This window comes from Bos mutus, chromosome 19 (assembly GCF_027580195.1).
Source record: "Bos mutus isolate GX-2022 chromosome 19, NWIPB_WYAK_1.1, whole genome shotgun sequence".
Lineage (NCBI taxonomy): Eukaryota > Metazoa > Chordata > Mammalia > Artiodactyla > Bovidae > Bos > Bos mutus.
Genome location: NC_091635.1, coordinates 12,147,085 through 12,270,136, shown reverse-complemented (window position 1 = coordinate 12,270,136; position 123,052 = coordinate 12,147,085). Strand labels below are relative to the sequence as shown.

Sequence of the window (123,052 nt, the reverse complement as noted above, 5' to 3'; positions counted from 1 at the left end):
GTTCCAAACATGCCTGGGATTTCTTTTTGACACAAAAGTAAATGTTGGCTGGAGAGCCACCTCCGTGCCTGACGAGGCTGCCGGCTTCTCATTGGAGGGCCTAGAGGAGACTCTGCAGGTCTTGGGATTGCCAAGACGCCTCCGTCACACTGAGCAGATATAAAATCCATTACCAGGAGCTAATAAGGGCGAGGAGGCCAGGCGGAGGACGTGCTGAGGGCACAGCAGGGGCCCTGGGCGGGTGGGGCTCCCTGGGGCTCCTTGGGCCACTGCTTAGGCTTCAGGATCTGCCCCTCTTGCAGCACGTCCAACGGATCCCCATTGTTCTCATTTCAATAGTTTGGGCAACTATTCTGTTTCTCATTCACTATAGAAGCCCGTCCCTGCAGACCTCTCGGCACATTTATTGCAAGGCTGGAATTTATGACGGATTGGATTTCAGAGGAGGGATTGATTAAATACAGATGGAGTGCTTGGCAGGGGCCTGGGGCTCCCAGTAGACTCCCCCATTTAGAAACAGAGTACAGATTTAGGCGGCTTGAGCAGGGGCAATCTGGGGCAAACGCTGCTTTCAAGGGAAGGGAAGGGAAGGGAAACTGCTTGTTTCAGTTCAAGGCATCTTCTCGAAGCCGGACAAAAATTCCTTGTTGAGAGGAGTCATGAGCTGCCGAGGTCACTCCCTACTGCCTCACATGCACTCAGTCTCGGGTCACACAGGCTCCCGGTGCAGGCATCTCAGCTCTGGCTAAACCCCTCTAGCACCTTACCCTAATCGCATTATATTCACCCATGCCCTCCCCCTTTGAGAGTTCAGTCCTTGCCCTGCTGTTCCCTCTGCCTGGAGGATCCTTCCCTCACTTCTATAATTACTAGAGTTTCAGTTATCTTTCAAGGGCGAATGCAAATACCACCTCCTCCATGAAGACAGCCAGGATCGCAACTGTCAATTAGTAAAAATGAATCCCTCCTTTCAGCACATACTCTGTTACTTTTCTGTTTCACCTTGGTTTTCATTCTGCCTTAGGAGGCTCTGTGCCTTAACTATCTGAATTTCTGTACATGTAGTGAACTTTGAATGAATATTAGTGCAAACAAAAATGAATTTTGTGATCTAGTCTTAAGAAGACATATTACATTGTTTTTTTTTTTTTCTTTTTTGCCACACCATTTAGCTTGTGGGATCTTTGTTCCCTGACCAGCATTTGAACCAAGGTCCTTGGCAGTGAGAGTGTGGATGCCAGGGCCCAGGGAGAGCCATTGCGGTATGGGGAACAGCCCAAATTTGTCATCAGACCTGGAACCACTTTCTAGCTGGGCATATCTCCATCTCACTTGGCTTCAGTTTCCTCTGTAAAAGGGGTTAATAATCTCTATTTCAGTTTAGTGTCAGTCGCTCAGTCCTATCCGACTCTTTGTGACCCCTGACTCCTGTAGCTACTTTTTGTAGCCTGCCTGACTCCTCTGTCCATGGAATTCTCCAGGCAAGAATAATGGAGTAGATTGCCATTCCCTTCTCCAGGGGATCTTCCTGACCCAGGGATCAAACCCGGGTCTCTTGCAGTGTGGGCAGATGCTTGACCACCTGAGCCATCAGGGAAGCCATGAGAATCAAACGAGATCGTGTAAATAAAGCCCCTAGTACCTGGTCAGCACTCAGTGGATTATCATCGAGGCTCTGTGGGTGGGGTTCTGGGCGGGTGGTTCAGGGCCCAGCAGGAGGGCAGGGAATGGAGACACAGAGACAAAAACTGAGGCAACAGCTCGACTCTGAGCAGTGGTGCTGCTGTGCTGGGCTGTGTCAGGAGGGTGGGAAATACATCTTAATCATCTTTGTACGCCCAGAGCAAACCGAGTGCCTGGCAGAGAGCAGGACCGTAACAAGTGTTTTTAAATGGAGATTTCACTTAAAATTATATCTACCAAGATTTTCTAGACTGTCTGAGAAACATCTGCTGGAGAGAAAGACCAAATGGTGTCACAGGATGGAAAGGTTACTAGATTTGAAGTTGAAGGAGGCAGATTGAGTTCTGGTCCATCACTGTGTGCCCGGAAGACATCTTCATTTCTGTAGACCTCAGTTTTTTCATCTGTAAAACAAGGCTGTTGAGACTTCCCTGGCAGTCCAGTGGTTAAGATTCCACGCTCCCAGTGCAGGCGGTTGTGAGTTCAATCCCTGGTCGGGGAATAAAGATCCTGCACGCTGCCTGGTGCAGCCAAAAAAAAAGAAAAAAGAGGATAAAACAAGGCTATTCATACTTTATCCGTCTGCTCCATAAGGGTGTGGTCTCTTTCAGAAGGTTTTGGGATCCCTAGAGCAAGCGTACAGGATCACTGTCCACGGTAATACAGTTAGTCCCATGGCCAAAGGGGACAGCTCTCTGAGGGGACCAGGGGACCAGCTGGAGAGGAAACCAGATGTGGTTCAGGGCAGCCATAGGTATGGCGAAGTGTCGCCGAGTGTTCAGCTTCAAGGCAAGAAGAGACACAGGGCTGTGAGTAGGAAGAACAACAGGAGCAAGGAGGCAAAGAAAGTACTTCAGAAAAAAGGCTATGAGAACAGCCAAAAGTTCCCCCTTTGTGATAAACCTAGCATTTACTATCTTCCGGGTGCTCTTTTCGATAGTCTACATGGATTATTTCCCTTAACATGAGTAGTATCCCTGGGTGGGGGCTACTGTTAGCCCCATTTTGCAGATTAGGAAACTAAGGGGCATGGGGGTCCTGGGAGATTTTAACTCACGGCTCACACTCTTCAGTAGTCTGTTACACAAAGCGGGATGGCTGCAGTGACTGAAAGAGAGAACGGATGTACCAAAAGGCATTTTGTGACTTGCAAAGTGCTGAGGAGATGTGGGATGGGGTCAAACCCCAGGTATTCACTTGACCTCCCGGCTGTGTTGGACAATCGTGGTTAAGGAGAATCACCGTTTCCTCCTGATCCTGGCCCTGGAGATTGGTCTTTAGGGGCCGTAAAGGCACGGGATCCGGTGGCCAGCCTCATCTCCCCAGCTCTCTGGGCTCCCAGCTTCCCATGCCATCTTGAGGAATCGTCTGCTGGGGGCCTCTAGAACCCAGCCCAGACTCAGGGAACCCTGGGGACCGCAGGATAGATGGCAGAGCCCAGGTGTCCAGGATCTGGTCACAGTGTGTTACAGAAGGGCACTGCTGCAATTCTCCTGTTCCCAAACAGGTTGCCAGGCGGGGACAGAGACAGAGTCGAGGTCTTCAGGGCCCCACCCAATGAGTGGCAGAAGTGTAGAACGGGTTTCTCGGCACAGGCACATGACTAGTGGGAGGCCTTGGGCTGACCTCACCCACACCCAAGCGAAGACAGAGGAATGGTGTGTAGGTGGAAGATTCCAGGGAGCCAAGCAGAGCAGAAGGGTGAGGTCCTAGGAGGGGGCAGTGAGGAAGGCTGGGAATAGGGGAGAGCAGGGAATGAGCAAGGTGAGAAGACACCCCCAGAGCAGGCATGGAAGGGCCTGGGGGAGGGTTGCAATGGAAGCAAAAGTGCCTGGGGAGGCAAAGGCTGTGACAGAAGGGGCTCTGGGGGAGGGTGACTTCTGGATCCAGAGTGGAATGAGAGGGCAGCAGCCCCTCCGGCAGCTCCCGGGAGAACCAGGGCTCAGGGAAGGGTAGCGGGTGCAGGTGTGGGACACATTTCATGGCAGTGGGACGTGGAGGGGCCTGACCTCTGGCCACACCCACTAGGGCATTGGTGGTGGGGGTGCCAGCAGGTTCGTGGCAGGAATGCATGGACTCAGCCACAGGAAAAAGTTCAGTTGGGTAGATGGTAAGTCAGTCAGAAAAGTTGGTGAGAAGCAGCAGATTTGGTTCAAGAATAATCGATCAGGGTTACTAAGCAGATGGGCCCAGAAACAGCTAAAGAGGACCCCAGGAAGAGCAGCAGATATAGGGGGTTTATCAGAGAAGGTGGGGGCAATTTGGGGGCTCCCTGCTCCAGGCTGAGGGTCTGAGGCCACACTTGAGGTCCTAGGAAGACCGGCGAGGCCAGAGCAGGCCCAGTGTTACAGAACAGGGCCCCCGGCAGGCTGGCGAGAGGGACTGAGAGCTGGAGCCACAGCGCAAGGTGGGGCCTGGCCACAGAGCCAGCCAGCCTAGGGCCATTAGCAGAGCTACGCACCGGGTCGGGGTGAGACCTGCCCTGATGGACCAGTTGATAGAGATCGCTTGGGGTCAGGCTGCAGCCCAAACTGGGATTTCCTGGGAAGATTATAGGAAACTCTCGAAATGCCTCAGACTCAGGATCTACAGTTCCTCACAGGCAGCATCCTACAGCAGGTCACCAAGAGTTAACAAAGATTTTCCTGGACACAGCAGAGATATGTGATAGAGCCCCCATCCCAAACCAAAACCTGAGGAAAAAGCATGCCTTCCTTAACTCAAAACAATTTACAGAGCACTACCTACCTGCTCCCAGGCTTCCCTGGAGGTTCTGAGGTAAAGAATCCACCTGCCAATGCAGCTGATGTGGGTTTGATCCCTGGGTTGAGAAGATCTCCTGGAGAAGGAAATGGCAACCCACTCCAGCCTTCTTGCCTGGGAAATTCAGAGGAAATGGACAGAGGAGCCTGGCAAGAGTCAGACACAACTTGGTGACAACTACATGGCTAGGCAGAGGCCTTGCCCTCAAGGAGCTGAACAGACAACAGGCAAACACGTTAACAGGTGAGACCCCCAGTGGCCAGGGCTGTGAAGCTGGACAGATCAGGGTGAGGAACACAGGAATTTCAGCATGTCTGTCCATTGGGACAGCCTATGTAACCCAGGAATACTACACTCATGCACTTCTCTGTTTCTGAAAAGAACACCTGGACAGGTCAGGAGAAAATTGGAGGGGACTAGAGAATGACCTAGACAGGACCAGCCTTTGCTCATGAACAAATGCTAGAGGTCTGGGATAATTGCAAGGCTGTACACAGGAAAATTTATATTTGAAGGATTCAACTTCCATTTTCAGATGAAAGTTTTAATTTCTTGTGGTTATTTTTGCATCTTCAAAGAATAAGCTTTGGCTCAGGAGGTTCGCTGTGGGCCAGGGTGGTGGAGTAGTGAGCAGACCCAGAAGCAGGTGTAAGCCTCACCCCCAGGCAGCAGAGACAGGGAGTAGGAGAGATGCTGGAAAGATCTGCAAACAAAGCAAAGGAGTCTGGACTCAACCCTATAGCAGACAGGACTTAGCAAAGGACTGCTCCAGACCACAGCGTCTGGAGGGGTGGCGTCACACGCTGAGCGCAGACAGGGAGATGTAGGAGGATGCATTCAAGTGAACTCTCAAAACTTCAACAACTATCTTTACAAGAGTAAGTAAACGAACCCATGCCCATGGCGTTGCTGAACATAGCTTGTTTGATCAGATTATCTCCCCATCCTGGGCCTCATTTGATTCATCTAAAAATGGGAATAATAATGGTATCCACCTCACAAGGATATGAGGATTAAATATATTAATACAGGGAAAGCATTTAGACTTATGGCTGGTACATAGTATGTGCTCAATAAATGTTAGCTTTCGTTATCATGTATTTCTTTCTGGGGGTGAATGAGAGGTGGCAAATAATCCACTATACTCATATTAAATATAAAAGTATTCTCAGTGGTTCCCGTAAATCCCACTTCACTTTGCCTGAGGGGGAAAAAGGATATGTAAATTATTTTAAACCAACATGTAGCTACTTTAAAATATCAACTTTATTTAAAAATCAACAAAAAAACTGCCACACAAATTATCAGTAACAGACACTTCTATCAATTCAAGTGTACATTATGTAATTCCTCAAATTAAAGACCTATAATTTCCCTTGAGGCCTTTTAAATTCTGAGGTTATATAAAATTAAGCAGGAAAACATTAACATTAAACGAAAATCAATTTTGCACAAGTACGTGTGATCAAGCAGCTTAAATTACCACCTGAAATACTTGTACTTCAGAGGCAAACCCCAGATGACAACACTGCATGCGCTATAAAAAGATTCACATTATCCCGTGGGGTGTGTCTCACGTCACTCGCTCTCTACATTTCTTTCACCAAGGCCTCAGGCAAAAAAAGTGAGGGGAACTTTTTCCAGGCAGTGGCCTTATTTTAGACACGTTCCTTTTCTTTTTCTGAACTCAGTTTCTGAAAGCACAAGAGGCTCTCCTCCTGAAAAAACAGGACTCATAAGATGCTCGAGGACTAAGCTGTCATGGTTCCTAAGTTTCTTCCTGTCTTGGGGGAGACCCTGTCGTCTTCACGCCATCCGGATCTACTCTGTCCTCCCACTCAGGCTCCCTTCCAGTGAGGAGACACGAGACACTCGTGACCTCAGCAGAGAGGAGAGTGAGCTCGTACCTCCGCCCAAACCCCAGAGAAGGCCAGCCTCTCCTGAGGTCCATAAACTTCCTCTGAATTCAGAGTTTTGTGTATCAGAATACGTCAACTCACAGCAACAGAAGACTTGAGGAACTAAAAATGTGAGGAAGCACCTAGCAACTGAGAATGAGAGGAGCATGTGTTTACTGTTACACGCGGTAACTGCTGGGTTCCTGTTTTAATAACAGAGCAGGGCTGGGCAGCATAACCAAGTCCTGTGCTCGACAAAAGTCTGTAACCCAGCAGGACAGGTGTCCTGGTAGGAACTGTCAGAGCAGGGAACATGAGCCAGGTGATGGGACCAGAAAAAGTAACTGCTCTTGTGCTGGCATCAGGGCAGGTCAGCAGCAACTTGAATCCCTGTGTGAAGCAGACTTAATCTATTACCTTTCAGAACCTGCTCATCATCAAACTGAGCCAGTAGAATGACCATGGTATTTCAATGGGAAAACTACACATTCAGGAAATATTATACTGTCGTTGATTCATGTTTCCTGGGCACTCATAAACAGGACACATCCCGTCATAAGCTACCAGAACCATTCGCTCTGACAATGAGGATCAGAGTGAGGCACGTCCTTCCTCCCGGTGGGCAGCTCTTCTGGTCCTGGAGGGACAGCTGAGGACAAAGCCTTCCTGTGGCTAAAACCAAGCAGGGGTGCCGCCCCTTGGTCAGTGTGACATGAGGGGCCCCGCCTTGGAGAGCCATCACGTAGCAGGTTCCAAGAATTCTGAGGTGAACACGGCTTCTGCGTAATCTTCACACATGTCCTGCAGTTCAGCGGCCACAGCCCCCAGGGCTTCGTCGACCAGCTCTTCTGAAAAGCTGGAAGACAAACAACACAGCTAAAGGTACATACAGCCAAGTATGGGAGCATTGTCACTCAGCTGAGGGACTTACCAAGCCACTTCTAAGATTTAAATGGAAATTCAAAAGGCCAAGAAGAGCTAAAGTATTTTGGAAGAAGAAAAACAAGGTGAGAGCCCTTGCTTCCTTAGACAGTAAGAAGGTGGTGCTTAGACTCCAAAGTCAGGCTTGAGGTAGGGGCCTGTAACACCTACTGGATGGACCTCACCCTCGAGACAGCTGAAGCCAGAGACGGCCGGACACTAACTAACTGGCCCAGCCCACTTCCCACGGCTTACCAACTGCCTGACAGAAGAAAGGATGGGGGCCTTCTCTATGGGACAGGGGCCAGGAAATTGCAAGTTTCTCTACACACACACACACACACACACACACACACACGTGCATGGTACTTCTGGATACATTTTCGGAAAACATTCTCTTAAATAAGCCTGAAACAATTATAAAAATCTTAACATTAACACTCACATAATACTATTATCTTGGAGAAGGAAATGGCAACCCACTCCAGTATTCCTGCCTGGAGAATCCCACAGACAGAAGAGCCTGGTGGGCTACTGCTGATGGGGTCATAGAGTTGGACACGACTGAGTGACTAAGCACAAGCACAATGCTATTATCCGATCTCACCTACAGACCTTCTCAATGTTTTGCCAACTGTCCAAAAGATGTCCTTTGAAAGAAAAGATTCTGTAGATTGTCCAGAATTCAATGGAGGATCGCGAGTTGTAGTCGATGGTCAGTCACACGTCTTTAGTTTCATCTAGAATTGTTCTTCAGCCTTTGTCTTTTATGATCTTAATATTTTTTGAAGAGTAGAAGCTTTGTTTTTAAGAATGTCTCAGTGCGGATTTGTCTGACGCTTCCTCATGGTCAGGTTCAGGTTCTATGTTTCTGGAACAAATGCCCAGAAGGGATGTTGTGTCCCTTCGTGCATTATCTGTCTTGTTACAATGAGGTTAATTTTTGTCACTTGGTCATGCTGATGTCTGCCAAGTTTCTACCCTGCAGTTACTACCTCCCCTTTGTAATTAATACATACGTTGCAGGGAGATACTTTGAGACTATGTAAATATTCTGCTTCTCATCAAACTTGCTGATTCAATTATTACAAGGTTGCCAACACTGATTTTCTAATTTTATCATTCCTTCTCTGTTCAATAGTTGGCATGCTACTATATGCAAGAGCCTTCCCTTCTCTATTACTTATTTATGAATTTATGTATCCATTCATTCATTCGTATCAGCTTGATCTTATGGATTCTTATTTTATTCAACAGTTTGTAATCTGTTTCTTTATTACTTATTATGATATTTAGTGTCCCCCAAATGGTCGGCAGGAGCCCCTTCAAGTCAGCTCCCACGTCCTCTTGAGATGCCCCCATCATTCTTTGAACACTTCAGTTCCGGCACAAAATGAAGTTTCAGGTTCTTACATTTTCCCAGCCCCGTTCTTGGAACTGGCCAATTCTCCACGGAGCCCTGGTGCCTTGTCATGGAGAAGCGTATTTCAGAAACCACAGTCTGGGTACCAAGTGTGCCAGTTGCTAAGTGTGTCACGGCTTCCAGGTCCTCTCAGCAGACAGGCTCAGACAGACAGGTGCACAGATGCACCACCCGTGTCTCTCTCTGTATCTATCAAAAACCGTAAGTCGTAATACCTCCAATCTCACTTCAAAACAGAGGATTCATTCTAGCCTTTCCCCTGAAACCTGACTCTCATTATTCACAATATACTTATTCAATCAGTACTAAAATACAGAGAAAGTAATTTTAGAATTGTTAACCCATGCTGCTGGGTAAAAGAAACTTACTTATTAGAATCTAACATGTGTTTACAGTCTTTGTCTTTAGCCAGAGGGTACAGAGTCAAAATACTACATTCAAAAGTGACTTAGACAAGTTCTTATCTGTATGTATCCCTTTAGTGTGGCTACTTCTTGGATATACAGTCAGTTTCTTCCTGTATTCCAATTTAGGGTCGCTCAACATCCTCCAAACCTTGTTGAATTTGGAGGGTTGTATAGGAAACATTAACAGTTCCGAAGTATACAAAAGAGGAAATGAAGCTAAGTGTCCCTCCCCTTTTCCTCTCCCTTCTACCCCATTCCTGTCCCAGCTGTTTTCTGGTTTTGTTTTTTTTGAGGGGGGACAGCTAATCTGACCATCTTTAGTCTTTTAATGGGTGTGTAAAGTGCTCTTTGATTAACCTAATTCTGATACAGCCGAATTTCTACTACTAAAATACTAAGTATTTTCTTTATGTCTATTTGTTCTCTCTTAACTTTTTTAGGATTCTGTGATTGTTTAAATTACTTTTTCACTTTTAATTTGGGTATTATACACTATTTTACTGTTCTTTTAGTGGCCACTCTAGATTACAATAAGCATCCTTGACTTAAAGTCTAACATTAATTGATATTCTTACCAGTTTCCCAGATAATAAGAACCTTAGGACACTAAGCGTATTTATCCTCTTCCCAATTTCTATGCTACTGTTATCATGTACTTCAGTATATATTCATACACCCCCATAAGACATCAGTTTATTGTTTTATACAGTCAATATTCACTTGCCTACATATTGACTTTTTCTTAATTCATGCTTCTTGTATTTCTGACTTTTCATCTGTGACTGTTTTTGCTCTGCCTGAAAAATACCCTTTCGCTATTTCCTATAGTGACGGTCTACTGGTAATAAATTTTTGCGGCTTTGTTTAGAACCTTTCCTGCCTTCCTTCTTGAGGTACATTTCACTGGGCTTACATCCAGACTGGCAGCTTTCTCTTTTGGAACTTTACACCAGGGCATCCAGCCTCCACTGTTTGTCCTTCTTCTGGCTGATTTTTAAGATTTTTTTTCTCTTGGTCTTTCATTTTCCAACAATACTGTGATATATGCTACATACGGATTTCTTTTGTTTTTCTTGCTTGGGACTTTGAGAGTTTCTTGAATCTGTGGCTTGACGTCTAGTGTTACTTTGGGGAAGTTATCGGCCATGATCTCTCTGGATGTCATTCTGACCCATTCCCTCTCCTTCCTCTCCTGTGACCCCAGCCACATGTGTATTAGACCTTGACCTTTATCCTCCATGCCGATCATCCTCTCTCTTCATTTTCACCTTTTTGTGTGTCTCCATGCATCACTCATGGCTTCCCAGGTGGCACTAGTGGTAAAGAACCCACCTGCAAATGCAGGAGGCATAAGAGTACCAGGTTGGATCCCTCGGTAGGGAAGATGCCCTGGAGAAGGAGATGGCACCCACTCGTTTTCTTGCCTGGAGAATCCCATGGACAGAGGAGCCTGGCGGGCTACAGTCCATAGGGTTGCAAAGAGTCGGACACAACTGAGGCGACTGAGCACAGCACGTGCTTCACTCCAGATATTTTCTTCTATTCTATGTCCAAGTCTCTAACTTTTTTCTCCCCCCACCCCCAAACAAGATACTTTATTTGTCACCATTAAAGTCTGAATTTTAAGCAGATTCATGGACTGGTGGCTCGTATCCATCAGTTCATCCAACTTTAGCACCTGTCTCTAGCTTTTGCAGAATGACTACCTTCACATGCAGCTCCATGAGTTTTCCCCACTCAAACTTAGGCTTCTTCAAGCATTTTTACTTTTCTAACAATAATGTCATGGAGCAGATAAATAGATTGGCAAGCTTTTCTACCTTTTCCCATGCTGTCTGGAATCAACTTACTGACTGCCTCTTTCATGTAGCCTGTCTGCAGCTCTTGGGTCATGGTTTCTACCATCTTGTGGATTTGGTGAACCTGATGGTGCTGGGCATAAGAGGTCTTCCAAATCTCTTTGTTGCCTTTTTTCAGTAAAACCCACACAGAACAGATGAAGCACATAACTGTTGGTAGTCTTGACATCAACGCGAGCTTCAATCACCGTCTGCCATTTTTTGGCCACGGAGCACCTTTTGTCAGATCATATCATGGAAATTAATCAGGCAGCTTTTGCCCTGAGCATCCACAGTAATTAGCTTGAATTTTCTAAATGCAACTGCACCAGTCACAGATCAGCAAGGCTCACTTCAAAAACACGACCCTTGAGGCCACCATATGTGATTTGGGTTGAGTTCTCGTGACTAGTATTTTCCCAATATTTCTTATACTGAACATAGTTGGTCCTTTCACATTATACCAATGTTTCTTAGAAAATAGGTCAACCACTTTCTTCTTGGCTCCCTTTTCACCTCCTTTCGTAAGATGCTTACTCATGCTAACCACCATAGGTGCTACTCAGAGAGCCAAAAGGCTCTAAATTTTTCTTTTGATGTGTCTAATTTGTTCTTAAGCCCATTTGATGGGTCGCTTATCCCATGGACGGAGCAGCATGGTAGGCTACAGTCCACGGGGTCGGTCAGACACGACTGAGCCACTTCACTTTCACTTTTCACTTTCATTTCAGAAACTGTACTTTTCAGTTCTTGAATGTCCACATGGATTTAGTTTTACTCCCAGTTCTCTGCCAAAATTCTACCTCTATGTACACAGTATGCACAGGTATTTTAATATCTGAGTCTGATGGCTCTAATGTGTGGAGCTGCCGTGGGTCTGTTCTTGTTATTGTCATGTCTCTCCACGGCCAGGCTTTTTTTACCATTTACCAGATACTAAGTTTGAAAACTGCAGGAATAATTTAAATCCTAAGATGGTGTTATAAATCTTCCGAGAAAAGTTACGTTTGCTTCTGCTCAGTGGCTGTGAGGCAACAATCTAGAATGACTTCAGCTCAGTCTCAGAAGTGAGACGAAGTGGAGCCAAGTGGAGTCCTGGGAGGGCCTGCCGGCATCCAGGTCACCCTTATTCCAGAGTGCCACCCTGCAGGGTCCCCATGAGAAGTGAGCAAAGTGCGTCAGGTCAGCCCTCGGCAAGCCCTTAATTCCCACCGCTATCCTTTGATCTGAAAAGACCACTGGAAGTGCCATTCACCTTCCCCCAGAACCGACAATCCAGGGTCAGACGAGGGCTAACTTCCTTGGGTCTCTGTCTTCTCCAGGATCCTGGCCCAGTTATTCCTTATTACCTAGTTAACTTCCTGGTGCCTTCAAGCATGTATGTTTTATTTTGGATCTAGCTTTTCTATTAACAGTGATCCTCAGTGGGAGAGGCGGTCCAAATTACCAAGTACATCTTTACTAGAAGCAGAAGTGATTATTTGTGCTTTTTTTTGTTTTGTTTTTATGCTTGCCTTGCTTTGCTTTCTATATTCCTATCACTAATTCATGCCCAAACTATGAGAGAAACACAAATACATTCAATGTGTGCTCCCAATACAAGCTCCAAAGCACATTAGGTCATGTATCTGTTTTCTTCTTTTTTAACCTTTCTTACCCTGCCTTCCCTGTCTGGAAATTATTCCTCCTAGAGCCCTCTGTCCTCCTATTCTAGACTAGTTTTCTATGCTCACCGAAAAATTCTCTTGGAGGGACTTCCTTGATGGTCTTGGTTAAGACTCTGCACCTCCTCTGTAGGGGGCTCAGGTTTGATCCTTGCGTGGGGAACTAAAGATCCCACATGCTGCGTGGTACAGCCAAAATTTAAATTAAAAAAAAAAAAAAAAATTCTCTTGAAAATAGCTTTTGCTGTTTTCCTGGAAGTTCCATGTTAGAGTTCCCAATTTCCCAAATCCTCTTTCTTCATGCCTTCCTCTTCCTCTTTCTCATGCTGATGGTGAACACCCTCTAGAAGCTTACTGAGAAACTGCATTTTTCGACACTTTGCATACCTTAAACTGCCTTTATTCTACCCTTTTATTTGATAAGTTAGCTGGGCACAGAATTCCAGGGTAAACTTTGGAAGCATGCTCTTATATCCTGTAGCAGGGCTGCTACTGACAACACACCCTTCTCAGTTCTGATTATTTGAGCGTGCCCAGTTCTAACTCTGGAGCCGTGCGTCACCTTCTCCTTACACGAGGATGCTCGCATTTCCTGTGCACAACAACATGTCATGAGGTGTTCAGTTTCATTTATTCATGCATTTATTCACCCACACACTCGCAGTGAACAACTAGTGAATCCTTTCAATCTAGAGACTAATGACCTTCTGGAGATTCTTACAGTATTTCCTTGTTCGTTTTCCATTCCTCCTTTTCCCCTCTTCTCACATTCTGTAAATCCTGATATTCCAATGTTTTCTGTTACTCTAGCCTCCGTAGCTTTCATGGTTTTCAGCAAATGTTGGGATCTTTTAGTGATCTGCTCTATTCAAGAATGAGAATCAGTTAAGCCTCCTATGCTCTGACTCCCTTGCACGCATGCATCCCCAGTGCTTCTCCTTCCTGAGTCTTACCAAGATTCTTCTGCACAAATTAGCTTGATTCCTGGCTCTACCCTCATCGGTTCTTGGCTCTCTCTGGTCTGGTAAGTCACTGCCCATTTGTCTAACTGCTTCATGGCTTCCAAAATTTTCCTGCTGGTTCTTACCTGCTGTCATTTCTGGTTTCATGCCTTTTATTCAGTTTTTCAGTGACATACAGTGGGACAGGGCTACAAGGAGTAGAGATAAATCATATGTGCAGTCTGTTGTTTTCAACCAGAAGTCTCCTGATTTGTTTTTCCAACCAGGAATCCTTAAGAGTTTGCTTTCATTAAAAGCATCATCACCTTAAACCTTTCCTTTCAGAATCATGCTTTTATTTACATCCAGTTTATATTATCTGCCCCTTCTGATCACTGGAATAGTCCTTTTCTCCAGGTGAAGGGAGGAATGGAGACAATAAAATAAAGAGGAAAAACTCAGCTGATTTCTCCCTCACCCAAGAGGCATCAGATGAAGCCAACTGTCCTTGGATATTTCTTCCAGATTAGATCAATACACTTCTCATTTTTGGAACACCCAAACAAGAAACAAGAGAGATCAAAAGCAGAGCTAGAATATTTAGATGTGCCGTCACTTGAGGGTCAGGGACAAGAGAGGAGAACATCTGTGAAATTCAGGCATATTTTAACAGCTCTAACTTCTACGTCTTAGGGTATTTGTCCTCACAGGGGGAGAGAGCTTCCTCCTACATCTACAAAACAACTGTAACAGAATGTATCACTAATCAAGTGGTAAGAATGTCATACAGGGAACAGTCTATCTTCTTTAACTTATTTTAAATTCCCCAAGATGCCAGTTAGCCTAATCAATCCAGACAGGCTCTGTGCAAACCAGTGGGCATGCTACAGGGCTGCAGGTTAATGCACGGAAGCAAGTCAAGTTCACTGTACTCTCCTCCCCAGGAAATACACGTGGCATCTCAACCAGAACAAAGGGTCTTCATATGCTTCAAAGGGTACGTACATTATGAGAAGTCTTAGGACTTCAGGTTTGACTTAAGGGAGTGGACATGTGATTATCTCTGATCCCACCCAAATCTCAGGAGATAAATGAACACATGAAACTACATGAAGAAAAAGACAAAAGTAGATGAGACAGGTAATCAAAACGACTCAGCAGTTCAGAGGAAATGCAGAGGAAGCAGAAACCTTAGGGTGCATAGAGAAAGACAACAAGGAAAAGCAAGCTGATCTGTCTCACGGAACATTACAAAGTCTCTGGAAGTAAGAGAACCAGGAACCATGAAAGTGGAAAGAAGTATTATTGGGTAGGGGATGAGAATGCAGATTGAGACTGCAGGATGAGCTGGTAGATTGATGGGTCTCCACCCCTGCTTGTGGCAGCTACGTGACAATCCCTCCTTCACCCCCACAAAGGAAGGGAGGCATATTCTTTGGGAAAAATTAATCAGGAATTTAAAACTCAACCAAATCATCAGTCAAGTATGAAGATAAGACACTTTCAAACATATAAATCTCAGGAACTGTCCTGTGATACACAAAGCAGGATAGGCTCCATCAAAGTAAGGGAGTAAACCAGGAAGGAGGAAGACACGTGGGAAGAGAACACAAAGACCCTAACACGGGAGGGAGAACCTCATGCCAGGGTGGTGATGAAGACACGTGGCAGGACAAGAGCCACACCGCAGATCTAGAGAGTGCTTGGGCCAGGCTGGGGCAGAAGGAAAGAGAGTCTCAGGAGAAAGAGTGGGGGTAGAGGTGAGATTAACCAACACATCGAATCATGAGGAAAATTATGTTGAGAGGTGTTGGCTAGAGTGTGAAGAACTTGAATAATATATTAAAAAAAATAAGCAACTTAAAAAGAGGCAATTATTAACTCCTGGAACATGCGTGAAACCTGTTCAAGAAAGATGTCATAACAGTATACTCTAGGTTCAGTGATGAAAATTATCTGCTCGTATAATAATAAAATGATACTCGTAAGGACTTTAAATTTGAGCACTATTTCTAAAGAATGAATCTGCACACATCTCTCAATTGAATATTTACATGAAAGAAGGCTGCCCATTCTTCAAATGCCTAGCAGCAGTGGGACTGGTTTCTGGTTGAGTCCCACAGAACTCCCCTTTCTCAGGGGAGGCGACAGCCAAAAGAAGGTCAAGTGTAGTGAAGTCTATAGACCTGCTGTCCTGGTGCAAGTCTGACCTGACCATGAAGATTTCAAGATCGTAACTGCTTCCTGCCCAGTCATAATTCACGTTCTCTGATGACGCTGACCTCACTAACACCAACAGGAAGCCTGCCCTGAACGAAGTTTCTACTTCTGGCAGAAGGCTGCGGCATGCTCCTTGGGATGGCATCAGCCATGCTGTTTTCCCATCTCCTCTCCCTGAAGAAAGGCACTTGGCAGAGAAAGCTTGTTCCTCAGCCCCGGAGCAGCCACTGGAACTCCAGGGCCCAAAAGCTCGGCCTGAGACCTTGGCCAGGCCTTTCTGCAGTCAAGTTAACACATGGCAGCCTGTTCCCTAACAGAGCGCACGCCCTCCTACTGACCTTTCAGCTATGAGCCACGGGTTGAAGGAGCCCACGGCCTCGTGTGCAATCACCCGCAAGTAGTGCTCGAAACGGCGGCAGTAGTCACCGATGCTACGACGCATGGCCGGCGGGACGAAGAGGGCAGCTCGGCCTTCGGTCTGTTGAGCATCTTCTAAAAGGGAGGGAAGGGGAGCTTCTCTTTTCTCCGATCTCTCCTCTGTAGCCACACTTTCATCCAGGGAACTGAGAGCAAATAAAAATGATGAGAGCATTCAAAATCATCTGCAAGTGAAAGTAAACTGTTAATGCATCCTGATGGTTAGACAACCAAAGGCTGACCTTCATTTCCCTTCCTCACGCTGCACCAAACCCAACATCACCACTCACTGTTTCTCCTTTACATGAACCAACCATCCTCATGGGAGCAACATCTGGACAAAAGAATTCTTAAAGCAAATCTTGCCGTAATGACCTGCAAAAGTCACCTGTGCCACTGTGATGCTTTCAATCGTAAAATTCAGCTGTTACGAAAGGCTCCTTAAGATGCAACACACTCAATGCCCATCTTATAAACACACTGCTTTGCTGGGCCATCTTGGAGTTTGGCAAGATCTTGGTCAAGAGAAGAATCTCTCTCTGTCTTGTGGTTATCAAAGGAAAGCAAAATCTAACAAGGTCAAAGGTAACCAACTACAAATGAAATCAGACAGGCTCGTGACCACTTACGCGCCATTGCAGGGCCCTTCTAACACGATGTTCACATCTGGGTCTTTTCGAGCTGCTGTCTTTGTGATCCTGATTGGATGAGGAGAAAGAGGCCTTTCACTCACCGCTGGAAATTTGTGGTCTAGAAAAGGAGAGGTATAAAATGACTATATGTAAAGAAATGCTGGAGTAGACATCAGAGCTGTCCTACTGGCCAGTAACCTGTGAGGAAATGCACAGGCATGTCTCTTAAGCGGAAGGGTTGAGCTGGCAGTGCAAAAGGCACACAATGCCTTTGTTCTACCTGAAAAGGTGAATTCAAAAGTCAGCAAGAAACAAACCAATGAGAAGTTAGTTTTAAAAAATAAGGAACTTGTTTCAAAGCTTCTGTCAGCTCTGAGGTAGACTCCTTGAAGAGGCCTGTGCAAAGCCAGGTTCCATTAGGATCCACTCCCCATTCAAGGAGTCTTGAGCAGTTGGGTTTGTTTTTAACCTTTAAATTATCTGATTACTGGAGAAGGGGAAAAAAAAATACTCACACCTGAACACTTGATTAGCTGACAATTTGTCTCAGCTTCGCTGGGAAAATCTGCATGATGACAGTCAAAACATTAACTTATTAACTATACATTGGGGCAGGCTTGACAGCTCTTTGGAGTTTCGGATTATTTATATTTTTAAACACATTTCAGATGTAAAAAGAAAATTGCCCTTCTCTTAGGTAAAGAGCATGTATAAGTCAAACACCTTTCTCTGACTCATGTATTTCTTTGTTTATGATTTTTAACACACAGGAATACAGTATAGGTCTTTCCCTGGTGATCTAGAGGTTAAGAATCCAGAGGTTAAGACTCCACACTTCCAATGCAGGGGGTGTGGGTTCGATCCCTGGGATGAAGGGAAACCAAGATCTCACATGCCATGCAATAGGGGCCAAATTTTTTTAATTTTTTTAAATTTTTATTTTATTTTTATTTTAATTTTTTTAATTTTCAAAAAATTTTTAAAAATATTAATAAAAGAAATACTGCATAAGTCAGTTTTTATAAAAATATTACTGAAAGTACAATCGATTTTTAATTGACTTCAGAAGAGACAGAATAAGAGATACAGATTCGACACTGCACAATTCACAAATCACTTTAAATCTGGTTTTTGTGATGCAATTAAACATACAATCAGAATAATTAAAGACAGAGGGTTCTTATGAGGATTTCATGATTCTGGATTTAAAGTATCCACAAATTTGTTTCAGTTCTTGGTGTTCTACAAAGCTCCTTTGAAATGCATACCTAGACTCCAGCAGAGTCAGAGATAGTGACTAATAATTTAAATTGTCCTTGAAAAAGAGAACACTGAGTCCTTGGTAAGGCTATCTTCTGCACGATGCAACCTGACTGTGGCCAATGGCCAAACCAACAGTGAAACAGTTGCCCTTCAGCACTCCCCTTTCCTCTGCTTCCAAACCGAAAGATGCCCACTAATTCACCAGGCAATGATGAGAAGGCTCCTCCCTGGGTCATGCCCCTGCTAGGTGCAGCTGGGATACTACTTAATAGGATAAACCTCTCTGGCTTATTTGGGAGACATAAAGACCCTCCCGGAGAAGGCAAGAGCAACCCACTCCAGTACTCTTGCCTGGGAAATCTCATGGAGGGAGGAGCCCGGTGGGCTGCAGTCCATGGGTTGCGAAGAGTCAGACACGACTGAGCGACTTCACTTTCACTTTTCACTTTTGTGCACTGGAGAAGGAAATGGCAACCCACTCCAGTGTTCTTGCCTGGAGGGTCCCAGGGACGGGGGAGCCTGGTGGGCTGCCGTCTATGGGGTCGCACAATGTCAGACACGACTGATGCGACTTAGCAGCAGCAGCAGCAAAGACCCTCCACAAACATCTCTAACAGGGTAGGACACAGCAGAAGTCTATGGGAGTTCACAGGAAGAAGCGAACATAAAGCGGGCCTGGAAGAATGGTTCACCTGTCATGTGAGGACAAACACAGAAGCTAGAGTAGGGCTAGGGGAGAGAGAGAGAGAATGAGACGAACAAAGAATGGAGCTTGAAAAATTACCAGCACTGGGACTTCCCTGGTGGCTCAGTGGTAAAGAATACACCTGCCAGCGTAGGAGACACAGGTTTGATCCCTGATCCGGGAAGATTCCACATGCCGTGGAGCAACTAAGCCGGTACGCCACAACTACTGGGCCTGCGCTCTAGAGTCTGAGAACCTCAACCACTGAGTCCACACGCTGCAACTACCAAAGCCGGCATGCCTGAGGGCCCCGTGCTTCGCGTCTAGAGAAGTCACCACATGAGAGAAGTTTGCCCACAACCAGAGAGTGGCCCCTGCTTGCCACCCACGCAGCACCGAAGAGCCAGCACAGCCATAAATAAATAAAACTATAAAGTGGTACACTTTAAAAACAATTACCCAAACTGAAAGGAATGAATCTCTATTGTGTTTACATGGCTCATTTTTCAGTCAAAATGTGACACAGAGAACATTTTACCTAAGACAATACCCAAAACTCATACTCTTTTAAAGAAGTGTATGTACATATGCTGCTATTATGAATCTTCTATACCCACAACTTCCTTTCCTTCTCTTAATACTCACAGTACCAAAAATCCTTTAGAGGTAATGTTTAACCACATTTTATTTTCCTTCTTTCGTTGAGTAAAGTACTAACTGATAAGCATGAGCCACAAAGAGAACTTGAGCAACACACCCCAGCCCAAATTGCGACACTGGCCTAGCAACTGCAGCCAAAAGGCATATGTATGAATTTTTAAAAGTGGAAGAGAAAACTGAAAGTCTTTTCAACAAATAGTGTAAGAACAAATGAATATCCATTAGCAGAAGGAAAAATGAACCTCAACCTCTACCTCAAACCAGAGGCAAGTTTTATTCAAGATGGATCACAGGCCTATACATACAAGCCAAAACCATAAAGCTTCTAGAAGAAAACAAGAGCTTCTCTTCTCAACTTGGGAATAGGCAAAGGTTTATGAGATCAAAGAAAGAAAAATCTATACAAGAAACATTGGATAGCTTAGACTTTATCAAAATTTAAAATGTTTCCTCGTAACAAAACACATTTTAGAAAATACATACGTGAGCTACAGATGGGGAAAACATTTGCAAACATTCACCCGAGTAGATCAGTGGCTGCTGGGAAGAGATGGGGGAGAATGAGAAGTGATTGCTAATGGTAGCTGGGATTCTTGTCAGGGTGATGAAAATGTTCTGGAATTAGACAGCAATGACATTTGCAACATTCTGTAAATATACTAAAAACGACTCGACTTTAAAAGGATGAATTTTATGGTATGTGAATTATATCTCAATAGAGCTGTTTTGAAAATAGTATATATATGGCAAAGAATTCACACCCAAATGCATGAAGAATTCCTATAACTCAAACATAAAAAGTCAATCCAATTTTTTTTAATGTAAAAAAAAGACTTGGACACTTCATAAAGAAAGATATGCAAATGACTAATAATTACCTGAAAATGTTCTAAACTTCATTATTTACCAAAGAAATGAAATTAAAGCCACAAAGACATATTGCTACAGGTCCACCAGAATGGTTATAATGAAAAAGACTTTGACAATTCAAATGTTGGCAAGGATCTCTAGCAATAGGAACTCAATGCAGGGAGTGTAAAATGGTACAGTCACTTTGGGGAAATGTTTGACAGTTTTTTATAAAGTTAGACATGTGCCTAGCCCATAATCTGGCAAATCTACTCAGGTTTTTATCCAAGAGAAATGAAAACCTATGTCCATAAAAAGATTACACATGAATACACTCAGCAGATTTCTAATAGACCCAAATTAGAAACAATCAAATGCAGATCTCCAGGCAAATGGCTAAACTAGATGTGGTCCCTGTGCACAAAGGAATACCGCTCAGCAATAAAAAGGAACGGACGCTGACACAAAGTGGGCAGGCTGAACAGTGGCTCCCCAGGATGTCCAGATTCTGACGCCGGAAACCTGGGAATGTCTCTAACATAGCAGGAGAGACTTTAAGGATCCTGAGATGGGGAAAGTAACCTGGATCACTGGGATGGGCCCTAAAGGTAACCAACAAGTCACCGTAAGAGGCAAGCAGAGAAAGATGTGACTCGGGAGGAGAAGGCAATGTGAAGGCAGAAGCAGTCTGGAGCAGTACAGCCACAAGCCAGGAACGCAGGCAGCCTCAGAGGCTGGAAGAAGGCACCAGCCCTGCCAATCCTGCTTTTAGCCCTTTGAGACATTCAGACTTCAGACCTCCAGGAATTCGTTTGAGAATAAATTTATTTTAAAACCACTACATTTGTGCTATAACTTGTTACTAACTTAAGCTTGTTACCCTAGCAACAGGAAATGAGCAATAGATAAATTATAAGACATCATGCTAAATCAAAGACAAAAGGTTAAATATGTGTATGATTCCACTTATATGAAATTCCAGAATAGGCAAAATTAATCTAAAGTTAAAAAGCACAGTGGTTGGCTGGGTAGGGGGACACTGACTGGGAAGGAGCACAGGGCGATGGAAGGAGTACGGGTAACAAAGATGCACCCATTTGTCAAAGCTCATCAAATAACACAGTTAAGATCTGCATATTTCATTAGATGTAAATTTTATCTCAAAAGGAAAAAGAACCCTAAGTAAATATGAAGCTCCAGTTGCTGATACACAGGTTGAAATGTTTCGGGTAAGATATACTGATATCTGCAACTTACTCTAAAATGCACCCAAAAATAACACGAATTGATGGGTGCTCATGTGTGCTCAGCCATCTCCGACTCTTTGCAACCCCATGGACTGTAGCCCACCTGGCTCCTCTGTCCATGGGATTTCCCAGGGAAGAATACTGAATGGGTTCCATGCCCTCCTCCAGGGGATCTTCCCAACCCAGGGTTCAAACCTGCGTCTCTTGTGTCTCCTGCATTGGCACGTGGATTCTTTACCACTGAGCCACCTGGGAAGCCTGAGAGGCTAAGGAGATATATGATAAAGCAAATGTAGCAAGATTTTAATTGTAGAATCTAGAAGATGTACATATGAGTATCCACTGTACAATTTTTTTCAACTTTTCTGTATGTGTGAAATTTTTCACAGTACAATGTAGAGGGAAAAGTGGGGGAACACTCACCGTTTTTTTCTTCCTGCATCCAAAAATGAGGATCGGTATATACAATTTTATTATATCTTTGGCGAACTGTCTCCTGGTATTTCTTTAAAAAAAAAAAAAAGATTAATTTATGCGGAAAAAAATTAGTTCGTTACAAACCAGAGACTAGGAAGGTTGTAACAGTCCAGCAGACATTTGATACAGACACTTCGCCAGCAAACAGGCACCTCCCAGGCCAGGAAGTGGTTAGCTCATGAGGGGAAGTGTAAAATAAAATGAGGCAATTAATCTATACTAATTAATCTAATCTGGACCAGAACTGCCCACTAGAATCTGAATTGATGATGGAAATGTTCTATTTTTGCCCTGTCCAATGTACTAGCCACTAACTATTGACCACTGGTAATGTAGTGATGTATTTAATTTTAACTGGTTTACATTAAATGGCCATGTGTGTAAATAGCCGTGTATGTAAACAGCCATGTGTGTGGCTACAGACTACCATTTGGGATACTTCAGGTCTAGACAGTTACCCCCAAGAAGGGGAAATCAGTTACAAGACTAGGATAAACTACACATTTTTAAATTGTCAAAAACCAACTAAATGTTGTCTTGCCTATGTTTTTGGTTTAGCAGCAAAGCCAAAATGAGATTTCATCCAGGTGGAGTTAAAATGAAAATTCTGAGCTAGGAGTCAGGGACCCGGATTCTCAGCTCCGCTCTGGTGGAAATTTTTGGGTAGCCTTGGCCACGTCACTCACTCCCTTACTGTATCTAAATTTCCTCCTCAGAACCATGCAGGGCTTGGTTTGCATAATGTCTGAGGCCTAGAATTCTCCACGAGCATTCTAAAGCAGTGTCACAGGAATTAAGAAGGGTAAAGCTATCTGTGGTTTGCCAGGATCCAATGGGAGGAGAGCAGAAGCGGCAACTGGGCAGCGTTTGTGCTGAGGGACGAAGACGTTGCTGGTTCCATTTGTAGGACTGGGCCCCGGTCCAGCGTTTTTGGTATCACATATCAATGATGAGTTATGTGTCAGGTAGTATACAGACACCTCATACCTCATTTTGTCCTTAAAAACACCCTCACTTAATTAAAAAAGACACATGTACTCCAGTGTTCATTGCAGCACTATGTGCAATAGCCAGGACATGGAAGCAACCTAGATGTCCATCAACAGATGAATGGATAAAGAAATTGTGGTGTTTATATATATACATATACACACACACAATGGAATATCACTCAGCCATAAAAAGGAATGCATTTAAGTCAGTTCTAGTGACGGGGATGAACCTAAAGCCTGTTATACAGAGTGAAGTAAGTCAGAAAGAGAAAAACAAATATCATATATTAACACACATTTATATATTTATAGGGAATCTAGAAAAATGGTGCTGACAGGAATGGACACAGCGGGGGAAGGAGAGGGTGGGACAACTTGAGAGCAGTACTAACATATATACGCTACCAAGTATAAAACAGACAGCCAGTGGGAAGCTGCTACACAACACAGGGAGCTCAACCCAGTGCTCCGTGATGATGAGAGGGGCGGGGTGGGGTGGGGGTGGCAGGGAGGTTCAGGAGGGAGAGGACATATGTATACTTATGATTCACGTTGCTGTATGGCAGAAACCAACACAACACTGTAAACCAATTATCCTCCAATTAAAAAATAAATTAAAAAAAGCAAAACCACCCCACTTATCAGAAAGGGTAAGTGACTTTATGAAGGCTGCACACTTGGCTGACAGTCGAGCTGGGATTTAAACTGAGGACCAGGTAACTCTGATGTTTTAAGCTACAAAACCATGAGGAGGAGCTGTGCTCAACAGAAGCCAGCCACCAGCAGCCAACTGGAGCTGCCACCTGCAACCTACTTCCATTTCCTCCATTCGGAGCATCATCGTCTCCAGGTACGGGCTGTCCTTGCCGTCCCCTAAGGTGGCTAAGGCATCAGACTCCCAGATCTTAGAGTGAGTCATGGGCCAGTGCTCATGAGTGGTATTTTCCAAAAAACCATCCAGCTGATGAATGTTACTGGATTCGCCATCAACAGCTGTAGCCTGCGAAACAAGCAAAGGGGGTGGAAAGGCAATATGAAGACAGCATGAGACTCATACACACCAACTGTGCGATGATACAACAGGCATTTCTACACTAAACCTAGCCTCTTCTAAGTCAGTAAACATTGATAGCAAGACATCAGGACAGTCAGGACAGTTTCTACCACAGTCATTTCAGTAGTTGCATCAACTGAGTAACACCATTAATCTCCATGAAAATTATTGTTACTACCTGTTTTGCCAGCTGGTAAAGCAAGTATCTGCCTTGTGCTAGACTCAGAAGAATGTCCAACTCTGCACATGTCATGGGGCTTCCCTGGTAGCTCGGTTGGTAAAGAATCCACCTGCAATGCAGGAGACCCCGGTTCAATTCCTGGGTTGGGAAGATCTCCTAGAGGGCATAGCAACCCACTACAGTATTTTTGCCTGGAGAATCCCCATGGACACAGGAGCCTGGCGAGCTATAGTCCATGGGGTGGCAAAGAGTTGGACATAACTGAGCAACTAAGCGTACAGCACATGTCATATTCTCCAGAGGACACACCTACACTATTCTTTTTCAGTTCAGTGCTTTGTAAAAACGTCTGTTCACAACATCACAGTTGATGGTTCTTGTCTGTTTGAGACTTTCTACCACTAACCTGGGGGCTTCCCTGGTTGCTCAGACAGTAAAGAATCCGCCTGTAATGCGGGAGGCCTGGGTTCAATCTCTGGGTTGGGAAGATCCCCTGGAGGAAGGCCTGGCAACCCACTCCAGTATTCTTGCCTGGAGAATCCCCATGGACAGAGAAGCCTGGTGGACTACAGCCCATGGGGTTGCAAAGAGTCAAACATGACTGAGCGACTAAGCACAGCACAGCACCCCTAACCTGGAAGAGTTTCACCAGCCTTTCTTGACTTTGTATCCTTTACATTGAAAAAGCACTTTACGGCTTGCAAAACATTTTTATATGTGTTGTATTTCTGTTGATTCTAATATGTGTCTATAATCTGCTCTGAAAGAAGCTTTTTAACAAAGAACGTCTGCTGGGGAAATGATCGTATCAGGCTCTGGAAGGAGACATTTCTGGGACCCAATCCTGGTTCTGCCACTGATAGGCCTCAAAGTGGGGGCGAGTATACTTAACCTCTCTGGGCCTCAATCCTCTGGTTTGTAATATAGAAACAATAACCCTACATTTCAGAGTTATAAGGATTATATGCGCACTTGTACACTGGAACACTTAAAAAACAGTGATTGGCACGAAGAACGGTTACCGCCATAGTAATTTTTAAAACCTTTTAACGGTTTACAGAAGAAAATACATTAATGACCAACAAAGAAATGTTCAACCCTGACCAAAGTTAAAGAAATAAAAATCAGCTGAATAGCCAGTACAATAAAATTACCAAGAAATCTAGAGTTAACTAAACCAATAATGCAGGTCTAGTTAATTAAGATGTATGTATCTGTTATTTTCATTCTTAAGAATCAAATATCAAGAATCCTGTGAGATAAGGAAGGACCCAATGAGCTGATATGAAAAAGATCACCAAAATATAAAGAAGCTGGATACAGATGAGCATACGGTACCCACTGGTGGGGAGATTTTACATGATACTTTTCCTGAATTGTTTGCCTTTTTAGCCAGGTACAGCTTTTAATTAAGAGAAAACCTTACACACTTCGGAAAAATGTATTTCATGCGCAAGTTCAGTTAATGACAATAGTAGCAGCAGGAGACAAATATGCCATGATGGCACCCTCCCAAAATCTATTTCCTGACACCAGGGATCATCCTGTCTGCAAGCAAATCTACTGAGAGCTAGAGCTGATTTGCAAAGTGCAGCAAACGTCTCCTCCCTTTGAGAGATGAGAATTCTGGGTATCTGGGATCAAGGTCCCACAGCTCTTTTATAAGTTAACACAGCAAAATATCTCTTTTTTAACTTCATCATGCCAACTTCAACAAGTTTGCTTCTATTCAGTTATTTATAAACACTGACCCTCAATGGTGCTGCCAGGGAAACTCTTGTATGGTGATGCTAAAGTTTAACAGCAGCTGAGAATGGTAAATACTGGACAGAGTTACTTTTCCTTTTTAAGAAATTGTATTAAGGCCCATTTAATGCCTATATCATGCATGGTTCTCATGTACAAAGCTGATCATTTCTAGTAATACTCAAACATGCCTACTTCACTGACAGCATTTATGACCACTTCATTTCTCTTTCCTATGAAAATACCACATGAGTTGCCTCCCTAGATGAGAGGTGAGTCTCATTACTTTTCTAGGGAAAAAGGCATCACTGGTGGCTCTGCAGTACAAAAGACACAGCCATCACGCACTTTGTCTACAGAGCCATATGCAGGGTTTCAGCTTCCAGTCTCAGATGCCTTACCTCCCATGAGATTCTGTCCTAAAATACTGGTACAATAAAATTACAACTGCAAAAATTACAGAAATATGCCAAAGCTGAACTATTGCTTAATAATTAGAACTGGGATATATCCTTGGGACCGACCATCTTCCTGTTGCTCAGGTCGTTGGGCTGCTGGAGCTGCATCCAATTTCCTTCTCACTCTGAGCTCGGCCCTTGCTCGGCCCTTCACTTGCTCTGAACACAGAAAGCAGTAACTTCTCTCCGCCCTCCACGAACAGCCGCCCGAGGCAGCCTGCACCTTCCTGTCCCTACGCCGAGGTGGAAGGGCAGGGAGGACAACATTCCCACAAATGGGGAACACACGTCCAGAGGAAGAGCACAGGGGCGGACAACCACACGCCATGCTTTCATTTCTCTCAAATGCTGTCATTTGTTCCTGGGCCACCTTTGGTCTCTGCCAGGCCAGATACTGGTCATTACTAGGCACTCAAAACATGCTTGCCTAACAATACACGTTAGGCCCTCAGTACAAAGGAAATTAGGCCAGTAATGAGCAAAAGTAGGCTGAACGAGAGGAAATGAGGGCAGTCATTGTTCTGCCGAGGGCCATCAACATTCAGGCTCATGCAGTCTACCCACGCTCTGTCATTGGAAGGAAAGCAAAGAGCCGCTGACAAAAACCTGTGGCTCAAGAGCTTTCTGTGAGCTGTTCACAAGGCTCATGGAAGTCATAATGCTAAAGATACACTGTAGCATTAACATGCCAGATGTGAAAAACCTCCACCCTCGGGAGTGGGGCAGTCTAGTGTCTGTAGGGTCATCTATGTGTCATTTTTCCTTATACCCGAGGATATCATCATGTAATAATCCCAGTGTCAGTCCAGAATGCCAGCCCCACCACACGCACCTCCTCTGCAGGCTGGGCTGTTGTTGCAATTTCTGATGGCTGATCCTTCAAATGAGTATCTACTTCCAGAGAAGAATTGACTCTCTATTAAAACAGACAAGCACACTCATGAATTATGAAAATTTACAACCCATATTAGTACAAATGAATTCTGCTCCCAGAATAACTTCTGTGTGGAACTGTTCATCAGTTTTAGCTATATTAGGCTTTCTGTGGAAATTTAAGCACTCTGTCTTCATGAAAATAAATGCCATGTGCTGGTCTTGGCTTTCTGCCCCTTTTCTTCCCTCAATTTTGAAACTGTTATCAGAGTAGCTGTGTGTTTTTGTGCAAATTACTCAACTTCTCTGTTCCAGTTTCCTCATTGACAAAATAAGGAGGTTGAATGGTTTGGCCTCTATGAACCCTCCCAGTTCTATACTTCTGAGATTTTCATTGACTCTAAAAATGATTTAACATGTCTCAGACCAAGAGATAGAGAAGTTCAGTGCCCTACTCAGAGACCCAGAATGTTGTTCACTCCATTTAAGATTCTAGTGCTCTTCCATGGCTTCATCTAATCACACGAACAAGAGCATTCCTATTTACAGGATGGATTTACAGGGTCTGGCCATAGCATTCAGCTCACTACTCAGAGGAAGATGGCAAAACCTACTGGTGATGCTCTATACAATTTCATCTCGAAAAAAGCACTAATTTGTGCACAGAAGCTGTCCTCACATTTCTCTCCTCTGGAAAAAATACAGCAAATCATTCCAGATCACTGAGGTGAAAAAGCACAAAATTAAGAGTGGAAGCAGTGAACTGAACACTAATGCCAACAATAGCTTTATTTGATTAGGAACATAAATTGCAATCGAAACTCATTCCCTAAATGAAAATCTCACCTTTCGCAAAAGTGGTACTTTCTCTCTCCTCCCCATCTTGAACCCTCATCCACAAAGGAAGACACATCAGTAGTGTGGGTGCCCGAAAGGGGCCCTGGCAGCACTGTGCCCACACCACGACACACAAGCAGCAGTGCAGCTGCTGACTGCCGGACAGACACACAGCCCCGCAAAGGGTCAGTGTGACCTCTGGGGCAACACTTTTTATTTGAGAGCTTCCAAAAGGCAAGCATATGGGACGAACTAGATTACCTGGGCCTTGGCCAGGAGAGGCTTCAAACGCTCCAGAACTGCCTTCTCTACCTTGTCTGCTAACTGGGTGGTAGAAACACTATTTAGAAATAAAATTGAAAATTAAAATCAAAAGCAAGAAAATATCCTATTGTGCATATTTATTTACCACCCCAGGCGAAGGGAAATTGAATGACTATAAAACCACAGTGCCGTTCTAATTTTCATACAAGATCCCAGGGGATCTTGTTAAACGTAGACTCTGATGCGGCTGGCCTGAGGGAGGCCTGAGAGTCTGTGTTTCCAACAGGCTCTCAGGTGATGTGATACTGCTGGTCCTGACCCCAACTTTGAGGACAAAGGCTGAGATAACATCTGAAGAAGTATATTAGGCTCTGAGTCCATTTTGAAAGAATAATGGCTGCCTCGAAACAACTATAGAGGGCACAAGACTCAACAAATGAAACTAATTTTGTTCCCTCCCAAACCCCACAATAACAGAATCAGACATAAACTCACAATGACAAGGCACGGGAAATGGTGCTAGTAACTCAAGGACAAAAGTGGTAAGTAACTTCCAACCTGAGAAGGCTGAATTCTAGGGTTGTAATGGGGAAAGCTGAGGACTCACACAATTTGCACTGCTGACTTAAGAGGCTCAAGACTGGGAGCACCAGGTACCTCGAGGCCTAGGGGTAACCTGGGAGGAGGTGGCTTAACTATAAAAGACAAGAGTCAGATGATGTTTGAGAAGTTAGGGTCCTAGGTCCCTTCCCTCCTTCACGCACTGGACCATGGCCTCTCCGCAACTCTGAGGGAAGATGGGTTGGTTGCTCATTCTCGGGAGGGGCCTCCTGAGATGCAACTGCATTGAGACTGTAGGTGCCCTACTAAAAAGAGGGATGCATGGATGCAAGCTGAATGCCTAGGGGTAAGACTCACAGCGTCCTGACCATCTCAGCTCCAAGGACACACAGGTCCTCACTCTCTAGGCAGCAGATCAAAAGACTCATCTCTGGAGAACGTGGTGTACCCCAAAGGAAAGACCTAAACACCTGCATGACGGTCCTTAACCAACAGTTCACCCAGATGACCCTAGTGTAGAGCTCAAGGTAAATAATCCTTTCATTGGATGGTGCTTAGACTAGTCAGATATCCACAAGGAAAACAATCAACCCTGATAAGCATTTCATCTCACACACAGAAATTAATCAAAAATGGGATCACAGATATAAAAAATAAAACTGAAACTAAAAGCATTTTAGAAGAAAATATAGAATATCCTTGAAACTTCAGCACTGGTCATGATTACTTAGTTCATAAAAAAGATTTAACTGTAAAATGAAAAAACTGCTAAGCTGATCTTAATCAAAATTTGAAACTTCTCATATTCAAAAGATCCCATTAAGAAAATACATAGGCAAGCCACAGGACTGGGAGAAAATATTTGCTGCACATATTCTGAAAGAGGCCTCAAATCCAGACCATATTTTTTGAAACTCTTAAAAATCAGTAATTATAAAAACAATAAAAAATGGATACAAAACTTGAATAAACACATCACAGTAAGCACTACCAAGTGTTCATCATCATTAGACTTCAAGGAAATGCAAAGTAAAATCCCAGCGAGATACCACCACGCTCTCACCAAAATAACTGAAATTTTAAAAATCGGACATTACCACATGTCAGCTGGGATGCAGAAAAACTAGAAGGGAACTCCTATACTAACTAACAATGGAAAACAACCCAGAGGTTAATTCACAAGAGGATGTATAAACAGACTGTGGAGGTGTGTGTGTGAACAGTCACACGATGGAATACTACTTGGTAGCAAAATGGAAGACCACACCGGGCAGCCTGCTGTCCCCTGCCCAGGCCTCTTCCGGAGGTCCACTGCACCTGCTGCACCTCCGGAGGCCCCAGACGTGGTAAGCCCTACATCTGCCAGGACTCATTCATGATCTATAAGCTTTCCGGATGGGCACCTAAAAACTCCCAGAAGTTTAGGAAGGACCCTGCACAGCCTGCTTTCCCCGGGAGTCCTCATCTAATCCCAGCAGCACACTGCCTTTCCAGGTTTGGGCCTGCTTCTCAGCTGTCCAGATGAAACAGTATGCCATTAGGGACACACACAAGGGTAACAGATTTATGAATACAAGAAATGAAAAGATGAAGACAGGAATCAGGACAGTGGTGAGCTCTGGGGAGAAAGAAGGAGATGCAACTGAGGAGGGACCCACAGCGGGGAGTTTGAGAGTAGGGGTGCTGACCTATCTCTTGGTTTGGGGGTGGTGGTAGTTCACAACACTCACCCTCTAACGAAAGGGCCACAGCCCTTCTAACCTGGGAGTGGACGCTCTCTCATGACTGGTGATAGAATGCACAGCTGTATCAATGAGGATTCTGTTCACGTGACTTCAGGGTGACTCTATGAGAGCGAGACAGATGAGCCAACTGCAGCGGTAACAACTAAGCCTGCTCATGAACTTCTTCGTGCCTGGATTTAGGTGGTGACACTCTTGGGGGCAAATGGGAAAAGCAACCTCACTCGAAAACCTTAGGCTGTACTCAAGCTAACATGTGAAGCAGAAGTATCCTAGCAGACTGCATATATATGCCCCACCTGGCCAAGAGACAAGCATCTCCAACAGAAACACAAACAGACATAACACTGGTCTTTCAGATAAAACTCCCCCTAAACTGTAGATATCATTCAAACTGCACACAAAAGAAATACTTTCTAGAAAAAATACTGTGCAAATACACGCAGGCATGCAGACATTCATTCATTCATTCATTTGGTGAGGTCAGGCCCACACAGTCCAGGATGGTGGTGAAACTGTCTGGACCAATTTAAGAATAGGCAAGCACGCACCATCCTTCAGAAGCAAACACATATCTCAGTTTCTGACAACTATCCCTTTCTTCCATTTTCAGCTCATTCAGTTCCTTTGTTCTTCTGGAAGTTTCAGCATCAAGCCAATGGAGCCTAAAGGATACTATCACAGAGACATCCCAACTCTCCTCAAACTAGCCAGGACTCCCAGGGGCTCCCGTCTGAGCTCCGCTGTTGGCTTCTCAGGTGACTTCAAAGAACTTTAAGCAGTCTGACAGACAATAGACATGAAAAGTGTGACAACACCAAAAAACAATCCCAACAAGTTGTAAAAATAGCTAGATGATATAAAATAGGCCTGCTGTGTTTTTCTCTACCTCAGAAAACAGACAATTACCTCTGTTTTTGCATTTTGTCCATTTGTTCGGCTTTTAATTCTTCTAATTCCTTCAATCTTTTGGAAGTTTCAGCATCTAGCCAAGCGAGTCTAGCAGAGAATACAAAAGTCAGGCCAATTCTGCCTCAACCTGCAGGTGTCATTACCGCATAAACAGACCAGGAGTCAGGACCCCGCAGAGCACCCATCTCGGCTCCATCAAAGACTCAGGAGGTAACTCAGTCTCTGGGCCAGTGAAGCTCTCGGTGTAATGTTCCATGTAAAAAGACATTTACCCACAAGAGCATTCCTGGTTAGCATGCAGTGCCACAAAAACCTGGCCACAAATATTCTCGAGAAAACTAGCCTTCGCTGCAATTAGAACTTCTTGCTCAGCTGTAAAACAATGCTGCTGCTCTATCTTCCAGCTCAGACAAAGAAATGGGCTCCCAGGAGAGCCCTCAAGGCAGAGTGAAGTCAAATAAACACAGTAAGGAAAAGCGAGCTCCTAACAACCTTATTGTATGTGTTAGGGCTTGATGCTTTCAGCCCAGGACAGTGAACAGTATCAAATTATCTAATGGTCCACTTTCACCCTGGCTTCCCCATAATTGCAAGAACAATTCCAGCCAAATGAATGCAGGCAACCTGTTTTCACTGTTCTCCTGTCATGGAATGGCCTCACCTCATCACCCCCTATTTAAAGCCTATTCTTCAAGTCCTAATTGCTTTTCCATCTCCCTCCAGGAAGCCCAGATCTCTGCAGAGGTGTCCTGTCCGCCTTCTGAACTCTCTCAGCATTTAACACTTCAGGTTTCAGGGGACATACACCTTTCTGTCTTACAGTCAGTAACATGTCCTCCTGTTGACTATAAATAAGCAGGGGCTGCGAGTCTGTCCTTTTTGCCCACCCCCTTGACCCCTGCAAAGGTCTCCAAAGAGCTCACAACTGTACCAAAACAAGCAATTGGTAGACAACTGAAACGCACATAATTTTTGAATGAATTAGGCAAGGAATAAAAGAGGGGCTCACTGTCTAAGCTGTATAATTTGACAGGAAAGTTTAGTAATTTCCATTTTAAACAGCCAACATTATACATGGGCAAGAGGAGAGCTCACTTCAGAATTCCATTTGAAAGGGGGCCCATTTCAAAGATCTGACAAACGCCAGCACAAACCTCACTGCTTCGTGTTCAACAGCACCTCTCAACCGACTGTCCTCTTGCGTATCTTCCTGCTGGAGAGACTGTTCTTTGGTGGTATCTTTGGGGCTAGATTTCGCCTTGAGCCAGGCGGCACTGCAAAACAAGGAAAACTTACACCTTTGTAACCATTCCCTCCACACCTGATCACTCATAAAAGGTGCCAGCTGAGAAAAGACAAGAGTGTCACAGTACTGGTGATCTACGGGGGGGCTCTACATTGGAAGCTGAATGTGAAGCAGAGTGACAGCATCCAGGATTCAGGTTCAGTGTCAAAGAGAAGGTCCTTTTTGCTTCACAGAAGCAATCACTATTTTAAATGAAAAAACAATTGTCAATTACAGAATAATGGGTGAAATTCAACAAAACCCTGTTCTAATATACAGATTTGGGTCACAAATTATATTTCACATTACACAGAAACTCTGTACCTTTTATCAGGTCTAATACAGCACTTTGAACCCCAAAGCCTTCCCCCTTACCTCCCCTATCTACCACATGTACACTCTAGAAGACAGTGCATTGTATATTTGGTTTGCAATATAAACTCCAACCAACTTCTGTTTTCATGAGCTTACCAACTGAATTTACATCTCTACACTAGTACATACATAAAAACAGAGAATTAAGAGCACAGAAATAAAGCAAAGCAGCACATGTATTATGAAATCAGAAGACCTGATTTTAGTCCTGCTACATAAGCAAGGCATTAGATTCTCTGGACAGTTTCTTCACCTTTAAAGTGAAAGCTGATGAATAAGCATAACCGTCCACTGAGAATCACTCAGCCCTCAGGGGACCCCATCCCACCAAGCTTCTCACCACATCTCCTGCGGGCCTCTTAGAAGTGGGACCCTTCATGTCACCTACCTTCTCGCTCGCTCTCCTCCTCATGTGACTGCTTCTGCCTGCCTTCCTGTGACTGTCCTAGCTCCAGGTCCTTTCCACTGTGCTTCTGAGAACCACTGTCCATGGTACACGAGCTCCCATTTTTAACCACTTCCCTGAAGACTGTAATTTCTGCCTCACTGGACTCTGTGCCCCAGAAGGACAATGCCTTCTTCCCAGCTCTGCAGAAGATTGGGCCCTCATTCTCTATGTGCTGTGAGTAAGTGCTGCTGCTGCTGCTAAGTAGCTTCATGGCCCCATGGACTGCAGCCTACCAGGCTCCTCTGTCCATGGGATTTTTCAGACGAGAGTACTAGAGTGGGTTGCCACTGCCTTCTCCTGAGTAAGGGTGACAAGGCAGTAATGTCAGCTCTATCCTAACTGTCCTCTGCGTCAGGACAGCATCTATGAGGTTTGTACGGTTTTTTAATTCATGTTGTCTTGACTTGGACTAGGAATTATTTTTAAGCATTCATTCAGCAAAGATTTACTAAATGCCTACTAAGATTGACTACATCAGGCACTGTACATTCAGATATAAGGCACAGTTCCCAGCCTCAAGTAACCAGGATCCACTGGGTGTAGAGGCAAGTGAAGAGCAGCCCTCGAAGTCCACAGGGTACTGGAGTAACCTGTGGGAGTTACTCTACCCACAGTCAGGTAGGAAAAAGGACCCAATGGGCTTCCAGTCAAAAACATTTCATGTATTATCCATCCAAATAAGCTTTTTTCCGTAAAGGGGACTAAGGCCACTGCTTCACTTGCTCTAAGCAATAGGTCACCTTTGATCTGTGGAGGAAAAGTAAGATCACATACCTGAATGCTTGAATTTTTACATACCATTTAGGAGATGCTGGTGGGGATGTGGGGTTTGGAGGTATCCAAGGAGCCCTACTGTCTTTCACAGGCTGTTGGTTCATTTTTAATCTGGAGGAGACTGTTGTCCTTTGCAACCTGCTTTTGCTGTAAGAGGGGATTAGTCTACTTTTTTCAGCTTTGTGGAGTCCCTGCAAGAGATAAATATGAATTATAAAGCCAAATGGATAGCAAAGAAACTGGTTTTAACCTCAGGCTTACTGAAGGTTCAAATGTCCCTATGCTGTTCATGCATTCATTCAGCAAAAACTTAAGTGGAAAGCACTGTTGTAGAAATTTGGGGACAGCACAGATTACACTAAAACAACCCTGGTTGTGGGGAGAGGGGCACACGTGTAAAACTGAATCCCTGGCTTGGCCATCTTTATATATATACATATAAAGAAATATATATTTATATATTTAATATAATTAAATATAAATATAATATATATTTAAATATAAATTAAATATTTATATTTTAATATATATAAAGAAACATATTTTATATTTTTTTATATTTTTATATTTATAAATATATAAAATATATAAAAAATATAATATATACTATATAAAATATATATAAATTTATAATATATTGTAATATATAATATATAAATATATAATATATTTATAAATATATAAAATATATATAACGTCTTATATATTTACAATATAATATATAAATATATGAATTTTATATAAATATATAATATATAAAATATGTAAATATACATAATATATAAATATAAATATATTTATAATATATAAATATATTTGTATATTTAATATAAATATATTAAATATAAATTAAATATTTATATTTAATATATAAAGACATATATTTTATAAATATATATTTTATATATTTATATATTTATAAATGTAAATATATAAAATTTATAAATATAAATATAAAATATATAAAATATATAATATATAAATATATATTATATATATAAATATACAATATAAACAATATATTTATAAATATATAAAAATATATATAATATATATATGTATAATATATATTATATATTATAAATATATAAATATATGAATTTTATATAAATATACATATACATACTATATATAAATATATATTTGTATATTTAATATAAATATATTAATGTTAAATATATTTAAATATAAATATATTAAATATAAATTAAATATTTATATATTTAATAAATGCATATATATAAAGAAATATATATATATAAAGAAATATATATTTCTTCCTAACTAAGCAAAAGAGATAAATTGTAAAACATTCTTGGATAAAACACATCTCTCAGTCTTGAGGTTTCCTATCTGTAAAATGGGAGATAATGTCTTCCCAAATTTCTAGAAGATTAAAAGAGCTAATAGAGAAGGAGTATGATGAAGTCAGGAGAAGGCAATGGCACCCCACTCCAGTACTCTTGCCTGGAAAATCCCATGGACGGAGGAGCCTGGCAGGCTGCAGTCCATGAGGTCGCTAAGAGTTGGACATGACTGAGCGACTTCACTTTGACTTTTCACTTTCATGCACTGGAGAAGGAAATGGCAACCCACTCCAGTATTCTTGCCTGGAGAATCCCAGGGATGTGGGAGCCTGGTGGGCTTCCGTCTATGGGGTCGCACAGAGTCGGACACGACTGAAGCGACTTAGCAGCAGCAGCATGATGAAGGCAGGAAGGTATATGCCACCTAAACAGAACAACTACCATAAAATGCTATAGAGAACAAGGCTGTTTCGGAGAAATATTCCAGGCTGAATTTGTATAAGCTCAACCCTGACTGCCCAATGATCTCCCTTGAGAGTCTGTTTGAAAAGCAATAAAGACTTGATCTTAATCCATAATTTATGAGTAACAGGTGATTATGTTACAGAAGCCTATGGAGAAGCCATCAAATTGGAGTAACCACGTTAAGCATATTCAGACTAGGAGGTGGTCTTCTAGCCAGTTCTCCACTGGTAGGGCCTAAAGTTAAATTTTAGATAGGCGCTTAAGAATATAATGTACTTTGAAGCCAGCTGACTCCCAAAGCCATGTTAGAAAGTACTCACCCTAAGATGCCTTTCAATATCAAGTGATATATTATGTATCAATATTTAGCAGAAAATCTTCATCTTAAACCTTCAAATTTCATACTTCCAAATCAGAAGCAGAAAAAAATTGTATTTTAAAATAGCCTGCCCAATGAAGACCATGGTATCAAATCAGAAAGGCTCTTACTAAACCTGGACAAGAAAGAATGCCCTGTCCTTAGTAACAATACTAAAACTTGTTTTTTGTTTATAAGCTATGTCAGCTTAGACAGCTGGGCTTAAGGGCTCTGGCATTCAAATGCCCAAGAACTCAAATCCTGACTCCACCACTTACCAGCCGGTGTGACCTTGGACAATGTCAGATTAATACAAATGGGCCAAAAGAGAGGAGTGATTTCATACTTGCTGTGGTCTTGCTGGTGCCAGAGTATCTTTCTTCCTAGACGGTGGCACGTTCTCAGTCACAAGCTTCTTTCTCCCTGCTTTTATTTTTGCCAGGGCTAATGCCTCTTCTTTGAAGCCTGCATTTTGGTCGAGGATAGATGGAGCGTTTTCCTGAAGGATATCCGCCTCTAATCCATCAAGCTCATTTTCCAGCCTCTGGGTCACTGGAAGCTCTGTATCGGGTTGATACTTATCTACATGGAGATTTCAGAAGGACAAGCGGAAGGAAATGCTATTCAAATCAAGTAAGAATGATTATCCAGAGGCAGATAAGCTCACAACACCCTGTTAAAAGCTGAAGTGTCTTGCTGCCAAGAGTTGCTTCTGATCCTATGACTCCTACTGCAGTTCTATGGCAGAAACCTAAGTATCATGGGTGACTCCTAAATCTCACCTCCCACATTTACTTACTCACCTGGTCCCTCAAATCCTAATTCTATCAGTAAAATACCTCTTGCCCTTTTCTTCCCTCCTGCCACTCCCTAAGGTCAGGCTTGCAATAAATATCTTGTGACTGCAACAGCAACATCTTCTAACAGACCCCTTCTTTCTCTTCAATCACACCTTCTCCTGACTACCATAATTATGTTTTTAATGTAAATATTTAAGTATCACTTCTCAAAACCTTCGATGACTCCAAATTTGATACAGAATAAAGTCTGAAATCCATACATGACATATAAGCTGCAATGGGAAAGAAAGTAAAACTGTATTTGAAGATGAGATATTTTGTATATAGAAACAATCCAAAGAGAATCTACAGATAGGCAATTACAACTAAGAATAGAGTTCAGCAATGTTTCTGGATAGAAGAAGAAAAATAAACAAAATTCAGTATCATTTGCAGATACCAAAATAACTAATTAGAGAAAATATAAGAGAAAAAGTACCCCATTAACAATAGCAACTAAACTATAAGGCACTAAGGAAGAAATCTTAGGAAAGATGTATAAGACTTTTTACCAAACAAAAAAGTTCAAAGGTATTTTTGAAGGACAAGAAAGAAAGTCTGGATCAATTCTTTTCATGAATGAAAAAAATACTGTAAAGCGTCAATTCTCCCCATAGTGATCCTCAATTTCAAATGCAAGTTCAATTAAAATCTCAACAGATTTCTTTTTTGTGGATGTAAAATTTTAATGCTAAAATTCTTATAAAGTGTAAAATCCCAAGACAGCCCAACTAATTCTGAAGAACAACAAAGTGAGGAGTAGGGCAGGGGTGGGAGTCTTATTTTCCCAGAGACAGTGTTCGTGATAAAGCTGTAATAATTAAGGCAGTGTGGGAGTGATGCAAGAACAGGCAGAAACCAACGAAGCGGGACGGGTGTGACAAAGGCAGTATGACAGATCAATGAGTGTGAGCTGCAGCGCTCAATAAATGATACTGAGATTACTAGTACCCATAGGTAACTAAGGAAAGATCTAAGTGTTCCGTGTGAGAATCCTCACCCTCACACGGAACGCTTACATTCTAAATGTAAAGAAGACCTAAATGCGAAAGCAAAACTTTTAAAGCTTTTACAAGAAAATATAAGAATATGAGTATGACATCAGGGCAGAAAATGCTTTCTTAAAGCCAAATATAATGTTAACATATGTAAACTTAATTACACTAAACTGCACCTTGCTTTTGACAAAGACACCAAAAAAGTCACAGAGAAGCCAGAGTCTGAAAGTAGATTTCTGTAAGGTATATAATTAATATAGGCTTAATATCCAGAATAGATAAAGAACAACTGTGAATCTATAAGAAAACAAACAATGCAATAGGGAAACAGGCAAAGGACAGAAAATGGCAGAGAGAAAATCTAAACTGTCAATAAAAACATGAAAAGATGAGCACCAGCAATCAGAAAAATCAAATTAAAGCAATGAGGTACCATTTCAAATTCATCAGATTGGGAGGAAAATTTTTAATGTGACAATACCAAGTATAAACAAAGATGCAGAAAAACAAGTACTCTCATAGCTATTAGTGCAGGAGTGAACTGGCGCAGCTACCAGAAGATTCGCCCACACTGTCGCCCAGAAGCTTCACTCCTAGGAACACCCTCAGCCTTGAGGGAGCCTCATGCGTACACAGGAAGACATGAGATAGACAATCACTTCAAAGCGTTTATAATAGCAAAAATCAGACACACCCCAAAGGTCCATCAGTTTTACTACATTTAGACTGCTTTTAACAGCAGTAGGTAAAGGCCAGGTTCCTCTTGCATCACTTTTTTAATCTGGTACTTTTCAAGGCCATGGAGGTTACACAGTAAGGATACATAAACTGAAAGGAAAGAATGCTTAGAACAAATCCTAGTCTAAAATTTAATTATTAACCCTCAGGTTTACATATACCAAGGTGACTCTGACCTCTAGGTCCCGATGCCTTTCCAGTAATGATCTGTATAAACCAACTGCAAATGTAGTACAAGCTCCAGGGGCAGCTGAGTTTGAGGACATTGCTGGTGGTGGGGAGGGACTGTCCTTACGTCTGACGAGTTGTGCTAATGCAATCCACCACTTCAAGAACATTCCAGCAGCTGCTAAAGAAATGCATCAGTTACAGAAATCACAAGACCAAATCAGGCTCACACATTTAATTCAAATGAAAATGGCAAAGACGTGATTTCCCACCTAACTGGCTCCCTGTGACTTTTAGGGGCGGGAGGTCAGAATGGAGGAATTAGGTAGAGCGACATCTAAAACAGAAAAGACACCACAACCTTCTGAAATCCGGTTCATAAAGAAAAAAAATAATACTACACATAAATAAAAATAAGAGGACCACAACCTTCGCCATAAGCAACTGTACCAAATTTGCCAAGTGGCTAAGCATAATCACACCTCAATTTGTAATGATGATAACAACAATGATTTTATCATCATCTCTTACATCTGTACATCTCTTCAGTTTCTAACATCCTTCACATTCACATTTGAGGCTCACCGTGACACAGAGCAGGCGGGGCAATGATTAACTTTTCAGATGAGGAAATGACAGTCAAGTGTTTTACTCAAGGTCAAGGACAGCAAGCAACAGCGTCACATCTTCTGACCCCCAGTCCAGGGTGAGGCCCATTCATCCTGCCGTCAGAAACTGCAGCGCTGTTCCAGACAACTGAAGCTTACGTACTTCTGGATGAAATACCTAATTTGCTACTTTAAACAGCTCAGTCAGTCACACAGGATAAGGACCACCAGCATACCTGAGAGAGGTTGCAGGTTCGATTCCAGACCACCACAATAAAGCAATATCATGATAAAGTGAGTCACTCAAGTGTTTTGGTTTCCCAGTGCATACAAATGTATGCTTATATAATATGTAGTCTAGTACGTGTGCAATAGTGCTGTGTCTTGAAAAAATGTACACACCTTAATTAAAAAATACTTTATCACTCAAAAATGCTAACCATCACCTGACAACACAGGGTTGCCGCAAACCTTCAACTTGTAAAAACCACGGTATCTGCAAAGCGCAATAAAGTGCAGCACAATAATGTGAAGTATGCCTGTATGCGGGGAGCGAGCTCCGCCTCTGGCAAAGGTCATGAGGAAGGAGGCTTGGCATACGCAAAGGCGGGATCAAGCCTCAGGAGTCTCCCTGGAAATTCTCGAGCAATCTACCCCCAAAACCAGAGTCTGCCTACTTTCTGCTTTGTGCTTTCACCTACACTTCTGACTTTACGGGGGGCTGTCCCCCACTACCTCTCTGAAAAAAGAATTAGCTTATAGCTCCAGTTAATAATTCCTGGGTGTGACAGTGTTTCAACCTACAAACTCCCTTGGAAGTCCTCTAGCCTGCCTGAATAGGTTTTTCCGGCCACATGTGATTGCTCAGAGCCTCCAAACTGTGAGAGGCATGAGATGTTCTAAACTGTCTAAATACAGATTCCTTTGAGCAGTCAAAAGATTGATTAGAAATTGTATTGGTGAAGGGATTTTCACTTGTTGGGCCAATGTTTGCTGCTAAGTCTCCATATCCCTTACCTGCTGTGTCCCTGGCAGTGTATTGATTAATATAATTGGTGTAAATAGTAGCTTTAATGTTTGTAACCTGGGACCCTTGAGTTAATTCTTTTTCTTGTTATAGCCCACCACACCTTTGCTCTGTAGGAATGCAACTTTATCTAATGCTTTTTGGAGGCTGGCGCCTGACTTGAGAATAATCACCTTTAGAGAAAAAGGCCTCCAGGCCAGAAGATGATGCAAATCACCTAAACTTTTGCATATGATAAGTTTGCAGGAAGAAAGCCTGGCTTACTGCATGACTCTGCCCCTTCCCCCATTATCCTCTATGCATAACTTAAGGTATAAAAACTACTTTGGAAAATAAAGTGCGGGCCTTGTTCACCGAAACTTGGTCTCACCATGTCGTTCTTTCTCCTACCTTCTGGCTGAATTATTCAGCCTCTTTTCTACACTGAATTTCCTCACTGAGCTATCCTCATTCTATTACTCTTTATATCCTTAATTAACGTTTAATTAAGCAATTGTTTCCTGATCCTCGCCGACGCCGTCCCCGCTTCGAATTCCCTGGATCCACCAGGGCTGGACCCCGGCACCTGTATTATCCGCATTCACAGATACAAAAATGAAGGTTCAGAGAGACGAAATTACCCACCCAGGATCACAAACGGGCCGAGCTGGGACCAGAGGGAGGGCTTTTTGGTCCCCGTCTTCCCCACAGTGGTCTGTCTTCCTGCTTTCCCTCACTGGTACCTGTGGTGAGTTTTAAATGAACAGGTTTCCCAACTTTTCTCTCTGAAGCTGGTCCCCGCCTGTTGGTGCACTCACAGTTACGGGTCCCTCTCATCTTTCAACTCATTTGGGAAACACGTCTCTGTGGGCAGGCCTGGAAAGTTCTCTACATTTCCTCCAGAGCGTCGTAAACGAGCCCCTAATACCCAGAACTGAAGTTACCATGATCTGTTGCTCAAAGGCCTTTTCTTGTTCTACCACACCCTCTTCAGAGCTGGTTGTTTAAGCGCCTAATTACTGCCGGGCCCTGGGCTCCCACAGAGGATACAGAATCCAATAAGCATCACACCCACACTGAGTGGAAGGCGGCCCCTGGGTAGAAGGAAGGTGGCAGCATTGGTTCTACCCGCCTACCAATGAAGGGAACAGAATGCCCCGTTACAGCAAGTGAATATCTAACAGCGACTGAGGAGGTTAGGTTTTGTTACATTCACGATACAGGCAGGACATTATACTATGCAGGTGCCACAGAATTAGTGACAAATTGAGAAAGTGAACTGATTTATAACTTCAGATCAGTAGAGGAAACAAAATGAAACAAGAACTCGATTAACATAGTAAATTACAACAAAGAAAAAGAAGTGGCAGATCAAAATAAAAAGGGAGAAAGAAGTCCAAATGTGCCATTAATCTCAGTAAATGTCAGTAGGTTAAATATAGAACTCTACAACAGGGTGAAAAACACTGACAATGAAGAATTTACAACAAACATTCTTAAAAGAGCAAAGACGGACTGTACATAAAGGGATGTGAAATGTTATTCTAGGTAAATGCCAAATAAGTTGGGTAGATGAAACAATATTTGTATCAAACAAAACAGAACCCAAAGTGAATGACATTAGCAAGACAAATATTTAATAATAATATATAAAATCCACCAAAAAAGATTTATCAGTAAGGAATGCTTATGCATCTAATAGCACGACTTCAAAATGTACTAAACAAAAATGAATACAAATACAATGAGAAATTTTAAAAGTCTTCAAAGACTTTAACATACCTTTATATCAGTCGTCTAAATCAAGTTAATAGAACCAGAAAACCATAGAAAAAAAATAATAAAAGAAATAAAGATTGGAAAGGAGGACATAAACCAATGGTTATATTTATAGATGACATGACTATATACATTGCAAAACACAAATAATATGCAGATAAATTACAGAAATAAATTAGCAAGGTTGCTAGATACAAGATCAACACACAAAATCAACTATGTGTATACCCATAATATATGCTAGAAATTAAATTTTTAAAAAGACATCCTTTACTAGAGTGCTGGAAATAGCAATAATTCTAACTAAAGATGAACACACACACACACATTGTAAGTTACTAAGAGTATTTAAAAACAACTTAAATGAATAGAGGGACATATACCCTGCCTGTGGATTGGGAAATGTAATTTTGTAAAGATATCAATTCCCCATCAAAATTTCAATAGGTTGTTTGTTTGGGAGTGTTGAGAGAGAGAGGGCAGGGAAGCAACAAATTCTGATCCTAAGATTTCTATGGAAATACTGAGGGTCACTGGTGACAAAAGCTGCCTTAGAATAATTAAGATAGTATACACTAGCCTAAGAACCTACTGACTTAGAATAATTAAGATAGTATACACTAGCCTAAGAACCTACTGACTTAGAATAATTAAGATAGTATACACTAGCCTAAGAACCTACTGACTTAGAATAATTAAGATAGTATACACTAGCCTAAGAACCTACTGCCTTAGAATAATTAAGATAGTATACACTAGCCTAAGAACCTACTGACTTAGAATAATTAAGATAGTATACACTAGCCTAAGAACCTACTGACTTAGAATAATTAAGATAGTATACACTAGCCTAAGAACCTACTGACTTAGAATAATTAAGATAGTATACACTAGCCTAAGAACCCACAATTAGATCAGTGGAAGAGAAGAGAGGACCCAGGAAGTGACCCTACACATGTGGACACTTCACTTATGACAAAAGTCACATCGCCACTGCGGGAAAAAGGATAATGTTTTCAACGAAGAGTGCTACCTCAAGTAGATATCCACCCGGAAGAAAATGAACCTTTTCTAGAAAATAATATAGGAAAATGTTTCCTTAACTATAGCAAAGGGAAAAGCTTTTTTTTTCCCTAGTAAGTAATTCTTTATTTTTTCCCCCAACCAGGGCATTATTGTTGTTTCCTCGCTAAATCATGTCTGACTCTTTGTGACCCCATGGACTGTAGCCTGCCAGGCTCCTCTGTCCATGGGATTTCCTAGGCAAGAATACTGGAGTGCGCTGCTATTTCCTTTTCCAGGAAAAGCCTCTTAAACAAGATCCAAAAACAATCTTAAAAAACAAAAACCCTATATAGGAAAAGATTGCCACGTTGGAATTAAGTGAAATTAAGAATTCTGTCCATCAAAAGACACTACAGCAACATTTAAAAGCAAGCCACATCTTATTTCTAAGAGAATATCTATAACACAGGTAATTGGGAAAGGGCCCATATGCAGCATACTCCTACAAAGAACTCGACAAATCAATTGAGAAAAGTGAAAGGAAAAAAGGAACAGAAAATAAGAAAGAGAGGGAGGCAGAGGGAGGACTGGGAAAGAGACTTGAACTGGCACTTCACAAAAGACATGTAAATGGCCAATAAATATACGAAAAAGTACTCACCATAAATCATCCAGAAAATATAAACTAAAACCACAATGACAGCCTTACACACCAAGCAGGTGGCTAAAAATTTTAAAACTAATAACAAGTGCTGACAAGGATGTATAGCAACTATTCTCATAGGCGACTGGTTGGAATATAAAAGATAAAACTACTTTGAAAAAAATCCTTATTACAGTTGAACAAATACATACCCTGATGACCTAACAATAATACTCCTGGGAATAAACCCATAAGAAATACATACACACATGTACCAAGAGACGTATATAAAAACAATCACAGTAGTTCTCCTTATAACCACTCCAAACTGGACAAAATCCAATGACTGTACATTCCACTTCAACTTATAAAAGGAAAACTGTTGTTGCTTAGTTGCTCTGCTGTGTCTGACTCTTGGCAAACCTTTGGGATTTTTCAGGCAAGAATACTGGGGTGGGTTGCCATTTCCTCCTCTAGGGGATCTTCCCAAACCAAAGATCAAACCCACATCTCCTGTGTCTCCTGCACTGCAGGCAGGCTCTTTACCCGATGAGCCATCATATATTCTACTTCAACTAAAATAAGGGAAACCAGCTTATTGGATTTGTCCATACACTGATATAATGGCACATTAAAAATTTCAATATTAAAATTTTAAAACTACTTTAAAGTACTATCAGTATGAAGTTTAACTATGAAGAAAAAAAAAGAGGACAAGAAAATCTCTCAGCAAAACAGGAACAGAAGAAAATTTCCTTAACTTCATATGCACATTTGCCAAAACTCAAGAGTCAGCATCATGTGTCAAAATGCATTCCCTTTATACTGGGAAAGGGGGACCCTGCAAAAGTCAAGCATCTTAAGAGAAAATATTTATGATATATGTAAACCAGAAAAGGATGAAGATCCAAAATACATAAAGAACTTCTGAAGCAAAGACAGGACCTAGCAGGGAGATGGCAAAGGATATGAACAGACAAATCACAGAAGAGGAAGAAATAAACAAGGCCAAGGAACATGTGAAAGAAAAATCTTCCTCACCAGGAACCAGGGAATATAATATAAAACAATAAGATATTCAGTAACATTTTCCACCAAGAGACTGGAAATTTTTTATATTTCATTGTATAAAGTACTTGGTAAGGATATGGGGAAATATATACTGATGGTCAGTGCTAGTTGAAAACATAACTGTACACCCATTTTCAAGGGCAAGTTGGCAGTGTCTGTTTTAAATGGGCAAACCACATAAGCTTGTAATTCTACTTACTGGAATAACAAGAATTTATTTATTACCTATGTTAAAAAAAAAAAATCCATTCATATCAACCAAGTATGTGTTTGTGTGTATATGTATACACAGCTATCATTAAAATGTAAATAAACAAACTTAGAAGAGAAAGTAGGGTTCTAACTGCCAGCTCTGTAGGAATTTACTTTGGTTAGCCCAAATGCAGGAAAAGGAAATTTTACTTTCTTCACTCTCCCTCCTCTATGGAAATACTCCAGCCTCCAGCCTAAAGTAGCATCTTGGCTGCTGTTCACTTATCCTAGTTCAAGTGCACTTATTGTTGACCAGACATAAATCCTGTGGCATAAATCAATGTGGCAACTGTTAAAGCCCAGACAATGTCAAGGAATAAAGTATCTTGCAGTAAACACTTTAGGACACATACCAGCAAGGAGCTTCTTTGCCACTGAAGGTTGTCTTGTTTCCTGTGGAAATATCTCCTTTGCTACAAAGGGCTTCCTCTCACTCTTTGGGGATGTGTTTCGCCATCTCTCTAAAGCCCTTTGGCTACCAATGGGAAATCTGCTCCGAATTTCACCGAAACATTTCTTTGCTTTTTTTGGAGACAGTTTCTTTTCCAGGAGAGATTCCAAAGCCTGCCATGAAACAGTCAATCATTCTCTTAGTTTGTCTCACAAAAGTCTGACTGTTGATCACAAAATGGAAAATGGGGACCCTGGAAAAATATGTTATTAAATGGCCATCTCCAATTGTTAGTGAACCATCACTTACTTTTAAAACTTGGTTATATAGGACATCCAGTTAATAAAAGGAATTCTGCATGTTCTTTTACATGTTTAGCTCATGAAAACCAATGATCAACAAGTAAAGAATATCATTACTATTAAAGGTATCCAAATTCTAAAACTAAGGATCCCCGTTTAAAAACTAACCACAGTCTTCAGAATATAATCCAATATAATTTATTTCATTAGTTTCCAATGAAAACCTCATAAACTTAAATAATCTTTTAAGTGGGCACACAAACTATAACGCACATTTTCATAAACTAAAGGAAACTTAGCATGTTAATGGCTCTGATCACTCATCCACCACAATGGGGGAGATCTGTCCCTGCCAGCCCCCTTTCCTGAGAGAGGCATGTGCTCTAACAAGCACCCACTCACTCATCACCAGGCAGCAAGGGCCCAGTCTCCCATGGTCAGTACATGTTAACGAAAACTGAACACAGTCAGGGACATTTAGTTCAGATGACAGTAAGGATAAGAACATAAACTGTGGGATAGTGTAGTACACATCAACAAGAATAAATTTCTTGTGCTACTGAATATTTTCAAATGTAGGGGAGATAAAGGGTATGTTTAAGAAACATTATGTTAAGGTACTCTTGCCCAAACTTTGGGATAGAAAGTTTCTATCTCTTGAGATCCTTTCTAGAATGATCAAGCTATGTTCTTCAAATAAAATTGCATTCCTGATAGTGATTCCATATACATAAATGTAAGCAACATAAATCACAAATATATTTGCTGGATAAAGGTAGAAAGGGTCTTAAGGATCACCAAGGGCTAGCTAATGGTAGAAATGGTCTGTCACTTGCTCTAGAATTCTTCCCACTACAGCGTGCTTCCCTATAGCTAACAGTTTACTATTATATATCTCACACCAACATAAAGGCTTTTTTTTTTTAATCTGTGGATGAAAACGTGTGTTACAGTGGAAATAACAATGGTACGGGAGTTCGAAGACAGGTGTTTGATTCCCAGCCTTCAAGAGAAGTGTCTGTGTCATGTCTCTGAGCTTTGCTTTTTTTAATATGTAAAATAGTAATAAAACCAACTGCAAATCACACCAATATAGTAAGGATGAATGGCAGCATTCTCTAAACTTCAGAGAACTATCAAGATTTAAGGACAGACTGTTTTTGTCGTCTTCATCACCAAAAACTAAGAACATCACCAATAAAAACAACTTAGTACACACCAGTTGGGATCTCCAGAAGTCTCTAGCCGTAGTACAAGACTTTAGGCTTGCTTCCATACATTTTTGTGCTTCTTTTCAAAAATCTATCTAGATTGTACACTGATATGCTAACCTAACTACTAAACAGTGTTTTACTGTTTTCCTTTCATATGCTAATACATTCTTTATTAAATGGCATGGTCATGGAATGGAATATTCTGCTTAATTAATGGCCTGGTTATGAGTTGTTTTATGTCCTAGACTTAAGACACCATTTCTCAAAGAAGACACAATATTGACTAGACTATAAAAACAATGAAAATGAAGTGCTCCTTCTGCTCTCTGCAAAGTTTGAATTTACTAGGTATCAGACGAGTCTTGTGTTCTCTGTGAACCTCAATGAAATCGGGCAGTGGTGAACACAACCTCCCCGCTTAGAAATAATACACTTTAAATACAAATCATGGTCAATTTCATACCTCGATCTGTTGCAGGATATCTATCACCACATCAGGGACAGAAGACTCAGCCTCCAGCTTGGCAGAACAGAGAGAGAGCTGGCGGATAAGACTGCCCAGCTCCTTGCACCAAGTAGGAACAGGGTACTCCCCTCCGGCAGTGAACTGAGTGACAAACGTCTGTAAGGCCCGAATTGCTCCTCGATGGGCAGCAGCCAGCCTGGACACTGCCCATGACTGGCAGTAAACGAGATGCAAGAGTTACTTCAATACTCAGAACATCTAAATGTTCACCCAACCCTTAACAAACATTTACAGTCAATCTTCTGTGTAAGAACGACTTCCATTGTGAAAACGTTTTCATAGTAAAGGGAACTGTAAAGTTTAAAGTTTTCCTAATGACAAAGTGTTTTCCCTCTCATGCTCAATTTCTTATACCAGCTGCAGCAACAATCTATTTTCAGAACCTGTTTCTTGGAAGGTGATCCTCGAAGTCAGGATATTTAAGACGCTCACTCCCTAACAAGTTTCTACAAGTGTTGATGATAAATATCAGTGCAGAGAACCCACATGTAATACCATCAAAGCACTGGAAATGTAGTTTATAAATAATAAGAATTAAGCATAATTAAATTGCATCATACCTTCTTAGTGTGTTTAATCTTATGTGGACTCAATTTATCCAATTCTTCCTGGATTTCTTTAACCTGGTTCATAAAGGGGGGGAAAAATGAAAATCTTTGTACCTTTCCACTGATCTTTTTTGTAGAAAAGGATGCATCTTATCTTGTCCAAATATAACCATTACTGATTCAAGTCACTTGAAAATGAGAACAGACTCCTCATTCAAGCACTCCCACAACAGCTACTGGTTTCCAGTTTGAGATGGTGACTACAGCACAGGTCTCCCTTCCATCCCTTGATTCCCACTGAAAGAGGAATTTAACATAAAGGAGGTGACTCGGGAAAGGCAGGAGGCACATCAGGAAGTTTGCAGTGCCGTGCTGCCAAAGAATTCAGCTTTTGGACTTTCCTGATGGTCCAGAGGTTAAGAATCCACCTGCTGATGCAGGGTTCAGTCCCTGGTCCTGGAAGATCCCACATGCTGTGGGGCAACAAAGCCCATGCACCGCAACTACTGAACCTGTGCTCCGAGAGTCCAGGCGCTGCATGCGACTACTGAAGCCCACGCGCCCCAGAGCCCGTGCTCTGCAGCATGAGAAGCCACGGCACGAAGAAGCCTGTGCGCTGCGACTAGAGAGTAGGCCCCGCTCACCAAATACAGAAGCCTGTGTGCAGCAACAAAGATCCAGCACAACCAAAAAGAAAATAGTTAATCAATGATAAAGAAAGAAGTCAGCTTTCACCCTCTTAGATACAGACAGCCAATCACACATTTCAAGCAGAGCTCTGACAGGCTAAGATTCGTGTTTCAGAACAATCCCTGTGACAGCAGTGTAGAGTAAGGACCAAAATAGAAGCCAACAAGAATAAGAACAAAATCTCACTCAGGCATTATCTTTCAATCAAAGAGCCCAGTTCGGGGTTCAAGCAAGAAAGCTAACATGTGACCTAAGCGACCAGAAATAAGTTCAATGCTTACTAACAAGTAAGACATTAAAATTGAAAAAGTGAAGTCGCGCAGTCAAGTCCGACTCTGCAACCCCATGGGCAGCTCCTCTGTCCACAGGATTTTCCAGGCAAGGATACTGGAATGGGTTGCCATTTCCTTCTCCAATTAAAGTTGAAACAAACATTTTTAAAAATCTACCCATAATGTAAATAATATAAATGCCTATTCATGAGCCACTACATGTATCCTGGACAGAGAAGACTGGCATGCTGCAGTCCACGGGGTCGCAAAGAGTTGGACACGACTGAGCAACTGAACAATGACAAAACTTATCCTGAGTGACATTTAACATAGTCTTCATTCTTTACTATTTAGTAAAGACAACCAAACTATCTACTACGTGGTGGTAGTGGTTTAGTCGCTAAGTCATGTCTGACTCTTGCAACCCCATGGACTGTAGCCTGCCAGGCTCCTCTGTCCATGGGATTTTCCAGGCAAGAATACTGGACTGGATTGCCATTTCCTTCTCCAGGGGATCTTCCCAACCCAGGAATAGAACCCAGATCTCCTGCATTGCAGGCAGATTCTATACTGACTAAGCTATGAGGGAAGCCCTTCTCCAGGGGATCTTCCCAACCCAGGGATCGAACCCAGGTCTCCCACACTGCAAGTAGATTCTTAACCAGCTGAGCCACCAGGGAAGCCCATCTACTGTGTACTAAGCTTCTAATATACAATAAACATGCAATGGATGGGAAACTAACAAAGTCCCTTTCCTCTAAGACTACAAGGTGCGTTACTGGGGACCAAGGATTTCAGGGTAACCGATACACTTAAACTTGTCTACAAAAATATGTGCTGTATAAGCATTTCTTCCTGGGGAAAGGACACACAGCTTTCAGTAGATCCTCAAGCATCTGTGACCCCCCAAAAGCAGGAAAAAATGAACAAAACAGTATTTAAAGAGTTTGGCTGTATACACACAGACACATAAAGACGGAGGGCAGAAAGAGGAAGAATTGCTTGTCCACACATTCAGGAAACTTAGACGCACAAACATATCAGAATCCATGTAGGATACGCTGATGCTGATACTTCTGGCACGAAAGGAAAGCACGATTCCCTGGGAAGCCCACCCCACCCTCGTCCCTGCGCCTCTGCACCTGTTGCTGGAGGACATAGAGCGTGCGGGCAGAGCGGACTGCCTGCTCCTGTCTCCTGACCCGGATCCTCCGCTCCTCATCAGGATCCAAAGCTTCTTCCACGCGATCTGAAAATATTTTCCCCCCGAATATATAAAAGCTGATTAAAAACTTCAATGGCTCAAAGAAATGATGAGGTTAAAGATCTTTAGTTTTACTAAGAAAAAAAAATGAGGCTTGTCATAACAAAAAATTTGTTTTCATCAGCCAAGAAACTAGCAACGGGCAAGGGGGCCTGTGTACTTGACTCCGAGATGGAAGAGACAGGAAGGTGTTAATCAAATCCAAATGCCCCGGACAGCCTAGCCCACTGTTGTGCAGTTATTATTTTTAAGCTATTTATACTGAACCCAAATCTATGCTTTCCATTTAAAAAAAAATAGTTTATTGACCTATTTTTATATATAGCAAAATTTCTTTTATACTTTCTGATCCTGAACCCAGAAGAGGAAACCTTTCTCTAACATATTAAGATAGCAAGGGCTAAAATTATTTGCCAAAGCCTTTGTCTATTTCTCAGAAAGCAGACCCTTGTACACAATGCTGCTCCGTATTTTCAAATGATTAGTTCAAAGAAATTATTTCTGGAAGACTACCTGAGCAGCTGTGCTCTAAGGCCCCCTATACAAGCCCCCCTCAGTAGGGTGGCATGCCTCGTGGCTTTGCTTCCCCCACCTCACCCCAGGAGCATGGTTTCTACCACACTGTTCCATGGGGTCATGCTACAGACCACCACTGAGCAAAGCTAGGAGAAATAAGCCAAAACATTTCTGTTACTGTGATGTAGGAATGTTTTTGGCTTGTTTATATTACACAACATATTCTTTATGAAGACCCACCAGAGAAATCTTCCAACCTCTATACCTGGCATAATTTTCTCCTTGTGCAATTTTTTTTTCTTTCTCTAATTGATCACATTTTCTTCTTTAGCAGACTCTGTGGAAGCTTAGAAACAAATCTTTTGCCCATTCCTAATAAGTCTTATTTTGTACTTTGCTTGTTTTTTTCCCATGCCAAAATACCCTCATTTACATATTTTTGTTCTATTCTGTTCAATCTGTTTCTGTACCGTACCTTAAATTCATTATGTAACGTGCATATGCATACATTACTTGACTTTAAAATGCAAAAGATCATCATAGACTCTACTATCCTGGCACAGTAGCTCCTTTTGATGCCAACTCCCTGTGCCTTGCAGTCTGAAAGCCAGGCTTGACTCCCCTACTTCTCAGCTATGGCAACCCCAAATTTTCCATGTGCAACCAATCCTCTACTCTCCAGGAAAATGCAACAGTGTAGAGAAAGCTGAAAGATTGTAGAAAACAGTATGAGAGGGTTATATACCTTCCTTTCTACTCTGCGGTCAGATATCTCATACATACTCTGTAGCTCCCTATCACTACGGCATACTCATCTAAACATTGCCCAACTTAGAACTGTTTTTATCTAGAATATACATGTTTATATAATGTTCTTTTCTGAACAAATTAAAAATAACTTTTCCAGAAGGACTTCTGGATACAGAAGCAAAACATTATAGGATGATTTGCACTCAGGCGCCAGAAGACAGCAGGTACTGTGATTACTAGGTGGGACCCTCAGTCACTCAACTCACCTAGCACAGCCTAAGGAAAAGCGGCTGTTCCAGGTGCCTCTGCTGGAGAGATGCTAGGGCAAACTCTTCAGAAAAAAAGACACTGGTCAAACTCAAAATTCACCTGTCTTGCCATGAATGCTCATTCTAGTGACAGATGGACAGAAAGGGAACTGATGAGGGGCAGGGGTCCTGAAGAACGTATTTGGCCTCTACCCTCTTGGAGCGTTTTTTTCAAAGTCAAGAGTCCAATTTGTCTCACCTCTTTTAGCTACTTCTTCAATTTTACGGATACAACTGCTCAATTCTTTCTGGAGTCGCTGAACTTCCAGCAGGCATTTGTGTTCACATAGGCTTTTGTGGTCATCTATCCTGGAATGTGGCTGAAGGCCTGGATCACGTGTGGGTGGAGAATTTGGCACAGGAAGACCCGACTGTCCTGGATGAGATGTGTACAGGTATACCTTGGCGCCTGAGCTGGAAATCTCTACTTTGGACGGCTGGTGGCTGCCATGACAGGCTTCCCGACGCCTTGATTCTTCTCTTTCCACCCCAAGGTCAGACGTTTTATGCTGAGAGTGTCCACAGTTCCGAAAGACGTGGGGTGGACTTCTGAGGTGATGCTCTTTTCTATGTTCTTCTAACTGTCTTCGTTTTACATCTCTTTTGGCCAGATGAACCGCATAGCTAAGTCTCTCTTCTGATACAACAGAAAATGAAACGGAGCTGCCCAGGCCGGGACCATCTCTGAAATCCAAATCTCTACAGTGGTAAGACTCATTGTATGAGTGCTTCAGTTTCTCGATTTTAATTCCATGTGGGCAAGAGTATTGGGTTGCCAAGTTGCTTGAATGTGTAGGAACATTCCTATTAAACTGCAGCTGGTTCTTTAAAAAAATAAATAAAAGCAAGCACATGTTAGAAAAATACCATATTGCATAGCTGACATATGTCTACAATCAAGTTTCTAACATTTCACCCACACTATTATTAGTGCTTATGGGGTATTTATTTTCCTGTTGCAAAGAATTGGCCACTCTCACACCCTTGAATTGATCACATACCCCTGGTTTTATCCTACAGTCATCTGCTGCTGCTGCTGCTGCTAAGTCGCTTCAGTCGTGTCCAACTCTGTGCAACCCCATGGACTATAGCCCACCAGGCTCCTCTGTCCACAGGATTCTCCAGGCAAGAATACCAGAATAGGTTGCCATTTCCTACTCCAGCACATCTTCCCTACCCAGGGATCAAACCTGTACTTCCTGCACCTACACCACCCTTCAAAAGAGGACAAAGTTCATGAGAAAGTACAAATGCACCTGATCATCTGTGCAAAAAGAAACACAGGGAAGAAAAATCAAAGATCCCAACGCCAGGGATCGAACCCGTATCTCTTCTGTCTCCTGCATTGGCAGGCGGGTTCTTTACCACTGGTGCCACCTGGGAAGCTCTTAGAAATCACTGAGTCCCCTGTATTATCCTTCTGGTTACTAGCAGCATACTATGACCCTCCCCACAAAGTCAACCCAGAAAGCGTCAAGCAAAACCAGTAAGTTCTTCAACTGCCCAGTGGTGGACTTCTGCCCTGTGTCAAAATGTCAGGTTCCAGTAAGTGACCAACACAGTTCATCACAAGTGTTCCTGAAAACTGTTCCACAGACGTACCACCCAGAATCTAAGCCAGTGACAATACTTCTTCAGGTTTTCCTGAGACTTTTTATCTGGTGGTTAGACCACATCTTTTATCCTGCGCCTAAATGCATCTTGCTCTAAATAGTCCACTTACACCTTTCCATGCAGGTTTAAGTTTTTGTAGGTTATTATCATGATAGATGGGGCTTCCCTGGAGGCTCAGAGGTAAAGAATCCACCTGCCACTGCAGGAGATGCAGGTTCAGTCCTTGGGTCAGGAAGATCCCCTGGAGAAGGAAAAGGCAACCTACTCCACTATTCTTGCCTGGGAAATCCATGCAGAGGAGCTTGGCAGGCTATAGTCCATGCGGTTGCAAAAGAGTCAGACACAGCTTAGCAACTGAACATCATCCTCATCATAGACACAGGTTTTGTTTTTCACTTAATAAACATAGGCGTGCTTCCATCTTCCCACAAATTTTATTATTTTTCATAGTTGCATTTTCCAAAATCCAATGAATGGCCTTTTCATGCTTATCCTAACTATAATCTTATTATTAAAGACTGAGATTATTCCAGGTTTTCCAATAATAGAAATATTAGTTCAATTAATATTCCCATGCATTTAGTTTTTTTCTCTTTGCAAATTATTTCCTGAGGATAAATTATCTGTTCTGGGATTACTATGTCAAAGGGAGCAAATTGTTCTGTGGCTTTGGACGTGTCCATGTCTGTGGCAGGTCATCAGCCTTGGAAGATTCTGCCAGCAAGCTTGGCAAGGCCTGTACGAAGATGTCTTGTTCGTGGAGACAGCCTCCCCAACTCTCACAGTGCACATAATAATGTGTGTTTATATAATCATGTACATGAAGAGTCAGTTTAAAATAAACCCAGTGCGAGAAAACTGAAGGAAAGAATTTTAGGGAAAAGAAGTAGAGATTCTGAGAGAGAAAAAAAAAAGTTACCATCTGGAAAGTGCAAAGAATGAGGAACAGTACTTGGAACTTGTGGCCTTATTAGAGAAATCCTTCCCCCCAGAGTAAAAAATGACCTAAAATACCTAGGAGATTTGATATACGTACTAAAGTAAATAAACAAAGAGTGAATTCCTATTTAACCTGGGTGTAGAGAAAGGCTTTCCAACTATAACTCAAAATCCACATGCAATAAGAGTGATAAATTTTATTACTTCAAGTAAAAATTTTAAAAACAACTTGTTTTTTATGGTTAAAAAAGAACACCATCTGGAAAGAACTGGAAAAATATCTGCAAATACAAAGGGCTCCCATATATAAAGAAATCTTAAAAACTGAGGTGAAAAAAAGATCAAAACTCAGTAGAAAATGGTAAAAACACATGAACAATTAATAACAACAAAAATAGAAATATGACCCTTAAATGCATGAAATGTTGGTCAGGCTCATAAAAATACTAAGTGAAAATACACTGAGACAGAACAGAGCACCAAACTCAAGAGACACAACACCACAAGAGCTGGCAGGGCTGTGGGAAGACAGGCCTGCTCAGGGGGTCCTGGTGGGAGCACAGGTCCCGGGGACAGGGCTCTGGCAACAATGAACAAAACCATATATGCATTTGCCTTCTGACCTAGCAGTCTCACTTTCAGAAATATATTCTGAAGATATACCCACAACAATACATGCGCACAGGGTATACATGTGTTGTTTGCAACTGCAAAGCACTGAAGTTGATCTAAATGCCCATGTAAAAGCATGTCTCAGTCTATGGTACACCCACGCAGAGAAGTACCATGAAGATGTAAAGAAGAATGAGAAAGATGTACAAGAACCCATGTGTAGGGATTTCTCAGGTATGCTGCTGCTGCTGCTGCTGCTAAGTCGCTTCAGTCATGTCCGACTCTGTGCGACCCCATAGAGGCAGCCCACCAGGCTCCCCCATCCCTGGGATTCTCCAGGCAAGAACACTGGAGTGGGTTGCCATTTCCTCAGGTATGCTGGTCAGTGCAAAAAAGAGTATCTGTAATATGTGCGTGCATGCATGCTCAGTCGTGTCCAACTGTTTGCAAAGCCAGCGCACCAGGCTCCTCTGTCCATGGGATTCTCCAGGTAAGAACACTGGAGTGGGTTGCAGTTTCCTTCTCCAGGGGATCTTCCTGACCCAGGGATTGAACTCACGCCTCCTGTGCCTCTTGCATTGGCAGGCTATTCCACCCTTCAAAAGAGGGGAGAGATAGTTCATGAGAAAGTACACATGCAGCTGATCATTTGTGCAAAAACAAACACAGGGAAGAAAAATCAAATAAGATAAAGTATCTACAGGGTATGGGGAGGAATCGGGTGGAAAGGACAGAGGGAATGGTTGGGGGTGGGGGTGGTAATATTTCACTATTCTTTTTTGCATAGATCTGTTTGGAATCACGTTAATGTTTCACATACACTGGAGAGAAAGGAAGGAAGAGAGAGGGGAGAAAGGGAAAGAGATAATAAACAAAATTCAGAAGGATGAAGGAAAACACTACAAATTAATACTAACAGAAACCAATGAAGCAAATTGAAGTTCAAAAGACTAACACAACCAGACTAAAAAGTGAGGGCTAAAAAAAAAAAAATCAACCCAATCAACTTCTGAACATAACATGTGGACTATCTGCCCTCAGGCTAAAGACAAGTCCTCTGAACAAACACTGAGCTCTAACCTATAGTGTTCTTTTTCTTTGCAGAGGCGTGGGTCGCATTTTCAAACAGTTTTGTACATTCTAGGATTAAGCAAATGAGTACACACACTGTGGGTAACTGGAAACTGGTTTTACTTGAATATGGGAGTTACAGATGTGAAGTGTTGGACTGGATTGGAGACACCTATGTGCATTCAGAGGGTTTTAATATAGACGATAGGCAGGCAGACAGGCAGACAGACACAGAGAAAGGAGGGAAAGAAGGGAATAAGAGAGAGGAGAGGAGAAGGAAGGAGGAGGGATGCAGATGTAAGTGCAGAGCTGCATATGAATTGTGTTCAGGCACACGAGTGTACATAGCTATTCCCCATCTCAGTCCTAGGGGACAGCATAGGACAAAACACTGACATCCAAGAACTAACAAGCATATCCAGTACCTAGACACTGACTTCTAAAATCCATTCACCACCAAAGGGATGAAGGCTCCTTTCAAGAATGGCTGGGAAGGGGCAAAATACTCTGAGCATGGCATATCTTTTTATACCAAAAAGTGGTCAAAGATTGATGGCAACGTGAAAAGGACACTGGAATCAACTTGAAGTGACTCTCATTTCACTGACCAAATAAGAGACCGTTTGAATATCATATTTAATTAAGTAAAATGCTAAAAGTATCCTCTGATATAAGTAAATCACCACTTGTCAACTGTCATAATAAAAACCTGGTTCAGGCCAAAGTCATCAATGAGTGCTAAAAGCAAATGAAGTCTCGGAAGTAAAAGGATATTAACATGGTCTCAAAGACAGAAACTTCCAATTACAAAAGGTAAGAGAATAACTTTACAATGGAAAACTTGGCAGACACCACCTTAATTAAACAATAAAAGTGAACATGGTCAGTAACGGGAATGAATCGACCTATGTACCTCCTGAGGTGATGCACTGAGAAGAACTCAGCATCACTTCAGAGGTCTTCCCACCGCGGGGGCACAACCTGAATGTAACTGTGAGAAAATTTCAGACAAACCCCAATTGAGGGGAAATCCTCAAGTAACAGGTCTGCACTTTTCAAAAATGTCAATGTCATGAAATACAGACTCAGAAATCATTCAGATTAAAGGAAACTAAAGAAACGTAACAAAAGTCATGATTTTGGATTTTCTTTCACCATTAAGGACATTATTGAAACAACTAAAAAAATCTCACTGAGGTCTGTAGACGACACGATAGCATCATTTTAATGCTAACTTCCTGATTTTGGTCACTATACCATGATTATACAAGCACAAGTACTTAGAGGCAAAAGGGTATCATGTCCTTAACTTAATCAGTTTAGAAAACAATTCCATGTGTGTGTGTGTGTGTGTGTGTGTGTGTGTGTGAAGCGAGACAGAAAGAAAAGAAAAAGGAAGAAGAGAGGGAGCAAGGGAGAGCGGACATGTAATAAAAAGTTAACATCTGGGAAATCCGGGAGAAGAGTATCCAGGAACACTGTGTGCCATTCTTCCAACTTTTCTGTCAGTCTGAAATTAAGTCAAAATTTTATCTGACATATTACTACACACCCACCAAAACAGTTACCATTAAAAAACACCACCAAATGCTGGCCAAGATGTGGAACAGCTGGAGCTCTCATTCATTACTGGTAGGAACATAAAATGATACAGACTGCTTTGGGAAAGTCTGTTGGTTTGTTAAAAAACTAAATATACACCTACTCCATGAGCCAGTAATTTTACTCCCAGGTATTTACCCAAGAGAAATGAAAACATGTTTGCAAAAAGATTTGTTTAAGAATGTAGCAGCTTCACTCACAATGGCTTAAACTACAAATAGCCCAGGTGTCCATCAATTAGGGAATGAATAAACAGTGGTATGGAACAGGACTCAGTATTAAAAAAGTAACTACTGATACACCTAACAAGGTGGATCAATCTCAGAAACATTATACCCAGTGAAAGAAGCCTCACACCAAAGAGTACGTAGTATATGATTCTGTGTACATGAAGTTCTAGAACACAGAAACTAATCCCGGTGAAAAAAAATCAGAATAGCGGTTGCCTGTTAAGGATGGGCAGCACGACTGACTAGGAAGGGGCACAAGAGAACATTCTGGGGTAATGGAAATGATCAGTATCTGAGATATGACTTAAACATGTGTGTACACACTGATCAAAACTTAGCAAATATGACAAAATGTATACATTTCAATGTAGTTGCTTAAGATGTAAAATATACATCAAAATAAAAGAAAACAGTATACAAAGAAAGAATTCTAGTGTATGATATGCATGTACAAGTACTTAGGGTACTCACATCTGCAATTTACTTTGATATGCATCCTAAAGTAAGATGGACTGATGAACGGATTCTAGAGGCATGGACTGAAGGACAGATATATTCACTGTAAAATGCAGCTTGCTGTATGTGTGAGGATTTTCATTAATACAAAAAGACATTTAGAGGACAAGTGGGTGAGGCTGAAAGAAGACATTATTAGAGAATATGAGGGAGTTACTTTTTTCCATTTTCTTAGGTGTGATAATGCTTAAATCTAAACGGTGATTTAAAACGTGTTCACTGTCCTTTTCTCTTTGTCTGAAAAGCTTCGTAACAAAAATCGGAAGAGAAAAACAAAACAAAACTACCTGGGTGTGAAGTTTCCTGGGGTCACTCCTCCCATCGAGTTGGACACCAGATGCTAGATGAATGCAGGTTGAGGCTGGTCGGCCTGGTCCCATGGTGTCAGACAGTGTAGACGGATAGTGAAAGCTCAGTCATTGGCCAACAGTTTTCTCCTAAAATCACTGCCTGACATAAAAGAAAGCACTTTTAGACCAATCTTTTCCAACAAAGTGAGAGAATAAGTAAAACATAATGCTCTGCTCGTGTACGAGTCTTCTAGTAGTCCATAGCAACCTCACTCTAGAGCGAATGCTTCTGCTGACGGTTTCTTTCATATACTAAAGCAACTACACTGTTCAAAGTCTACCTTCCATGAGAATAGGGGAGACACTAGCCTAATGACATGGGCTTTCCTCGTGGCTCAGTGGTAAAGCATCTGCCTGCCAATGCAGAAGACGCAGGAATTGTATTTCAATTCCTGAGTCAAGAAGATCCGATGGAGAAGGAAATGGCAACCTACTCTGGTATTCTTGCCTGGGAAATCCCACGAACAGAGGGACCTGGCAGGCTACAATCCATACGGTCACAAAGAGTCCCAGACATGACTGAGCAACTAAACAACTAGCCTGATGACTACTTCTTGAGTCCTCTTCATTCCAAAGTTCACAGCTCAAGGGTCGCCAATAAGATGTTATTCCAAAAACAGCTCTTCTACGGTAAACATGCACTTTCCAGCAGGAGTTTTATGGATATACAGCCTATGTTAATAAATTCTAATTACCAATCAAAAGGCAGTACACTTCACTCTTCTAGGTAGCTCAAAAGGATCTAACTCTGAATGACTCTAAATAAACCAGTGGCATAAGAATACCTAGACGGATGCCAGAAATGGCCAGGAACTAGCGGAAAGACCTCTGTACCTCTTCAAGTTCACCCTAACTCTCCCCCACCCTACAGCTGTCCAAAGATAGGAAAGTGTTTTGTAAACCACACAGGAGGGCCTCTCCCTGTTCTGAATGCCTCCTTATAGACACCACGCCCCCTGTACTCACCCACTTGCTTGCGTTGTTATTTACCTATTTCACAGGTATCTGTCTCAGCTTCCCAGCTAGACAAGGTTCCTTGAGGGGAAGGACCTTGTCGTGTGCTTCTCTGAGATTTCCCCCAACACAGTGTTTTGAGCATGGTAGACAATTCAACTCAACATTTGTCGAATTAAGCAGATTTTCCATAAGTTGACCGGCATTAAAGGTATGAGGAGAGCTTGTCCTCTTAAAGAATTCAATAGGAACTCAACTGGAAAACTCAGGATTTCCCAAACTTTTGAATAAAGCCAAGGATTGTAGACTGGATTTGCTTAAAGACTGATACACGGGTAGGAATATAAAGATTCCTTGTTTCTAAGGCTGTAGAGATACAATCAAAAGCGAAGACGGGAAGAGGAACGCGAGTGAGGCCATCGCAATTGGCCTGATGTCAACAGAGTTCAGGGGCTGGAGCCGCAGGAGGAAGGAGCCTGCAGAGTCGGGCTCTCGCAGCTGGGACCTGGCTGGATGCCGAAGGCCTATGGGTCCATTCTCCAACAGGAAAAAACTAGGTGATCCCACAGTTCCAGAATACCTCGAGTGATGCTACACACACACACAAACACATGCACACACAAAGTCCAGGGACACCGACCCCAAACCTTTCCCCCATACAAAGTTTCCATACAAAGGAGAGGACATCCCTCTCCTTGCAACCTGTCCCTTTCCCACTGCACCAGGAACCTCCCGATTTGCCATCCCGTATGTGTTGAGGTGTCTCCACAAAGCCTCTCTCCTCCATCCCAAGACATCCCTACACCACAGGACAAACCTCTCCCCAACCTGTTCCCTCCCCAAGAGCCCCAGGATCCCCCAACGCCATCCTTACTAGTGGAACACCCCCCTCAATCTGTCCTCCCCTTCAAAACTGTCTCCCAAATTGTTCCCCCCCGCCCTGACAGCAGACTCTCCTCCAGCCTGTCTCCTCCCACCCTGCCGTGCGTGATCTCTGATGAGGCCGCTGCCTGTCTCCTCCCGTGAAACTGGGGGCACCTCCTCAGCTTCATTCTCCCCCACAGTCACACCTGTTCTGGACACTCCTGGCATGTTCTCATAGTCCAGTTCTTCCCCCGCTGACCTCAGGCACCTCCATAACCTGGTCCCATGCCCACAGGTGTAAGACACCCCCATTGGCTGGCTCCTCCCGGCCAGCCCCAGGACATTTCTACCTCCGATCTCCCCTGTGCGGGGAGCCCTGGGGCCCTCTGTGAACTGTCTCCTCACCCCTGTGAGGTCTGAGACAGCTGCCCTGGGTTCTTCTCCTGCAGGCCCAGTCACCCACACCACCGCAGGCCTGGGCCCTGCCATGGGAACTCCTACAGCTGCAAGCACCCCCAAAGACACAGGCACTCTCGCAGCCTCAGGGACGGCTCCGTCAGGTCTCCTCCATGGGTCTGCAACGCCTTCAGAGCCAGTCTCCCCGTCCACAAGTCCTACAGCCCTGGCAGCCACGGGCACCTCAGTCATGGGTCTCCTTCCCCATTCACCTGAGCTATCCCCAGAAATAACATCGCCCACCAGCGGTCCAGGGGCCCCGGCAGCTGTGGGCACCCCCACCGTCAGGGAAATGCTGGCAGCCGCCACCGGCACCTCAGCAGTCTGTCTGCTTCCTGATAAGCTCGAGAAACGCCCAGAGAGCATCTCCCCCGCCACAGGCCCTGGCATCCCCATGGCTGTGTGCAGCCCCATGGCCACACATGCTCCCCCAGACTGTCTCCCTCTCACCAAGCCTGAGATGCCCCCAGGCCCCATCTCTTCACTCATGGGCCCAGGCACTCTGGCAGTGGTGGGCATCCCCATTCTGGTGGGATCCACGGCATCCACAGGTCCCCACACTGTCTCTCTCTCCCTGCACAAGCCTGAGACGCCTCCAGAACCAGCCAACTCCTGCACAGGCCGAGGCGCCCTGAGAGCCACGGGCACGCCAGCATCTGCAAACACCCCTGCAGTCAGAGAAACTCCTGCTGTCTGTCTCCTCCCCGGCAAGTGCGAGAAATCTCCAGAGCCAGTCTCCACCCCCAGGGAACCACACACCCCAGGAGCCCGGGGCACCTCAGCAGCCACGGGCACCCTGGCACTCTGTCTCCTTCCCCACAAGCCAGCATCCTCCCCCGCCAACCACAGCTCCTGGGGAGCCATGGGTACCCCTGAAGCCGTGGGTCTCCTGGCAGGATGAACCCCTGCCCGCAGGTTCCAGTCCTCCCTGGAGCTGCCTTCCTGACCCACAGAGTCAGACACCCACACAGCGGCGGGCACCCTGGCAGCTTCACTCCCAGAACTTAGCTCACATGGAGCTAGGGCACACCTGTAGCTGGACACCCCAGCTGTCTCTGGCACCCTCACGAGCTCAGACAGCCCTACAGCCTGTCTCCTTAGGCAGAGACAGGAAGAGTCCCCACAGCCAGTCTCCTGACACACAGGCCCAGGACCCCCTACAGCGGCGGGCACTACAGCCTCCTGCTCCCCTAGAGCCTGCCTCCTTTCCAGGAGACCCAAGACGTTCCCACCATAGGTCTCCTCTCTGACCACGGCCGGCACTGCCTCAGCCAGAGGCACCCCCAGAGCCTGCTGTCTAGCCCACAGGCCGGGGACGCAGCAGCAGCTGGTCTGCACTCCTCTGGTCCCCGATAATCCCACCGCCTGGGACACCCCCAATGGCTGCTGTGTTCCCCACAGGCCCAGGACACACCCACACCCTGTCTCTGTCCCGGGAGCCCAAGGTATCCCTGTAGCCTGTCCTATACCCCAGTGGCCTGGAACACTGCCAGGGCCTGCCTCCTGCTCCTCGGGACCACACATTGCCCAGCCTGCAGTCTGGGCAGCTTCCCAGGACCCTGAGTTGCCCCCAGAGCCTGTCTCTGCCCACCCGGCCTGTCCCCTTTCCCTGTAGCATGGGTCACCCCCACATCTCACTCCCTCTTCAATCGCACAAGGCACCTCTACAGGCTGTCTGGTGCCCCACAGGCCAGGAAGTGTCCCGGGGCCTGTCTCCCCCACAGCTCGTCTCCTCCGCCACACGGCTGGGGGATCCACAGAGGGGGTGTCCCCTTGGGCCGCTCTGTGCACAGCTGCGGTCTGCCCTCTCCCCCAAAAGCCTGTGGTATGCCCAGAGATCACCCCCTGTGCCAGAGCCCCAGGCACCTGTGCTGCTCGCTGTCTCCCCCAAGAATCTGGAGCCCCCCCACAACAGAGCTCTCCCGCCACAGCTCTGGGTACCTCCACGGCCTCAGGCCACCCCGTGGCCCCGGGCACCCCCACAGTCAGTCCTTTTACTGAAGAGCTGGGGGCAACCCCATAGCCAATCCCCTCCAAGGGCCCAGGGACCCCCACAGCTTGTCCCCTCCCAGGCAGGTGTGGGGCAATCCCGGAACTTGCCTCCAGAGTTCCAGGCATAGCCACAGATGGCATCCTCACAGCCTGGCCCTGCCCACAGCAGCCCATGGCCCTCTCACAGCCTGCCCCTGGGCCCGGAGGGATGGATAGTCCCCGGCCCCGGGGGGCTGCCCCCGCCTGTCCTTTCACCCAGGGTCCGGTGAGACCTTCACGGCTGGTCTCTACCCACGAAGCCCGGCCAGGAACCCCCCTTTCAATCGGTCCCTCTCCTGCGGGCACAGGATGGAGCTCGACTCTGCTTCGTTGCCCACCTCCTGACGCTGCCCTCAGAGCCTGCACCTTCAACCACAGTTCCAGAATGCTCCCATGCCCCAAGGATCCCGGACGACCTTTTCTCTCACAGCCCGGGGGACTCCTGTAAACCGTCTCCTCCTCCCCAGTGCCAGTCACCCATACAGAGCCGACAGGCCCCACCACCTGCGGTTCCCCCACAGCCCCGTTTACCCACACGGTCCCACGGTCTCGTGCAGCCTCCTTCGAGACTACAGCGCCAGGTGTTCCCGCAGCCTCGTTTTCCCCCGAGGCCTGGGCTTTTCCCGCTGCTTGTCTTCTCCCCCATGGCCGCCGACGGTTCGGCAGCCTGTCCGCATTCACGCAGCGCGTCTCCCGCACGGAAGACCTCGCCCGGCGCCTAGTTCCACGCCCTCGGAACACCCCTGCACCCCATCTCTTCCCCCACGGCCGCCGGACTCCGCGTCCGGACCGGCTGGGTCCCACGCACAGGCCCGGTCTCTCCGCCGGGAGCTCACGCACGCTCGGCCCGGGCAAGGCCCCTTGGCCAGCCGCCCCACTCATCTATCCAGGATGACTCCCGCCTTCCCAACGCAGCCCCGGGGCACTTTCTGTCTCAGAACGAGCTCCGAGGGCGGCTCCACACACGTTCTCACACACTCAGCTCTAGCCCTCGAAGCCTTCTTCCCTCCCAGCCCCCTACTCCCGCCCAGTCCCGGACGCCCGCCCCCAACTAACGCCTCGGCAGAAGAAAAGGTAACTAGTGCCGACAAGCGGCAGGATCCGCCCCGGGTCAAAGTCTCCTCTCCCTCAGATCGCTGACTCCTAACGCAGGTTCCCAGAATCCCCCCAGCTCTAGCTGGAGCCCACCTGGCCTGGGGAGCGGCGCGGCTACCAGGAAGCCGGCAGGGGGTGGGTCGCGCCTAGGCCCCGCTTCCGGCCGCTGGCCCAGTCGCCATGGCAACAGACGCAGCGCAACTTGGGAGCCATTAAAGCTCCGGAGCCACCAAGGGGATCAGGGACCGCGCCGCGGCAAGTTTTGCATCCACTGCATATGGGGCTGGAACCGGGACCAGACTGGGGCAGACGCCGGGGTTGCGGGGTACCACCGGGGCAGAAAGACCTGACAAACCAGAGCAGACAGATTGTGCGGAGGCGTTTTGGCCCTCAGAGGCTCCCATAGCACCGCAGAGCCGGGCGCGCTCCCCCAGGCCCCACCCCAACCCCCGCCCATTCAGAAACTGCTTCGCCCCACCCCGCACAGAGCCCCGCCCCGCAGTGGCGGAACCCGAGACATCCCTTGTGTTCCGAGGCACGCTTTCCCGATGGCCAGCTACGAAGAGGTGAGCGTGTCCGGCTACGAGGAGTTCATGCAGGTGGTGGAGCAGCACAGTGACAAGACCATTTTCGCCTACTTTTCTGGTTCTAAGGACGCCGAAGGGAAAAGCTGGTGCCCCGACTGCGTGCAGGGTGAGGCCAGGATTCGGGAGGCAGCTAGCTGCCCAGAGGAAGTGGCTGGAAGGCCGAGGTTATAGCCAGATAGCCGGGTGGAGAGGAAGTGGAGGGAGTCTTGCTCCTGGACTCCCGCAGGGCGATTTGAGCTTTCCTCTTACCTTTTCCTGCCCTGTTCCGACTCTCAATATATTAAGACCTTCCTGCCCCACCAAAAGTGCTCTTCTAATCATTCGATCCAGGTAATCTTGGAATCTAGTCTTTTAGAACTTTTCACTTCCCTGGTATAACTAGTGTCTTGCAAGACACGTGAGATGGTCTCTTCTCCGTAATTCAGCAAAGATTTATGTCTTTGATTGTGCTGGGCGCTGTGGCCTGGGGACAAATCAGGACTGAGAGTCGGACCTTACCCTTAAAGGAGTTCTGATTTCTCAAATCCACCTAACTTGTGTTAACCTCAGTTAACTGCACGGTAGTCTAAGTACTTACCAAGACTGAAGGGGAGAGGGACGCCGATTGTCAGCGCCTGATTGTAGAGTTGGTGTGTAATTATTTTCATTTTTATCAACTTTTTAAAAAGCTGAACCAGTCGTACGAGAGGGGCTGAAGCATGTTGGTGAAGGATGTGTGTTCATCTACTGCCAAGTAGGAGAAAAACCTTAGTAAGTGGCAATGGGTACTCTATTTCTCAGACACGCACTAGACTTTTGCATACAGGCGAGAAGGGCCTTTGTGATTCAGCTTCTGAGTTCTAAGGTTCAGTCATGGATAAGTCAAGCAAGTAAAAGATATTAAATACAAATTAAATTTTTGAATGTTCAGCCATTTGTATTAGGTAAGGGCAATTCAATAATTTGGCCTGATGTTAGTTCAGAACTTAATTGCCTTTACATTTATTTTATATCTTAGTATATATTCACTTAAATGAAATTTTGCACAGGAGAATAGGTCATAGACCTCAAGGTTTTTTAAATGTTTACAACAAAAATGATTACTAAAGGCTAAAAGTGGGAATGTATCAAATATCCAGCTGACTTTAAGAAACCAAGTAAATCTTTTTCATGATCATTTTCTCTTTTTGAAATAGTTGGAAAGATCCAAATAATGACTTCAGGAAAAACCTGAAATTAACTGCAGTGCCTACACTACTTAAGTATGGAACAGTGAGTATCCTTCTTTAACTGTTTTGGAGATACAATTCACCCTATCAACACTCTTCACTTGTTCTGGATTCAAATTTGAAAAGATTTTGACATTTCATCCAACACATCATACTGCTCTCCGCAATGCATTCAAAACAGACAACGTGGCCGTTCATCCCTATGGCCAATCCCAATAACATATTAATAATGCAAATACTGGGGTTTTTTCGTGCCTTTTAAAAGCCACTCTTATTTTAAAATTCTGTAACCACTGCTGAAGAAGGCTGATTCACATATAATTCCTTAAAACAGTGGCATCAATAGTTGTTTTCAACTTAATTCATAATCCTGGAGGAAATGAAAGGGCACCTCCTCTAGTCATGGCCCTGGGATTCTCAATTAAGAGTTAAGGGGAAGGGGTGAAATTGGGCTTGCTCTCTCCTGTTTTAGTCCACGGAACCAAGTATTTTAATGATTCACCTTAAGGTAAATATCTTAACTATTTCATAAAACTTGTTACAACTAGTTGATAGTTTCTGTATGGCCTAATTTCTCTGTTCCAAGACTTGTGTCATTCAAAGCATAACAACTCATTCCCTTCCTAATAACATTTTTGTAACCGTGGGTTAAGATATGACTGTTCTTCTCTTACAGCCTCAAAAACTGGTAGAATCTGAGTGTCTTCAGGCCAACCTTGTGGAGATGTTGTTTTCTGAAGATTAAGATTTGCTGATGGCAAATTATGTCTATTTCCTGATTTGCTCTACTATAAAAGAAACTGTATGCCTACTTTGAATTCATGTTAACAAAAAGTAAATTAATAAAGGATGATGTAAAAGAAATCAGTATATATCTAAACAATAGAGCACTATTAAAATGCTCATGAACCCTCAAGTTTGCTTTAATATAAGGGTATTTTGGGGCTTCTCCATTGGCTTAGCGGTAAAGAATCTGCCTGCAATGCAGGGGATGTTATGGGTTCTATCCCTGGGATGGGAAGATCCACTGGAGGAGGAAATGGCAACCCACTCCAGTATTCCTGCCTGGAAAATTCCGTGGACAGAGGAGCCTGGCAAGCTACAGCCCATGGGGTCGCAAAGAGCCGGACACAACTTAGTAACTAAACAACAACAAGGGTACTTTTAAGCTACCGTAGATAAAGTAAGTCTTTAGGAGTGGCAGTAGTAGCACAAAGGTATTAGTGGAGATGACAAATACCTAAAAGACCCTAATAGTCCAGTAGACAGCTTCCAATTTGAGTTAGGATCTTTTACCTTAAATTCCATGAATTTACAAAGAATCATCATTCCTAAAACACCTTTGGCTTTACAGTGTAGAACTTAACCTAACCACTGAAGGAAAGTCCAGCGCCATCTACTCCAGCCTCTGCCTAATGCTGGCAGTGTTGTTACAGCTCTCTGGATGTGCTTCGCTGGGATGAGGTGGGTGGCCAAGAGATCAGACTGTATAACCTAGTGGTGGGAAGGACTCCAGTCTGTGAGTCAGTCTCACTGATTATGACTAACTGTAACCCTAGGCAAGTTATTTAACCTGTCTAAACCTCAGTTTCCTCCTTTATGAACATGGATCATTCTGAGGATACAATGAGAATGCAGCTAAGCCTAGGGCCTGGGTTTGTGGTATCTGCCAAATAAATGTCAGCTTTCTCAAATGAGTACAAGTATCTGAGGCTCCTCACTTTTGTTCTAGTCCAAGGTCAAGAGTCCAATTAGTAGTTAACTACCAGTTTTCTCCCTGCCGTTACTAGGTCAGTGACATACCAATGATTCTTCCTTAAAGCTCTCTTGCAAAGCAACCCGTGACACAGGTATGTCTCCAGCCTGTAGAATTTAAGAACCTTAATGCAGTTCCTGGTGTCTGATGTCAAGAGGTCACTGACTATCACTCGGCAGAGGACGGGTCAGGTAGCTGATGTGAGGGACCGCAAGGCTTCAGGAGACAGACCTGTCCCAGGCCCCACTGTACATGAGGAGCAGGGTTTGGCTTGGTGGCCCTCCCCTTACCTCATGCCCCACTGCCTTAAATAGGTCTGCAGCACCTAACATTTCTGTTCTTCAGACATTTCTGTGTTAAATACTAATAAAAGCTTACAAATCCACAGAGAAATCAAAGTAAAACAATTCTGGTTTAACAAATAATCTAGTAACAATAAGAGTTCAATTAAATAAGCACACTAACAGTTCTGGCTGCTACCATAATAAAGGTACGTAGGAACAGTCTTTTTTTTTTGTCTTCACTGTACAAAAGCAATATATACATGTCTTAGGAGCCTGGTGGGGACCCAGCTTTTTACTTTCCCGACGTGTTATTCTGCTGTTGCTGCTCCGCCAGGGCTTGCTGAAGGCGCATCCGCTTCCGGGAATAGTGCTGCCAGTGCAGAATCTGCTGCTCGTCAATAAACTTCGCACACTGAGCGTTCACCAGCTCCTTGCGGAAGTGCTCGTACTGGAGCAGCTCTAACATGTGTAAACACTGAGGGTACCTGGGGTCAAGTTTATAAGTTAATGATTGACGTAGTAATACCACGCTCTAGTTAACTCACTTAAACATGCTTTTGCAGTCTATCATTTCTGTAACATTAACTTGGTATACTTTGGTGATACATTTTTTTTTCCTGCTTATACAGAAAAGCTAATCATCAAAAGTCAGCACAATTTTCAAATGTGAGAAAATGTAAGCTTAGAAAAATTAAATAATTTACCTAAGACCACACAGTAACTGGTAAACAGTGTAACTGTCAACTGGTAACACAATAACTGGTCAACATCTGGGGGCAAATCACACTATTCTCTTCTGGTGATTTCCAAGGTAAGGAACAGGAACACTTTATTTTCATAATTATGTGTTTAATACTTATTGGTTTTCCATAAACTATGGTAAGAAGACAGCTTTTAAAAGTGAGTCAACTTCAGAAAAAACTATGCACAGATATTGTATTCCTGTTTTCCACAGGGATATAACAATTCTGAAATTATGTACATATACTCTGACGTTGAGCAAGTACACTATAAACAGAAAGCCAAACTTCTGGCTCTCAGAAAAGTAGTTTCAGATAAGGAAGGGGGAAGGCTAGAATGAATCCTGTTATTAAGTTGGAATTGAAAACATCAGGATGAACTCATGGCTTTATACATACACACACACAGATATAGAAATAGATACACACAGACACATTTCTAGCTTTATGTGTTGAGAAAGCCTTTCAAAGACACTCCAGGACCAATGAGCACACCGGGTACCCAGATCATGGGTTTTAAATAGTATTATCCAGGGTTGGTTGGAGACATGGCTAATGCTACGGCTAACACAGGAAAGTACAAGATGAGCCTGGACTATTACATAGTGGCAGAAAGAAAAATGCTCAAAAAATATACGGATTTGTTGAAAGTACACAGGAACCAATTTGAAGGGGCTCCCATTGGCTATATCTGGGATCACTAGTTCAAGAAGATACATAATTATAACCCACAAGATAAAGAATCCAGGAGTCCATACTGATGTAACTTTATAAAATGAATAAATCAGGAACAAGGAAATATTCTGTCCTTACAACTGAATTTCAACAAACAAAATGAATAAAGAATTATGGAATTAGAAAATCACCACAGAAAAAGCTTTCAAGCAAGTATTTTCCATAGATTGCCAAAGTTAGGTAAAAGACTGAAATATGAAACACGATACTTACATAGTCTCAAAGCATTGCCTCACAAGATAGGTATTAAATACAAAGCGAAAAACAAGTAACTTGATACAGAGAAAACTAGCAGCCACCAGCTGAACCAGGTCATCAAAAGTCTGGGGTGGAGCCTGAGCTCTGCATTCAATGCTGCTGGTCTGAGGACCACAGCAGGGCCCAAGGCCATGTTTCCTTATTGAACATTTGCTTCCTATACTCCAGAGATACATAGTTGGTTGTAATTCTCAGCAGCTAAGCCTGGAAAGCCCTACTCACACCTACTCTAGCTATTTCCTTCTCATGAGGATGTTCTATCAACAAAGACCTAGGTTTGGAACCAGCTCTGCCCATTCTCCAGCTGGGTGTCCTTGAATAGGGTACTTAACCCTTCTTAAGGATTAGTTTCTTCCTCCGTAAAATAAATTAATGTGATACCCAAGAGGACTGTCTTCAAGTAACAAATGCTACTTCTCAATAACTGGAACTTAAGACATACAGTGGTCATTTATAAGACTTGGAGAAGACCATGCTCAAAATAAGGGACTATAAATATTTTAATAGGCTACAATTATAGCATCAACCAACAACATGAAATAGAGGACATACAAAAGCAAAGTTTGCATTTAGATTTTTTTTTTAAACAAATTAGAAATAAATGGAGAACTCAACTAACATCACTGATGAAAATGAGAACTGAAGGATTTTAGCTGACATAAAGCTCCCAGCAAATCAACACTGTGAATCTTTGAATGTAAGAGATAAATTACAGCTGCAGGTCATGGCTATTAGTGAAATTGTGGAGGAAATTGTCTAGAAGAGGTAGCTGCTCCTCTGCTCTAGCCAATGACTGACCTGGGAGAACAAATACCTGGGGTTACCATATCTTCCAGAATTTTAAAGAGAAGCTAGAAATCTGAATCAAAATATGAAACTCTCCAATCTTTAAATGTTGGCAACTAGTAAACAAAAACCTTGTGCAGAAATGAAATGGGGGTTAATTTGCAGCCTCTCTTAAATTTAAATATCTGAATGGTTATTCTTCAAGAAGGCATAGATTGGTTCTGGATTAATTCAGGGACAAAACTCAGAACATGAGTTAAAGTTATATAGAGGTATATCATGTTATAGGACTTCCCTGGTGGCTCAGACGGTAAAGCATCTGTCTACAATGCGGGAGACCCGGGTTCGAGCTCTGGGTTGGGAAGATCCCCTGGAGAAGAAAATGGCAATCCACTCCAGTACTATACCTGGAAAATCCCATGGACAGAGGAGCCCAGTAGGCTACAATCTATGGGGTCGCAAAGAGTTGGACACGATAATACAAGGAGGAACTTTATGGAATCTAGCTAACAATGGAATTGGCAGCCCCTGATGGAGTAGTATGTGTTCACTGGAAACCTCCAGCCAGTAAACAGATGACCATCTCAGCAATGTTGTGGGTAAAATTGAACCTGACGGTGTCTAGGGCTCAGTGTCCAACACTGAGTCTCTAAGTCTATGATACATCCATATAACATGTTGCAATCTAGTAAAAAAAAAAATCTTTTCTCTGGATTATTAAATGAATAAGTGGTTCTTTTATAAAGGGCCAGTAAGGTGGCAAGGGTCCCACAGGCAAAAGGAGGATGTGGACTTCATAAATCAGCTGTTATTAGACAGAGAAAAGTGGCTTGACCAAAGTACAAGTCTGAAACATTCTCCTCTCAAATTTGTTTGTTTAGGGGAAAAAAAAGACTAGACGTGTCAACACTGCTTTTTGACTATCTATTTAAGACAAAGCAGAGGTGGGAGTTCAAGGCTTATTTTTTACCATTAAAAAGAAATGTTTGTGATTATAATATGCTCCTTGCATTTCAGTAAGCCTTAAAACGAGAGTATCTATTGCACAACCTGAATGATAAATTCATGTATTTATTATGTAAGATATATAAAATTAGAAAGCAGCTATTAAGACTTGGGTAAGGTTACCTTCTTCAGAAACCCTTGCTTACAAGTAAGTGCCCCTTTCTATGTTCTTTCATTTTCAGGCTATGGCTGTCATTGCATATATAGACTGCGGGTTCCTTGAGGTCAGAACTCAGTGAGATGCAGGGAGTGGTATAAGATAAGGTCAGAGAAGACAGGGACAGATCACACAGGACTAAGAGACTAGATTTTCTTCTGCATGCAATTGGAAGCGACCAAAGGGTTCTAATGGAATGTAATTTCTATTTTTAAGAGACCAAGTTGGCTTCTGTGTAGAAAATGGTTCTTCTTTGTTTGGCAGGGCAGGGAGAAAGGAGGAATACCAATAAGTAGATAACTGCAGTTAAGTTAGAGATGAGTGTGTCTCATATTAAAATGGAGGCAACTGAAAGGAGACCAGAGATTCAACAGGTATTTTTTCCAACGTGAAAATAAGAAGTCTATTAAATATCAGTGCTTTGGGGTATAAGAAAGTACACACACATTTAGGACTATAAAAATTAAACTTACTTTAGATACTTGGCATATTCTGGTTCTTTCCAGTAAAGCAAGTACTTAAGATAATTAACAAAAGCTTTATCTTTGAAGTAACCTCTTTGGGCAAGAACTGAAAGGCATAAAAAAAAACAATACATCTGTAGAGCACACCAGTCCTTGGACTACTGATTTGTGACTCACATAATCGTAAAGAATTTACTTACATAACATTCCCACCACCAACACACACTGAATTCAAAACAGAAGTCCCAGTTTGCTCAATTATATATACCAGTATAAGGGCAACAGTCATTCCATTCCATTGAGAATGTGTCAGACTAGATACTAAAGTCATCCCTCAGAATCCATAGGGAGTTGGTTCTAAGAGACCCCGCAGACACGAGAATCCACAGGTGCTCCAATCCCTTGTACAAAACAACACAGTGCCGGGATGGTGTTGTCACCCTCAGGATGGGCAGATTCCACCAACTGAGGCTGCATCCAAGGATACAAAGGGCCGATAGTACTATGAATTTTGACTCTTCTATCAGAAATCACAATTAGCTACTCAATTCAATGAGGTGCTCAACAACTTACAGTTAAGGTAATTTGGGTTGGCTAAACACTGTACAAATTCCAATTCCAACTGAAACCGCAGTCGATTTCCAGCATCATCTAGGACAGAAGATAGCAAAATCATCCAAATAAATGTCACTGTATATAATACTGATTTGTAGACAGAAAACAGCAGTACAGACACCTGACTAATGCTGGGTTACATGAAGAAGAGCGTGCAAAGGTTTTCCTAAACTGGGTGTGGGAGGAGAAAAACCTTCCTTAGAAGTCTAAGGAAAGCAAAGCCCTGATTTTAATTAAAAAAAAAAAAAAAGGTTTCTCTAAAGTTAAATTATCAAAGAAAACAAGATCATACATGGAGCAGAACATTAATCACTCATGAGCCACTATGTTGGAACTTCACAGTGATCACTAGGATAAGCTGCAGCAATGTGCCTTGCCTTAGTTTGATAATGCGTTACAAGCTGTTAAGTGATCAAGCTTAGCAAAAACAAAGTAAATGCTAAATCCATCAAGAGACGTTCAGAATGCAAGATGAAAGAGACCCTGGTGAGTATGCAAGATCAAGAAACGCGTGCTTAGGTGAGACCCGTCAGTGGCACAGTAATACAAGAGTTCGCTGACGATATTTTAAACTTAGGCAAGCTCATCTGAGATGCAAAAATACAACTCGAGGAAGCGGTTTATGATCCAAAATCTCTCCTTTAGTCTTGCCGGAAGCCGGTGGGGCCAGTGTTTGAATAACTAACGGGGAGAAAGGATCGGCCAACAAAACAAATTCTGAAAAGGCCAAATTACCTTCACCCTTCCAGACGCTAAAAAAGCCCTGGTCCCTCCCGCTCCGATCACTCACTCTGCCGGGAGTTGGGCCTGGATTCTCAAAAAATCCCGGGAAGCAGGTGTCTGGGCCCGGGACAGTTTCTATTTGACAAAACGCGAGGCTCAGAGCGCTACTCACCTGTCTCCATAGCGACGGCCGCGGCCATCACCAGCAGACACTCTAAGTCCCCAACAACCCCACACAGCCAGGATCCGAGAAACGGGGAAGGTCCGGAAGTCGCGGCGTTCCCTTCCTGCCGCGGGGCGGTGTGGGATGCGGGGGCGGGCACAGCTTCGCAAGGGGGCGGGTGGCTCCGCCCATCCAGGGCCCGCCCCGCCCCAACCCCGCCTCCACCTGGACAGGCTCTTGACAGGATAGGGGGCGGTGCGGGGGCTCTCGAGGGGACTAACCCAGGGTTCCCAAAGAATCTTAGGCCTCCCCGCCCCTAGATCACGGTGCCTCCACGTGGGTCGCGGGACCCTCGACCACCGCTCTCCCTGCATCACAATGGCATGTGACGTCGCTCCTCACCGTATAAAATAATCCTTCGGGGATCGTGGGGCTGTGGGGCCTCCAAAGGTCAGCTTGGCCCTGTTACCCCCATAAGATGGCCTCACCCCTTCGGGGAAAGCCCTCTCCGGCCCGGGCGGAATCCATCTGCTCCGAGGAGAAGGCGACGGTCAGCGTGGAGACCTCGTCCCACCGCGTGGAGACATCCTACCGTCACGTGCGGACATCTTCCCGGCAGGTGGAGACCACCTATCGCAGCAGCGAGGGGCCCTCCGTCTCCCCCTCTGGGAAGCGACTCCCTCGAGTCCTCGAGGTGTCCTCCCAGCACGTGGAAACCGCCTCGCAGCTCACAGAGACGGCTTCCCGCCACGTCAGGGCCTCGTCCCTGCGTGTGGAGACGTCTGTGCACCGCGTGGAGAGCCCGCCGCGGCGGGAGAAGCCGGCCGCCCGCCAGAACGTCCAAAAGGCCCGATGAAATGCTGCCTTCCTTGGGGCCACAAGAGGGCCATGGCCCTTGGCCAGGGCAGAATCGCCTCCAGTTCGCAGCCTGCCTGCTGCCAGGTGGACCGATCATCTTTGGTTTCCTGGAAACAGTCCACAAATCAATTTAAGAAAGAGCCAAGCTGCGGTTTCGGGACTTAGCCAACATCCATTGACCCTCCTGCACCTTGGACCAAAGGCAAGCCTTTGACCCAGTGAACTATTTTAATTTGAAGCCTGCATAAAAAGTTTTTAGGCTCTAGATACTGTATGTGTTAAGCTGATGGAAAAGAGACTGTTTGAGCCTCCAAGGCAGGTGAGTTTTGAATTTGGGGCCCCTTGAATGACCTTGGCTGCTTCAACCCTGGAGAAGGAAATGGCAACCCACTCCAGTATTCTTGCCTGGAGAGTTCCATGGACAGAGGAGCCTGGCAGGCTACAATCCATGGGGTCACAGAGAGCTGGACACAACTCAGCGACTATCGCTCACTCACTGAATGACCTTGGCTGCTTCAAACTTAGGGACAAGGAGCAAACAAATCATAACAAGTGGAATTATATGCCTGCTGTAAACCTGAGGTGCAAGCAACAGACTTTCCTTAATTAATTAGTTGGCCTCTGTTTATGTTTCAATATATTTCTCTTTATGCCAAGTCCTTGTGCCTGGTAGCCATACACACAGGTTTTAATAGAGGTCACATGTAGTTCAAAGTGAAAAGTGAAGGTCAACGTCAACAATCAAGAATAATCTTGGGAAGGAAACCTGACCTGTGATTTGAGGAGGTGCAGGGGAGGAATATTTATTGAGCACCTACTCTGTGCCGGGCGTGCATTTGGGCTATAGCAGTGAACAAGGCAAACAGGGTCCTAGCCCTCCGGGAGCTTACACTCTAGTGAAAAGGCAGACAACAGATGACAAACCAAGAGTTTTCTATCGTGATGAGCACTATGAAGGAGACAAACAGGTGATGTGATAGAGAATATGCTGACCAGTACCTAGTTTTTCTAAGTTAACCTGGTTAGCAGCAACTGAAGGCAGGTCAGGGCTACCCGCCTAGATCAGCAAATCTTAATAGATTAGTAGGTGGAGCCATTCAAGGTGGCCTTGGCTGGGAATGAAGGGACATCCCTGCTTTCAACAATATGTGCTATTTATCCCATTTAGCAGGATGTAAAGACCTGGATTCTGTGGGACCTCATTGGGAGATAGAGTACTTGCTGTTGGCAGGCACTGTGATTCATTACTCACATTAATTCATGTAATTACAGGGGAGTGCACTGGAATAGGACTCAGGCCAGGGGAATGTCATAAAACCCCAGAGGCACCCCTGATGCTTCTGCTTCATCAAACTTCTGCTATAGACTAACGCTTTGGGATTTTAGTTTTTGGTGAGCTTATTCACTCTTTTTAACGTGACAGACCATGTGCATTAGATACACACTCTTAATCGGTGTTTTTAAATGAGTAAAGTGGTTGCTTTTCTTTAACTGTTCTTTATCAATGTTTTCATTACAAAAGTGATAACGTGCTTAATGTAACAAGTGAAATAATTCAAGATGTGTAAAGAATCTGTCATCATTGCTTTCCATTTTCTCCCTCTGGAAATAATTCGTGTCAGTAACTTGGTGTATACCCTTCCAGACCTTTCTGCAATAAATGCTCCTGATCTCCTTATTAGTCGTACCTGGAAAACTGGTAGAAAGGTTACTGTGAAGAAGCCAAGAACTTGATTTCTAGATGATTGACTCTCTTGGAATCTAATCCCTTTGTTTTACTTAATAAGGAGACTGAGGCACAGAGTGAGAGCACCTTGCCAGTCACGTGGCACTTAGCCTACCTGCAGCAGCACTGCCTCCACTGGACTCTCAGAACAGCAAAGATTTTTCCACTGGAAACTCATTCATTTAGTTGTCAGTGGCCTGTCCACATTACCCATTAAAGATACCAGGAGAAAGGGCTAATTAAATGGTTCTTTAGTGTGTCTTTGATGAGATTCTTTACCAGTCCCAGGGCCACTTTATTCATTAGGCATGGCAGGCTGTAATCCTAGGACCTGCAAAAAATTGTTGAAGCTTCAAAAATCCATTGGCTTCAAAATACAAGTAGAAGAAAATAGAAAAATTGAAATTAATAAGGGTCAATGGGCACATCTTGTAATACATGTGATATGATATGGATCAGGACCTCCAAAGATAAGAGTATCTAAGATCCAGGCTTAAAATGGCTCTGCCAAGGTAGCTCTACACTGATATCTGGGCTCCGATGAGATTACAGGGTAGGGCCTCTCTCCAAAAATGTTAAGACTGATAAGACTTTGATTCCTTTATTTTCTCTTTTCTCTCTCCTGACCAGACTGACCTTCCCACTGACTGAGAAACTAGACCTCCGAAAGTGAATTCATCCCTCTGGGCCTCACTGCCCCCACTGAAAATGAGATGTTTGGACCAATCTTTGAATATGTGATTCCCAAAGTGAGGAATGAAGACACTGCTGCAAGATGATTTTAGGAGGTATGAAAACATTTTTTATTTTGATAATTAAATTTTTTTTCAGTGTTTTTCTTTTGTTCAGTCACTAAGTCATGTCTAACTTTGCAACCCCATGGACTGCAGCATGCCAGGCTTCCTTGTCCTTCACTGTCTCCCAGAGCTTGCTCAAACTCCATTGACTCGGTGATGCTATCTAACCAGCTCATCCTCTGTCACTCCCTCTCCCCCTGCTCTCAGTCTTTCCCAATATCAGGGTCTTTTCCAATGAGTTGGCTCTTTGCATCAGGTGGTCAAAATATTGGAGCTTCAGCTTCAGCATCAGTCCTTCCAAAGAATATTTAGGATTGATTTCCTTTAGGATTGACTGGTTTGATCTTGCTGTCCAAGGGACTCTCAAGAGTCTTCTTCAACACCACAGTTCAAAAGCATCAATTCTTTTGGCGCTCAGCCTTCTTTATGGTCCAACTCTCACATCCATACACGACTACTGGAAAAGCCACCTGGACCTTTGTCAGCAAAGTGATGTTTCTGCTTTTTAATGCTCTGTCTAGGTTTGTCATAGCTTTTCTTCCAAAGAACAAGTGTCTTTTAATTTTGTGGCTGCAGTCGCCGTCCACAGTGATTTTGGAGCCCAACAAAATAAAATCTGTCACTGTTTCTACTCTTTTCCCCATCCATTTGCCATGAAGTGATAGGACCAGCTGCCACGATCTTCATTTTTTGAATGTTGAATTTTAACAGTGAATTATATATAATATAAATATAAATGTATTATATATATATATATAGTTATATATATGTATATAACTAACATTCATACTTGTTATTTCACCAATATTTTACTTCAGCTATAGTGGACATTTTTAAATGTTTAAATGAATTGATTTAAAGAAAAAATAGATTCCATAAACAGTCAGCCTTCAGTGTGGCCAGAAATTTGAAAGTGATATGGAACACACTGATTAGTGTTTGGGAAATGAGGCACTAATTTTGTTCCCTAAGTGATTGGTTTTTTAGATGCATGAGAAAGCCTGGGACTGTGAGGTCTATTTATTGTATTGTAATCATAATTTTTCTTACTCATGAAATAAAAAATAGAAAATACAGAATATATCAGAGTGTTCACACATAGTAAAGGTAAGAGTTGCTTTGTGAAATTTTTCTGTATTGTCACAGTGTGCTAAGTTTCCTCAGTCGTATCTGACTCTTTGCAACCCTATGGACTCTGTCCATGGGATTCTCCAGGCAAGAATACTGGAGTGGGTTGCCAATTCCTCCTCCAGGGGATCTTCCCAACCCAGGGATCGAACCCGGATTTCTTAACATCTCCTGCATTGGCAGGAGCGTTCTTTACCACTAGCACTGCCTGGGAAGCCCTGTCACAGTGTAAACTATGTTAATATTGGGAGTCACTGTCCAGAACGCTGAAAAAAGAAAATGCATCCTCTGAGTCCATGACAGTGTCTGAGTTTGTGCCATGACAGACCGTGGACAGCAGAGGTCAGACCATCCCCACACCGCACGGCAGCAAAGGCTGATTCTTAGCTGAGCAGAAATCTCAGGGGCATGCCAGGCAGCAGAGAGGCCTGAGGCCAGGCCTGAGGTGACAGAAAATCACAGTTGTTAACAGATAATCTAGCTTGTTTGCCTGCGGCAGTGACCACTTCTGAGAGGGACCAGAGCGCCAGGAGCTCCCTGGCCCTCCCCGGGAGCACTCCAGGCGGCACTACCGCAGCCACTTCCCAACCTCCACCCGCAAGCTGGATTCTCATCTCTGAACTTTTCCTAACATCCTGGAGCTGCTTCCATGTCTGGTGCTTCTCGGTCTAAGGCCCCGTGATTGAGGATTACGCCCAGACACGTTCATCTTGAAAGTTAAAGCATCTTCGTGTAATTCGCCCACGCTGATTTAATTCGAGTTACACGTTCCATTCCAAAAGGAGCCTTGAGAGTGGAGACCAGCCAGCACACGGTGAGCACTCCCTCTCCCCTAGACACTGTCCAGAGCACCCCTATATCCTTCACACCAGCATGAGGTGGATCAGAACACGGGAGCACAGAGACGTTAAGGCACCTACCCCAAGTGACCAGCCAAGATGAGGGGCTGAGACCCAAGCTGACTCCAGAGCTTGTGCTCTTTAACTACTAGCTTCTGCTGACACGAGAGGCTGGAGAGCCTGAGAGCCTTCCCACATCTCTCTTTTTTTTTTAATTTCTTTTTTTTTCCAAGTCTCTTTCTGCTAGTCCCAGTGTCACATCCGGCAGCCTCTTCGGTCCACATCCTCTCTGATCCCCCTGTAGCATTTGACCTCCTGTAACATCCCCCCCTTGAAATTTTCTCCTCCATTAATTTCCATGGAGGAGAAAATCCTGCTTGTCCTCAAAGCCCTGCTCCATTTCCACCCCCACCAAGGAGCCTGGTCTTCCACCCGACCCTGAGCCTGCTTCCCGAATCTTCTCACTCCCCATTGCTGCTCCCTCTGTTTATAGCAGCCATGTGATTGCTCTTTAAATTACTCCTCGTTGTTTACTCCTGTCTCTCCCATGAGACTGAAAGCACATCAAGGGCAGGGACTATCACAAAGCCTCTTTGTGCCCAGTAACTATGCCCTGGCCGAATGAACAAGGTTTGGTTTGTCTGGACACAGGCATGGTCACTGAATGTTCTTAGCCCCCCTGTAAGGCAAGGGCATCCCCTGGCAGTAAGCAGGGAAAGCACAGGGGATGTAGCTTCTCCAGAGCACAATTAAGGACACATTTGCAAAGCCGGACGGGCTTTGAATAAAGACAGAATTGTTCAGTGACACATGCTCACTCATACTACATGGTCTTTTTTCCCTTCTTTTTATTCACCCACGATTTACTGAATTCCTGCTCAGTGCCAGCTTCTGAGATGGTCGCCAGGAGCTAGGGGAAGAGGAAAACTGGATGATTCAAGTCCAGAAGCACATCTGTGCCTACTGTTGGGGTAGGCCAGGAAAGGTGACCCCATGAGCCCTCCTTCCCTTTGCCTTCTGTTATAAATTGCCTTCACCTCATGATGCTTCAGCTGGGAGTCCAGACTGCAGCTGGCTTAAACAGATTGCTGTGCTTGAAAATAACAAGACACTTCAGAGCCTGCAAAATCAAACTTTATCCCTTTTCTTAAATAATAATGCAACTCCATGGTGTCAGTTCAGGCTTGACTTCTTGGGGTATGACCTTGGAGTGACTCAGCGGGCATTACCCAGATTCTCTGGGGCCACCCAAGTGAGCTGGCCAGGTGGGCAACCTCAGCTGAGACTGTCTCCCCACCAGTCTGAGGTCTGCGGATCAGGCTTCATGGTTAGAGAGCTCCAGACAGGGAGCGGCAGGGCAGGTCCCTTGGGAAGACAGGAGTGTGTGAGGAGCCAAGGACCACTGTTCCCCACAAGCAAGGGTGGGGCCGCCCAAACATCCAGATGGTGGGATCACGTATGTATTATTTTTTATGTACTGATAGTTTTATTTTCTGTTTATTTGCATGTACCACAGTCTTCATATTCTCTATTTGTGTAAATATTTATAGCAGCCTTCCTATAGTGTGTTGGACAGAACGGAGAACACTGCACTCGTCATCCTTTAATGTACAAGCCTGTTATTTTTCTGTTGAATTGTTTCCTCACAACCCACTCCCAGGAGTTTAATTACCACAGGCAAGGGGATGAACATTTTAATAGCTCGAGAGTCGTATAGCCTAATTCCTTCCCTAGAAGACTGTGCTAATTTGCAGGGCCCCTGACAGTGTGTTTAAGCTGGCTTTACCACAGCCTCAGAGCATGAGATGTTGTCATTTCCCTAATGAGTGCTAATTTAGTAGGTGTGGAGTAGCACATTCAGCTACTTTAACGTGCATTTCCCTGACTGCATCGAGGATGAGCGTGTTGTAGGTACTGGTCCCTTCTTTCGATGGCCTTCCTGCGTTGTAGGCCCTGTGTGTCTGTCTCTCTCTGCCTCTCACTGCGTGTCAGCCTCTCTCTTTCTAAGCCGGTCTCCATCTTTCCACCTCTGAATCCTGTTTTTCTCTGGTTTCTAACTGGGCAGACACGTGGCTGATCCGTGACGGTCCTGGACGAGCCCTGACACGCTGCCGGCTGGACCCAGACACTGGGCCCTCCCCAGTGAACTCAGATGAGGTTCTTCCTTCCAGCGGGGGCTCCTCTGGGCTGACCTCCCAGGAAATGGCTGGGAATGACCAGGCTGTCCCTCCTCAGTGAGCCCTTCTAATGATGTGTTCCAGGCTCTCCATCCTCGGGACAACGCGCCAAATGGACCTGCATGTCCTGGCAGTTGGGAATGTGGGGTCTGACAGAGCCAGTGAGCGGGGTCCCAAAGTCCAGATAGGTGACAGCAGAGGGGCCCACAGAGGCGAACGGCTCCAGCGAGCCTTTTGCCCAAAGTGGCGGAAAGAGCTCACCTCTCAGGCAGAAAACCCCCTTGGCCCCAGGTAGATGGAGAGCACCCAGCACTCCATAGTGTGGCAGGAATGGGGGGCTGGCACACTGCTCCACTTCCAACGGTCTTGAAGGTTCTTGGGCACTTGGGAAGATTCCAGAAAGACTTCAGAAAAGCAGCTGACCTCAAGGGGAGCTATGCACTTGCACTCGGCGAACCCCCGTGCTTGGCGAGTTGCTGACTCCAGGCACCAGACCTGCCTGCCACCACTTGTCACTGAAGGTAGACGGGCCTTGGGGGGTCTGGGCCTCTGCAGTCACCTCTCAGACTCCGTGGATGGTTCTAGAACGTTAGAGTCAGAGAGATTGTTAAAAGCCAGACAGGAACTCTAACATCAAGCGTTCTGCCCTTTCATTTAATGTTTTCAACATAACTCAGCTCTTTCTAAAACCATTATTATATAACAAATGCATGATAAAAGTTAAAGTGTTAGTTGCTTACTTGCGTCTGACTCTTTGTGACCCCATGGACTGTAGCCCACCAGGATTCTCTGTCCATGGAATTCTCCAGGCAAGAATACTGGAGTATATAGCCATTCCGTTCTCCAGGGAATCGTCCTAACCCAGGGATCGAACCTGTGTCTCTGTAATTGCAGGCAGATTCTTTACCAACTGAGCCACCAAGGAAGCCCATAAAAATGCATGCCCACTCTTAAATATTTGGAAAACACAGAAAACAACAAAGAAGGGAATACAGTACCATAGATTCACCAAAGATCATTTTAATTATAAGTAAAAATAATATTTTTATTATCACCAAGATCATACAGTATATATTATACAATTTTGTATGCACTTTATTCACTTTAAATTATACATTATAAGCATTTTCAACATAGTGAAATATTCTTCATAAACACTTTTAATTCTTACATACAAGTTTTGAGTGAGACACAAATAAATACTGAGTTAGCCAAAAAGTTAATTTGTTTGGGGTTTACTATGGAAAACCCTGGATGAACTTTTTGGCTAACCCAATACTTACTGTCGGAGAAGGCAATGGTACCCCACTCCAGTACTCTTGCCTGGAAAATCCCATGGACGGGGGAGCCTGGTAGGCTGCAGTCCATGGGGTCGTGAAGAGTCGGACACGACTGAGCCACTTCACTCTCACTTTTCACTTTCATGCATTGGAGAAGGAAATGGCATCCCACTCCAGTGTTCTTGCCTGGAGAATCCCAGGGATGGCAGAGCCTGGTGAGCTGCTGTCTATGGGGTCGCACAGAGTCGGACACGACTGAAGCGACTTAGTAGTAGTAGTAGTAGTAATACTTACTGTTATCCCAATGTTTGTCATCTATGTTTTTTGTTTTTCAAGGATGTAAAAACACACCAGGGTGGTGGGGAAACACTGAGGTAAAAATCTTTTAAATATAAATCTTTGTCCACAATTTGAATTTCCCCTTAGATTATTCATACACATAGAGTATAAACATGTTTTTAGTCTTTCGACTTTGCTTTCCAGAAAGGTTGAGCTAATAACACATATTTGTCTCACCACATACAACTACATGAAGAAATATCACTTTAAAAACATTTACTGATCCGAAAGGCAATGAGTCTATCTCTTCCTTTTAATAGGTAATTTGAGACTCGGTGAGGAAAAGAGACATGCCTGCGGTCATCCCAGGAATGTGTTATCTCATGCCATCCTCTCAACAACCTACAGTATCAGGGAGCTAAAGCACGTGGATGGGATAACCTGCTCAGACTCTCACTCAGCTCATGAGACATGGAGCCTGTGAGTTTAATCCCGCATAGTCGGGAACCCCGGGCCGTTCACCTCAGTTCTATGGCTGCTTCTTGTTCCCAGACAAGATGCTGAAAGGTGGTTTGGGGCCAAGACCTGAAAGAACTAGGAGTTGGATGGATTTACCCTATAGACAGAGGGGCACCACCATTAATGGGTCTTAAGCCTCAAGACTGTGTTTTACAAAGATATTTCTGGTGGACTGGCTGGGGGAGGCTGGAGGCAGGGAGGCTGGTGGGGGAGACGCGGGGCACAGATAACGTGGACGACAGAGGCCTGCACGGAGCCATGTGCACGTGTGCTTGTGGGTTACGGGCCGTGGGCAGTCGGGAACACGAGGGGTCTGGGGAGGCCTCCTGCCATGCCCTTTTCACTGGGCAAGGGCCATTTTTATCTGCTACACGTCAGGCAGAACCTGTGCCAACTGCCCAAGACTGCACCTCAAATCTAGCAAATAAGAGAGAGGACGGTGTGGATTACGTTATATTTAAAACAAGCCCACACAATGCCTGTAATTTTTCATTCTGACTCCGTAATTATAGCCCAAGACCGGTCAGATCATAGTTATCCCCACACCGACCCGCTGTTGAGACACATTGAATTAAAGGCTCTGCTGCTCCTTCAGATTCTATTTTGGACGCCAAGCACTGGCAGGTAACTGGCCTTTCACGAGACCCGTCTCAGTGGAGCCCCTCCCAGAGCAGCCTGCACGAAGGCCAGGTCAGCACTGGGCCCTTGAGAAGACCCCTGATGCTGTGATGCTCTGCCCGGCCTGAGCCTTGGCCTGGAGCCAGGGCCTGGAAAGCTTTGGAGGCGCCATCCTTGGAGCAGGCCTGCTTCCCACAGTCAGGCCCATCTCGGAGCTTCTGCACTCTGAAAGATTCCTGCCCCAGACCTTGACCAGGGTCCCAGGGTCAGATAGGCCAAGCCCTGGCCGTCGGGCACAGTTGTCACAGATAGGCTGGCATTGCCCAAAGGGGCCTGGTTTAGAAAAGAGGAGAGGAAAAAGCACAAAGAGCACAAGCCAGCCGGGCTCACACAGGCAGCCCCTGTGACTAACCCGCTCTGGGATCCACCAAAGAACACCACCTCTCAGCCCCTGGTAGAGCAAGAGTGGGCTTGTCCCTGCCCACAGACCTGGAGCCCCACTGCCCTTCCTCCCCGTGCCCCCCGCCCCCACACACAGGCCTGCCTCCAGATTACCCTGGCAGGGAGATCAGCTAGCTCCCACTTTACATAAACTGCATGTCTGGGCTCTGTCGGAGGCCCTTCACTTGTATCATCCCATTTACTCATGTCACCCCTGCCAAGTAGGTGTGACTAGTGTTATCGCAATCTCCAGTTTAGACTTGAGGACGTGGAGCTGAGAGGTCAAGCGTGGGGCTTCAGGCCACTAGTTCATGTGTGAAGTAGTGGGAACCAGAATCCAGTGGTCAAACGTCTCCCCAGATCTCATGGCTCGTCCACAGGCAGCTGGCCTGAAACCACCAGGCTTGCACCCAGCTGCTGGGTGGTGGTCTCACACTCCCCCTCCCCCTCCCCCCACTGCCGGCGGCTCGCTTAGCACTTGGGCCCAAAACAGTCCAGTCCCAGTACCTGAGCACAACTCTCCTGCTACACACGGCTCTGTGCCTCAGCCAGCTCCCTGCTCCGACCCTTGCTCTCACGTCCCGCTATAGAACGAACAGTTCCTTCCTCTGGCCTTTGATGCATCTTGCACACGCTTCTGCACTTCTGTTTTTACATCTAGGACATTATTGTCACTATTCACATGGCTCTCCTACCAGACTTCTCAAAGGGAAGGGCCTGTGTCCTATCTCTCAGTTACTATTTTGATACCTGTGGCTGCCTACTCTTTGTTGTAAGAAAAAAGGAGAGTCTGAAAAACTATTCATCCTTCAAAACTATGGCTAGTTCAGTTCAGTTCAGTTCAGTCGCTCAGTCGTATCCGACTCTTTGCGACCTCATGAACCACAGCACACCAGGCCTCCTTGTCCATCACCAACTCCTGGAATCCACCCAAACCCATGTCCATCGAGTCAGCGATGCTATCCAACCATCTCATCCTCTGTCGTTCCCTTCTCCTCCTGCCCTCAGTCTTTCCCAGCATCCGGGTCTTTTCAAATAAGTCAGCTCTTCACATTAGGTGGCCAAAGTATTGGAGTTTCAGCTTCAACATCAGTCCTTCCAATGAACACCCAGGACTGATCTCCTTTAGGATGGACTGGTTGGATCTCCTTGCAGTCCAAGGGACTCTCAAGAGTCTTCTCCAACACCACAGTTCAAAAGCATCAATTCTTCAGCACTCAGCTTTCTTTATTGTCCAACTCTCACATACATGACTACTGGAAAAACCATAGCCTTGACTAGACGGACTGAAAGATGAACTCCCCAGGTCGGTAGGTGCCCAATATGCTACTGGAGATCAGTGGAGAAATAACTCCAGAAAGAATGAAGAGATGGAGCCAAAGCAAAAACAACACCCAGTTGTGAATGGGACTGGTGATGGAAGCAGGGTTCGATGCTGTAAAGAACAATATTGCACAGGAACCTGGAATGTCAGGTCCATGAATCAAGGCAAATTAGAAGTGGTCAAACAGGAGATGACAGGAGTGAACTATGGCTAGATGGGACCTAAATTAACTTAAACGCTTTTGCATAGCAAAGGAAACCATAAACGAAAAGAAAAGACAGTCCTCAGAATGGGAGAAGATATTTGCAAAAGAAGCAGCTAAAAAGGGATTCATCTCCAAAATATACAGACAGCTCATTCAGCTCAGTACCAAGTAAACAAAGAACCCAATCAAAAGATGGTCTTCAAAAAATGGCAGAAGACCTGAATAGACATTTCTCCCAAGAAGACGTACAGATGGCCAAAAACACATGAAGAGATGCTCAACATCACTAGTTATTAAGAGAAATGCAAATCAAAACTGTAGTGAGTTATCACCTCACACCAGTCAGAATGACCACTGTCAAAAAAATCTACAAATAATAAATGCTGGAGAGGGTGTGCAGAAAAGGGAATCCTCCTACTCTGTTGGCAGGAATGTAAATCGGTGCAGTCACTATGGAGAACAATGGAGGTTCCCTAAAAGATTAAAAAGAGAACTGCCATATTATTCCACTCCTGGGCATGTACCCCAAGAAAACTGTGATTCAAAAAGATACATGCTCCCCAATGTTCATTGCAACACTATTTACAATAGCCAGTACATGGCAGCAACCTGCATGTCCATCAACAGAGGAATGGATAAAGACGAGGTGGTACATATATACAATGGAATACTATTCAACCAGAAAGAGGAACGGAATTGTGCCATTTGCAGACATGTGGATGGACCTAGAGACTGTCATACACAATGAAGTCAGAAGGTGTAAAACAAATACCGTCTTAACACATATGTGTGGAATCTGGAAAAAGTGGTATAGAGGAACATACTTGAAAAGCAGAAATAGAGACACAGATGAAGAACAAATGGACAGCTACCAAGGAGGGAAAGGGGTGGTGGATGGCATGAATTGGGAGACTGGGATTGACATATTTACACCACTATTATACAATAGATAACTAATGAACACCTACTGTACAGCCTAGGGAACTCCACTCAGTGCTCTGTGGTGACCTAAATGGGAGAGGAGAAAATGGGAGAAAAGAGGGGATATGTTTATAGGTATAGTTAATCCACTTTGCTATACAATAGAAAGCAACACAGCATTGTAAAGCAAATATCCTCCAAGAAAAATAGTCAAATAATTAAAAAAAAAAACTATGCCTAGGGATAGATCCTGGGAAGCCTTCCCTGATTCTGGCCAAACCTGTCTGCTCCAGTACAACCAGGAGGAGGATTGTTTACCTGGGTATGCCTTAGGGGGCCAGGAGAGAACCCCAGTCTTCCCTGTGACCCCATCTCTCAGGCAGAGCATGCATCTCGCAGGGGTCAGTAAACGTAGGACTGAATTGCTCTTTGCTTCAGAGACCCAGATCAATGGCACCGTGACCTGAACCAGCCAGCCGCCCAAGTCACCAGGCTGAAACCACCGAGAGCTGGCACGCCAAGGATGTTTGCTGAGGAGGGGAACACAGAAATAAAACCTGACTTTAAAAAAGAAACATGCCCCATAGGTATACTATTTATACGAAAATCAGCTGTGATTTTAGTAACTGCCCTCCCACCTCACCTCTCCAAGGTGTGCCCTGCCTTCCCACAGGGCGCCTCTACACCCCACACACCCAGTAATCATGGCCCTATCTGCCCCGTCCCCTCCTCTGTTTGCTCTCTGGGGTTTCCCTCGATTGCAGGGTGAGAGTTTCCAGACGCCCCAGGGGCCTGTCCCCTGCCTGGCCCCAGACTCCCTCTCTCCCTCCCTGACCTGCCCTCGTCCGGGCCCACGGCCCGTGGGGTGGCAGAGGGGCAGGGCAGGGAGTCAGCCCCTTAACTGAGCCAGAGCAGGGCAGATCCAGGGCCCCTGGCTCCAGATGCCAGGCCCTGCTCCTCCCAAGTCTCTGTTGAGCCGCAGGACCCTATTCCCTAGTTCAGACCAAACTCAAGGTCTGCATGGCACGGTAATGGGAATGGGGTTTTGGGATCAGGCTTGGGGTTCTCTGGCTCCTCCTGGGCTGCCGGCATCTAGCCAGCTCACCTACCTCCCACCCTCCCCCAGCCTCAGACCCCTCCCTGGCCAAACGGAGCCACACCTGCTGCACCAGTCTGCTGAGGGCCACACCACGAGGCACGGAAAGCACAGGGCTGGCCATTCTAGCACCGGCGCCGTGTGTGAAACCTGGCAGGGTGAGAAATTGCAACTGGAGAGCAGCCACTCCATGCTTCCTGTGCGCGCATCAAGAATCAAGCTCCAGGCACTTCCCTGGTGGTCCAGTGGTTAAGACTCTGCACTCCCAATGCAGGGGCGTGGATTCGACCCCTGGTCAGTGAACTAAGATCCATCATGCCGCATGGTGCAGCCTAAAAAAAGAGTGAAAAATAACACATAATCTTTTTTAAAGGTTGTCTTTAAAAAAGAAGAGAGAAAGAATCAAGCCCAGGGCACCCCCGCCCTGGTTCTGTGAGCCTCTTCCTCTAGTCTCACCCTCCCCCCCTCCATCAGCTCCCTCATCCCAGAGTCCCACTGGGCACTTAGGGAGCACCCCACTCTCCAGCAAGGTTCCTGCTCCTCACGGAGGGCCAACTGGGTGAGGGGTACCAGGGGGCCCTCAGTATCATGGCAGGTCCCTCCTGCTTCCAGCCAGACCTGGGCAAGCCTGAGGCAGGGGGCTGGGGCTGAGGCTCACCATCCTGGGAAGCTTCTGAGCCTCCCTCACAGCTCAGCACCCAGGCAGGCACCCAACAACCCACAGCTGCGGTTTCCAGAGAGCCGGGCCTCCCACCGCAGGGACAGTAAGCTGAGAAGCACTGGAGCTATAAATGTGAAGTGGTGAGCCACAGGACACTGCCGCAGCCCCACAGCGGCCAGGAGCCGGCCTCTCCCCTTCTCCCTGCCTCCCTGCCTCCCTGCTAGCTCCAGGGCCCCCCTCCAAGCCTCTGAGACCGCCCAGGCCTGCCCACCGGCTCGGCTCCGGCTCCGGACTCCGGACTCTGAGATTTGCTGCCGCACCCCCACCTCGGGAGGCCCCAGGCCTGGCTGGGGGCAGGGCAGGCAGGACAGCACACAGCACTTTGTACTGTCAGGGCCTCTGGTCTGACCCCCCAAACATCATCTTATTTCATGTTGACTTACACAAGAGGAGAGAAAGAGAGAGAAGAGTGTGTGTGTGTGTATTCAGTCACATCCAACTCAGGGACCCGATGGACCATAGCCCACCAGACTCCTCAGTCCATGGGATTCTCCAGGCAAGAATACTGGAGTGGGTTGCCATGCCCCGCTCCAGGGGATGTTCCCAACACAGGGATCGAACCCTGTCTCCTGCATTGCAGGCCTATTCTTTATTGCTGAGCCACCAGGGAAGCCCCACACAAGAGGAGAGGGGACCATAATCTGTTGGAGCTTACTGCTTCTAAAGGTCTTCCTCCAGCCGGGGTGGTACCCAGTCACAGCTTCAGATCCATCTGGAGGCCACCTTGACCTTGGGGACCTGAGGCTCCTGTGGTCCTGACGGGCATCCTCATAGCCCCTGTCAGAAAGGAGACTCCAAGAGCAGCATCGATGGCTGACGATGTAAGAGCAACCCCTTCACCAAGTGCCCGCTCCCCCGTGTGCCCCGCCCAGAGCTCTCAGACTGAGGGAGGGCCATTGTTCCACAGGCAAGAGACCACACCCAGGGGGAGGTCCAGAGCTCCGCTGTGCCTTGGGTCTCCCCGCTACTCCCACACTTCAGGCCTGGCTGGGAGTGCAGTGTGAGGTGGAGAGCAGGGGCCCATCTGGAAGGGTCTTGGAAAACAGAGAAAGGGAAGGAAGGCCCCTCTTTCTCTCCTCACAGACAGAGCCTGCCAAGGACAGGCCAACACCCCAACACCCCTGCTCTGCTGGACAGTCTGTCCACTAGCACAGGCCCCTCCTGTCAGGCTGACCAGGAAAGGTAAGGTCACCCTCAGCGTGTCTGTCACCTGCCCCACACGAGAGCTCAGAGACGAGCCCTTGGGTCTCTGGGGAGGCCGCATGCAGTAGGATTGTCCTGAGCCACTCTCTTCAATGTCCCTGAGCTGGCCCCCTTTCAGGAAGGAGGACAGAGATTGACGCCTAGGAAGTGCCACTATCCAAGGTGGAGGCCCCGCCAGGAGCCTGTGAAGAAGCTCTCTGGTCTGGGTGATGGGGAAAATGGGCAGCAAGGGGCCTCCAGACATAACCACAGGCCCAAGGGTCACTGACAAAGGAAATCACCGGGTCTGGTTCCGGGCTCACAGCCTGTCCTCCCTCCCTGTGAGCCAAGGAGTTTAGCTTCCTAAGTACACAAATGGAGAAAAACAGCCTGGGCAAATGTTTGGTGCAAAAAGCATTTAGTATTTCTTATTTGTAAGTATTTCTTATTTATTTCTCTCACACCTTGAGGCATGTGGGATCTTAATTCCCCAATCAGGGATCAAACCCCGTATACCCTGCAGTGGGAGCTTGGAGTCTTAACCACTGGACTGCCAGGGAAGTCCCTTGTTTGTAACAAATTTTAAAACTTTACAGGGGGACAAAAAGTTGTAATGTGTGGGAAAATACCATTTTGTTATGTAAGATGGATCAACATTGTAAAGATGGCATTTCTCGTCTAACCTAATATATAAACCTGCTGTGATTCATTTATTCATCTAATATGTGTGGAGTCATTACTATGTACTCCGTATGTTCTAGGCATAGGGGAACATAGGAATGAACAAAACAAAAATTCTTGCCTTTGTGCAGCTTACATTTTTAAAGATGGGAGAGAGAGAGACAAAGAGCTGGAGAAGTAAATTATATAGTATATTAACTGAGAAATGCAAGAGAGAAAAATCAAGGACAGTATAGAGAGCATGGGATGGATGGGGAGTTATAATTTGAAATAGGCTGAGTAGTAGTAACATTTGAGCAGAGATTTGGGTGGGGGCACTGCTGTCGGATCTTAGTTGCATATTTTGTTGTGGTGCACAGACTCTAGTTGTGGCTCTAAGGCTTAGTTGCTTCCTGGCCTGTGGCATCTTAGTTCCCTCACCAGGGATCAAACCCATGTCCCCTGCATTGCAAGGTGGATTCTTAACCTCTGGACCACCAGGGAAGTCCCTTGAGCAGACATTTAAAGAAAGTGATGAGGCAGGCGCGCACTTGGCGTGCTCTAGGAGCATCGAGGAGGCCTGTGTGGCTAGATCGGAGCGTGTCAGTGGTTCTCAGATACTGGGGATGCCTGGAGGCATTTTTCACGGACACAACTTGGGGTGGGAGGCGTGGGGTTGCTGCTGGCATCCGGTTAATAGATGCCAGGTTGCTGTTAAACACCCTGCAGGGCACAGACAGCTTCCTACAACAAAGATTTGTGTAGGAATCCCAGTCATGCCGAGGTCAAGAAACCCTGAAGAGTGAGACCAAGTTGGAGAAGAGAGAGCCAGAGAGGTAACTGCAAACCCGGTTTTTGTTTTGTTTTGTTTGAGCTAGAAAAGCTGATTCAGAAATTCTTATGGAAAAATATGTGAGAATAGCTGGAGGGGGGCAGGAAGTGGGAAGGATTAAAAAGAAGAATTTTTTTTTTACCAGATTATAACATACACTATAAATATTTTGGGGCGTCCCTGGTAGTTCAGCTTGTAAAGAATCCACTTGCAATGCAGGAGACCCCGGTTTGATTCCTGGGTCAGGAAGATCCGCTGGAGAAGGGATAGGCTACCCTCTCCAGTATCCTTGCCTGGAGAATCCCCATGGACAGAGGAGCCTGGCGGGCTTCAGTCCACAGGGTCACAAAGAGTCAGATGCAACTAAGCACAGCACATAAATACTTTTATGACAAATGACTAACTTCCTTAATATATAAAGAGGTCCTATACGTGAATAAGAAAAGACCTTTAAAAAAAAAAGTCTCTTAGAAAATAAGAAAAAGGGAGTTTACCAAAAAAAGAAGAAAAAGGATACACAAATGGATAATAAACGTGTGAAAAAATAATAAGTGTTACTTGCAATTTAAATAAATAGGAGTGAAAGTCATGAGAGCATTTTGCAACCATCAGAGTAGCAATGATTGAGAAATTTGATTACTTAGGATATGTGAGAATATGGGTTCTTGCACAGTTCTTGAAAATATGAATTGACAGACCCTTTCTGGAAAGCAAGTTGGCAATATGTGTCCCTGATTTTTTTTTTCTTTTTTCTGCAGCTTGTGGGATCTTACTTCCCCAACCAGGGATGAAACCCCGGCCTTTGGCAGTGAAAGCAGAGAGTCCTAATCGCTAGACCACCAGGAATTCCCCTCTGTTCCAGATTTTAAGACATATACCTTTTCATCCAGCATGCCATTCTCAAAAAGTATTCTACTTACATAGGTTTACAAAGGTTTAACTACAGCCATGTTTACTATAGTCTTAGCAAAAGATTGGAAATGACCCAAATGCCCATCAACTGGGGTCTTGTTTATTATACAATATACACCTGCCAATATTTGATCCCTGGGTTGGAAAGATCCCCTGGAGTAGGAAATGGCAATCCACTCCAGTATTCTTGCCTGGAAAATCCCATGGACAGAGGAGCCTGATGGGCTACAGTCCATGGGGTTGCAAAGAGTCGGACACGACTTAGCAACTAAACACATACACACACTTACCATGGAGTACTATGCAGCTTTTAAAAAGACTGAGGCTTACTCCTAGGCACACAGCCAAGAGAAGTGAAAACACATGTCCACAAAAAGATTTGTGCAGAGAATTTTATAACAGCTTTATTCAGATAGTCTTCACTTGGAGCAACACTAATATCCATCAGAGAAAAATAAACAAATCGTGGCATGGTCATACAATGAGAAACTACTCGACACAACAAAGAAAGGAAGGAATGCGTACACACAACGGGAATGAATTTCTAAAGTGGTGTTGCACAAGATAAATCAGACACCAGAGTACACACTGTATGATTCCACTGATGTGAATTTCAACAGGCAAAACCAACCCATGGTGATAGAAATCATACCGACGATTGCCTCAGGAAGATGCGGATTCCTAGAAGGGGCAAGAGAAACTTCAGGGCGTTAGGAAATGGAAATACGGTTCTGCTTACATGTTGTATACAGTGTGTACAATCCCTGAATCGTACACTTCAGATCTGTGCGATTCACATCTCATTTTACCTCACTTTGAAAACAAAACCAGGAATCCCCTGGTGGTCTAGTGGTTAGGACTCCATGCTTTCTCTGCCAGGGTTCTGGATTCAATCCCTAGTCAGGGAACTGGGATTCCACAAGCTGCAAGGAATGGCCAAACGATAATAATTTTAAAAAATAAAAGCAAAATTAACTATTGAGTGAGGGAGGGGGAGTCTAACTTCACATGTGCTGAATGTAATGATCTCCAGATAAATTAATGGGGAGGAATGGCAACCAGGACAGAAATGTGTATAGTATGCTTGCAGATGTAATAAAGAAGACAACCACCATGCCAGATCATGGACATGGAGGGCTGACTGGACTAGGCCATTTAATATAAGGGACTTGGGCATCCACAGATTTTGGTACCTGGGGGATCCTGGAGCCAACCCTTGAGAGCTAACTATGCATGTAACACGTCTGGAAGGACATGTAAGAAACTGCTGGACAAGTGTTGCCTTTCTGGAAGGGCCTGGAGGCCCCAGGGTCTGAAGGGGAGGGGCATGTCTCAGTGCTTTTTTGACCTGTTGGAATTTCTTTCACTGTGTTCATGTTAACTTTTTAGATATAAAAACTAGTTAAAATTTCCTGATTGGATAACAGGCTCTCCACAGGTTGGGTTGTCATATTTCTCTACCCTTGGTAGCTGAAAAAGCATGTGTGTGTTAATCGCTCAGTCATGTCCAGGTCTTTGCCAAGTCTAGGACTGCAGCCTGCCAGGCTCCTCTGTCCATGGGATTCTCCAGGCAAGAACATTGTAGTGGGTTGCCATGCTGTCCTCCATGGGATCTTCTTAATCCAGGGATTGAACCCGGGTCTCCTGCATTGCAGGCAGATTCTTCACCTCTGAGCCACCAAGGAAGCTTTCTCTGGTAGCTGGATGCAGAGACAAGCCTGCTGCTCTAACACTGCCAGCAGCGGGAGGCCTGTGTCTCTGAGAGTGGAAGTTGGCATGTGCACAAGCCTATCAGAGAAGCTCCTGGAAGGCATGTCCAGGGCAGGGAAGTGAGAACCTGAATCCTGGGTCAAGACACCACGGTAAATAAACAAGTATATATCTATCTGGGCACAAGGATTTCAGCCATAAATGATAAGCTTTCTGTTGAAGAATATAAAAACCCATCCCATGACATGGAAGATTTATCGTGATGAAAAAAATTTTTAATGTGAAAAAATGCATCATTGGTGGAAAGAAAACAAGGCTTTTAAGTTGATATTGAACCAAGGGAGAGAGCACCATAGAAGGAGTTCTGAGCTAAGAATAGGACTGCCAAGTGTAGTTTTTAAACAGACAATCCAGCATTTGATCTTTATTTCCACAAACAAGAATATGCCATCAAAGGTCCTACCTGGGAATGTCTGTATTCTTTTTGAGAACCGGACTCTGTGCCACTGTGTTGACTCCCTGCAGAGCAACAGCTTCATTATCCATGCTTTTTGTGCATTAGCGATGGTAGGGAGGAGACTTCACCTGCCAGGGAGATGCCCTGCTCACTGGCTTTGCCAGAGGAGGCCCTAAGGAAGTTCTCAGCTCAGAGGGACAGGATCCAAGAAGGAACCCTGGAATGCATAGGATCCTTGTGGAGTCCTAAGTCCTTGGCAGAACAGTTCAGAGAGCAACACATATGGTCAGGATATGTGTTCGGCTCACCTTGGGCCCATATGTCTGCTGTGTGCTGAGAAAAATCAAGGGTCTTGTGTTGAACCTCTTGACAAAATGGAAGAGGCAAAATATCAATGGGGAAAAGGTCTCAGAGTTTTCAGCAAATGGCTGAGACCCAGATGGGGGCAGGGAACGGGCCATGTAATAGACTTTAAGCTGAGACACCATGGGGCCACACCTGGCCCAAGCAAGTGAGGGGTCAGTGGGCTAATGGTTGACATGACTCTGGAGAAAGGCCCTGACAGATGCTGTAGTCCAGCCCCTCCCTGATGGAAGCTGAGGCCCAGAGAGTGGGCTTACTTATTCAGTATCTGACATCAGGACTGAGCTTCGTCCATGACTCAGACTCTAGCCTCTTGAACCAGTGGTTCTCCTGGAAGTGGAGGCAGAGGTGAAATTCTTGACCAAACACAGAATGTGTTTCTACTGAATTCCATGGAAAGGGAGCCACTCAAGTAGCCTGGAGTGAGGGTAGCCCTCTGAAAGAGTCATAATACCAGACCCTGGTTCATCACCTACCCAAGGGCTCCCAGCCTTTTTTTTTCTCCTCCTGCCAGACTCATATTTCATAGTAAGTAGATATCTCTTGATTTCAGGAAACACAGGCCAATTTCCCAAGCCCAAAAGATGCATCCTAATTGGTCTCATGGTATTCCAGTTCCCCTTTGTCAGCGATTGGCCTCAATGTGGGCATATGATTTAGTTCTGGCCCACAAGACATAAAAGGAGGACTGAGGGGCTTTCTGAGAAAACTTTTGCTCTCCTACTAAAAGCAGAAAATGCAGTAGGCACCATCAGCCCCCATCCCGTACACCTGCCTTCAATGCAAGTGTATACAGTGTGAGTCAAGCGTGACAGTGAAGCCACAGTATCCTTAAGATGGCAGAGTGGATGGTCAAGCCCAAGTCTTTGGTGGCCCAAGTGAGCTGCTGGTCCCGTGCCAGCAACTGTCTAGCTCCAGACTTCTTGGTAAGTAGACATTAGATGCCCTTAATAGGATGGCATCATCAACTCAATGGACATGAGTTTGAGCAAACTCCAGGAGATGGTAAAAGACAGGGAAGCCTGGTATACTGCAGTCCACAGGGTCACAAAGAGTTGGACACGACTGAGCGACTGAACTGCAAATGCTGCTCTTATAATTTAAGTCACTGCCAGCTACGTTTCCTCTTACTTGCAGCTGAAAGCAATCCGGATGGCACTGGCCACAAGCGTTAGTGCAACTCCAGCCAAGTTCAAGAGAAGCTGTTTAAAAACAGCCTTTGGTCAGCCTCCTCGACCTTGGAATCTGCTCTCCTGAAGCACCACCCAGCTTTCTTATCATTCCTCAATCAGTTGGAATCTCCCCACCCTTTCCCCCACGCCACCACATCCTCCCCCATCAACTTGGCCAGTCTTACTCATCCTTCGCTCCCCACCTTGGATGACCTTCACTGACCTTGCTCACTTACCACCAGGCATGCATCCAATTGACCATACTGATCATTTATTTACTAATCACGCTTGTGGTGGCCTGCCGTAGTGGTGGCCTGCCGTAGTGGCGGCACTGGACCCCACAGGCTGTGCAAGTCCTCGGAGCCCTCACTGTGGGGGCGGGGGGGAGGGCAGACATGTCAGCAGCAGCAGTGTAGGGAGTAGTGATAAAGGGGTGGTGCAGTTTCACCTTGGTGGGAGAGCAGCTGGCCCATTTCCACGCTGCTCTCGCCAACCAAAGGCTTTGTTTCTTCTAGGGCAAAGACCAGCCCAATCTGTTCCAGGACAGCTCTGAGCCCTCTCAGAGGAGGCAGCAGCAAGGGGCTCTTGTTGATGATCCCTGAGCAGGCAGGGCCTTGGGTAGACCTGCTCTTGGTCACCCACCTTTCCCTACAGGCCCCACAAGGCCAAGGCCCTTAATGGCTAAAGGAAGCAGCAGTGGACATAGCGGTGGCAGGTCTGAATCAGAACCTCAGCCGCCACCAACTGGATGTGTGACTACTGGACACGATGTGGCCTCTCTGAGCCCCAGTCCGAATGAAAGACAGAGGAGGTGAATAACACCTGCCTATCTCACAGGCTGCAGCAGAGATTGAATGAGATCATTAGCAGGGTGCAGGGAGGCCTGGCACAGTGGAAGTGGGCAATGTGTAAGTGTTCATTCATCCACCTGCCTCTCCCCACCCCATCGTCCTGCACAGAGCAGAAAGCCAGAGACAGCCTGGGGCACCTTCCACTGGAGACAGGACGGTCAGGACTCACCCCACCGCAAGGAACCAGCTGTATATGCTTGGCCCTCGAGTAGAGAGAGTGGGGGTCTTTAGGTTCCCAGACTTTCTCCTGCTCTGAAAAATACCATCAGTGGCGCAGCACAGGAAGAAAAGAAAATTGGGTTGGTGGGCAAGAGGACAGGACTCTCTCACGCATCTCTCCCCGAGGTTCTGAGGGTTCTCAGGCCACTCTGGAATCTTGGTCCCATATCTTCAGGTAGATTCACACATGGGCAGGAGCTGTCTGCCCGGGAACCACTGGGCGCTGCTGGTTCTCAGCGATGCTCTGTCCGTACCAGGCTTGGCTGCCAGGGCCAATCAGCAAAGGGAGCTTTCCCCAGAGGAGCCCAAACTCCGGCCTGACAGACAGGCTCTGAAGGAAGCCTGCTCTTGGTGGTTAACAGCTATCCATCCCCCTGCACCTGCAGGTGAGGGTGGACCGAGGTCTCCAGCTATGGGCCCAAAGGAGCCTATATGTAGTATGACCACTGCCCATATATAGTGTGACCCCAGCTGTCATGGGGCAGGAAAGCATCTTCTGGAAGAGACAAACTAACCTGCCGGGGAGGATCCCAATAAATGTCAGCCAGACCATGAAGGGGTCTGAGGAGGTGTCCTGCAGAGCTGGGGAGTGGGTCTAAATCATCAGTTACAGTTGAGCAGATTACAAGTGGGGTGCAGCAGGCAGTGTCATCCGGAAGTTAGCAACTCAAGTTCCTCATCCTTACTCCCAGTGGTCCCAGGAGGCTCTCATTCCCACTCTCACTCTAGTAGTGGGAAGCTGCCCAGGACCAGACACTCCATCCCTGGGCTGTGGACTGACCCCTCCTAGTGCCAGGAGGGATCCAAGGTAGCCTAAGGGAAGCTGGGAGAGGCATGGGGCCTGGAAGGTTGTTTTCTCACCTCCCAAGCTGGGATCTGATTCCCATGTGAATGACAAGTGAACCCCAGCGCCCAGCCCGGGGGGCCAGCTCAAGGCTGAGTGGGGACAGGACCCTGACCATCTCAGAGGTGATGGCAGGCCCCCAGCAAAGATGGACGCCAGCAGACTCACGGCAGGCTCCCTTCACTTCAGAGCCTGCCCTCTCAAAGCCCATCCCCAGCTGAGACCCCAGGCCTGGAGGAAGAGTTGGCCTGGTCAGCTGGGTCTCCGTAGGGTGTGGGCATCATGGGGTCACTTTGGGACATGAACCCCAAAGCTCTGTGGCAAGTCATACTGGAAGGTTCAAGAGTCCTTGGGAGGGTGGGGGCCATGGGCATGGTCTTGCAACTCTTCCAAAGTCTCAATGTGTGGTCACATTAGCCCAGTCAGGGAATTGATCCAAGTCAAATATGACCCGTCCCCAGGTGTTGATGGCCAAAAACACACAGGTGATTCCAATGACGTTCATTATTAGTCCTGTTTTCATCTGGAAAAGAACAGGGTCAAAGTTAGCACTCTTGGGTCTGCCAGGCTGTCAGAACAAATGTGAGTGGGACACGGGGATCCGTGCTCTGGAGAAGGGAACCAAAGCTGTTGGTTGGGCCTCCCGTCCCCAGGCCAGGCTCTGTCCTCAACCCACCCCCAGGCAGAGTAACTTCGTCCAGTACAAGTCATCACTGCTCAAAGCAGCCTGGGAAACAGGCAGGACAGGCAGACTCTCCAGGCCCACTGGGACACCTGGAAAACTGGGCCTCAGGGAGGCAAGTGAGTTACTGAAGAGTCCTGGTCCAGAGCTCACCCCAGCACCCTCGCCCTCCCACAGACGCACACCAGCCTTTCCAGAGCCTGAGCTGCCTTCTTTGCGTGGTCATTAACCCCTGCCCTCAAACCCTGTGGCAGATTTTTCACTGGGGATCAGAATTGAGCCTGCAGTCCCTGGTTTCTGGGACTGCCATCTGTGTGAGAATGCCCCATGGAGCCCCAAAGATACCCAGTGGCGGTGCTGAGATAACCGACACCTGACTGGGCCGGGGAATGGTCCCTCTTCACTGGCTGCCCCGTTTGCACACTGGCCTCTCCCCATTCTGCCGCTGCAGACCTGCCCTCCTTCTGCCAGAAGAGTCCCTCCTTTGGCTGCACTTGTTTCTAGGGCAGCATCTGCTCCTCCCAGGCAGTGGTGTCCCATCCCCAAGCCCCGCCCCCCACCCACCCGTCGCCACCGCCCCCCACCGCCTCCATCTATAGCCTCTATCAGTCTCTTTGGCTGCCATTCGTCTTTCCCCTATTCTCAGCCTCGTCCCTCCTGACTCTCCTCTTGGGTTCTTGCTTATTTGTGAAGTCTACATTGGCCATATGGGACCCCCACCCTCACCCCGTCCAAGTGCTCAGTGAAGGTTCCCCTGATAGCTGCTCGAGCACCTCCAAATGGGAGATTCTGTAACCCACCTCTCAGCTTTGGGAGACAGAACAGTCTATGAAATAAGAGATGGTGTCAGAAAAGAAGAAAAAGTTGCCTATAAGTGCAAAGAAGGAGTTAGGTCTGGACATTTGGTCCCAAACTGTTTAACATCACAGGGCATCCCTCAGGACCAAAGGATCATAGTTGATGGGAGTGAACAAAAGCAGCAGCGTTACCATGTCGGAAACCTTGAGGTGTCCATAGGAAAACACGATGGCGTTAGGCGGGGTGGCCACAGGCAACATGAAGGCAAAAGATGAACTCAGCGTACAGGGGATCATGATGTACAGCGGGTTGAGGCCGATGGAACGTGACTGGGGAAAAACGCAGCACTGCAGTGTCACAGGTGCAGAAAACAAAGCTGCCGGGACCATCAGTCTGAAAAGCAGTTCCCTAACATGCTAAGCGCGTTCCCACCTCTGTGCCTTTGTCCTGCTGGGTCCTCTGCCCTTTGCCACATCTGGATAGTAACTCTGCTGGACCCTGAAGGCTAAACTCCCCAGCACGCCTTTTTGAACCCCCTTGATTCATTCAACATATATTTCTTGGGCACCTACTATATGCCAGAGACTGCTGGATGCTCCTGCCACCCATGTGTGCATGTCTGTCTCTCCTGATACAGGCAGAGGGAGCCTGGAGGGCAGGGACCATGTCACTCATCTGTGTATGTGCCTCAGTATGTATGTGTTTCTATACACATTTGGGTTCATTTTGCATATGGAATTTGGTATCCATCTCTTTTACTCTAAAGCTTAAAATTGAGCCACACCTACTGTGTCTAGCACAGAGTAGACAGATGCTCATAAATATTTGTTGAATAAATCAGTGATATAATTTGTAATGTCTGTCAATATCTACCAAAATGAATAATTCATCATGTGGATATACATGCACTTGAGGGCAGACACACATGCAGAGCTGTTTGGTGCAACATTGTAACAGCAAAACACACAGGAAAGGGTCTCAACAGCCATCAATAGCAGGATGGTCAAATAAAATACATCTATACAAACAATGGAATCGTCTGCAGCTGTAAAGAATTGAGTAGGTTTTACATTTTAACAATGGAATGATCTCTAACATGTATGATACGATTTAATACATTAAGGTGCAGAACAGTACTATGAAATGACATTTTTTAAAAAGAGAGTGTGTGTGCATGTGTGTGCATTCTTGCATGTATGTGTGTGTGTTACACACCCAGAAAGATATCTAAGAAATTATTAATAGGAGTTATCTCTAGGGAGGAGGCTAGAGGGTAAGGGTCTGTATGCTCTTTGTATTATTAGACATTTTCCAGCCATGTGTATGTACACATTTGAAAAATTACATGTCCCCATTTTATGAAGTATCCTTCAAGACTATGATTTTTTAATGACTTGATAGTATTCCATTGTTTGAATATGTAACTTATTTCACCAATCCCCTACTATTATGGAAGTCTTTTTTATCACAATTCTGTGATGTGCATCTTTATGGTATAAACTTGTAAGCATCTCTAATAATTTTTCTAAGATAGACTCCTGAACATAAAATCCCTAGAGTCAAGGGGTGTGAGAGGGTTTCAGGTTACAGTTCCTATGAGTAAACAGGTCTCAGAAAAGGCCGTGCCAGTTGCATTCCTCCAGGATAACTAAGAGGAACCAGTTTCCTTCCCGGTTTCCCTCATGATGTATGCACCCCACGTGTCTCTGGGCCCACCTGGGAAGTTACCACCTTCCCCTTGCCCACATGTGGTGCTGAGCCAGATGTGAGGCCTGTGGGGACTCTAACTCAGGGCTTCTGATTCTAGAAAAGCTTGTTTCCGAAAGGCCTGACCACCCGCTCCGATAAAGACCCCCATTTATCTGTCTGGTCTGGGAGTGAAAGCCAGGCCTCTGTGAGTGGAGGGAGTCCTCACTACTGCATGGCCAACATCAAAAGAGGCTCCTTGGCATCTTTTCGTTCTAGGCCACCTGCTGAGGGGTGGGGGAGATGGGCTCTTCCTAACTCTTCCATCTTCACTTGGAAAGAAAAGAGAAAGTCACTTGAGTTTGCTTTGTATACACATGGACACCCTGGCAACTGAATGAAAATTTACCAACTTCAGTCTTGTGCTGAGGCCTTTGTAAGTCTGTCCTCTGAACTCCAGAGCTTCTCCCAGGCTCATTTCCCATCTACACAGGGTTTTCATAGCCCTCATCCTATTTGACCCTCAGCGCACGCATAGGAGAAAGAACTTGAGTGATATGTTTGGAAGATCCTGAACTTGAACTCAGGTCTTCTGACTCTAAACCTAGGCCTTTTTCTGTGCCACCTTGAGTTGGTACTGCCATGTGATGAGAGACAGAAGGAAATGCAAGAAAAGATGGCAGTCGAGCTTCCTATACACTCTGCTTTCTTCTCAGGCCCAACTCAAAACTACGCTTCCCCAGAGAACACAGTTCTTTAGCCTGACACTCAGCACCCTCATTCACAAGCTCTCTAGGCTCAGTGCACACTGCTCCTCCACGATACCTGAGCTTGCCAAGCAGGGCTTCTGGGAGTTTATGCAACCATTTCCTTTACATGGGTTTTGTCCAGCTGGGCCCTCTGTGCCTTTGTCCTGCTGGGTCCACTATCCTTTGCCACTATCTAGGCCTACCTAAGATGCCACTACTCCATCTTTGCAGAACGTCCTCTCCCCTCCCACCATCCCCAGGCTCCAGTTTCCCCAAGATCTCTTCCTGGTGGGTTCCAGCCTGTGGTGTCCCCCTGTCCTGCAGGCCTCCCACCCACCTGTGCTACATTCTGAGAGATGCTCTATCATTCCCCCATGGCATCCTTGGTGCCAGCCCTGCCTCCCGAGCTTGAGAAATAATCAATTACATTTATAAACAAATTTAGAGCACCTGGTTCTTGCTGAGCACTTTGGGTCAGCATGGAGGATACCAGAAGAACCAGCAAAGCACTAAGGGCAGGACCAGGGCCAGTGAGGGCTCAGGGACCTGGGTCTCCACAGCCTAGCCAGGCTTGGGCCCCTGATGTCACTGCCTCTCTGGGGACCCAGTCAGCTTCCTATGAAATGACGACTCTCCCCCAGCCGAGTCACTTACCATGGAGGCAAAGATGGGCAGGAACAGGGTGGTGGTGGCCACGTTGCTTGTGCACTCGGTGAGCACAGCAATGAGTGAGGACATGATCAAGGCGATGGCTGTCGGGGACACAGTGTGCAAAGGCTCCATCTGCTTCCCCATCCATTCTGACAGCCCTGAAGCCTAGGAAGCACAGGGAGGGCAGTCACCACAGGGCTACTGGCTCACAGCTCCTCCAGAGCCCAGAGGGACCTTCATCTTTCTCTGAGGAGCTCAAACCAGACCTCACTTCCAATTCTCTTTCTCTGAACACGTACCATAGGTGCTGTCATCCATGCCCACAGTTTCAATCTCCAACCTCACTCTGCTGTCTCTGAAATCTGTTGTCTCCAGCCCAGCTGGTCTACTGTCTGGATTTCCACCCAGATGTCCCAGGAGCATATCAGACTCAATACGACCCAACCTGAATTCACCCTCTCTAGCCCAGAATCTGCTCCCCCTGGGCTCCCCAGCTCAGTGACTAGACTCACCCAACCTAGAAGGCTAAGGAGTCATCTTGGGGTCTCTCTCCCCCTTATTCTTTATGCCCAGTGACCATGTCACCCAAACAATCTCAAGTCCATCATCTCCTCTCAGTCTCCCACAGTTTTTGAAGCTCAACAGAATGATCTGAGCCAGAAACTGGGGAATTTCTATTTGGGGCTTTAGGCTGAGAATAGATTGTCCAGGGAGAGAATGAAAAGTGAACAGATAAGAGGCCAAGGATAGAACCTTCGGGAACACTCATATTTATTGGAGAATAGAGGAAAAGTCAGCATAGGAGGCAGAGCAGGAACAACCAGAGTTAAAAGTAGGAGAGAATGGTGTCTTGGGGATGAAAAGAGGAAAGAGTTTCAAGGAGGAGAGAGTGGTCCATGGAGTCCAGTGTTCTGAGCCTGTGTTAGATGAAGGCTGTACAGTATCTACTGGTCTCCCCCAAGCCCCACCCTTCTTAGGCCTCCACTCCAAACATCCAAGAGATTTTTCCTAAGTGTAGATCTGACCAAGTCACTCTCTGGCTTCAGCCCTTCAGTAGCTGCCACCACTTTCAGAATAAAGTCCACACTCCTTATCTTGACCCTCAGTGAAGCAGTTTCTGGGAGGTAACACCAGCCTTATTATCTTCTGCTGTTCTTCAGCTGGATTATTTCACACTTACTTCTTCACTCGTGTGCCACTTCTTTCTGAAATGCTCTTCCAGATATGCACCCCCTGCCCCCGCCTAGGATGGGAAATCCTCAAAATCAGAGACTGCATCTCAATCTCCTCTGTAATTCCTATGCCTGACCTAACATAGACATAGTAGGAAGGTTTGATGATGAATGAATGAGAGATAAATAGGTGGATGAGTGGATGGAGAAGTGACTAAATGGATGGATATGTTCATCAAAAAAAAAAAAAAACAGTTATGAACCCACTACTCGCCAGGCTGTCCTAGATACTGAGCAAACAGCAATAGTAAGACCAAGTTTATAACATTCTATTCCCGGATGGATGGACAGATGCACAGATGGATGGACAGATGGATGAAGGACAGCAGCACCAAGGCGGCTCGTCCCCTCCCCCTCTAGCTCATTTCTTCCCTATTAGGGAAGGAGGGAGGGAAGAAAGTTGCATTTTTGAGGGTATTTTCTTCCAAATGCTGTTCTTCTCTTCGGATGCCACTACATACCTAGCTAGAGAAAAAATTTCTAAATGGCAACTGTATCAACAAAAGAGGTCAGCAGGTAGATGAAGCAAAGGAAATGGTGAAACTATTCACAAAGAGTTGAAAGAAAGAGTTGCCTTGAATAAATCAAAGCAGAGATCATTATTCCCACAGCCCCCCAGGAGACTTCCCAGTGTCCCCCGCCTCTCTTGGCTAACCACGATTGTTCACTCATCTCTGAAATCAGTCAAAGAGTACTCTCTCTGTTCCAGGTACTATGCATGATGCAGGGTTTGCAGATGACAAGACAGAGGCACTGTCTTCCTGAAATGTGCAATTACGTGGAGGAGACAAACACAGAGGCAGAGCCCTGGGGTGCTGGGAAGGAGGGGTGCAGAGGCTCTCAGCTGCCCTCTCGGTGAAGGAAGAGGCCCTAGGCAGCCCCCCAACCCTGCCACCGCCCCAGCAGTGAAGAAGTTACCTCGCATCCGTTAGCCACAGCAAAGCCGCCCCCCAGGAGAAGCACGATCCCCCAGGGCACTTTCTCCTGGGCCACCTTCCAATTCAGCAGTGGGGGTGGATAGAATGGAGTTTTCCTTTCTGAGAAGAGACGATAAAAACACCCACATACGTTAGGAATTCCAGTGGTGATCCAGTGGTCAGGACGCTGCACTTTCACTGCTGATGGCCATGGGTTCAATCCCTGATCAGGAAACTAAGATTTCACAAGTCGCATGGCACAGCCAAACAAAAAATCACACACAATCCAGAGCAGCATTAGCAAGAAAAAGAGATAAAAGTGATCTCATCAAGGGGGCATAAAAGCCTGCAAGGACAATGAGTACCATCTCATAGCTGTAAATCAGCTAAAATGTACAGTAATCACTACATCAATTGCTGGTAAAGACATGATATATTAAAGCTATTATATGCTCTGGTAGCGTTATAAATTGGTACAGCCTGTTTGAAAAGCTATCTCCCAATACATGTTAAAAGCCTTTAAGACATATATACTCTTGTACCCCAGCACCATCACTGCTAGAAATTTATCCTACAGAAGAAACACCCTCAAAGAAAAAGCTATATATACAAAAGCATTCATTTATAATAATGAAACATTCAAAATAGTCAGAATGCTCCATAACCAGGGAATGGTTACAGCCCCCTGATACAATATAACGCCATAATTAAGAAAATAAATTTGAAGACTGCAACAGTAACAGGAAATGTTTATAGAATAACTACAAACAAAAACATGAAAACAAAATCCAACAGAGAAAACAGATTGAAATGTTTTGATTATAGCTATATAATATCTATATGCATATTAACAAAGACTGGGAGGGAGAGAGAAACCCCCAAAATACTGATGGCATCATGGGAAGTCCCTTTCTGTTCCTCTTGTTAAATAAATGAGATTGCAAATGCTTAAAAAGCAAGAGAAGAGGTCCTGCGCTGAACAATACCCAGGGCAGTCTTGGAAAACACCCAGTGCTCAGACTCTGTAATCTAGCCAGGCCTTTGCTACAGGGTGAGGTTTTCTCCCTCCTGGGCCCAGGGAATCTATGGAGACCCTTTGCTGCCAGGGCCCAACCCTGATGAGTGGGAGGCCAGGACAGGAGCCTTACCTTCCTCAGTCTGACTGCAGAAGTTGAACTTGGGCTTCTGCGAAGGCATGATGAATAGCAAGATGGCCACAAAGATGGCCACAGTGGCATCGGAGGCGTACCTGGGCAGGGACAAGCACAGAGGATTAGCCCAGCTTGACTGGAGTGACAGTCACGCCACGAAACTTCTCTGTATCTGAATGCTCCTACATGCGGAAGCTGGCTCCTCTGAGAAAGAAAACTGATACTCCGGGACTTCGCTGGTGGTCCAGTGGCTAAGACTCTGCGCTCCCAATGGAGGGGGCCTGGGTTCAATCCCTGGTTGGGGAGCTAGATCCCACGTGCTGCAACTAAAGCCAAATAAATAAATAAATAATAAAAATGAAAAGAAGAAAGAAAAGAAAGAAAATTGATACCCCGAAGGCCAAGACCAGGGGTGCTGAGACGGACTGAATCCAGGCTGGAAACCAAGACGCCTACATTCTTGGCCTGGCTCTGCCACCGTCTTTGAGTGACCCTGAGCGACTCATTTCCCTCTCTCAGCCTGTGTTGCTCTGGAGGTGAACTTTGTGCATTCTTCTCAACCAGATTTTCTGGATTCTGGGGTCACCAGGGTGACCAGAAGGACTCTGGGGTGACCCCAAGCAGACCTTCAGAATGAAATAAGGCATGAACAGGTGGCTATCTCTCAGACCACATCTTCCTTCTTTTCTAGGATATGCATGGTCTCAACTTTTCTTCCTTTCTGATCACATAACTTAGCCAGAAGAGAAACTCCATATCCCCCTCTTTTCTTTCTAAAGAAGCTTCTGGACCCTAGATGTGCATCTTCAGAGGGACTCATCTGAATCTGGAGAAAGATAAGAAAGGAAAGACAGAAGAACAGAGACTGGGAAACCGGAGCACTGGGAGCCCCAGTCCTCGCCCAACGAACTTCTACCACAGCCTGGCTGCCCTGAGGGACCACAGGAACACATCTGTGAGCTTGTTGGGAAGACTGGTGAGACAAAAGCAAGTCCGGAAACCAACAGAGCGTTCCAGAACTGGACGGCAGAAAAGGAGGAGAGCCACAGAAGGTGCTGCGGGAGGAGCCACTTACTTTGTCTTTCCTTCTGTCCAGGCGATCGACACCCAGCCGGGCATGAAGCCAGGGTCCCGGGTGAACCAGAGGCCGACCAGCAGAAAGAAGCAGAGCAGGACGTTGATCTCAGCGAAGGAGAGGGGCCCCAGCTTCCTGTACTCCGCCCACAGCACCTCGTGGGCAGACTTCTCCTCGCTCTTCTTCTCCAGGCTGCAGCCCCAGGACAGACTAGAGGAGGCAAAGATGACAGGGCGGGGGGAGCGTGTTGGTTAGCCCAGGACTGGCTGAATGGAAGTGTGAATGCCGGGCAGCAGAACATGATAGAAAGCCGCAGCGGGCTGCCCGTCACCAGGGGGCCTTGAGCAAGTCCCTCCCCACTCCCCTTCTCTGTCATCTGCCCACCCGACTTCACAGGATGCAGTGGCAAAGTCTGTTTTGTGTGCCCAGCATATGCCCCAGGGTGCCCCCAGAACTGGAGGGTGCCCCCAAAGGAAGCCTGAGAAGGCACAGGTCGGATGGCCAGTCTAGATCAAGACTCAGGAAGAGAGGATGGCCATGAAGGTGGGAGACTGAGCAAAATGGACTGGAGATGGACAGGAGCAGAGGGGGCAGAAACAAGCAGAGTCGAAGCCACTGCTGGCAAGGGCGTCCTGGCCGGTACCAGTCGCCTAGAGGCCAGCTGCTGCCATCATCTAGGGGACACTGAGAAATATGGAACCAGCTCGCGGTGGAGCCAAGGCCCCCTCACAAGCTCCCTGTCTTCCTTCTCCCACTGTGGCCTGTAGCTGCTTTCAATGGTACTGGCATGCCAGTCCCCATCATCAGGTGGCTCAGGAGGACACAAGGAACAAAGACAGGTCCCAGCAGACTGGGTCAGGCAGGAGGAAGGTGGGTGCTTACATTCCAAGGAGCTGAGGTGTAGGATTAGGGACCCAGCAGACTCCGGGGGCTGGAAGTGAGTGTGGCTAAGGCAGAGGGAGAAGCCAGCCAGGTCCTGCTCTTGGATGGGTTCCCAAGGGACCAGGGCCCATTGGCCAACACACTTGCCCAGGGCACCCTGCAGCACATCTCCCTGGGGAGGATACCTAGCCTTAGGGAGAGCCGATTGATTGGAAAAGACCCTGATGCTGGGAAATATTGAGGACAGGAGGAGAAGGGGGCAATAGAGGATGAGATGATTGGATGGCATCACTGACCCAATGGACATGAGTCTGAGCAAACTCCGGGAGATGGTGAAGGACGGGAAGCCTGGCGTGCTGCAGACCATGGGGTCACAAAGAGTCAGACTCGACTGAGCGACTAAACAACAGAAGTCTTGGGGAGGGACTGGCTGGGGCCGCTGGCACACAGAATGCTGACCCTGAGGAACCCATCAGCCTGAAGGTGGTGGCAAGGCCAAGTTGATTGTCCCTAGAGAGCCTTCCCTTCTGGGAGTCCTTCCTGGGACCCTAAGTCCCTGTACTCCAAGGAGTACAGGAGTTGTGGAATAGGTGCCGAGGTGCTGAATGCTGGAGCCAGGGGCAGATGCAAACCACTTTTAAGAGGGCGAGAGCCAGCCTGGGGATGCGGCACGGCCTGGAGCAGGGGCTCAGGGATGTTTGGACATTTCCTCCCGTGGTGCTCAGGGGTAAGGAAAGGACGCGACGAGGGTGAGGGCTGGGAACTCAGGTCTACACAGCCTGCCAGGATCTCCGCTTTGGACAAGAGGCCAGGCCATTTGTCCCCAGGGTCACCCACCAGGGACACCTTCTAGATCATCCAGCAGGGGGATGGCTCCACTGGGGTGGGAGGTGGCTTCTCTGTCCTCGCCCCCAGGGCATGAGAGTCTGTGTTCTACCCGCCACTAATCTACTGTCTCCTGTAGTTCCTGAGGCTCTGGGGCTGGGCCAGAAGCTTCAGCCTTCCAGAACAGGATAAGGGGGGGGACTCTGGTAGCCGCCCAGCTCTTTTCTGATGCTGGGAACACATCCTGACAACACAGCGGCTGCAGACTCTGGGGGCAGCATCATATATTCAGTTGTCCAGTGCTGGCCCTGCCGTAGTGGTGCCGCCAGGCCTTCAGGTCCCCTGAGGCTAAGCGTTCCACGCTTATCTTTGGGTTAATCCATCTGGTGACCTCTGGGCTGGTATGAGAGAAAGGCAGGTGGATCCAGCCTTCCTGTGGGGTTCCTGGGGGGCTAGGTGGGTCCACAGTATCCTTCTGCAGTAGAATGGCCTTCCTCGAGATGCTGATGAACTGGGTAGACATGCTGTTGGAGAGGCCAAGGGACCCCGAGCTCCGGAAGAGGTCCAGGAGAACCCTCCTCCCTGACTTAGGGCTTAGCCTGATAAGGAGGGCTGGGTGTAAACCAGCAGCAATATCCCACGAGTCCTGAGGGGTCCTGGGGTGAGCTGCGGCCTCCTTGGCTGGACAAGGCCTAGGAAGCTGCCCATAAACTCTGGAAGATCCATTTTTTTCTGAATTAGGCTGGAGGGAATGGCCCTGACATTGCTCTCCATGACTAACCAGATAAGGATTCAAGCTGGGCAGGCAGGCGCCTAAGGGAGCAGCTTCCCTTTCACAAGGGGGTCCGGACACGGGGCAGGGTGGGGATGTGACGGAGGCCTAAGTCTATTACAGCTGCTCTGATTATGGATAGAGTTTGTTGTTTTTTTTTTTAAAGTGTAGTTTTCAAAACAATTCCTCCTTCAGAAGAAAACTTAACCAAAATGCCCCCTTTTCCCCATTAACTCACAGGGTTTCGTGGGCATCTTTGCCTTTCATCTCTGAAGTCTCCTCTCCTGCCACATAGGCCTATTTTTCATTGAAGCTCAAGCTCCCTATGAATTAAGGCACAGAGCACGCAGCTCACGGAGATAAGTCCGTGCTTTTAAAAATGACAGCAACAGGGGCTTCCCTGGTGGTCCAGGGGCTAAGACTCCTCGCTCCCAATGCAGGGGGCCCTGGTTTGACCCCTGGTCAGGGAACTAGATCGCGCATGCCCCTATGAAGATCCCATGTGCCACAGCAAAGATCGAAGAATCCCAAGTGCCGTAACTAAGACCGGGGGAAGTCAAATAAATAAAAATAAATTTAAAAAAAAATTGAAACGACAACAACATTTTGAGGTGTTTGTCAGCCACGCGTCATGGTTTCTGTGCAAAACCTGGCTGCTGTCAAGGTTGACCTTGGTAAACCATGCCTGTGTGCTGGGAACCAGAAGGTAAACTTTGCAAAAGTGGCGTGCTTCTGGGAACATTGTGAGCTTTCAGTAAATCTGGGCTTGGATTGATTGGGACGCTCTCAGGCCGTCTGCCGTGACCTGGCCTAAAAGACACTTGCAGCCAAGTGGAAGTCTGTCCAGTCCTACACCAAGAACAAGCACTCGTTAATTGCATTGACTCACGTTCAATGGCTCACCTGCTCCTTCTCCCTGGGCTGGGCGCTGGGTGGATGCGGGGGTCAGAGAGGACTTACCCGTAGGCCACAGAGGAGCTCGGGGTGGGGGGCAGTACTGGAGCATGACTGCAGGTGCCGGGGGATGGCAGAGGCGGGTGGGTGGGCAGAGCCTGGAGTGTCCAGGGAGGCCCGGAGCAGTGAGAAAGCTAGGAGTCATCAGATTCAGAATGGCGGGGGACAGGTTGGGGGGAAGCTGGGAAAGGAGTTGCCAAGGAAGAAATGTTGGAACTGGCCTTGAAGACTGAGGAGGTTAGAAGGGAGGAAGGCAGGGAATGGCATCCCGGGGAGAGGGAACAGCACGTGCAAAGGCATGGGGAGGCACAGGGGTGGCAGGAAATGGAGGGCAAGCCAGCAGGAGAGGGGCTGCTGAGAAATGGTCAGAACCGGACAGGAAGCACGCTCTGGACTCAGCTGCTGAGCCAGAGGGGTTTGCTGCAGGACCCGGCACAGTTAGACCCACTACTGTGTCACCGTCTCAGACTTACTCGAATCTCATGTACATGAAGCGGAGCCACAACCAGGAGAGCAGGAGCATGATCAGCATGTTGGGGAAGGCGAATCCGAACCAGGAGGCGAAGTTCACGATGTCTTTGCTGTCTGGAAACAACCTGACGGGAGAAGCACCAGTCCGCCCACGTCTCCACCAGACGCTGGGCCGGGAGAGCGGGCAGGCCAGGCCCTCTGGGCAGAGGCTGAGCTACAGCCGGGCCCCTAGAGCTGGCCTGAAGCAAGGGCCCCAGAACATAGCCACACACAAGACAAGCCTGAGGTGTGACCAACCGACCCTCCTAGGGGTCCACACCAGCTGAGAAGCTCGTGAAAAGCAAGGCCCTTCAGTCCAGAAGAATACACCTTTGTACACACATAACTGGCCAACAGGTCCAGGGGGCCCACGGATTCCTCAGAATCAACCAGTGGGTGTGGGCTTTCGCAAGAGAAGGGCCCCCTTAAAAGATCAAATCTCAAAAGCTTCCCAGGGTGGGATCAGACAATGTTTCCTGGGGGCTAGAAGAGGGTCACTTCCACCCCCAGCCCCAGGCATTGATCCCTTTAGCCCAAGAGTGAAGTGGCATAGAGCTTCCCTGCTGGCTCAGCAGTAAGGAATCCACCTGCCAATGCAGGAGGCATGGGTTCGATCCCTGGGTCAGGGAGATCCCCTGTAGGAGGAAATGGCAACCCACTCTAGTATTCTTGCCTGGGAAATCCCATGGCCTAAGGAGCCTGGTGGGCTACAGTCCATGGGGTTGCAAAGGGTCGCACACGACTGATGAACTCAACAACACAGCCACAGAGTTTTTCTCACTCAGCGCAGATAGGCAGCTTTGCCCAGAGGAGCTCTGGGGAGAAGCATAAGGCTGTCATTACAGAAAACACTTGCAGAAGCAAAGCGGTCTGCTTGTTCCATCTCAAGTGTCCACCCTGCCAGGCTGCAGGCCTGCCTTCCCACCCTCAAGCCTCCCTCTGCACCCCTGTCCAGGGTGCTTGTCTGCACAGGACAGGCACCACCATACTTCTGTTCCTTCTCTCTGTACCTACTACGATTTGTACTTATCTTCATTAACACATTTACATGACCCATCAGAACTCTCCAGGCATCTGCTACCCTCAGTTGCCCTCGAGTATCCCACTGGCAGGCCCCAAGACCCTCTCACTTCTGTGATCCCAGCCTCACAAGACCAGGCACAGAACCGAGTCCTCAGAGCCTGGTTCCTTTCTGGTTAAGGCTACAAAGTTCCAAACAGCCCCCTGGTCCACCTGGAGCCCCACAAGGGCACACATCCCCTCAAGGGCAATTAGAAGGGTCATAGTGAGTGAGCCGGTGAGGCACCAGCTGACCTAACCACTAACCTTCGCCGACGTCATAGGACCATCATCGTTAAACAGCAAGGTTGTGAACCAGCTTTGAGGGGAGTGTCTTTAGAGGTGTCTGTTTTCTACAAGTTTTAACCAAGGACCCTGCTTCTTGGACTATGTTGTTGTTTCCCCTGGCTGGCTCTGGGTTCAATCCACATTCCTTCTGAGCAAGAATCCTGAGCCCGGGAAAGAAAGGTGGGACTTGCCCCAGGGCGAAAAGCAACACTGTCTATGGACATCAGCTCCCCCGCTGTGGGGTCCTGAGTGTGTGCAGGGGGGCTGGGCCACAGAGGCTGAAGGCAGCCCATCCTCCCTGCTCTGACATGTCCCCCCAGCCCCAGGGCCCAGCTGAAGAGGAGGCAGAGGTGGGTGGGCCCCTCCAGCCCTGTCCCTCTCACCCTGTTATTGTCCCCAAAGTCACGGCCAGCGACTCACTCTTGCATCTGGCCCAGGAGCACAACGTTGGGTCCCGTCCCAGTCAGGGTGGCGGTGCCTCCGATGCTGGCCGAGTAACATACGCACAGGGTCATGGCCTTGCACACGTTCTTCCTGTTGACCTCCTGCTGCCTCATGGAGGGACCTTCCAAAGTTGTTTGGTTCCCTGTGGTGGGCATACTGCCATGAGCTGAGCCAACCCTGGGGGCCGCCTGCCCAGCTCTAGCTCCAGCTCCTGACCCAGCTGGTGACTTGAGGCTCTGGGCATGCCAGCTCTGCTGGCTCTTCCCCCAGGTTTTCCTTCCTCAGCCTCAAGACCCAGGCAGTGGTCTGACCCCATCTGCCACCCATGGTCACGTCCCACGGCTCTTCAACGTCTCGTGCAAAAACTCAGCAGCTTCAGACACACTCCTTTCTTTCCTGCCTCCTTGCTCTCACTCAAGATGTTCCCTTCATCTGGAGGGAGTGGGGGCAGGCGGTAGTCCCAATCCATCTCAGATGTCCTCTCTTCCTAGCAAGTCCTCTCCCTGTTCTGCGCTTCCTCCGTATCTGGTTTATGGCATTCTGTGGTCTCTCCCAAGTCAAATGAACTGTCCGAGGGACCTCTTGACCCCACCCCACCAGGCTCTATGAATCTGCAGTACAAGGGTGTCTGCTTCATCTCTGTAGCTCAGGACCTGGCCCAGGGTCTGGTCATCAGCACAGGCCCCAAGAGGCCATGCAGGGCCCTGGGGATGAACGAGGCAGAGGAAAGACACAGGCACTCTCTGACTTCCTTGAGCTCAGTGTCCAGCGGGGAAGCCAAGGTGTGACCACCAACCCCAAAACCTGTGGGAACAGAGTGGCAGACGGACTTGGCCTGTTCAGAGGAGGCCTCCCTAAGGATGAGTAGGGGTAGAAAGGATTCCAGGGCATCCAGTAGGTGCTCAAAAGATACCCAAATGAATAATCATATCAACATGTATTGACTTCTGTCATGGCAGGAACAGATGCGGGGGGAACTTGCTGTAAGCTCCACGAAAAGATGGAACTTTTATACACTAATCACATTCCCAAAAGTTAGGAAAACAGCATTTCAAAGTATTTCTCTATGTGCTTGTGAAAAAAGAGGGCTCCAGAAAGCAGGGAGGTGGCTCAAGTTTTTGGAAACAGAGAAGACTTCCCTGGCCAGGGGCTCACCTGGCAGCTCGCCGGCCTTGCCCTTTTCTGCCAGCTCCAGGGTCCCCAGGCTGGCCTCGGTGGCTGCACTTGTGGCCTCCATCTGCTGCAGCACAGCCTCCACGATGGGCACCATCATGGCCGTGGTGGCCGTGTTGCTGATCCACATGGAGAGAAAGGCCGTGGCGCACATAAAGCCCAGCATCAGCCTGCAGAGGAGGAGCAGAGAGGAAAGCCAGAGAATTCCCCACCCCCGGCCACCCCCAACTCCTAGGGAACTAGGTCCTGCCCCCTGCAGGGATGCCAGGGGCCAGCACCAGGGTGCAGAGGCCTGTTTGGGACAGTGATGCCGTGTTAATACCCCCCTCCCCACCTCCCTCCCTCTGCCACTCTCCACAAACATTACTGACGTCTATTCTGCTGGCTACTGGGACACCACGAGGCCTCAGCTCCCGTCGTGGCTCTAAGGAGCTCACGGTCTAGCAAGGGAAGCACAGGCATGCAGTTGGCGCCGGCACAGCGTGGAGTTGGCCCTAGTACAACCTAGGGGCGCGCAGGAGGAGCAGTCCCAGCTTCCCATTTCTACCTGGAGGATTCCCAGCCCCCCAGATCCTGCTCCTCCTGAGTTCAGAAGGCCTGCGTGGAGTCAGGCTTCCAGAAGGGGGAGAGCCACGAGGGGCCTGGGGAAGCGGGACCTCCCTGGTGGCTAACCCCCGCCCCACCTCTCCACTCACACATTGTACCCCCCTCCACTCTGCTGCGGATCAGAGCCCCAGAGAGTACTCAAAAAACATGTTTCCTTCCTGTATGGCACCCCACTTTCCACCTCTGTCCCCGCTGAGTCATCTGCCTGGAAAACTCCCCTCGTGGCCCTTCAGAGCCTTCAGGCAGCACCCTTTCTCTGTCGCCTCCCCTGAAGTGGACGAGGGGTAGGGCTGACCACACCCTCCTCCGTCTTCTCTAGGACGCCCCTCCCTGGCTGGAGACGGAACTGTGTCCACGTCTGCTCCATGAGCACAGAAGTTCTGATTCGTCTCCATGGGTCCCGCACACTTGGCACAAAGCCAGGAGCAGGAGGCATTCCAGGGTTGGGGGGCAAGAGGGGGTTGGCTGAATGGAACTCAACTCCTTGGTCCCCACGCCCTTCCGCAGTCAGGCCCCTCTCCAGGACCACTCATTTATTCGCCTGAAGAAGGGTCTGGGGGCTGCCCTGCACCGTGGTTTAGCCGATGTCCCTACAGGTAGGCCTCATGGCCTCATAAGTACAAAGGTTGGAAGCCAGGCTTAGAGGACGGAGCAGTGACCGGGGGGAGCAGAGAAGCGTGAATGAACATCCTGGGTTTGGTGTAGGAGCAGGGCACTCCAGCGCTCCAGAATAAGGTCCACCCGCTGATGGAGAAAAGCTTCCCACTCAAAGGATTCTAGGAACAAGAATTCGGGGGCCTGCAAGGCCTCATGTTTCTAGGCAGTCAGTTCTGATGTGACTCTGAAAACCAATCGCTGGAGGGGCTCGATGTCAAGAAGGGTCACAGGTCAAAGAGTCACGAGCCCTCACTCAAGAGAGCTGGGGTACCAAGGGTGCTCAGACACTGGCCTCCTGGAGGGCAGGCAGGCCTCTGCCTTCAGGGCCCAGCACGGTCCTCGACACAAGGACATCGAAGGACAGACTCCCTGTGAACTAACCCACCCGCCTTCCCAGGGCTGGGCTGGGTCACAGCATCATTTAGAAAGATGCATCCTGAGTTCCAGATTAGAGGGGGCAGGGCGCCATCAGACAGGCCAGGTCCAATCCCCATGTGAGGTCAGCAGACCATTTAATCCCTCTCTGCCTCAAATTCCTCATCTACAGAACAGAACATGGGTAATGAGAATAAACCCCAACTCTCAAAGGTGTGGGAAGAGTTAGAAGAGGTGATGAATAAGTCCCTGGTATCATGCCCTGGGCACTGCAGGCACCACAGGGTGAGTCTGCGAGATCACCTCCATGACTTGGCAGGAATGGCCTGTGACTCGTGGGGAGACCTTGGAGAGGGGTGAGACCACTGAGTGGCCGGGGGAAGGTGAGGTGGGCAGCAGCTTTGCAGAGGGAATAGATGTGCCAGCTTTGGAGAGATGACTTTTCTACTTCCCCCTGAGCAAGGTAGTTGAGCTTTCTTTCCTGCTTTCCCCCACACAACTCCTAGGGGTATCAGGTACAGCTTGATCCAGCCTCCATCCCCCTTGTCCCTGGATCCTGCAGCCTTTCCCCCAGGAAGTCTTCTGAACATGCAGGGACCCTTGCGGAGCAGTCTCCTCTAGATTCAGAGAAACTTTCCCTGCTGCTGCTTACCATACCCCTCCTCCCCAGTTGCTCCCCGACTCCCACCATCCTTGCATCTGGCCTCCCTAGCTAAGATTGTAACATGACCCACCCAGGGGTCTGCCTGGCTGCCCTGCCCAGGTAAGGCCATGGTCAGCCCTTGCCTGTGAGTCTGTGGCACACATTCCCCTCCCCAGCCCTGGGCCTAACTGTGAGAAAGAGGAGGCATAATTACTGTGCAGGCTTGGTCCCCACCCAGAGGAGCGTGCGCAGGGCAATCCTCTTGTGCAGCTTCCAGTGCTCCACGGCCACAGCCACGATGAGACCGCCAAGGAACAGCATGTTGGTATCCTTCATGTACTGGATGCTCACCTGCGGGTGGGCACAGAGGCCCCATCAGACCCGCCCGCTGGCCACACACTACTCGGGCTCAGGGCCACCCAAGTCCCCAGAGACAGGCGAGCAGAACAGATGCTGACTTCAGAGCAGCTTGGAGTGGGGAGGGAGGGTCAAGGGTACGTCCCTCTGCTAGAGAGAGCCCACAAACAGGGTATGATCTGGTCCCCCAGATCCTACGCAGCTGAGAGCTGAGCTCAGAGGAAGAGTCATACGGAGAGATGCTCTGGGGCGCTCACCTGCTTGAAGTCCAGAATCTTGAAGAGTGGGAAAAGCAAGGCAGGCAGGAGGGCGGTGACAGCCAGAGGGATGACTTCTGTGCACCAGTAAACGGCCATGATGATGATGATGTAGGCACACCGGACAAACTGAAGAGACAGCCCTGGATCCTGCAAACTGCTGCCATCTCGCCCCCCAGCCCAGAACACTCGGCGCGGCAGCGGGCACGCATGCCTGTGCGCTCAGTCCCCTCAATCACGTCCGGCTCTTTGCAACCCCATGGACTGTAGCTCACCAGGCTCCTCCGCCCATGGGATTCTCCAGGCAAGAACACTGGAGTGGGTTGCCATGCCATCTGATTTGAAAAGCCAGCTCATTGGAAAAGACCCTGAGGCTGGGAAAGATTGAGGGTAGGAGAAGAAGGGGATGACAGAGGATGAAATGGCTGGATGGTATCATCAACTCAATGGACATGAGTTTGAGCAAGCTCTGGGAAATGGTGAAGGACAGGGAAGCTTGGCGTGCTACAGTCCATGGGGTCATAAAGAGTTGGACAACCTCCAGGGGATCTTCCTGATCAAGGGATCTAACATGTGTCTCTTATGTCTCCTGCACTGGCAGCTGCGTTCTTCACCACTAGTGCCACCCAGGTGCACAGCACAACTATCTTCTAATTTGATCTTTTTACTTGCGTCACTCCACACTGCTGCTGCTTTTCTTTTTTTTGCAAATCAGATCATATCACTCCTTTGTTTAAAAGCCTTTCTTTGCCTTCAGGACAGAAGCCAAATGCGCTAGCACTCTTTGGAGACCTTCTGCTGTGGAGCAGGCCCCTCCAGCCACATCTCCTTACTCCCACTTCGAGCTCCACGACCCCAGAGCCATGGTGAGAACCGAGGCTGATGCCCCACCTCCCGCGGCTGCAAGACGCTCCCTTGGCCTGGAGAGAGTTCTCAGGGCTCAGCTCACCACTGCTCCTTGGGCATCTCCCCCTTCCTGCCCCTAGCCTGGGTCTGCACCCTTCCTCTATGCCCCTGCCCCCACCCCCAGCATGCAGCACACTGAGTTGGCATTATTTGTTTCACCAGCACCACTCCTGACCCACCCACTCCCTCCCCTGAAGAGTGGAGTCAGCAGTGGAAGGCAGAATCCGTGTCACTCAGCATCCGTCACAGGCCTGATACCCCAGGGACACTCAGCAAGTGCTGATTGGAGGAACGACCAGCACAGCATGGGCTGTGACAAACGCACCTGCACACATCAGTTTATCATCACCCAAGATAACATGTGTTATATGCATGGAACATCGCACAAAGACACATTCTTTGTCTGGACTGTGTTATCAGTGATAAAATACGAGCACCCCAGGACACCTCCCCACTCTGATGCAGGGTTTCTCAACCTCAGCATTATTGGTGTTTTGGGTTAGATGGTTCTCTGTTGAGGGGGAGGGGCCTGTCCTGTACATGGCAGGGTGTGTGGGAGCACCCCAGCCTTCATCCCTCTAGATGCCAGTGGCACTCTCCAGTTGTAACAATAACAACAAAAGGTCTCTAAACTTTGCCAGATGTCCCCGAGTTGAGAAGAAGAGGGGAGTCAATGCTGGTGACACCACTGGGCTGAAGGCAGGACAAATGTGGTTAGAAGCCCAGCCTTTGACACCGGGCAGGCCTGATCAGTGATCTGCCATTGTGTGGCCCTCCTTGTCTTTGAGGTCGAAAAAGAGAAGTAGGAATGATCTGCTGCAGGGGTGGGCAGTGAGGGAATGTGCTGCAGAAATTTCAAACACAATTGTTGAATCATTAAGTCTTTTGCAACCCAGTGGTTGCATGAGGTTGAAAAAGAGAAGTAGGAATGATCTGCTGCAGGGATGGGCAGTGAGGCAGGGGTGGGCAGTGAGGGAATGTGCTGCAGAGATTTCAAACACAGGTGTTGAGTCACTAAGTCTTTTGCAACCCCGTGGTTGCAAAACCCCACCAGACTCCTCTGTCCATGGGATTTCCCAGGCAAGAATACTGCAGTGGCTTGCCATTTCCTCCTCCAGGGATCTTCCAGACCCAGGGATCGAACCCTTGTTGCCTGCATTGGCAGGCAGATTCTTTTCTACTGAGCCACGAGAGAAGCCTCTTAAGCACAGTCATACTGTCTAAAATTCAGTCTCCTTCTTATCATCATATGATAGCAATTCTCAACAGTGTCTTTGATAAAATACTCCTCCCACTCCCAACCCTGGCCCCTCTCCCTGCTTGTTTCATGTCCTCACTCATAAATCAAGGATTGAAGAGCACCCACTCTAAACGTATGCCACATAGAAAGTGATGTTTTTATTATCTAAACGGCAGGTGACACGTGTAAGCAATTTTCCCAGACAGTTCCTGGAGGCTCCAAACGTAGCCAATAGAAAGCACACGAGACTAACTACCCCTTCTCCTCCATGCTTCTATCAGAAGGCTCAGGAGATGCCCCTGAATAACATGCTGTCACTTCAGTCGTGTCCGACTCTTTGTGACCCCATGGACTGTAGCCCGCCAGGCTCCTCTGTCCATGGAATTCTCCAGGCAGGAATACTGGAGTGGATTGCCATGCCTTCCCGCAAAGTTGACCCTCCCTCATCTAGAATGCTCCAGAGGGTTGTGGGGAGAGCAGGAAAGGACAGGTGACCTTTGAGAAGCCTGAAGAGAGTCTGGCAACCGTGCAGAATGAGATGGGTTCTAATTGCAGGTGGGAGCCTGGACCCCGGTGAGCTCAGAGCCTTCTCTGCAGCAGAGAGTATGACCAGAGGAGTACTTCAAGCTGAGCTCAGAGAATGGGTAGAAAAGTGGAGGAGAGATGATGACTAGAAGGAAGCAAGGTGTAGGAGAAGAATAAAAGAAGGAAGCCTGCAGCAGAGAGAGTTCGGGGTGCCGATGGAGGGGGATTCACCCTAGGAGTCCTACCCTCCCCTTGGATGGTGCTCTCACAGCCTTCCCTGCCACTCTGCCCCTGACCCTGGGTTTCCTTACAAACTTTGTGGCCCTGGGGGTGGGGGCAAGGAGCTCTTCAATGGTGACCAAAACAGAAGCTCAACGGGAGGGAAAAAGGAGACAGGGCTCCAGGCTCCCTGGCACCTGCCCCACCACCAGGCAAGAGAACGCAGGAAGGCAGCCTTTGGAGTGACTGTCACTCATGGCTCCCCTTCCCTTGCCTGATCCTCCCTCCCAATGTAACACACAGACACAGACACAACCTGAGCTGGGGGTCCTAGCTCAGGGTTTCCAATGTATGCTGGCGGGGTAGGGGGCGGGTGGTCTTGGTCACACTCTCCTGGAGCAGGAGGGTCAGCAAAGTGACTGTAGTTAGTCTGGGGAACATTACTCCCACCAGCAGGACTCAAATCACAGCTCCCTGCCTGACTCCCTCCCACAGCCGGTAACAGCCCCAAATCTCTTTCTACAGAGGAAATACTGTGGACCACAGTTGATGTGGCAACTGAAGAGCCACCCTTGTTGAACCCGATGTCCTCAGCCCATCACAGGTCTATGATCAGCCTACCCAAGGGCTCCTCCCCCACTTAGGAACCAGCATGATCTCTTTTGGACCCTATGGCCATAAAATGTCAAAATCAAGCCTCCTTCCTCCATTGTACAGCTGAGAACATCAAGGCCCAGAGAACACAGGGGCTTGGCTAAAATCACAAGGATGGGTGAAAGAGAAGTCCAGTTCTCTCGAAGCCTGGCTTCCTGATACCCAGTACAATCCCACTGCTCCAGGACTGCCTTCAGAGCGTCCCCCAAAAGAGATCCTCTGTTGCCCAAACTTGCCTGGGTTGTGGGGGGTGGGGGGAGCAGAGGTTTCCTGTCTGGGCTGAGAGTGAAAGGCTGAAAGAGGGAATGAGTAAGGAGCAGCCAGCAGCCACAAAAGGTTTCAAAGGGCTCGGGCCTCTGCCAAACGGGCCTCTCACTGCCCAGCGGGGCCTGGGCCAGCGCTCCCGGCACCGCCCCCATCCTGCGGCCAAGGCCATTCATTCTCTGCTTCCTTCCCGGGAGCCCTCGGAGGCCAGGGCTCGGACGCAGCTTCCCCGCAACCCTGGGTGGTGCCACCCAAGGCGTGAGTTCTGGGAACATGTCCTGCCTCCTGCCTCAGCCACAGCAGGCAGTGAGCAAAAGCAGGCCAACCTGACCTGCCTTTTCAGCCGGGAGCGGCAGCAGGACTCTGATTCAGCTGTGGCTTCCTAAGCTTCAGAGCTGGAAAGAAATGTGCATCATAGATACGAAAACTGAGGCTCGAAGGAGGGCCAGAAGGGGACAAAGATAGGACTCAGGATCCCCTGGTGGCTCAGACGGTAAAGAATTCGCCTGCAATGCAGGAGACCTGGGTTTGATCCCTGGGTTGGGAAGATCCCCTGGAGGAGGGCATGACAATCCACTCCAGTATGCTTGCCTGGAGGGCTACAGTCCATAGGGTCACAAAGAATCCGACACGACTGAGCAACTAAGCACAGCACAGGATCCACCAAGGTCATAACTTTTTCCTGTCTGTCCCTGAGTGGCCTCAGAAGCCATCTACAGCTGGGAAGTCCCTAAGTGAAGAGACAGGAGCGAGAAGGAAACAAGTGCCCAAGCTCCCTGTTGGTACAGGTGGCATTTAGGGACCCTGGGGTCCGGGTTATGCGCCTGGGAGATTCTGAGCCTATGGATGGGCTGTGTGGCCAAGATCTGTGCTAATTTCTAGGTTTGTGTGCTTTGCCAAGACAGTTCTTGTTTCCAGGGATCTGTGAATCTCAAGATCCAAGCCCCTCAGAATTCCTTGCAGGGCACCTCCCACAGCACCCGGAGCTCCAGAAGGTGCGTGCCCCCGGGGGAAGTCGTCCCCACCCGGGAATCCGTGCGCTCCACCTAATGGTCCCGGAAGCCACCGGGCTGTCCAGAGACACAACTGACCTTGGCGGGCATCAGAATGATGAGTGGCAGCAGCAGGATCGGGGTGAGGAACAAGATCACGAAGGACTTGAACTTGGAGACATAGCTCAGTGCCGAGGCCATTGCAGAGCGGGAACCTGGCGGGAGAAGCTAGAGAAGGGCAGCCAGTCGTTGCACGGGCTTAAGAAGGGGCCGCAGTCCAGAGGGGGGTTGGAGGGGGCGGCGGCAACTCCGCCTCCCACGACGGAGCCTCACCTCGGCCCCGGGGGCGGGGCTATCCCCGCAAGGTCGGTGGGACAAGCCTGCCCCCAACTCTGCCTCCCGGGCGGGGCCTGCGGTCTCCAGCGCTACGGGCCGGCGCTCCAGGAAGGGTCGGGTACCCGGCACATCCTGACTCTCCAAGCCTTTCCTGCCATGCCTTAGACAGGCGGGCCAGAGGGCGTCCCCCTAAGCGGTAGGGATCTGTCATTCAGTCTGGGCTTAGACTTTCGGGTGGCCCCCCGACCCCCCTCTGCTTCTTCATCTGCTTTTCCTGGGCCCCGTCTGGGTGCCAGGTGAAGGTTCCCAGCGGTTTCTGAGTCTTTCAGATCCATCTCCCCAACCTCTCCCTCCTTTTCACCTGGTTACTTGTGCTCCTCACACGCCGATCCCGGAGGGGTCTCCCGCAACGGCAATGACCCACCGAGCACCCAGCGCGGTCTGCTCCGGGGGTCTCTTCTCCTCGCCTCCCACCAACCCCACCACCCCCGTCGCGGTCACGCTCGGCTTCCCTACCAGGAACCCGCCGCTCTGGGCACAGGACCCGTCCCCCGCGCCCACACCCTCTCCCACCCAGCACATCCCCGGCACTCTCCAGCGATTGCGCAGGAGGTGAGGCCACTGTCCTCCGCTGTTCCAGCGGCTTTGCGCTGTACCCGCGCAGCGGGTCAGACGCCAGCTGGCGCTGCGTCCGCGGAAAGCCGACTGAGCCCGCCTGA

The 123,052-nt window shown here is 46.5% G+C and overlaps 6 protein-coding genes and 1 pseudogene across 12 annotated transcripts; 2 read left to right on the top strand and 5 right to left on the bottom strand.

Moving 5' to 3' along the window:
• Window positions 1-5,694: 5,694 nt before the first annotated feature.
• KIAA0753 (KIAA0753 ortholog) lies at window positions 5,695-65,015 on the bottom strand. Of its 5 annotated transcripts, none has more exons than XM_070389268.1 (18): window positions 64,936-65,015; window positions 59,380-59,538; window positions 52,708-53,332; window positions 50,813-50,919; window positions 48,721-48,783; window positions 48,098-48,313; window positions 46,081-46,291; window positions 36,967-37,202; window positions 34,515-34,681; window positions 32,763-32,882; window positions 31,606-31,695; window positions 28,391-28,469; window positions 27,252-27,335; window positions 23,795-23,980; window positions 21,935-22,016; window positions 16,805-16,925; window positions 16,097-16,321; window positions 5,695-7,200 (listed from the first exon to the last, which is right to left on the bottom strand). In XM_070389268.1, the coding sequence occupies exons 2-18, from the start codon at window positions 59,470-59,472 to the stop codon at window positions 7,083-7,085; spliced, it is 2,823 nt and encodes a 940-aa protein (XP_070245369.1). In that variant the 5' UTR covers window positions 59,473-59,538; window positions 64,936-65,015; the 3' UTR covers window positions 5,695-7,082. The 5 variants fall into 5 exon arrangements, with proteins under 5 accessions (XP_070245369.1, XP_070245367.1, XP_070245368.1 ...); XM_070389266.1 differs by having other exon boundaries at window positions 59,380-59,542; window positions 64,936-65,012; XM_070389267.1 differs by lacking the exon at window positions 64,936-65,015 and adding an exon at window positions 60,409-61,185 and having other exon boundaries at window positions 59,380-59,542.
• LOC138992077 (small ribosomal subunit protein eS1-like) lies at window positions 7,222-16,090 on the bottom strand (annotated as a pseudogene).
• On the bottom strand, window positions 61,266-64,863 carry LOC138992076 (collagen alpha-2(I) chain). Its single transcript, XM_070389263.1, has one exon. It carries the CDS (start codon window positions 64,627-64,629, stop codon window positions 61,270-61,272), a length of 3,360 nt encoding a protein of 1,119 aa, XP_070245364.1. The 5' UTR covers window positions 64,630-64,863; the 3' UTR covers window positions 61,266-61,269.
• Window positions 65,016-65,317: 302 nt separating the features above from the next.
• Window positions 65,318-67,540, top strand: TXNDC17 (thioredoxin domain containing 17). The gene is made up of 4 exons (XM_005906661.3): window positions 65,318-65,535; window positions 66,098-66,179; window positions 66,605-66,680; window positions 67,314-67,540. Exons 1-4 carry the CDS (start codon window positions 65,391-65,393, stop codon window positions 67,380-67,382), a joined length of 372 nt encoding a protein of 123 aa, XP_005906723.1. The 5' UTR covers window positions 65,318-65,390; the 3' UTR covers window positions 67,383-67,540.
• A 1,246-nt stretch (window positions 67,541-68,786) lies between these two features.
• MED31 (mediator complex subunit 31) lies at window positions 68,787-74,449 on the bottom strand. The gene is made up of 4 exons (XM_005906662.3): window positions 74,333-74,449; window positions 73,396-73,473; window positions 72,832-72,928; window positions 68,787-69,162 (listed from the first exon to the last, which is right to left on the bottom strand). The coding sequence occupies exons 1-4, from the start codon at window positions 74,358-74,360 to the stop codon at window positions 68,970-68,972; spliced, it is 396 nt and encodes a 131-aa protein (XP_005906724.1). The 5' UTR covers window positions 74,361-74,449; the 3' UTR covers window positions 68,787-68,969.
• A 95-nt stretch (window positions 74,450-74,544) lies between these two features.
• Window positions 74,545-91,736, top strand: C19H17orf100 (chromosome 19 C17orf100 homolog). 2 transcript variants are annotated; one of them, XM_005906701.3, is made up of 4 exons: window positions 74,545-75,500; window positions 77,538-77,695; window positions 81,737-82,369; window positions 83,728-91,736. In XM_005906701.3, the coding sequence occupies exon 1, from the start codon at window positions 74,802-74,804 to the stop codon at window positions 75,177-75,179; it is 378 nt and encodes a 125-aa protein (XP_005906763.1). In that variant the 5' UTR covers window positions 74,545-74,801; the 3' UTR covers window positions 75,180-75,500; window positions 77,538-77,695; window positions 81,737-82,369; window positions 83,728-91,736. The 2 variants fall into 2 exon arrangements, 1 of the variants encoding a protein (XP_005906763.1); XR_011467925.1 differs by lacking the exon at window positions 81,737-82,369 and having other exon boundaries at window positions 75,177-75,500.
• A 1,084-nt stretch (window positions 91,737-92,820) lies between these two features.
• On the bottom strand, window positions 92,821-122,794 carry SLC13A5 (solute carrier family 13 member 5). 2 transcript variants are annotated; one of them, XM_005906663.2, is made up of 13 exons: window positions 122,695-122,794; window positions 122,097-122,225; window positions 117,198-117,326; window positions 116,798-116,934; window positions 114,285-114,472; window positions 113,106-113,271; window positions 111,302-111,424; window positions 107,396-107,605; window positions 106,318-106,418; window positions 105,171-105,289; window positions 103,024-103,185; window positions 100,126-100,263; window positions 92,821-98,977 (listed from the first exon to the last, which is right to left on the bottom strand). In XM_005906663.2, exons 2-13 carry the CDS (start codon window positions 122,196-122,198, stop codon window positions 98,852-98,854), a joined length of 1,701 nt encoding a protein of 566 aa, XP_005906725.1. In that variant the 5' UTR covers window positions 122,199-122,225; window positions 122,695-122,794; the 3' UTR covers window positions 92,821-98,851. The 2 variants fall into 2 exon arrangements, with proteins under 2 accessions (XP_005906725.1, XP_005906728.1); XM_005906666.2 differs by lacking the exon at window positions 100,126-100,263.
• Window positions 122,795-123,052: the final 258 nt, after the last annotated feature.

What these genes read in the sequence shown, in the direction of transcription:
- KIAA0753 (XM_070389268.1), bottom strand. Translation starts at nt 59,472, where the DNA reads ATGGGACCAGGCCGACCAGCCTCAACCTGCATTCATCTAGCATCTGGT. An exon ending in TGAAGAAGTAGCTAAAAGAG is followed by an intron (nt 50,920 to 52,707) that starts GTGAGACAAATT and finishes AAATATTTTCAG; the next exon opens with ATCGCGTGGAAGAAGCTTTG. An exon ending in CACCAGCAAGACCACAGCAA is followed by an intron (nt 34,682 to 36,966) that starts GTATGAAATCAC and finishes TATCTCTTGCAG; the next exon opens with GGACTCCACAAAGCTGAAAA.
- LOC138992076 (XM_070389263.1), bottom strand. Translation starts at nt 64,629, where the DNA reads ATGAGTGGGGCGGCTGGCCAAGGGGCCTTGCCCGGGCCGAGCGTGCGT.
- TXNDC17 (XM_005906661.3), top strand. Translation starts at nt 65,391, where the DNA reads ATGGCCAGCTACGAAGAGGTGAGCGTGTCCGGCTACGAGGAGTTCATG. An exon ending in GTGCCCCGACTGCGTGCAGG is followed by an intron (nt 65,536 to 66,097) that starts GTGAGGCCAGGA and finishes CTTTTTAAAAAG; the next exon opens with CTGAACCAGTCGTACGAGAG. An exon ending in CAAGTAGGAGAAAAACCTTA is followed by an intron (nt 66,180 to 66,604) that starts GTAAGTGGCAAT and finishes TTTTTGAAATAG; the next exon opens with TTGGAAAGATCCAAATAATG.
- MED31 (XM_005906662.3), bottom strand. Translation starts at nt 74,360, where the DNA reads ATGGCCGCGGCCGTCGCTATGGAGACAG. An exon ending in GGCCGTCGCTATGGAGACAG is followed by an intron (nt 73,474 to 74,332) that starts GTGAGTAGCGCT and finishes CTTCTGTCCTAG; the next exon opens with ATGATGCTGGAAATCGACTG. An exon ending in GAATATGCCAAGTATCTAAA is followed by an intron (nt 69,163 to 72,831) that starts GTAAGTTTAATT and finishes ACTTGACCCCAG; the next exon opens with GTACCCTCAGTGTTTACACA.
- C19H17orf100 (XM_005906701.3), top strand. Translation starts at nt 74,802, where the DNA reads ATGGCCTCACCCCTTCGGGGAAAGCCCTCTCCGGCCCGGGCGGAATCC.
- SLC13A5 (XM_005906663.2), bottom strand. Translation starts at nt 122,198, where the DNA reads ATGGCCTCGGCACTGAGCTATGTCTCCAAGTTCAAGTCCTTCGTGATC. An exon ending in CTGCAGTCAGACTGAGGAAG is followed by an intron (nt 105,290 to 106,317) that starts GTAAGGCTCCTG and finishes GTCTCTTCTCAG; the next exon opens with AAAGGAAAACTCCATTCTAT. An exon ending in CTGTGGCTAACGGATGCGAG is followed by an intron (nt 103,186 to 105,170) that starts GTAACTTCTTCA and finishes TGTGCTTCCTAG; the next exon opens with GCTTCAGGGCTGTCAGAATG.